The following is a 144,179-nucleotide window of genomic DNA, read 5'->3' on the forward strand; positions in this document are numbered from 1 at the left end:
TGTATCTTGGATACTCAAGTCCATGCCATGTCGATGCTGCCAAAGAGGGTCAACGTTATTACTGGACAGTCCTTAAAATGAAGAGAATTACTTTTCTATCAAAACAAGACACAGCAGTCTGTTTACTTTTGGTGATTCTGAGACATTTTACAGGAGGCAAACATTTCCACGATGTCTCGTCTCTACTTTCTGTGGTTATCATTCGTTCTGGTTGACAGATAAACATGATTCGAGCTGCCGGCCTCTGGAGGAGCCGGTGAGAAGCTTTCACAAGCAGTGCGATGCATTTAAACAGCTTCAGTCTGGTACTCAAGTCAAAGAGAGCTACTTGGTAAAACCATCAAAAATCGACATCTGTGGCCCTGAGGGCTTCAGCTTCCTGAGCCTCCTGAACTGTGTGCCATTGAATCGCTGCTGATTTCTCAGGTGTACTGACCTGAGTGATCTGGATACATAGAGAATCTGCAGGGCCTCATCTGCTTTAAACATCCAATCATAGAAGAGATGTTAGCAGATTTGTCATTTTCTCTGATTTGACAAGGTTTACTTCAACCTGGAGCATCGGCTGCATTGTGAACATCTGCTGCTCAGTGGGAGCAGATCGTAACGTCTCTAACGGTTAAACCAAACACGCACAAGGTTTATTATATTCTATTTGTCTGGTATATGTTATTGATCTGTCCATAAAGGAGGTGGTCAACCTGCTTGAGCGCCCACTGGAGAGCGTTTTCATTGGTTCCGATGTAAATTGAAATCAAATATTGTTACTGTGCCAAGATGTCACCACAAGGTCCCACAAGAACATTTTTAAAAGGGCCTATAAATATGTGTTATCTGATGCAACGGAGAGGGAAACGTCTTCAAGTGATTCTGTTTTGTAGTGTGTGTATCGTGCACCCTTTGGGACAAAGAGGATCTGTGATGTTATGTTTGCTCCAACATGTAAATAGATGCTTTGTGATGCTTTGCACTCGATGCTGCACACTGGGACGTCCGAATCACCGCAGCAGCCTCCACCACTCTGCATTTCAATGCATGGCCACCAGGCTCCGAGGAATGTATCTCTGTTTAATCGATGCCTCCGACTGTATGATGATGTCACCACTTACTATTTATGAATCCGCTGGATGTGAACCGATCAAAGATTGATATTTTCTCTATTTTGAAAATGTCTGTAAATATCTGCTGTTGGGTAATGTGCCTGTTTAAGTCTTGTACGAGTAAAAAAAGGGAAAAAGTCTGTTCCTCTTTGCTTCAGTGTCGTGTGAATGGATCATGCACACGTAGGATTCTTCAGAACTGCTTTGTAAACAGAGAATAAGAAGGTGTGTAGCATTTCAACGATAGGGCGAAGCCTGGAAGAGAGAAACTCCTCAGCCGAATGGCAATCACAGAAACCACTCTTGTCTTTCAGGGCTGTCTGAGGGATTGTCTTGCAAATTGAATTGTTATCTTTTCGTTTTTAAAGACTACTGACCAGACGGGGGCACCTCCAGGGCCAATCAGATTTTCCCCTGGATTCACCGCCCTGAGATTAAGTGTGAAATAGTCTCATCCGGTATTTTTCTTGTTTTATTTCTACACCACATTAATAAAGCCAAGTGCACACTCCATAAAACGAGCAAGGTTAAATGCAAAAGGACAAAAGACTAATATTTCCCAGTGATCCTGAAGGTGAGGTGAATTAATAGAGTGCTGCAGCCGTCTGTTTCTCTCTCTCTCTCTCTCCAGTTTCCCGCCGAGACTGTAGAAGATAATAATGTGTGTGATTCTGTTTACTCAGATATCAGGCTCAACATTGTCAAGGTGACTGGAGTCCTTCTGGCAATGTCACACCTTCACACAGACACACACAGAGGAGCTTACATAGACACAGACACTCACTCATATCATTGAAACCTCGATGAGTCCCTGAGACATTTTAAACATCATCACCTCAACAAAGTAGATCTGTTTTATTCAGACTGTGAATCAGGATTTGAACCCTAACATTAAAATTTGATAAGTATTGAGCTAAGTTTACAACAGTTCATGACGTTCCTCTTTATTAAATCTGGAAGATCAAAATCAATATCTGTTGCTACTCGACAATAAACTTCAGGAAATCAGTTTGTGCATGGACATTGGGAGTGAGGGCCCCGACGCCATGCATCTGTCCATCCAGCTGCTCAGGGATCCATGTCACTGAGCTACATGCAGTGGTGGAGGAAGTACTCAAACGTCAAAGTAATATAAATAAATACAAATGTTGTGAATTAAAAGTAAAAGTAGAATTTTAACTTTTGTCCTTGAGTAAAAATAATGAAGTACTTGCTTTTAAATGTCTAAGAGTAAAAATAAAAGTTGCCTATTCCCTGATTCCCGGTCTACTCCGTCATTCTGGCTGATTCAAAGTCCAACTAATTTTAAAGATATTAAATTTAACGCACATTGTTGTAATATATGTAGTAGAATATAAACTATATATTAAGTACCCGAAAATAAATCTAATCAAGTAAAATGTAGATTCATGAAAAATGTATTTAAGTGCAGTAACTAGGTAAATGTACTTAGTTACATTGTGACTAAATGTAGAACAGTGTGTTCGCACTTTAGGTAAAGACACACACAATAAAACACACAGTTTCAATCAAAGTCAGAAAAAAATTAAAACATTTATTGGGCATAAATATATTATATATACGCTACCGATACAGTTACGTCTTACATACATAGGGTAGTATTTGCAAAAATCTATACATTAAAATTGATATGGCAGTTTTTTTTATATAATGCATATGAAATTGTCTAACATTTACAATACAAGAAGAAATGCATGAATTTTTTTTTATTCAATTCGTAGACCATGACAACATTGGAATGTTTGCTTTTTAAATCGTGAGGTAAAAATATGTTTTCTTTTGTCTCGCTTAAAAAATAGTTAAATACCTGTGAATCTCTGTGTGTTTGTCAAATCGCCAAATCTCTCAGTCAAAATCTCTACTTACTGTAAAACGTACAAAACATTAAAAAAAGAAAAATAATAAAACTGATCAGAAGGCACAGATGTGGGGGGGGGGGGGGTGTTCCTGGGCAAACAAAAATTGTAAAAAATAAAAGTCTCTCATTCTTGTCATAACCCGACAAATGTGCAGGACCTGCGTGATGGTTTGGGGGAGGGTGTTGGGGGCTTGGGGTGGGGGGGTGGGGGGGCATCAGGGGAGGGGGGGTTTTGTCTATAAAATCACCAGCATTTGAAAAATCAACAAAAACAACAAAGCACGTAAAAAAGGGGAAGTACCTTGCCCGCAAACACGCAGTCTGTCAGGCAACGCTGCGTTAGCCTCAGACTCTACAATGCTAACGTAACTGGGCCTCGGTTTGGCCAAACACGAGGCAAACCTCCGCTCTACCACTGGGGCGTCAAGGCTTGAACATTGGGTGGGGGGGTGGGGGGGGCAACATAACATCTCGGGTTTTAAGGACAGGACACCTCACACAGCACCCGGCGGCTACAATGCGACGGGGGCCGCAGGGGGACACACCACGAGCACGTCTGGGGACAAAACAAAATGGCGCCGCACTCCCCGTGAACTGCACTTCCTGTGACGTCGCAGGAAGCAGGAAGTGGGGCGCCGTTCGAGACGCACAGAGGCGCGCTCCAGTAATGCCGTAATGTCACAGTGACGCCCAATGACAGGACAATGCCAATGAATGCAACAGGCGGCGTTGGCAGTAGTGTTTCGGAAGTGAGCGGAGGGGCCGCGTGTCGTTCCCCCCCCCCCCCTCCCCCCCGCTCTCATTAACCTCATCAGGACTAATGCTCGGCATAAAAAAAGTGCTTCAACTCTGTTAGTCATAATGTATTTACCGTCTCGTTCTATAGCTCTATAGATATCTCTGTAAATCATCTCTTAGCAAAATACTGGATACAAAATACTCACTACTGCTCTACCAGCACTAGTCTGAACAAGGAATCGTCATTATCGTTATCGTTTTTGCCTGAAATCATCGATTGATTGTTTTTGCCTATTTTTTTTTCTTCGCATTTGAACTTTCAGTGTGAAATCAGGTTGTGTTAAAAACTCTCCTCCAAAAGGGGCTACACATTTCAAAATGGCACATTTTGCTTTACAAAACGAAAAACAATGAAAGATAATATGAAAAGAAGCATAATCACAGATCACGTTAATGTTTTTTTTTTGTTTGTTTTTTTTTCCTTTCGAGAGAATAATAATCACAATAATAATAATAATGCTGTGTCGTCGCATAAGAACATCACAGGAACCCTTTTAGACGACTGCAAAAGCGACATCTAGTGGACACGAGAAGCCTGCACTTTGGCAATACAACTGTAGAAGGATATCAGAAGCTTCATTATAACACTAAAAAATGAAAATAAAAAAAGCCAAAAGGCAGCCACGTTTATCCCAATACCGATGACTTTGAAGTGACCCTAAGGCCCGGCTCTGCTACATGTCTGTCGAAGCATTACAAGGACTGCTCGGCTGGCTGCGGCCGGAGCAGGAGATGAAACGAAACATGAAAAAATTACATTTGGTTACATGTTTGAAACGGCAACGATAACTGCAATGCATGGACTGATGAGCTACAGGTTCCCAACAGCTGTAAGAGAAATACTTAAAGGGTTACTGAGATAAGGAATGCTGGCCTTAATCATACAATCTAAAGTACATCCATTACAAAAGAAGAAAAAAAAATGAAAAATGGAAAAAAAAACATGCTACAAGAAAAAGAAAAAAAAAATTAGTATATAACTACACTTGTCTCTTAATCTTTAAACAATAAATAAATGAAGATTGCACTGTAATTGGCATGTAAAGTACTGTATGCAAATATATAGTATAAATAAAAACCTAGAAAAGAACTCTACCTTAACTTTCCCATCAACTTTGGCAAAGGTATTTTTTTTTTTTAGCTAGTAAACCACTTTGCTTACTGACATACAGGAGCAAGGCACAGCATAGACAGAGGACAAGATACAGCATCAAAAGAGAGAGAGAGAGACAGAGACAGAGAGAGAGAGAGAGAGAGACCGGTAGGAAGACGGCGGCGGCGAGGGACGACGAGCACGGGATGCGATCCCACCTCTGAAAGGCCTAATCCCTGAGGTACGTTACAGGCTGCCAATCAGAGCTCGCCATCACCCCCCCCACCTATCCACGTCCCCACCCGATTCCTCCACCTCCTCCCCCCCACAGACGCACCTGACGAAAGTGGACGCGTTAACCATGCGGGTCAGGCTGACTTCTTTGGATCATGTGTGTGTATTGGGCTGTACCTTGGCTTTGTTTGTTTTTCCGAGTTGGGGTATTTAAAAAAAAAAAAAGGTTTGGGAGGCAGTGGGGGGGGGGGGGGGGGGGGGGGGGGGGGGGGGGGGGCCTACGTGTGTCAGAATGCCCTGTGTAGTTGAGTTGTGTTCCGTCAAAGGCTTGTTTGGTTAGTGAGCATTAGTTCGAGTCCCCAGAGAACAAGTGCATCCGAGGAGGAGACCACAGACGTGCTACTGCTCTGATTACATATCAATAAAGCACCATTTAAAAGAGAGAGAGCGTGAGGGCGAGGAGAGAGAAGAAGGGGAAGAGAGAGAGTCGTGCAAGGGTAGAGAGAGCGAGAGCGAGATGGAGGCGGATGGAGAGCAAAGGTAAAAGAGGTAATTACTAATAATGGTGTGCAGGAAAAGAGAACAAAGGAGGAGCAGAGTCTTCAAAGGAATCGATTCACAGACGAGCCGACGGGAGGAGCTCCAGCTTCAGCTCGGGCTCACAGCTGGAGAGATCTCAGAAGGGTAGAGCTCGAGCTAACTCCTAATGGCTCTCCTGGTTAACAGACACACACACAGCTCGGAGAAAGGCGGCTAGCTGGCAGGCTGTTAGCACCTCTGGGTCTGTGTTCTAAAGCTACGGACACATAGAATGGAGACATGGTGGTTTTGAGATGGTAGGACTGAGGGAGGGCCTCTCGCCTGGTCAGCCCTGTTTCCTGCAAAAAGTTGCAGCCGGCCGCGAACCACGCTGGCCCGCGGCTTCCTCGACACTAAAGCCAGTTTACGCCCCAACAATTGAATACCTACAAGGGTTCACGCACTGATCCGAGGCCAGCGTTTAAGGGCTCCTTCAAACAGTCGCACGAGCTACTGAACTGACCTCAGAGCTGCTGGCGTGAGCACCTACAGTAAAACTCCTCCCGCCTTTTTTTCACGCCGTACTTCAGACCTTACATTGCCATCACTTATATTACATCACTTCTATAGCATCATAGATATTTGTTATTATATATATATATTGTGTGTACATATATTAGATTACTGGGTTTCCATTCTTTCTTAGATATAATAAAATCACAGGATAGCAGCATCTTACACCACACATGGATTGCATCACTTTGGTAGCTGAATGAATGAGTGATTGAACGTTGAAAGCTGAGCGGATTAAGTGATTGCCTTCGTAGGAGAAAAACAAAAAAAAAGTGTTATGTCATTGTCGTTGCATGAGTGTAATCGCACACGTGTGCGTGTATATGTAGGCAGGTCAGTCTGCGAGCAGATCACATGACTGGGCCGACAGCCTGTAGAGTAACAAACTGGATAATAACGGCTAAAGCTTTGAAGGCCTACATTGGAATATGGCTGAATGAATAAAGATTGCAGCAAAAAAAATTAAAAACAAAAAATGTAACATCGAAAACAAAGTAACAAACCTATTGTAAGGCAATGACCGTCAAGAAATATACACGTTCTCTAATCGAATATGTTTTTAAAAAGATACAAAGTAAAAACATGCAAGTCAGTCTGAGGAGCAGCTGCTCTGCTCACAGATATCTTAAGGCTTGATTATCAGTTCTCTTGACGAGGCTTCTCTCGGCAGAAGTCCTCCGCGAGCGGAACAGACGGTGACACGGAGACAAACAGACGTAGAGAGAAAAGAGGCCGAACCGAGAGAAGGCAGAAGACGACAGGAACGAGGTGAGGAAAAAGCCTGAATCGATACTTTGACTAACAAAACAAAAACAAAACATAGAAGTTCATCTCAAGTGTTTTGATTTCATTCGGTTCTTTCATAGACGTTTTTTACTTTTAAAGTTTCTCTGTGATTTTTGCTTTCTCTTTCTATCCTATAGTTAAGATTCCCTCACTTCATGAAGAAGTACTGCAGCAGGCAGGCGATGAGGATGGAGAAGCCGGCGAACACGCAGACGATCAGCGCCGCGAAGCGCTCGTCGCTGGAGATCAGGCCCGCCCCCTTGCCCGGGTCCACGGGGCACAGCTCCCCGGAGGAGGCCGACTCCTGGCGCCGCAGCGTGAACAGGGAGGAGGGGCTCAGGGGGCCGCACAGCTCCTGGCACGAGTCCTGGCAGCGGCGGCAGGCGCCCACGCGGAATCGATAGTCTGTGTTGCACTGGAGACCAGAGATCTGGAACTGTCCCTCTTCTCCTTTAAAAACCTGCGAGGGGAGAGAGAAAAGAATGTTTCAGAGTTCTGCTCTCATTGTAACTTTTATTTTGAAAGTGTTAAAAGTTTCCTGTTTCTTTTAACTTATCCTCTGCCTTCTTATAGTCCTCATTTGAAATTAATTTCTATCCCAATGTAAGCTAAACGCCCAATGCGTCATTGTGTGTGAGGTAATGGCAGAAATGCATGATTCACAGATTCAAAAGATTCATTGTCATATGCAACTAAATTGATATTTCCCTTTGTCTCTACCTGGTGCCGACAATAAATATCTAAATATGAGAATATAAAATATTAAAAGGGCATGAAGTAAAAAAGAAAAAGGAATACAGAGATAAAAGGAGAATCTATGAAGAAATGCACGTTGAAATCCAGGAATCATCATCCATCCATACATCCTGAGTTAGGCAGTAATGACAGCGGTTAAAGGGAATGTGCATCAACAACACACCCATCTTCTGTATTCTGACCTCAACTTCACAAACGTAGAGTGAGAGAAGGTGAAAACAAACCCAGCGAGTGACAGAGGTTCACAGGGATTGTGTTTAGTTTCCCAGTGAAACGGCCTTGAGCCCATTTTGTTCAATTCTTCCTCAAAACTCCCGGGACCGTCTCAAATAACAACGATCACATTGTGATGCAAAGACGAGCTCAAGGACAGAAGATCCGTTCTGCCCTCTGGACGCTTCACCTTCTCTATGAGCAGCAAGCGACACCCGGATCGTTTTCACCTTGTGCAACTGTTGTGTCATCGTGACAGAATGTAAATCTGGAGACACACACTGTGGAGGTGGTTCAGATTCGCCCGTTTGTCTGCACAGCAACATCATCGCAACTTTGCAAAATACATTCTGCACGGTTGTGTGTTTGACCTCGGAAGGAGGGCGGAGACGGAAGATTGTGTGTATTCATGTACATGTTGATGGGGGTCATGTCTGCTGTGATCCCATTGAAACACAGACTCCATTTTGTTCTGTAACTGTGAGAGAAAGTGAAACCGAACAATGTTGTGGTTCCAAACTTGTTCAAGAGAAAAAAAGTGACGGATGAACTTTTCTTTGAGGGATAAATTTGAATTTAGTGTTTGACAGCTTGGAATTGATGAAACTAAGTTTTGAAGCTTTGCATTTTTTGTTTTGTGATAAATATAATATAATCTCTTCAAACAGTGTTTTTGTATTTTTTTTGTTTTCCGAACTGCAGCATTCAAATTCAAATTTGTGTCTGTTGTCTAAATGCAATTTGTTTTCCAGGTGCTGATATAAAGCCTGGTGCAAAAAAGTTCTTGAAACATCGAAACTTTGAGTTTTTAATTGGCAAACCTTTATTTTGAAGCTTTGACGACCTGCAGGACTATAACAGACGGCTTTTCGGCTCTTCTGAGATGAGTTAAGAGACAGTTTCTTCGAGATTTGCCCACATTGACGAGCTTGGGAATCACTAACGCTCCTCCTAACGTATGTATCAACATGAATCAGCCTGTTGCTGATCAGCAGCAGCCACAAGGTTGATCATTTGTCATTCTGTTTATAAAAGGCACGAGGGGGGGACTGGAAGAGCACGTGCGCTTTAAGGAGATTTCTTTCGCTTTTAGCATTCAGAATCTCCTCATCATATTTTTCGCCAAATCCAATTAGCTGATTAAAAAGTCGACAGAGAAAATAAATGTGTGTATAAAAGCCTTCAATGGTCTGTTCACTGTGAGATCAAGAGAAGAGGACAAACCCAGTGAGGGCAGAGGCATAGAAAACGTCTGAAACACAACATCGCGGGTTTGTACTGACAGCTGATGCATGTACGCAATAAACAGGAGAAATACACACACACACACACAAATACACACACATACACAGTGCACTCAGCAGTTCTTCTCTGTAACCATTCAGCAATTCAATAACAGATGGAAAAATGGCCCTGAAGGAAAACGTCTTTCTGTCTCGGGTCTACTACTGCGCCCATCACTCCACCTGCCTGCCACCTGATTTCATATATCTTTACACAATGAATTCAATAAGCAAAGCCCAAAAACTTTTTTACTGCGTTGTAATTCTCATTAAGATACGGTTCAATAAATACTGCTGGCGCGGCAGATTACCAAGGAAGGCCGTTTCTCTCTCGAGAGCAGGGAAAACATAGTGTGTGTGACAGAGGGGGGGGGGGGAGCGTGTTTCATTCTTCAATAAGCAAATTTGTGTCTCGTGTGTGGGTGGTTTGAGAGTCCTGAACCCCCCCCCCCCACCTGCTCACTGGGTAGATTAAGAAATATCCTCGTAGTAAACGTAAACGCTGGAATAAGAATGAAACTAATAATGGAAGTTGGGCTCTTGACAAAAACACTATCCTCATACAACCTGAGTGTGTGTGTGTGTGTGTGTGTGTGTGTGTGTGTGTGTGTGTGTGTGTGTGTGTGTGTGTGTGTGTGTGTGTGTTAGACTGACCTGTTTGTATTCGGACTCGCGGCCCACCAGCACCTGGAGCACGAAGCTCACCGGGTCCCCTCTCATTGGTGGGATCGTCTCCCATGTGATCTCGCACATGTTGCCCTCCAGCTGGTGCACTCTGGGAGCTGTTGGCGTCAAAGCACGAAATGAATCACGCGATCGATTTATTTTTTCAGAATTGACAGCACGAGGAGATGCATCAGTCTACCGGGTATTTCACACTGTAATTGCAAACCTATCTATACTGCATCTATAGGTCCACAGCTGTTTACTAGCCACTTATTTTTCATCGAATGCTAACATCCAGCTCCCTGCTGGAGTCTAATTGGTCATTTCAGCACTAATGGTTACAGTCCTGTTAATGGCTTTTAGCGTCGAGCTGTTTAAACTGCGCAGGTCCAGCATCATCCTCCGGGAGGTAAGCCACAACAAAAAGAAGACATTCGTCATGCGGAGCAAATTTGTTTTTCAATAACGACAATTTTCCACAAAGCAATAACATCCTTGGGGAGATAACGTTGTAAATAACACAACAAAGATGGAGTGCATTAGCAGCTGAGCTACATGCAGCTTTACATTTAGCACCAGGGTCCTGCTCACTGATTTCTCTCAACCTCTTCCACTCATCACAGTTTTGATCCCTGTCGGCCATTAACCTTTTGATCGACGCATCAACGCTGAGCTGCACATACACAGCCTTACAGTCCTACCCATAATGCTCTGGGGTCTTTGTGGCTAAAACAGGTCGTCACCTCAATTTACAGCAAAGACCAAACACTTGAGGCCGTATTCAAAGAAACACGTCCTGTTAATGGGTCGGGCCAATTTCAGACCAATTTCAGGCCATTTATCTGGATCTGGTGTCACAACCTCCCTCAACGGTCAAATATGTCTTGACTTTAATGCGTCACTAGATTAAAAGGCAAAGCTAGTACTGATGTTTAGAGCTGTTATACACTTGACCTGACACTCACATTTCACCCAAAACAAACACAACAAACATCACATGATGCTTTTAAATTCACACCAAATTAATAAATAATATAACTTAGGTAAGCGATAGAGCAAATGGGTGTTTCTCTCTCATATAAAACTATACAAACACCAACTAATGAAACACATTTCTCCCTGTATGCACTTCCAAACTATTTTATTTAGAAATGATAAGAAGGTAATATTTCAGTTTGCCCCCCTGCAGCTTGTCACCTTCATCCAGGTTAGGTTTTCATTGCCGTTTGTCCGCCCTTCAGCAGAATTATACAAAAACAGCAAAAGCTTGGTTTGAAGGATGTGGTTTCTGGGCCAAGGAACAATTAAATTACTTCTGGAGTGGATTTGATATAAAAGACCATTTTGGGACTTATTTTACATTGCGGGATAAGATATTTTTTGTGAATTTCTCATGAACAGAAGCAGATTTTTAAAATTGGCATATTTGGCAAACTGTGTGCAGCCGTGTTCTAGATTTAGTATTTAATGCTACAGGTTGTGACGCTACAGCAACTTCCTGTTCAACATGTTTGGTTCTTATGATCGGAGAGAGCCACAACGGATTTACACACTGCGTAAGTCTTAAATTGTTAAGATACTGTTTAATGTAATCATCCAGCAAAAGCCACACTTTGGCCGGGGGAGTTTACCTTTGAGGGCGGGGGGCACAGACTTGGTGGTGCAGAAGGTGTGTGTGCCGGAGAACGGACCCTCCCCAGCGTCGCTGACGGCCTGTATTCTGAAGCTGTAGCTGCTGGACTCGATTAGCCGCTGGACCTTGTAGGTGTGGCTGGGGCCGCGGTAGATCGTCACAAACCTGGGACAGAAAACATCACAAAGAGGAGAAGGACAAACAATGAGTCACAAAACCAAGAGAGAGAGAGGGAGAGAGAGAGAGAAATCCGAGGAGGGCTGCATGAGAAAAGGGAGAGGCTAGACAGGAGGAGGTAAAGAGAGAGTGATGATGCACAGATAAGATCACAGGGAGACGTATTGGACAAACCCACGGTTGAAAACTTGGATAACAAAAGCAGTGAAGAATGAGGCGTCGATATCTGGTGTGAAAGAATCAGTAAAGTTTCAAGCACTTTAGACGTAATCGATTAGTAGATGGATGTGTTTGGCCTTAACGGAGACATGTGACGCCGTTTCAGTTTTTCATTCTGCTTGTGGGTTGGTCAGGATTTGTTGTGAATGTAGAAGTTCTGCAAAGTTAAAATACTTCTGTGGCGTAACGCACATCTTGCACACGTCCCCTAACAAAGCCAGGTGAAGCAAGGCCAAATTTGCCTATACGTGCGTGAAGCTATTGACCAATCACAACAGAGCATGCCAGCTGGCCAATCAGAGCAGACTGGGCTTTAACCAGGCGGGGGCGGGGCTTGGCCTTAAAGAGACAGGAGCTAAAAACCAAGGCTGAGAAGAGGAGCTGCAGCAATGAGCAGTGAGTGCAAAGTGATTCATTTTCTGAACATTTGAGTCTGGAAACCTTTTCAAGTAATAACAACAAAAGTATTTAAAAAGTCTAAATCATGTCCTTCAAGTCTTAGTGACTCATCACAAAAAGCATTCACAGCATTAAAAGATAGTGTTGGACGTCACTAGCTTTAGTGATTATTACTCAGAGCCATAGTTTGAGTATGAATGAAGTAATTTATTTTTATACATTGCAAAAAGTGTAAATATAATCATATTTTCTTGCTCAATTATGAGTTTATTTATGTCGTACACACCTGGTGTTAACTTGTGGTTTTACGATCTAGTCTTGAGAACATTTGGTCTTTGAGCGTGGAGGTGAGATCGGATAATAAGTCATATTTTAAATGCCAGGGGTGAACACACACATTCAGAGCTGTCCATTTGTGATCGCATCACAAAAACCACGTGTTTAATTTCAACGTTTGCTTCGCGTATGTTACCCTGAGGTCTGATTGACTTGAATAACAAGTAGTGAGACGTGACAGGGATTCTGATGGAAGAGAGGAGATGGCTGCATCCTAAAAATAAATAAACAAAAGAAGACAGTGGTTATTTGTTAACCAACAGGATGAGAACTGACACCCCGTGGTCACAAATCTGATGAAACAAGCACCAGAGGAGTTTCTGGCGAGATTGGTGGACTGATGGACTGATGGAAAGAGAAGTCGGAGTGAGTCAGCGATAAATGGGGATTTTAGCTGAGGAGGGCATATTTATCTCCATTATCGGCTTTCAGCAACAAAAAAAAAAAAGGTGAAGGCCTCCGAGAGCGAGGGAGTCGTGGGAGAGAAGAGAAGGGCGAGCGGACAAGTGATGGAGGAGAGGAGGCAGCGAGGGAGCAAGGAAGTCATAACGAGTTCTGTAGGAAGGCATGAAATAAGGCAGGAGGGGAGAGGGGTAATTATAAGAGGGGAGACGATGATGGAGGATCTGCATTGAGAGGAGAGAGGAAGGAGAGATGACGGATGCCGTTGTTTCGTAGAATGTTTAAATTCTGGATGAGCTCTGATGCGTTTCTCTGGCTGATGTATGGCGCCATTAATCCTTCTGCTCACACCCAGACACCTCCCGTCTCCCCTTGTTTACCCTCTGTGGACTCTCAGCTAACGACTGCACCCCCCCCCTCCCCCCCCAAAAAAGTGTTTCGCAAATTGTATAATTATGAAGCCAACGCGTGTGTCCGCTTTTCCATCGTTACGAGTCATGACCTCTTCTCGTTTGGCCGGAGCTGAGTGGCAGAGAATCAAAAACAATTAACGCTCGGCACAGTGCTGCGCAGACTGGAAACAACACACACATAAAAAAATCACCAGGCCGCACTTAATGAGATGAACCGCGTCCTTGGACCAACCAGCCGAGCAATTAACCGCAACCAGGAGCAGAGGAGGACACGGGAGGTGAGAAACAGACAAAGACGCGTGATTTGCTCCGAATATTAACGCCCATGTTTTCCAGAATGAAAATATTGGAATTTTTCTGTACTGATTTCAAGAAATAGAAATGTACTTATAATGTCAGATTGGTCTTGTTTTGCTGCCGTGATGGAGATGGGGACATCTTGCTCTAACTCCACCAGCCCTTTGTTTTTTAAACAGAGTGCCACGATCATTCAACTCAGGCTGAGAAGAGAAAGCCCTTCATGTTGGCATGATGTTATCCAGCATCTTTGCACACAGAAACAAAATGAAATATCCGAAATAAAAGGTCATGATGAACTTTTTTGTTTGTCGAGATGAACTCTATTGAATGAATTATTGCTTTACATCGGAGTATCAAACATTAGAGTAGAGCTCAGGCGGCAATTTTCTATCTGGACGTTTCCAAGCCTGAGAGGAAAGTGGGACCTGAACCAAACCCCCCCCAAAATCAAGTAGCCCAGCAAACGTGACTGAATTGGAGCCAAACACGATTATAATTGTCATTGTTTTTCTCAAAGAACGGAAAATTCAGGAACCAATGGGACCAGACGAGACCTCACAGTTGGAGTTCTGGTCCCTGCAGGCTCGGGTCTGGTATCCACACTCTTTCATACGTGGCTCATTATTTTACACGGTTTATCAAAGAGACAGAGAAACAACTTTGCTCAGTAGCCGACTAGGTGGGAAACGAGGGATGAAACCACAACAATAAGACTAAAGAGGGATATGTTTTTACTTTTTAGCCTGAGGGATAAACAAATGGTCGGCCTGACTGACAGATGGATGGAACGTGTATCGATGGAGAATTAGAGAAGCAATTTTGGGTGCATGACATGATGGAGGGATTGAATTTAGGAAAGTCTGAAGGACAGATAATTGGATAGAAGATGGATGGATGGATGGGGGCTGTATGAATGAATAGTTCTTATGAGTGACGGCAACTGAGCTTTCCCCTCAGTGCAGGTTCTCCCACCTGCATCCGTCTAAAAAAAAAAATCCATTGTGTCACAAGGTTGAATCCCTTTTTTCTTGCATGTTGCCATGGCACCCCTACACTGCCAGTACCCCTGCCAGAAGGCATTTTGAGTAAATACAAAGTGAGTCTCATTTCGCTTTGAAAATCAAACAAACTCGGTCGGCTTTTAAAGGGCAACAACCGGGCAGCGGGGGAGCGAGGAAAACAAGTGGAAATGCGAAAAAGCTGTGCGCGGGGGAAGAGCGGAACACCAGCAACAGGTCTGCAAACAGGGAGATAGAAGTGAAAGAGGAGTGGGAGGAGAAGGAGAGGAAGAAAAAACTAGGGATTCAATATTGTGAACCTGTGAAAACAGCTATTTATTTTTGTTATCAGCTAATGCACTAATAAAGAAGACACGGCAGAGCGGGCAGGGGGAAAACAGAGTGGACAGGGGGGGGGGGGGCAGGATGTTTATGAAATGGTGTGCACATGTCTGCAGAGGGTCCTGTAGAGGTGAAGTCACCTTTCTAACAATAACATAGGACGAATAAATATGAACAACATCAGTCGGGGACGTGCAGCAGAGTCAAAAACACAAAACAGACATAAAAATAAATCTATAAAAATTTATGTTTGCCGAAATAGCCACTGGCAACATGATGGGTTTCATATCATTTAATATGATTAGCTAGTTGCCATGGCATTTTCACCATTAATAATAATTCCTGCTAAGTGGAATGACAAAGAGGAGGAGCTTAGAGGGAAGGGTGCCTTTTGATAACACACACGCGCGTACACACACACATTCATTGATTTCCTGGAGACAAACTCTAGCCTTGAACATAGTTACTACTTACCTAACCCTTACCTTAACTTTAACCTGAACTTCACTTAAATTTGAAACCTGTCTTCACCTTCAAATTGTATTATTTACATACAGGGACGTCCTGTCTGTCCCCATAAAGAAAACAAGTCCCCATAATGTGAGATAGATTCAGGTCCCCAATACTGGGGCCACACACACACACACACACACACACACACACACACACACACAAGCTGTGAATTCGCCTAAACGTCTTGTCAGAATCACCAGTGGCTAATGAATCCTAAGTAAAGACAATTAGGCTGAAACAGTCCGGAGTCACACGTCGCCATTACGGAGCCATTCAGCCAATTACAGACCTGATGGACGGTTACGTCATGGAGCAAATGGGGGAGATGGAGAGGAGAGAGTGAAATAGTGTGAGTGTGAGTGTGTGTGTGTGTGTGTGTGTGTGTGTGTGTGTGTGTGTGTGTGTGTGTGTGTGTGTGTGTGTGTGTGTGTGTGTGTGTATTTGGGCTGAGTGGAGACGCTGCCATGTGTGTCTTTACTAAATTAACTGAGTTTGTATCTGAATATATCATCTTGTTTATCGTCCCTCCGGCTCACAGCCTTCTAGTAACTGACCACATCAAATCCACGCTCACAATCAAACCCTGAGAAAGTGATTAGCTTCCTTAAGTGAATTCTATGAAACCTTCACTGTGAACCTAATGCATATTACGAAAACTCAATCAATTCAAATATTAGGTTAAATAAAAAAAGTTGCCTGCTTTTGTAAAAAGATCAGATACTTCCTTATTATGACTCTTGACATACTTCCAACACCCCCCCCCCCCCCCCGTGGGATTTTATGAACAGTTATGAACAGAGAGTGTGCAAAATTTCACTTTTTAAATTAAAACAATTAAAATTTTATCTCTCTACGTTTTCATTCATCGGCAAATTCTGCTGTATATAAAGTGAGGATAAATCAAACAGGGACAGTTTGATTTAATTCACTGAGTCCCACTTGAATAAGACGCGTATTAAAGTTTACTATCAGAGAGCATGGGGGGGGGGGGGGGGGAAGGCAAACCGGGCTAAACTTAGAAATCTGTGAGAAATCAGCTTCTCCGATGGAAAGCCACTTTAGATCACTTCGATATCTTTATATCTGAGACATAATCGAAAAGCTGATGTATCTACATACACTAATGTTTTTGCTGAATATAGTGTCAAGCATTCAATGGTTTTATAAAGAGTACAGTGTTGTTTATATGTGAATAAAACAACGAAATGATACTGAAACTGGACTGACTGTAATTAATCCGAATTATTATCGTCTCTTTCATCATGTATGACTCCAGAATGAGCCACACTATTCAAAAACTCAGAATAAACAAATAAATCTCCCCCCCCACAATTTAAATCTATTGCAGGTAAAAAATAATTTACAGGATGAATCACAAAACACCATCAGCACCAGGTTTGGTGAGAACAGACGTTAGCATGGACACAGATGCTTCCAAATATAAACACTCATCACTGTTAAAATTAAAAACAGCCAATTAGACTCTCATTGCTTTGAAAGCCATTTTCATTTAAACTAGATGGGAGTGTGTGTTTGTGCCTACGTGCGTGCATATGTGATTGTATGCCTGTGTGTGTGTGTGTGTGTGTGTGTGTGTGTGTTTGTGTTTGTGTTGCAGAGGCTAACAGATCCCAGCCTGCCACCAGATGCTCTCTGGCCCATTCCAGGGGCGCCAAGGTACCTGGGACTTGATGCCAGCCAAGCCTTAATTCCCACACTGATACCCGTCCAACCATAATGGCGGTGGGCGAGATAATTGGGAGGGAGGGTAACAAATCTGACAGGAAGCTTAAGAAGGCAAACGTGGCTCAGTCTGTTCGGTTTTCCTGCCTCGTCCTCTCATCCCCACGACTTTCTGTCTCTAACATGAACTAAAACAAATTCCCTCCTCATGCTCTTTCTACCCGTGTGTTTAACGACCTGTCATTTAGTCGGGGGTCATGTTCTGCTCCTTCTCCTCCTTATTCTTCTAATTCCGTCTCTACCTGATTCTCTCTCTCCTGCTCGACCAGTCAGTTAAATGGAGGGTTAATTGTTGGAAGCTGTATCCCGGCTGGTTCTAGATGCCCTCAACGTGTCTACTCCCTGGTACATCTGGTTACTGCATCCACACACACACACACACACACACACACACACACACACACACACACACACTTGTGTTTGCATGTGTGTGTGTGTGTGTGTGTGTGTGTGTGTGAGTAGTATTGACCTTCTGGGTCTTGATTTGCTGTGTTGATTAGCTATGGGTTAAGGAGAAGGTGGCGGAGAGGTTCGAGAGCAAACCGCTACTCAGGACTTCATCTTTTCAATGTGGCTTCACAAGAGTCCAAGGTTCAAATCCACTTGTTAACTGAGACATGAAAATTAGTTTTGCAGGTGTATTTAATCTATTCCAGATCTGAGATCAACAACTACAGGAAGGGACGCAGCTCTGCAGCTTCTTGAAAATACAAGAGCTTGGCCCTGGATATGGGAAACTCCCATCACAACCTTAACCAATCTCCACTAATCTGTACAGATGTATGAAGAGAGTTGAGTCCATGTAAGAAAGAACATTTAGAATCAGGAAGACACCCTACAGAATAAAGTGTGTGTGTACAATTGGAAATGGAAAGTACAGTGAAAGAGGGAGTGAAGAGAAAATCAAATACACAGTTCTGTACAAAGACATCTGAGACTCTGAATTTCTTAATTCGTCTTGGATCTGCGATACACTGCCTACATGTCCAGTGTGAACTGTGGACTATAACTACAGCCATTTCAACCATTAGAATTTTCCGAGTGTAGGGTAGCCTATGGTGTAATAGAGGGTCTACAGGAGGGTCGGTGATGGAGGCTGTTAAAGTCAAGAAACGGAGCATATACATGAGGTTGTTGTTTCCTTTCTTGAATGTAATTGTGAGTTTTGGGGATATTTGATGTTTTATCTTTGACATTTGAAATATAAACCACAATCCTCTCCCAGTCTACACCACAACCATGCAAGCTGCGTGCACTCCACCTGTGGTTCTTGTCCTCCATCTGCAGCATGTAGACCACGTCTTCGGCGAGCAGGGCCCGTGTGTGGCTGACGTTCTCGCCCCACTTCAGCTTCAGGCTCTGAGGGCCGGCCGCCGAGCACTCGAGCGGGGGCGGGGCCGGGGGGAGGGGCCGTGTCCTGGCCTGCAGGGTGGGACTCGCGGGACTCGAGCCGATGTCATTCACCGCCTGGATCTGTACGCTGGAGAAACCACAGAGACAAGAGGATCAGGATTTCGTTTCGTGACAAAGGAAAAATCTTTTATCGATTTAAAAAGGAGAGGTCTTTGTAAACGGTGAAAAACGCAACATGGCTGCCGCTGCTAGTGCCTCATTTCAGTAGGGATATGAGCAGGGGTTAATTTCATGACCTAGAACTGGACATTTTGTTCCCGTGTTTTTCTCGGTGTGCTTACAGACCTATTTGTCTAATGGTTGGGTAATTTACGGCAAAGAGGCTGATCCAGTGTTTACGCTTTGACCTTGGATCCAACCCCCCCCCCCCCCCCTTTCATTACGATTCTATTTACTCGCCGGGGATCAGACTTCAATATAAAAGAGCAGTTGGCCCGGCTTTTCTCTGAATATATATTTATAACAACCATTGAAAAAAATCGCGTATATAATGATTTACTGTTTTGAAAGAACATTTTTCCGATGACACGTGTGTGCTGCCAATTGAAAAAGCACTAACAGTCATTTTTTCCAGCCTGCTGCCTTTCCCCTTGATATCCGTCCAACTTGCACACCTATTTTTCCGTCAATGTCTGATTAGCATCCATAACGGAGAGGCGCCTCGGCTCGAGAGGAACAACCCTCTGACATTTGATTTCTGATTCTGTGTAACTGCAACCTTTCGTTCTAATCCATTCGTCTGGGTGAAGACGGAGGAGAAAGGGCAATGCTCGTCCATCTCTCATCCATCCATCTGCAATTATGCACCGGGTAATTAGACGGCAGGTGAGCAGAGATTGAAAATGAAGGCACTGAAAGGTAGAGAATCTCAGCTTCTGATGAAGATGATGAGGGATTATTTTTAGCCACTAACACTTTTACTTAATTGGGTTCCAAACAGATGCTTGATAACATTTATTGTGTTATATTGAAGCAAATCAAAGTAAAGATGACTCTGAATTTGATTCTGAACAAAAGGCTGATACGTCAGGGGTCAAATCCTTTATCTGAAATAAAAATTATTCTCTGCTGCTCAGTTTTTTCTCTAAAATCATTCATTACAAGCTGAGGAGGACTAAGATTTAAAACTCTCAATAAAAACATGTGATGTATTTGGAAAAAAAATTATAATAATGGAATTCATTATTTACGGGTTCTATGATTTAAAGTTTTTATGGTTTTAAACATTTAAGTGACTTTGATTCTCTTGGACATACAACTGTTGTGTTGCAAGGTCACATGTGACCTCGGAACAGGGGTATTTTCATCCTGCACTGGAACAGCTCCACTCCCGACAGAGCAGACAACATTTGCTTTGGTCCTTCACAAAACCATGCACACAGATAAAATGAGAATAATATTATTTGAAGTACCCCACTCCTGTAAATAACAACCTGCATTACCGTCACTGCCAAACACACACAAACTCCCACTGATGAGCATGCATGCACACAAACACACATAGTGTTCTGTCGCAGCTCGATTATGCAACAGAGCAAAGTGACATTGGACAAAAACAACCTGAGAATGAAAACAATGGCGTGTGATCACTCTGCCTCTTCACGTGGGCCCCTACCTTGGAAACCCTGTCTTTTTCCACCGCGTTCAAAGAACTCACTACACAGTCACATGCATGTGCACAATCACACAAACACAAACACACAATCACTGGATTGTTTACAGGGACAAGACAGCAGAAGCCAGCGCTAAATGTCACCAAGTGGTTGTTACCTGCTGCTTCCGTGACCAATCACTGCTCAGGCAAACATCACAGAAGCTACTCCTAGTTACTACTACTACCAATAAACATATATAGATATAAATAGATGATGTATGCTTATTCAGTATATACGTTTATACTATATATACAGTATATAAATAGATGATGTATGCTTATACAGTATATATGTTTATATTATATATACAGTATATAAATATGATGTATGCTTATTAAGTACGTCTATACTATATATACAGTATATGCTATATTCTCATAGATGCAGACACAAATGCTGGAGTTGTTGTAATGATAATATTGGCATGTACGTACACACCTGGCGATATGCATACAAACATACATATACACACATACATTTATATAAACACACACACACACACACACAGAGATATATTCACACACGTGTAAAGCATACAAACACATATTTACTTATGATGGCGTGTTTTTTCATCCTTGACAAAACCAGAAATACTACAATATATAAGTATAAGTGAGATGGTGGCTTGCGACTATTTTTCCATGTCATTAGATTTTAAAGGGACTTCCAATCCAGTCTTTCCCCTCAGCCTCAGGATTAGTGACCGTCATCGACACAGATCAAAGTTATTTGCGTACCTGTACTCGGTGTCCGGCTGAAGGCCTGTGACCAGGTGACTCGTCCCTGACTCCACGGAGATGGTCTGCTCGTCCACGGTGATGACGTAGGAGGTGATGTCCGCCCCGTTGCTGTTGGGCTCGTCCCACTTCAGGAGGAGGCAGGTGGACGGGGAGTGTCCCGACTCAGAGGAGGTGGGGAGCTCCAGGAGGACGAGGGGCGAGATCTGGTCGGGAGTCGTCGCCGGGGTCCTGAAACTCACCTGCTCGCTGTAGAGGCCGGCGCCCGCCTGATTCACCGCCTGAACGGGGGAGACAAAAAAGAAAATTGAGAGGTTGAGAGATGGCGGGTGAAGATAAGGGGAATGGATGATTAAGAGAGGTGGGACTGAGGGACATGTGGACAGAGAGGAGGTGAAGAGAGGGAGGAGGACGAGTAAATACAAAGACTTAACAGAGAGCAAGAGGAGAGAAGATGAAAACAAGAAATCCTGCAGAGGGAGATTAACTCCAAATGAGTTGTGAACGTACATAAGTCAATTTATTTTGCTGTGTGACACATTTATATTCACCTGAAGCCTCTCGTCTTAAATGCTTCTCAATCGTTTTATGATTTGCAATATCTTTCGTTATTGCCTCACACAAACCAGGACAAAATGAATCTACTGTTTTTTCTTCATTCTGAAAGCCTGAACTAAAATAAAAGAAATAAAACGAAAACTTAAATGGTTTTATTTTAATCTGAATGCGAAATGAGCACGACCAGAAATCTTTCCTGAAGGTGATGGATTTATTCTAATTTAAATAACGAAATAAATGCAACACTTCCGAGAACACAGGGAGCACGTATTTCAAAGTATAAAAATGTGCCACGGCCACTTTCCAATAACACGACAACAATATTAACTTGAGTCCACATCACGGAGTCGAGGAATAACTCCACAGTGAGTCTCGACTTACTTCTTTGTCTTGGCAGTAAAGAGTGGACATACCCCGAGGGTCAGAGACGAGGACTTATTTATTTTCAAGTAGTATTTCTGATTTATCCTCAGCTGTCGAATATATATTTTAGCCCAAAAAACAAAGCCTCCAGATTGACCTCGGCTGTGCTGCAGTGTCCTTCTACTTCAAGTGTGCACGTCCACCTGTCAAATATGGAACAATAATGAAGCATCACCTGCAGCTACACAACCCGAGGGGTCAATTCCAGTTCGACCCAAACAGAGCGTCTTGTGAGAGAGAATCTGGTATTCTTGTTGTTTTCTTACAAACACATGTGCACACACACACCCACACGTGCACACTGCTGCATCAATGCACATAAGGGCCGGTAGATGTATTGTATGCACATACACACAAAATCAAATAACTGATTTGGACGGTGGGATGACCTTGACCTGTTCTTAGACCTAAATAAATTAACCCATAAAGGGGAAGAGCCATAAAACATACATTTATTGGATATGTGTGTGTGTGTGTGTGTGTGTGTGTGTGTGTGTGTGTGTGTGTGTGTGTGTGTGTGTGTGTAGATATTGATGCATGAGCTTAAGAGTCAGGGCACTTGACAAAATACAAAATCAATTACTATAAGTCTCTTGTCTCTGTCCATCTGTGTGTGTTTCTAGCTTGTGATGTTTCCCTTTGGCTGATATTTGTATGGAAATGTTGTTGTTTTTTTTCCTCCACCAAGGTTTGTTATGTTTTCACCCCTGTGCGGGTCGTGCAGTTGTTGATTTGATCATTTTCGAGCAGGATTACGCAAAAACTACCCAACTGATTTCCCACGAAATTCAAACAACCTATTTGGACAAAAGGGGGCAGATCCAGGAATCGTTAACATTGTGAAATAGGACTTTTTTTTTTTTGTATGTGAGAAAGCAAATGTTCAAGTCAGAGAACTCCAGATGGTGTCTGAATGAGCCGATGTGAGAACACAGCAGGGAAACGGCTGGATGGGCTCGTGGAGATGTTTCTAAAGCTCGACCGAAAAAAACAAAATGAAGACAAAATATCTCAGGATGACAAATACACACAGACGAGGTTGCCAACTGTGTTGATGTGCTGTTAACACAACCCCACAGCAGAATCAATACAACATGTCGGGCCTCCTGCTGTGCCCCCCCCCTCGTCTGACCAAGCCAGAGAGTCTCCTGTAGTTATGAACACGTTTGACTGTTGCGTTGTTCATATGTCATTAAGGCAAACAAATTATGAGTTAGAGTGATGTTTAAGTTTTGCTTGATTGAATGTTGTTGACAGTTTGGCTCTTTTTTTGTGTGTCTGCATATCTGTGTTCGTGCATCACTCATGCCCCTTCCCCTTTCCTGTATGCAAACGCCCGTGTGCCTGTGCATGAATGCATGTTGGCCCGTTAGTGGAACGTGATCGCCCATGATTGTGTTGAGGTGTGTGTGTTCTTCTGGTTGTGTCACCTGTAGCCTGCAGCAGTAGTCTGTGGCAGGCGTCAGATCTGACAGCTCGCACTGTGTGGCCGATCCGCAGTAGATCAGCTCCATGGGCTCCTCCTCCCGCGCCCACTCCAGACGATATTCGGAAATGTCTGTGCCCGAACCCTCGGGACTCTGCGACACACAGAGACACACACACACACACACTCAGCTCAGAGAAATCAATGGGAACTTGGAATAAAAAAAGCAAATCGGCCATAAATTATTCTTGAAATACTGACAGGCTTGATTTAATTTCAGATACAACACCAAGGACTTTATTTCATTTTCAAAACATTGTCCAGGGAAAGCTGGGATCCTATGATAAATGGTCTGCTGGCTGAACTAGTGAACAACACACCATGCACACTAATTCAAAGCTGCAGGTTCTTAGGTCAGGGGAGTTTGGGCATTTTGTAGACAGATTATAAAAATGTGGCCGCTCTGTCTCTTTCCGTCTCGTTTTGGTTTTTCTATGCCCATACAAGACCTTTCGTTCCTTTGATTAATATGGTGTGTGATTTCTGTGTGTGTGTGTGTGTGTGTAGAGTGGGTACTCACCTCCCAGTTAAGCGTTACACAAGTGTTGTTAGTGAGAGTGATGAGTGGCGCCCCGCACTGGCCAGGAGGACCCGCTGCTGTCGTCACCACTGTGGGGTCAGAGTGTGCGCCCAACTGCAAGAGAGACACACATCAACAATTAGAGGTGTGTGTGTGTTACCTGCCTGTCTGTCTGTGTGTGTGGACACGTGAGTTGTGTGTTTTTCTACGGTTACGTGAGCTGTTTTTCGGTGTTCCCTGCTTCCTATTTTAAAGTGTGTGTGTGTGTGTGTGTGTGTGTGTGTGTGTGTGTGTGTGTGTGTGTGTGTGTGTGTGTGTGTGTGTGTGTGTGTGTGTGTGTGTGTGTGTGTGTGTGTGTGTGTGTGTGTGTGTGTGTGTGTGTGTGTGTGTGTGTGTGTGTGTGTGTGTGTGTGTGTGTGTGTGTGTGTGTGTGTGTGTGTGCACTGTGTTTGTGCCAATCAGCCGGTCTGAGCTCCAGTTGACTCTTGTCTGTGAGTATAATCAATCAAGTGTTAGCTCCAGTCTGTGGTTCACTCCAATCCAAACACCACCACTGCTCAGACTTTCTGGGACACTTAATACCTGCTGGCCCCTGTTTGTGTGTACAGTTGTCTGTTGTGGTCCAAATGGCCGTTAAACAGTGTATTTAATGTTTCTAAACTGAAAATAATGACTTTGTGGATTTTATGGTCTTGCCCCTTTGCTGAAAGTTTTTCCATTTCTTTCTTTTTTTCTGTGATAATTCCTGAAGACATTCCCGCTGTGTGCACCAGTGCATTTCCTCACCCCCGCCTCGTTGGCAGCCCGCAGTCGGAAGCTGTACGTGGCTCCGGGTAGCAGACTGCCGACCGTGCATTGCAGCTCCGTCCCGTGGAACACCTCCGCTGGCTTGGCGTCGCCCTCGCTCATCTCCAGGCTGAACACACACTCCTCACACACGGCATCACACACGGGGGGGTCTGAGCACAGAGGCAGAGAATCAAATCTCAGTCTGAGGACACGTATTCGAAACGGAGCCAAGCAACAAAAGGTACAAATTACATCCGTGACAGCCCAGACTCATTAAATATGAGTGAAGACTTTGAAGGAATTGAATGAAAGGGACTAAGTGTATTTCCTGGGAAAATAGAAGTAATCATTATACTGACAATTATTGCGGATTGACACTATCTCCCTTTGTGCTCCCTTGACATCTTGAATTAAAAAATGTCATCACTGCATCATCGTGCGACAAATTTGAGGAAAATGAGTCCAGGTTTTCTTGAAATGTCGCTTTCACAAGAATAGGAAGGAAGGATGGACGGACGTGTGTCTCCGGCTACAGCTGTCTTTGTGCGATGGAAATCAGTCAGTCACTCAGATTCTATTACAAGAGCCCATATTCACAAATCACAATTAGGTGAGACATCCTCGGCCTTTAACCAGTGACTAGGGACAGACAGAAGCTGAAACGATCTTGTGTAGCAATGTGTAAAGTCTTCTATAGAAACGATTTCAAGATTCATTCAAGATAGCGTTTCACTTTCAGGTACACGTGTTCACAGATCAGTCCTTCAGGTACATTTACAGTGGGGGGGAAGCCCCTCCAACACGTTCTCTCTGACCTTCAGCTCCAGCCACTTGTAAAAATATGGCCAGCGCTGCCTGAATGGGAGCTGATTAGAGCTGTGGCCAGCGGTATTAGACCGGCTCAACCATGAGCTGCCTCCTCGGTCCAGGCCGGGAGAGTTCGCCTGCCAACAAATAACAGCACTAATCTGCAATAATGGGCCGACGTTCGGGGAGTGAAGTCAGATAGGAGGCGAGGTAAAGGCGGTTAATGAGCTCAATTAAGGCTCAATTAGGCCCAAACATGGCCCAAAAAAAACCTATTCAACTGCCAGAGGGCGATTTGGCCGACCTAACGTGAACACATTCTGGAGGATGAAGCTAAACACGGCGTACGTGTGTGTGTCTGCACCACTCACCCCATTCTAACTGCACCTCCTTGTGTTTGGCTTTACCCACAATCCTTGGCGGCTGGCAGGGGCCTGGCGGCACGTTTGAAGTACGGACCGGAACACCGACGGTGCACTTCAGGAGCAGAGACAAACACAACGGGAACAAAAGAGAAGAGGAGGAGGAGGAGGAACAATAATTAGACCCCATCTGATTAATAAGAGTTACGGGCCCTTTGTTCAATATGTGTTTGCGTAGTTTAGATTTTCTAACAATGCTGATGAGTCACGGTGAGAATTCAAAGTTCAATTAAGACAACCACTTTAAACTTGTGTATTTGTGTACAGTTTGTGTGTGTGTTTGTGTGTCTTACCTGGCTGTGTCCCCCGGTGGTGATGCTACACACACGTAGGCGGTACAAGGTCCCGGGTGTCAGGCGCTCACACATGCATTCTGTTGCCGGGCCGCTGTACGCCACCTCCCACTGGCCCGCTGCACGCACGCCAGCAAATCGCACAACAGAGGAGACAACACACGATTACACAACCGATCGTATACGCAGGTTAAACAAACATGAAGCGCATACATCTCCTGCCCTCACGTATGCATTTCTGAGGCCGACCTAATTATTTTCTCCCAGAAATAGAATCTCATTGTATTTAACACATGCACATCATTGTGTTGCTGTTTGTGGCACAATAAGAGATTGTGTGGGCTCCTGAAATTGACAGCAGGTTGTGTTTACACCTCAGCACTGAAGGCTAATGCATTGTGATTATGTAACATACGCTTTGTATTTTTCCCAACATTATAAAGTGGATTCAAGTGAACTTCCAACAACGTGGAAGCAACAGTGACTGTTGTATGGAACTGACTTTCTCAGTTTACTTAAACATCTGTTACAGAGCAGTAACCCCCCCCCCACACACACACACACGAACGCACACATTTGATTAATCACAAAAAACACAAAGGGATGATTCAGAGTCGTCCTGAGACACTGGTTGTCAGAATCATGGTGAAAGATGAGGAGGGACAAAAAAACAAAGAGGAGACAATAGACAGATGAAGACGGATTCTGTCCCTGAACGATGGTGTTAAATAAAAGGAACAATAAAGTGATTATAAAGAACATTTAGATGTCGCCCTGACCTTTGACCTTAAGGAGATGAACGTTATCCGTTCATTATTTTATCCCGTTAGAAATCTGTCTGAATATTTTCACAGCTGGTGTTTTTATTCTCAAAGACATCACAGGGATCTTTGACCACCAAAATCTAAATCATCCGAGGACGAGTAATAATTCGAATAATAATAATCTGTATTTATAGAGCAGTTCTCAGATTCGGCATTACTAGGAAATGTGAAATTCCCTCAAGGTTTTCCTGAGATGTTTTGTTCAGCTAAAGCAGGACGGACGGAAGGACACAGGGACACAGGGACACAATATAATACCAAATGCCTCGGCCCTCAGATGTCTCCGATGCAGAGGCACGAGAAATGTTTGGCTGTGCAAACTAGCTCCGACGATATAAGTGAGAAACTGAATTAACCGAGATCATCAATTCAGACTAATTAGCCAGTTAAGTCCAATGCATTGTCCTATCATAAAAAAAAGATGTCCTCCTGTTGATTCTGTCTTTCATGTGACTGAGAACAAATTAAAGTAAATCATGTCCCGTTCCCTGTCGCTGTCGCATGAACTCAGGGACACGAGAGAACACTTAGTTTTCCTGGAGAGCAGATCCGAGCGCTGCTGTGTTTTAAATTGATGCTAACGAACAGTGAATTATGGATGCTACTGCTCTTAGGGGGAGTAAGTGAGGGGAATGGACACATGGAGAGAACAGGTACAGTGGAGAGGGGACACATGGTACATTTTGTGCCTTTTTTTTTTTTTTTTTTACAAGACCTCGGAGCGAGAACAAGCAGCTAAATGAGCTGAATGTATGGAGTGGAGGGACGAGGGGACAAACGGGGGGACGAGGGGACAAACAGAGGGACGAGGGGACAAACAGAGAGACGAGGGGACAAACAGAGGGACGGGTGGACAAACAGAGGGACGAGGGGACATCTTACCTTCGGAGCAGCCCTCTGAGATCTCGAGCAGGTACGTCAGAGCCTCTGAGCCCCCGTTGTCCTGCGGAGGATCTGTGGAGGGATTAATTTTAATCACATATAAACATCAGGAGCAACAGTCTAGATAGAGTATATAACAATTTCCCACATAAATGGCTTCAGGTAAAGAATTAACATATATTAGTGAAGTGTTGTTGGATTTGGTGAGAATAAAGGTCAGAGCCTCACACTGATCCTTTTAACTTTTTTGACTTTGTTAACAGGTGTTTTTCTATATTTCTACTGTTTTTAAGAACTAGACTCATTGTCCTTAAATACAAAATATAACATTTTCATTTGCCTGCATCAAGGATGTGGTGTTGAAAACAAGATCACAAAAAAAAACTACTGGGCAGTTTCCATCGAGCCTTAATGACAGGATGTGGTGCGGGTCAGGGAAGAACTTATTATATTTTTAAATGAGGATGCAGGAGTTATATTTAAAAAAATTGTGATGTTTTTAGGGCATTTTCTGACACTTTCTGATTTTCCAGAGAATAATTATCGGATGTTGAATAAAGAAAAACATCAAGCACATTCCGAAGACTGATATTTATACATCTGTGCAATTTGGAGCAGCCTGATTGAGTTCAAGGGGACTTTGCCTGAGGTAGGCGCTCGGCTGAGTGGTTTTCTAATCTAGTTAGAAGTGAAGCCTTGATTTTCTTGCTTTTGAAGTTATAAGAAATAACAAGTGTGTGAAACTATCTCTAAAAACCTCAATTTCATGATCATCCAGCCCTCAGCTGGATTATATTCTTCTGGTTTTAATGGTGTGTTAGATGGTGGAAACAATGCATTTTCCATTAAGTGTGTATATTTCTACTTGGATCTTTTGAGTGTGTGTTTGTGTTATGAATATTCTTGTCCGTGTGTCTGTGTTTACCCCATGTGACGCTGAATCCGAAGGGCGTGGCTGCGGTGACACAGGGCGTGGATGGAGGGCCTGGTTTGTCTGGATTGGTGGTGCACACCAGCACCTCGCTGGGACTGCTCTTTCCCTCCATGTTCGATGCTATGAGCTGAGGAAGAGGAAGACAGAGGAAGGCCGGTGAGAAGCAGGGGAGAGGCAGATGAAGAGGGTGCATGGACGACCCCCTCAGACAACCCCTCATACACGTGAGGGGTTGTTTGAGGTGATGGAGTCAAACACATGCAGACACTGGCAGAGATCTCCAGTGGGAACATTTTGTTTCTCAGTGTCTTCGCACTACAAGCGGCTACCACAGCTTCTAGTGGAGCCGTACTGTGGTCTCCGCCCGCTAAATGGCTGCTGAATTGCCTTGTTTCACTACTCCTGAAATTGCAGCCAATCCTCCGCTGGTAAAATACTGTATTCCCTCCATGATGGATGGATGTTACTTTGCCAGTGGAAGCCACCTGGACAAGGTGGTATCCTTGGAAACACATCCCTGATGGGAGGAAACCGGTCAAACCAGAGAGCCCGGAGCGAAAGAGGCAGCCGCGATGATTCCATCAAAGAATGCAGCTTAAAATCAAATAACACCTACACTATATACACAGCTGGGCCTTATCTACGGAGGCCCTGCAGGGTCACGGCAGGAATTTCTCTGAAGATTGCTTTTGCATTCCAATCATAATACAACATTGTCATTTCATTATAGGAGCACAAGTGAGCAGTGATGCACCCGGGCAGTTGTCATGAGGACGAATCCGAGAGCCTCCTGCAGATCCTCACTCTTCTCTCGTTTTACATCCACTACTTATGAAACCCTCCTTATTGAGCAGATGAACCACAACAGCTTCTCTCCATATGAAGTTATACCAAAAATGCAATAAGCCGATCCATAAAAGTGGGGTTGTGATTGAAGAAGACGAGTGGAAATGGGGCAGAATATTTTTTAATGTAGTGGATTCCGGCCCCGGGCCAGTTGGGACTGGTTCTTGCTTCACAGCGTCGTGACACGAATGTCAATCCTCTCCTCTAACTCCTGATATTGTCATTTTCTATGCAAAGATCCTTTCAAAACTGAACAACAAAAACACACACACACACACACCCACACAGTCTTCACTTACCCTGAATTTATACTGCGTACTCCTCTTCAGGCCTTGAACAGTACAAGTCAAGTTTTCTCCAGTGTACTCTGTTTGAAAGTCGGTTCCCTGTTGGAGAGAAAACGGTCAGTCGTCTGGGATCACTTGCATTTGAAGTGTCCATGTTTGCATTATATGCACTTGTGCAATCATATGCATGAGGTGTGCTTGTGTGTGTGTGTGTGTTTGTGCGCTTCCGTATGAATTCATAACAGTGCATATTTTCTTTCGCCTCCTATTTGATTTAACTGACGACAGAGTTTCACAAAACCAAAAGTAGGTTTCATGTTTACTATGATGGATTATGTTGCTGCTGCCTCTTTCAAATCAATAGGCGCTGTTTTAATGTGATGGAAAAGAACCAGTGGCAATAACAGTAACTGTGTTTTCATATAAATAATGTGGGAGCTGTGTGTGTGTGTGTGTGTGTGTGTGTGTGGTACTCACGCTGTTGTCCTCCTGGATCTCAAGTGTGTATTTGAGCTGCTCCTCGCTGGGACTGCCCTCGGGACGCCCCCACTCCAGGGTCACCCAGGACACGCCGGCCCTGACCAGCCGCGGCGCCAGAGGCAGAGCGGGCAGGGTGCCCATGGTGTAAAACACAACCTCTGTGCTGAAGCCACTGCAAGAGAAAAAACAAACAAACACATTTCCAGATTTATTCAAAATTTTGCTTTTATATAAAATGCTGGAGTTTGAGGAGAAAGGGGAGAGCAGGGTAAGAGGACAGTAGGCTTGTGCATCATGAATTACAAACACGTCAGAGATGGAGAGAGGTGTTTGTGTGAGGAATGAAATAAGAAAATAACACTGACAAGAGTGCTCGGTCGAAAGGAGTGCATGTGTGATTGCAGGTGAGGATGAGGCTGGGGGGGGGGGGGGGGTCCCAGGGGCGTCAGCAAAAAGAGCAGTAAAATAGATGTGTGACAGGAAGAAGACAGAACTTAGTGATGAACTGTCGGAAACCAAACCGAAAAAGACAGAGGACGAAAACTCACTAATTTGTGAGTTTCAGGGGGAAAACAAAAAGTGAACGAGGAAGTTGTAATACTTTCTTTTTTGAGTAAGAAATATAGAAGGTTACTGAAATCTTGTGCACGCCGGGGGGGGGGGCGGCTGTTTGTACGAGTTTGTGTGTTGGCGGCTTCAAAGGGGAATCGGGATGAAGGACGCATTGAGGCTGCTTCAGGTTGAGCTCACCTCCCCCCCACCTCCCCCCCTCCCCCCTAACGACTGCAGACGAGATGCTCAGCGCCGTAATGACAGGCAGGAGAGAACGAGGGGAAATGGGATGAGAGAGAGAGAGAGAGGACCAGTCTGACATGCAGAGTAATAGATATAGATTAGCTGGTCTCTTGTTGGCGCTCGGTGCACGAGGTGTCTGACACCGACACACGCTGCTGCCACCGGTGTCATTATCCGGGGTTACTAAAAAACGTGGGTGAGATCTCACAGGTGCTGAATGTCAGGTAGAAAAGCTGTCATGTGTTTTATTGAACCCCGAGCCCCTACAACAAGGAACGAGAGGGGGTTGTGGCGTCTGTCTGTGCTGCTCCTGATGATGATTTGTGCAGAGTGCATTGTGTGTGATTTGGGGTTTACAGGCCACCGTACCTTGTGCCGATGTCGTTGTGCGCAGCCACTCTGAACGTGTAGCCACAGGCGGGAAACAGTCGGGTCAGCTTACAGTGTCTCTGGCTCCCAAAGTAACATTCTCTGAAAACACTGTTCTTCTTTCCCTGCAGGAGAGAGGAGAGGAAACAAGAGGAGAGGAGGAGGACAAAGAGGAGGAGAGGAGGTGGATGAGAGGGGTTGAAGGGGGAGACGGAACAAGAGGAGAGGAGGAGGAGAAGAAGAAGAAAATAAGTGGGAAGGAAGAGGAAAGTTAGAGGAGAGTAAGAGTAGAGTAGAGGAAACAAGAGGTGAGGAGAGGAGAGAGGAGCGGAGGAGGAGGAGGAGGAGGAAACAAGAGGAGAGGGGGAGGATAAGAAAAGAAGAGGGGAGGAAGAGGAAAGTTAGAGGAAGTAAGAGTAGAGTAGAGGAAACAAAAGAGGCGAGGAGGAGATGGAGAAGGAAAAGACGAGAGGAAGAGGAGAGGAAACAAGAGGAGATGAAAACAAAAGAGAGGAGAGGAAATGAGAAAGGGGAAAATGAGAGGTTTGAGATTAATTGCATAATAGATTTTTTTTTTCAAGTCAAAAAAGACAAATGAGAGAAGATGAGGAGACAATGTTTGAAAACTCATAATTCACAGACTTATTACATCTTATCACGGGAGCTGAACGTTAATGTCTATTTAGTGACGTCAGCCAGTAGCCTGACGGATGGTGGACATCGAGAGCCGGACTCACCTCATCCCACTCGAGCAGGTAGTTCGTGATTTTGGATCCGTTGTCGCCTGGGGGCTGTGGGTCGGGGGGGGGAGAGAGAGAGAAATGGGACAAGAGAGACGAGAGAGAGAGATGGAGAGATTAGCTGAGGATAAAAGACTCTGACACGGAGGCAGACAAAATACCTGCCGTGTTTTTCTGATTGGCCTCATCTCCTGTCTGGGCGACTGATGTCACTCTTTATCTTTATAAAGAGAAATTGCTCGTGTGGAGAAAAGGTCGGAGAGGACAGGCGGGGACGGAGCCTGTCCAACGATGCAAGAATGTGTCTCTAGCTGATAAACCCCGGTGACAGACAACACACTCTGCTCAGAGCATTAACTTACAGTTCAAGATAAAGTCAATAAAGCTCAGGAGGCATTAGATTTATTATGTAATACTCCGGGTGCCATCAAAAACTAATTCAAACCATAAATTGAAATGACTGGAATGTTTTTATGAGAGAGAGAGAAAGTGCTTAATCAGCTGTCCTGAAGATTAAAGCATAAAGATGTCCGCGGTACCTTCCACTGGAGGGTGAGGGTGCTCTTGGTGCGGTGGGAGAACTTCGGGGGGAGCGGGACGTCGGCGACGCTGCAGTGCGTGGTGAACGAGCCGGCCTCTGAACACGAGCCTCGGACCGAGTTGTACATCGCACAGACCCTGGAGCAAGACACAGAAAAACATTAAACATTAAAACCCTAAGAAATACCAAACGGCACAGGTGGTGCCAAATTGTGCCGATTTGGAGATTCTGCAAAAACCCTGTCCGGACTAAAAAACCTCTAACTTTGCTCTTCTTCACTTTATTGACGTGAAACTTGGCACAGGGGAAGTTCAGATGTTGTGCTACAGGAACAACTCAGAAACAATATGTACATAACAGTTAAAACATGACAAAAACATGGTTATCTTGGTTATCTCAATGTTGTCCCCTCAAATAAAATGATGATTGTCATGATTTTATCTTAAGCTTAAACATTCTTAGTTATAGATTTCCACAATTATGCTCTTTATTTACTTATCTATTGAAGGCGTTGATCAGTGAAAGCATTCACAGCTGATATTCACTCGTCGACATGAAATCTTTTAACGGTAACGAGTGTTACCTTTATACAGAAATACCAAATACTCCCATAGACCCTGTAGCTGCAGAGTGACACTCTATTCATTTTGGGTCTTATTCGATCAGGAGCATGTGAGACAGGCAGGTAAAACAAAATTCATTTAAAAAAAAGGTCTAAGACAAGAAGAGTGGAAAAACATTAAATAAAGACAGACGGCTGAGTCAGGTCAGAAACCTCCTTACCGTAGGTGGTAGTCTGTCGCTGGCCTTAGGTCTTTCAGGTGGTACTCCAATTCCTCGCCACTAAAACACACACACACACAAAAGTGTGAACTTCAGTCGACTTGACGTGAACCCCGTCTGTGTGTTGTGTTGTGCTCCTCTGGCTTTGTGCGTCCTACCTGTATATGAGGCGATACTTTCCATCTCGTCCCTTATCCGAGAGAGAGACCTCGTAGGAGCAGGACACCGGCATCCCGTTGCTATGCCTGTTCACCAGCCCTACCGGGGGGGCCCAGGACAGCCGGGCGGACCGCGCCTGCACATTGGAAACCTGCAAGACGCACACAAAACATACACAATGAATGTTACACAATATTTGTACCTTGTATTAGCTGTAACTTATGTTTTCTTAACACACAGGGTGAAATCTGGGTGTTTTTACAGAACATGTATATCTTACTATTCAAGTGTGTCTAAGTGTGTCTAAGTGTGTGTGTGTGTGTGTGTTTGTATCTGAATGTGTATATCAAAGTGAACCAGTATGTCTTTGAAATCATTACTCCAGATTTGTCTCTTCTTTCCAGGCCAGGAACGTACATGATAATTGACATGAACGAACACACACAAACACACACACACACACACACACAAACAAAGAGGCCTCCTTGTTTGTGTGTTTAACAGCCTGTCTGTGCACCCGCCTGCAAGTGTGCGCACGTTTGATGGGGATTCAGCTGCAAAGAACACAATGAGACACTCATTGTGTTCGTTGAGTTTTTCTTGATCATGATGTTTAGTTTTCACGAGATCATTTTACTGAGAATCTGATGGAATGTAAGTGAAGTCGCAGTTTTACTCGCAACGACCTGACGTTCAAAGACAGAGGAAGAAAACGACAGAAAGCAGAAGGAAGTGAAGGATGAGGGGAAACCATTTTTGGAAGTTTTTCACGTTACCCTTTGACCCTGAGAGAAGCCTGTTCATTATCCCAGTGTGACAGACGGTTCAGCAAAGACCAGTGAAAGTCGAAGGTCAGAATCCTGTGGATCTTCATCACCATCCCTCATCTTCTCATCATCGTTTGTATATTAATTTTCTGTCTGATTCTCGCTCACACAACAGCTGCTTTTAGGTACATGAACAATGTTGGTCCGATACATTATGTTATAAATGTAATGTTCAGTTTTATATGACTACATCTTTATTGTTCTTAATTGAACAAGTTAGGATTATCTACATTAAAGGAAATATCTTTTCCAGCTGATGATGACAGAAAGGAATGATTGTGTATTTTTAATTATTATAGTTCAGCTCTCTTTGTTTCTTAATCTTAAAAAACACGTTTTTGTTACTGGTGCTGCTGCTCTGCTTTCTTTTGCTGAATAATGATTTTTCTTGTAGGTCTTTTTTGGGGGGGGCTGGTCATATAATGAGCATGACACAGAAATATAAAAAATCAATCAATCAACCAGTAGTGGTCCTGGGTGATGGATCACCATATCAATTACTTTTTACATTAGTTTGGTCATACACATTCATCCATTGAGACACTTTTCTAACATAACTTTTTATTGGGTGAGTTTAAAATCACAGACTGCAGCCACCCAAAAAAAAAATTGAAAAACTCTCACCTTGTCCTTGGTTGCATTTTTCTTTCCGCAAAATAATTTTACATCTCCATTCCTGTTTGTGTGATTTTGCAAAAACGACTCTGTCGATTTTATTGAAACTTAGTGTAAGGGTGGCCAAGGAGGAACACATTCAACTTTTGAAGTGGATCCAGATAAACTGGCAGAATCCTTGATTTGATTTTCTCCCTTTAACATGGCGACAGAGCCTTTGTGGAGGTTTGTGCTCTCCGTGCACCCGTCTAGCTTTTTAACAAAATCACAAATTTATTAAAGAAAAGTGCACATTGCATTTCATTATGTCCGACAGTGAAGCTGCCCGCCCACCACAACTTTCAGTGGAGATTTATAAATAAAAAATGCCTCTGTATTGAAGAGCTGGTGGGATGAGATCAATTTGAGGAATAGCCTTTGACCTAATCAGATTTGGAGGAGGCCTCTTCACCCATCAATCAGTCTACGTTTAGACTCCAGCCTGGGATTAGAAATATTAATGTAACATGATACCTTACGGTGACTGTCGGCAATGATCAGGCTGCCATGTGCATGTTAATGTGGCCACTGATGCTTCAACAGTGAAAATGCTACAGACCAGTTCTCATGGGAAACTTGTTTTTTTTAATATAAAACCACACAATACAACCAGAGGAGCAACATAATATCGTGAAGATTTTCAAATCGAGTGCTTTGTCACATAAGCTCCGTCTCTGCAGCACCTGCGACCACAAGAGCCGGTTGATTCCATTGAGCGGGAACATGACCCATTACAGGCTGCTGCCTCTTTTATAAATGCATCAGAGTCATTGAAGTTTATGACACACAAAAATACACAATCAGAGACTGAACAACATCTTAAAACTGCAGTTTTTCTCTTTTTCTCCCCCCCGTTCTGACTATCAACTATAATAATGCTGCTCTATCAGCGGAACGGCCATCTGAGGTAATTAGAGTCGGTACACTACTGCCCTATATTAACTTCTGGTCTATTTCATGTATTGAATAATATCTCCTCCTCTTTTCCATTCTCCATGTTCTCCTTCTCTCACGGCTGCGTCCTCACAATCTATCACAACCACTGATCTAAACCCCACAGATATCAAATGGTCCAATTGCACAGTCTGCTGACCACACCGCTTTAACAGAGGCAGTGAGCGATTCCTCTCTGGTAAACCATGTCTGCAGCTCATTCATACACATACACATCCCCCCTGGGGGGGGAAAGGAAAAGGGCTGTTACAGTGTTTACAGTGATTTTCAGCCGTTAGAGAGCAGGAGGCAGATGGACGAGCAGATGCTGCCCTCATGTGGCCAGGGTGGGCAAGAACTCGGATGAGCCATGCTCAGAAAACAAGACAACACTGCACAAAGGCTGTCACAACAGATTTTTGTGTGTGTGTGTGTGATTGTCTGATTTTTGAGTTAATCACACAGACAGGGTGGAAATATGGGAAAGTTATCAAAACTTGTGCCAGCTATGACTGCACCAGACACGGGGGTGATTTATGAAAGTGGTTATTAATGGGTCGAGTGTGTGTGTGTGTGTGTGTGTGTAGCAGCAGCTGTGGGAGGATGTGTACCAACCTGTGGTTTCTCGATTGTAGACAGCATGTCTTGAACACGCTTCGCCTCTGAATCATGATCTGAGGAGACAGAGACCAGGGAAAAATACATTGATTACTAAAAGTCAACTATAGGTGGTTTGTATAATGTGACAATCAGCAAAATAAGAGAGAGTGACTCATGAGAGCAGACGCAGACGCAGGTGGAGTCAAAACTTCAATCTGTCTGCGCATTTCCACCAATCACAGTTTGAGAAAGATGCACATCAACAATTTTTTGCAGAAAACACACACAAAAAAAACATCTGTTGATTGTTACACAGAGGTTTTTTGTGTTTTTAATGTTTTTTTCTTAATCTAATCTATGTATAATTGTTTTCCAGGTTCAGCCAAGGTTAACATGTAGATTAGAGGGGCAAAACAAAAGCCTGATTAAACGCACTTTGACCCCCTAATCGGCCCTAATATCTGCCTGTGAAAAGATCTTATCCAAGTCGTTGTTGGATAAGATGGATAATAACAAAAAAACAACAACCCAGAAATAGCTCAAAACAGACCCAGGCCTTTGTGTTGTCTAATGCAGTGTGACGCAACACTTGTTTTCTTCCACCTATTTCGTCTCATCCAATCATGAAGCACAAAGCCCCGGCCTGGAAAATCACTGAATTACCCAGAGCTCACATAGAGACGCAGGCACTGGCCACAGATTCCTGACCTGGAGCAGATAAATGGGGATTCACCCATTCAAGAAATATAAGAAAATGACCTGTAGCCCACAGTGATTATTCTGTTCTCTGGAGTCATTAGTTCATAGACATCATCATCTCAATCATTATTATAGATTCTTTTCAAACCACCGTCCCTGCACATGAGAGTAATTATCCACGTGACGTCAGACGTGCTGTTGTAGCTCCGCAGCACGACTTGTTATGCCTGACATGACACTGAGTATAAAGCGATCATCTGTGTAATGACTGCTCATTAATATGCTGGACATTTACAGAAAAACAGAATTACAATATTAAATATAGAATAATACGCTGTACGACACCAGATAATAAACATGTGTGAGGCTCCGTGCGGCAGGAGAACACAAAGTTGTTCACTGAAACGCAGCAGTGATGTAACTCTTTATTTCTATTAATGATTTTGATTATCATCGTTGTACTTTACAATAACACATGACACTCCCCCCCTTTGCCACTGGGTATTTCACACACTGCCCTCAGAGTGGCTATGATGGTGTGTGTTGTTGTGTGCATGTGTGGGCACGTGTGTGGCGAATGGAAGTTTCCCTCCTGTGTGATCCTCTCAGTTGAGATCTATCCAACCGGAGGAGATCTGCTTTCTCCATCTGCGTCTGATCGCGGTAAATCACACTGGATATAGTGTGTGTGTGTGTGTCAGTGTGTGTGCGTCAGCAACACAACTCGTGTATGGTACCGTCATACATGACCAACGAGCACAAACTGCACATACATGGAAACAAAAAAAAAAAACACAAACGCACACATAGACCACAATGCATATTTGTGTACAAACCACTTTGTGTATTTAAATGTCACTGTATTTTTAGAGAAGGTGTTGAATGAGTCTGTGCGTACGTGTGTGTCTGTGTGTGTGTGTGTGTGTTATTGTATGTGTCTGTAGCCAAGTCCCTTAGACAGATTCTGTGGAGGAGAGGGCCTTACTGTGCCTGGGGGTACACTTATGAGTCATGGCAACAGTGATGTCATGGAAGCACAGCCTCAACTTGACCTCCGTGAGTGTGTGTGTCTGTGTGTGTGTGTGACGAAAGAGAGAGACTGTGTGTGTGTGTGTGTGAGTCTCTAAAGTCCCACTATCAGGTTACAGTAGATTGGTGACGGGTGACATGAGGTGGGTAGTTAAGCCACTGTGTATGCATGTGCACGTGTTTGTCTGCGTGCGTTGTGCGTGTGTGTGTGTGTGTGTGTGTGTCGGGAGAGTTCAAGAGGTGAACTACACATTCTGCATCACTGCTAGAGACACACTGGCTCATTAGTGCACCTCTTTCATAAACACACTTATCCCCTTTCATCCATTTGGACCGAGGTGAACTTTTGTCTTTTATGGAATGAAACCACAGCCGGACTCACAGCTTCAGACGTGAGCGGCTCTGTCGGCTCATAGGCTGACCCGGCTTATTCCACCCGTTACTCACAGCTGAGTGGAGGAGGAGGAGAACACGGGCCGGTTAGCGCTGCCGTCCTGTAGCTACTCGTCAAGTGCAGCTAAGAAAAGACGAGGATTCCATGACCGCATCGCTGCAGCCGGCACGATCGGCAAACAACAGCTGTTCGAAATCAAACAATAACCGAGACTGATGAACCGCGTTTCTGGGAGTTCACAGTTTTGGCGATGAGTTCTGGAGTTTGACTGCTGAGGAGTTGTTTGACTCAGAAATGTTAAATTTAAATTGTATTATACAAAGAGAAAAGTAAGAATAAAGATGATTAGACTTTGACACGCCCGTGCACCATCACTTCAAAAGTGTGTAAAAATCTAGTTGTAGCAGCTCCGATCTCCTTTCTGTTTTCTTCTACACTAGATTTACATATTCTAAGTATTATATTTTAATTCAATTTTATTTTTATTTTACTGCCTATTGTCTTTACTATCACTTGTTTTCCTGTCTAACTCATTCTATCTATATTGCTGAATCTCTGGGATAAGAAATGTCATCTCATTTCGACAGGTGGAGTGGGTCGTCCATTTAAATCAAAGTAGTCGGTGGTTCGATCCCCGTCCTCTCCAGTTTGCCTTCTGAAGTGTCCTTGGGCAAGATACTGGACCCTAAATACCCATTTATATTTTTACATTTATTGGAATCAGAAAAACAATCTGTTTTCTTATGCTGCTTATTTTTCATATGAATTTCTGGATTAATTATATAAAAACCAAGTAAATCCATACTTGCCAAATTTTTGTCAGTGACAGATTTCCATTATATTACATGACATATGAACACTAACTTTGGTCAGTGTTTTATTTAAAAGCGACCCACAGGTTCTGTTCTGAATCCAGTGGTTAAGTTACTCTGCTGGTTATGGTTTCCGCACAGTATAAGAGATTTTGTTTTTAAAAACACGATGAAAAGAAGTTGGCTAACCCACAAACTCAGTTTGTGACAGCAGAGATTTATTTAATATTTCAGGAGACCGGTAATAAAGTTTGAAAAACCCGACTGCTTTACTTCACCACCGAGTGTTTTGACTCGCTGTGGCTGTTTGGTCCAGATGCTTAAGTGTTTAATACAGAAGAGAACCACAAAGAGTCGACGCTGAAGAGAAACTGAATCTCTTCCCAGTTCACACACACACAGACACACACAGTCCTCTGTCCTCAGTGTCCCTCACCTCCTCTCTTTTCTGTTTATGTGCTGCCCACGCACCCTCACTTCCTCTCCTTGTCTGACCTCACATCCTGTCTGTGTCTGACCGCCTGTGTTTGATTACCGGGGACATCCAGACGGAGCGAGGGAGCGCAACGGACAGCAGGAAAAGGAGAGGAATGGGGAATTGGGGAAGGGGGAGCAGCGGGCTGAGGCAAAACAAGGCGAGAGGGGGATTTAGAGGAAGAACGATAGACACTGAAGGGACAAACTGCAGAGAGAGAGAGAGAAGGAGAGAGAGGACAGGCAGGAGGAGTCTGGGTAAGAGATTAGGTGCAGAATCATAAGGAAATTGAGAGACAAAAAGTGAGCCGGGAATCAACAGAGAGGAGGAGAGACGGGGGGATGAAAGGAGAGAGGAAGGTGAGGGCTTAGGAAGATGTGAGGCAAGGATTACACAACCTTACGTGACATCATCACAGGGCGCACAGCAGATGAGCTCCACTCATCTCAGGGTGGTAGTGGTTATACACTGAAAGTCCCTGTGTCCAACCGACACACAAAAACAACATCTAACAACGCAGCGTGGGGCTGTGTGAGGCATTTTTCACTTTCACTGGACATTTTATACCATCAAATAATAATATTGCTTAATAAAAGTCATGAAACATCAATAACATAACCGATAGTCGGAATGTAAAGTTTCTTTGTTGATGCAACAGCGGTGAAAAGTGAAAGGGGTCGCCAATTCTGCAGTTGTTCACACCACTGCCAATTCCAATTTACCTTTAATGTCCGTCAACACAGTTACACAGGTGGCTGCTGGGTAATCTCACAAAACCAAAAGGTTTATTTCAAGACCTTCAGCTTGAATGTAATCGGGTCATCGGGATTTCTGGCACTTTAGTGATAGAAGGCGTAGTTTTGACAGTGACAACTATGAATATTTTTGTTTATTGAAAAGCTATAGAGGCACAAATCAGAGATAATAATATTTATACCACTCTCAAATGTGCACAAGTAAAATGAAGGTAAAGACTAACAGGTTTGCGCCATATGCACATTTTTTATTAGCCGTGTCATTATCTCCCTGGAGTCTCCACATTCTAAAAGAGTTTGAATAATGCAAAAAAAAATGCATTTCCCAAAAATGTCAAACTATTCCTGTAACTGGAAAATGTTTCTTACTCCTTCTATTAAGTTATTTTTTATCGTACTTGTTGAACTGTAATTGAAATCTCTCCAAACACTTTTGTCCAAGGCTTTAAATTAGATTATTGTTAAACAAAGAAACCAGACTTTGCTTTTTAATAGTCGCTCAACCTTTCTCCTGATTAACTCTATCAGGAGAGTTCATGGTGATCTCAGCCTCTGAAGTATTCCAGCTCACAGTCACTTTTTCTTCCAAAGCCTCGGGGCATCTGAAATAAGTTAAGGCAGCAGCTCTGGTGCATGGAAAAAAGTCGGGGGAACACACACTGGATTATTTACAAGCGCGCATTCACATAAATACTGAACACGACCGTCAGTCTGTCTCTTTGATCCCTTCCTCCCTTCCTCAGTTCCCAAGGACAGAGGCATGTTTACAAGAATCTTTTTAAAAATATCTCACACCTACACACTTCAGCATTAATGGCGTCACTTGCTAAAAGAGCAACAGTGAAACTGAGTCACTTTAACATTGCATTGAGGCGGCATTCCTCTTGCATGACGGCCTGTGGTTCTTAGACAAAGTCTGTCTAGGCTGGGACAGAAAAAGACCTTTAAGGCCTGGAAAAAAATGTGAAAAATGTGGCAACGGTCGCTCACTCAGCCCCCACTACACGTGCACACACACACACACAGTGCACACACACACACACAGGGCCAAAGGCACAGGGTGTGTGTGAGTGCACTCCTGAAGGAACGAAGCGAGATATGATCCCCATCTTCAGAAGCCTCTAATCAGGGAGAACAAAGCAAAGTGACGGACACTCAGCTGGAAAAAGGAGCAAGAGAGAGAGAGAGGGAGAGATGAGAGGGAGGACACACAGAAGTGGACAGAGGGGAAGGAATGGGGACCGAGAGAGAGAGAGAGAGAGAGAGAGAGAGAGAGAGAGAGAGAGAGAGAAAAGAGGACAGAAAAGAGGAAAATGGAGGGAGCAAGGAGCACAGACCTTGCATACCACACCATTATCATCTGCTGCATAGCGAGCATTCCATCTGTTCAACAGCTGGTTAACACACACACAAAAACACACCACACACACACACACACACACACACACCAGACACAGTCGTTGGGGACATGCCTGAAATTGTGGTTGTCATGGTGCAGGTTTGGTTCTCATGGCCAGAGTCTTGATGGTTTATAAAGGGGATTAGAGAGAGAGAGAGAGAGAGAGAGAGAGCGAGAGAGAGCGAGAGAGAGAGAGAGAGAGAGAGAGAGAGAGAGAGAGAGACTGGCACACAGGCAGAGCAAATCTAAATTAAAAATCCAAAATCAAACCCAAACCAGGGAGGAGAGGAAGACACAGACACAGAGGCAGACACACATTGTCGTCTCTCTGCAGAAATGTGATGTGTTAGGGTTCAAGCAAAGGAGAAACCCACTTCCCTGAACTGGGGGGGTTGAGAGAATAAAGTAAATAAAAAAAAAAAAAGGTGGATTTCTGCCACAGAGACCTGATGTTTCACCAGGTTTCTAAAAGTGTTCCTGACAAAGTCCGAGGAAACTATTTCAACGGCAGCGACTCGCAGCAATAATAATAAAGCTCATTATTTTTGAGCTGCGGTGCCTAAAATACTAAAATCCAAAGTCCAACTCCGGCTGGAAATCACACAAATTATAAACACATAACCGCTCTCACCAGGTCCCTGCCTCAACCTCGCTTCTCTCAATAAGCGGGTTTCACGTGTGAATGTGGACTTAGGACAGACACAGAGACCTTGTCCACTGCAGCCGTCTCACTCAGGACGGAGACGAGTGTCTCAGCTGCCAAGTGACACAAAACGCTTTTTGCTTTTTCCAAGAAGAGCGTGAATGGCGAGCGCGAGTTTACGCTAGGGTGTACGTGCCGGGACAGGCGCATTGAGCAAGGGATTATGGGGGACGGGGTTTTCTCCGAGCCCTGTCCCCATCCGACCCCGCTCAGCCCAGGAGGAAACGTCTTGCGAGTGAGACTGTGGACCGGTGGACGGAGCGGAAGACAAATCCAGAGTGTGACCGACAGACGGCAGAGGCAGAGTCACAGAGGGGACAAACAAAGGCAGAGCAGCAGACTGTGGGAATTACAGGGACAGAAATAAAAATGGAGCGAGGGGTCACTTAAGTCCACATGTTAATTATTGAGGACGAGGAAAACTAAAATAACCATTTGACCTGCTGCCTTTAAATAGGTTTGCAGTGTTTTCATGTTTCTTTGTTCCCACTTTTTGAAAGCAGTCCACATGAAAGGAGAACTTGGTGCATGTTGCCATCGAGGGATGATAATCTGGTAATTACCGTGATGATTTGGTTGATACTGTAACTAGCAGCTAGCATCTACTGTCGCTAGTTGCACATATTTAACAAACACTTCTATTGTGTCCTGACTCACTTAACTTAACGCAACAAATTGTCAAACTTCTCTTCTCCACTCCAACTCGGCTGGATTTTATACAATCAAACACCCGTCATCGGATTTGTTTACGTGTGGTTGTGTTGTTCTTACGTGCACATGCTTTGATTGTGTTTTTATTATATGGATACTTGATTTACATTTCGGGAAGTTTCCATTGTAAGACTAAAAGCTTCTTGAGCGAGCTTAAGCCTTTCGCCTTCCAAGTTAAAGTTGCACATTTGATATGGTGTTTAAAAAAAAAACTTGTAAGTACTTCAGTTTGTGTATCAGGACTTTTTGGAACATCAGCATATTTTAACAATAACACAAAAGGACTAATGATCATGATAAAAACCACTCACTAAATCTCTCGTAACATCATCGTCCAGACCAGACTGACTATAAATACTCCTAAACTCAAACGTTCTGTTGGTGGGATTTGATTGTCTCAAAACCATTGACTCAGGAGTCTTAAAATGCCCACTGCACGAAATCCCAGTCCAACTGGATCTGCTTTAGACGTCTGAGGGGATCGTGCATTTCATCCGATGAATTACTTCATTTGATCGGGACAAACTCAATCAAAGCCGGATGAAGCCGTCAAACAGACTAAATATTATGTAACCCACTTCTGCTCGAATCACAAGCTCCATTCAGCTGAACGAGGGAAACGTCTGCTGTGCTCGTTGTAACCGGCGAGAACAGCCTCCCCTTCTAATCCCACTAGTCCTGTTACATGATATCAGCGGGAAGGACATTCCTCTGCTGGTGAAGCCATCCCTTGTTCTCTTTCCGTTTTCTGTGCATCCCCCATTCTGGCTCTCTCATTCCCCCCAGTTTCTTGCCTTTCATTTTTCTCTCCTCTCCCCTTTCTCCTTCTCTTATCTGTCCTCTCTTCTTCCCCCGTCTCACTCGCTCCGACCCCGCCGCCCTCCATCTTGCCAGGCTAACATGGCCGTATTTGGATTTGAGGGAAGGGGTTGGAGTTTGTTGTGAGGGCGGGGTGTGTGTGTGTGTGTGTGTGTGTGTGTGTGTGTGTGTGTGTGGTGGGGGTGGGGGGTGGGGGGTGGGGGACTGAGATTATAGCCATGGAGATCCACATCAAAACAGTCCGGTCCGGGGCCGGCTGGGTGTGTCCTCAGTGCTCACACTGATTCCAGGCCTGTTGCTGCGTTTGGAGCCCGAACGACCGGGGGAGACGAGCCTGATGTTGAAGTTAAAGCTGAGTCATGACTCGGTCAGAGGCCGCGAGAGCTAATGAGGATGACATCAGCAAAACTACACAGAGCTTTGAAAAGCTTCTTTCTTTCCGACTGATGTGAAACTGTTACTTCACCGCTACTTTGGTTGGTAGGAAACTCTTTCAAAGTAAGAGTAGAGAAACAGCTCGGTGAAGAAAAATGACGGTGGTGGATCTGTCTGTTTCATTTCATGGTTAAACAGTGATTTACCGTCCTGGTAAAGCAGCATGTCTAAAAGCTTCATGAGCAGTAACTAATGAAATATTTTCCTATAGCTCTGTGGATGAGTTATTGAGTTTCCTCATAATAAACAACGCCTCTGGATAACGTTTATCATTCTCCGGCAGGACCCTTGCTTTGTGAGTCAAACGGTTCAATGATCCTCAGATGAACCTCTTGACCTCTGACCCTCTGGAGAGAAGCAGCACTGTTCTGGTTCCCAGCAAAGCCTCAACATATATATAATAAATAATCTCAAATATATCCAATATATAAGACCTCAAGTCTTTGTTTCCTTTCTTAGTATTGAAGTCAATATTTTATTAATGACTGAATGTAAGTCCAATTCTTAATGCACTGTTAAATTCTTCATTAACTACATATATAACCATTTGCTACAGCCATTAGACAAAGCTACACAAAATGTATTTAATATAATTTTTAATATCAAGCACTGGTTGAATCAAGAAATAAATAACCTCATTTCAATTAATTATAGGCAAAATACAGATCATGGATTTAAATATTATTATGTTTTAAGTTTTGAAATTATATTTACTTTTAAAGAAGAAACTTAACACATTCTTTATCTAACAAAAGTTGTGACCAGTAGATAAATGTCAGTTAATGGTCACTCGTGTTACATTATGTTTTAGTATTAAAAAATGATACTGTAACTGTTTCACTTATGTCAGCACTGAAGACATGCGAGATGTTTTCCTGTCATTTTTTTTTGTAGAAGAAAAATTGTGCAACTAAATATTTCTCAAAAGAAAGCAAAGCAAGTCATACGCTTTTTTTTAAAACTGAAATATGTTTCCACTGAGCTCAAACCATGACAGCAGACCACTGGAATATCTAAGCCCTTTGTTATTTTCTTCACGGGGCCAACATGGTGGACGCAGCAGCCACCGCTCACATCTGCTTTCTCCTGAATTCACAGCGCTCGGCAGCGACGTAGAACCAAAGATGGAGGAGCCGAAGGTGCTGCTCCATCTGTTTCTGCTGAAATCCCAGTTTACTTGGAGTGAGAGGCAGGATCTGCGGTGGTGATGATGCGGAGCCAAGATGGAGGAACAGAGGGGACGGGGCCCACATCTGTTTCTGCTCAGGCAGCAGCTCAGTTCTGAGGAAAGAAAGGGGCCTGAAGAGCTGCTTTACTGGGGAATGGTCACTGCACTCGCCAAGTCAGCCTGCTGCCTCACTGGCACCGGGGCAGGAGCCACACACACACACATACACATACACACATACACACACACACACACACACACGTCCACACACACAAGACCAAGGGCATCAGGGGCAAAGCGTAGGCGGTGCTATATGTGTGTATGTGTGTGTGTGTGTGTGGTATTCTGGGTTGGACCATACATGGATGAACCGGGCCAAGCAGCAACTTTGTCGGAATGTTTGTACTCTGCTCTTAAACTCTCTCCGTCTCTCTCTCCGTCTTTCCATCTCTCCGAACCCTGTGATGCAGGAGTTCTGGTTATTTTAGTTTTTTTTCTCTTGACAAACCATCCATCTTCCTTCTGTCTCTCTCTGTCTCTCTCTCTCTCTCTCTCTCTGTCTCTCTCTCTCTCGTCTGTCCTTCAAATCCTGCATTCCTCTGCTCTCTCTGTTTGAACCCCTGCCTCCCGCCATTCCTCTGGACCCTCATGCTCTGATTGTTTTACAGGAAGCCCAGTCACGGGGTGTTTGTGCATGTGTGTTTCCGTGTGTGTGTGTGTGTGTGTTCCTTGTGTGTGTGTGTGGTACATGTAGCTGACTCAGCCTGATCTCCACCCTAGTACTGCGACCCTCGTAGACCAGAACAGACAACTGACAACATGCTGACATGTTCCCGTCATGTGTTGTAGCAGGTTAGGGTCCGTGTGGGTGGAGGTGAAGCGTGTGGAAAAGTTTATAGCGAACATACACTCCAACCTCACCAGGCCCGGTTGTACGGCGACTGTTCCATCATACATGAATCAAAGCGATTCTAAACCCTCACTCATGAGTCAGGAGCGAGAGGAAGGGTCCTGCACTGCGCCCGTCCACCAAGGGCAGGCTTTCCAACTAACTGCAAAGATCCAACTCGCAGTGTGATGTTGTCAATCTCAGAATATGTAAAATGCACATTTGAAAATGTCGTTACAGTGTGTTATCGTTGTTCGAGGCACATGAAGCTGTGAGGCTCATAAGCTTCATGTGCTTTTCTTTGCCTCCCTTGGCACTCCTCTAAGACGCTTCTCTGTTGTGTTTGTGGCAGTCTGGTATGTGCATGAGTGTGTGTGTCTGTGTGTGTGTGTGTGTGTGAGTAGTGTAAGAAGTTCTGCAGTCAAACACTGCCTCCTCTGTATGTACAGGTTTGCATTTGCTAACGTATGTTTATGAGTATATGTTTGTAGGTTTAAATACAGTTTTGTGTGATGACAACAATTACACCAATATAATCAAGGAGATATTTTTAAAGTATCAATTTACGCAAAACAAAATATGGTTCCTTACTTAACTCAAATAAAACTAAAATGTTGGTTTTATTTGCTGGTTTATCTAAGTCTGCTTCAACCCCAGTGAATAATACAATCATGCAACATGTCTTTGAAACTAATCTCAATACCCAGCAGCCCTTGCAGTGAACAGAGGTCTTTGTCTTTTGATTAATTGGTAAGTTTTGTCGTTGATAAAGTCTCCAAACTGCTTCTTTAGTCCAAAAGGCAAAGAGACTGAAAAAACAATGATCCACTAAAGTACTTATACTGAGTGAAATATCAATTATCAACACTGTTAGTTAATCTGATCAATCCAGTAGAGCAACATATCTCCACCAAGGCCCAGCAGTCCCATTAAATTCAATCAAGCTACACGACAGTTGACCCATTCACACATATCAGTTCCCTGAACCTTATTTTGCTCTGTTTTGAGAAATCAACGCAAATGTTAAAAGAAATTGTAACGTTAAAGAAATCAAAAAACATTCCTGGATCTGCCTCCTGATCCAAATCTGCACCAAACTGTAACGCCCTCTTCCCTGACCCCTATCGCACATTTCCACAAAATTCCATCCAGTAGGTTTTTTTTGCGTTATCCTGCTAAATAAACAAACATCTAGTCTCAGCTTTAAAGAAACAATTTATCCAAGGATCTACTTTCTACTCTAAAAACTTTTGAAAGTGCGTCGTGTGCATTGTCCAGATTGACCAGGAGATATTTATTCTGGGAACAGCTGTGAATGTCTCATCTGTGTGCAGCAGAAACAAAAGGTCCAGTCACTGCCGAGCTTCTGACGTGGAGGCAGAAAATCTCAAAGACGGATATCTCAAAAGATATACGATTTATACGAGTATACAATATAAAGAAGAAGTAAAATTACAGTCAAATTAGATAACAAGCTGGTACCGTAAACTTTCCTTATAAGTGGGAATGATAGTTCCGCTGAGATCTCATAGATCCGGGTCACGCAGATAACCCCCACACCTGGCCGAGATCAAATGCTCCTCTGATGTGACGCCACGCTGCGAGAAACTCGACCGATGTTTTACGAGGAGAGTAAATTTGAAACAAAAAGAAAGAAAAGACCCCGACAGTTACGGCGATGGAGAGGATGAATTTATACGTCCGCCCTGTCATCGCCTCCTGCAGACGGCCATGTGTGCCGTGTGTGCCAGAGCATGAATGAGACGGTCTGCTCTTTTTAATAATGCGCACATACGTCTGACATGTGTCAAAAGACATGTCATTAAAAGGGGGAAAGTACCACAAGGAAGTGTGTGTGTGTGTGTGTGTGTGTGTGTGTGTGTGTGTGTGTGCAGCCTGATGTCTTTGCACGTGTGCACTTTTTTTCATGCGCATGTGTGATAAGGCCGAGCTGCGGCATCTGAATCTCGGAGCTCAAAGGTTTCCTTCATCTCCAGCAGGACTCTGCAGGTATGCGACCCCCCCCCCCCCCCCCGTCTCCCCTTCACCTCCCCCCCACTCTCTCAGCCAACCTCCCCCCCTGTAGCTCAGCCTTCCCCAACAAGGCCGGTATTGTAGTGAGGGTAAAACGATAGCGCTCAGGGACGGGTTCAGCTATGTGGTTACCCAGACAACCCCCCCGCTCTCACCCCCTTTCCCCACCTTCAGTCCCCTCTCCCCCCCCCCCCCGCACTCTTCCCCACTGGATCCCTTCATCTCGCTGAGGAGGATAAAGCCGGTCACACAGAGACAAAGAGCGCGAGGTCAGAGAGGATAGAAGTTATTCTTTCACAAAGAGACATGAGCCGGTTGTGTGGTGTGTTGAGACACACGCACTGTTTGGAAAACAGAGAGGATCCACACTGAAGTTTGTGTTAGAGCGAAAGTTTGAAAACAAAAACATAGAAATCGCCAAAGGCTGCATGGCGCTCTGACTTTGTGAACCAGTGCTGTTCATTGACAGTTATTATGATCAAAAGTGCTTAGTGAGTCTTTTTTCCTCTAACTGTGTGTGTTTGTGTGTGTCCCACCTTGTGCGTGTGTCTCTGGTTCACCGTTGCGTGGACTGCTGCGGAGTCGTCTCTCCGGCTTCTTCCCTCCTGGACTGCCGACGCCCCCCCCTGACCCCACCGACCCGAGCAATGGGGCGTGGGATTTGTTGCTGCATCACAAATGAAATCACCACAAAGTTAATTAAATGTTTTTTCTCCCCGCATGAAAAAGTGTGAAATTCTGTGTCCCAATAGGAACTGGGAAAAAATGTTGCAAACACTTTATTGTTCATTGTAAACATCCACAAAAAATGAAATGATATAAATCATCGTAAAACCACAAATATTTTGTGATGGAATGAAATTAAATAATTTCCGACAAATGTTTTTCTGCATCGCTAGTTTAATAAAATAAAAATGTTCACACATATCAACTAACATAAACACTGATAACAATATGAAATCAAAAAGTCAACCAGTTGATTAGTGGTCACCTGTATCCGTTGTGTGCTGGCCCCAGGCAGCCCTTGTACAGAGTGGAGGGAGGAGAGTTGAGTCGGTTCTGTCGCTCCAGTTGTCTCTGTTCCCTTATCTTTTTGGGCTGTGGCTTACTGTACTCCTCTCTGCCTATGTAGTTAGACATCCCATAAACTGGGATGATTTCTGCAGGAGAGGAGGAAGTGAAGGAGGAGGAGGAGGAGGAGAAGAGAGGAGAAGAAGAGGAAGAGAGAGGATTTATTTAAAACAAAATCAATGCATAGCATATTTTTTAAATTGGATTAATAACTCCACAAAAAAAAACGGATTCCAGGGTTATAGCCATATAAACGGGTCAGCGCATCAGTACCTGGGTCGCCGTACATGGGGGGAAGGTGGTGCTGGTAGTACTGGTGGGGGGACAGCTCTCCCGGGCTGACAGGGGGGTAGAAAGAGTGAGAGTTGGGGATGAAGTGGGGGTGGGTCAGGTAGGGGGGCAGGTGGTGTGTGGGGGAGAGGGCTGGAGAGTAGGAGGGCGGGTAGCACTCAGGAGACTGGGGCGTCACCACCACCCGGCGCACCCCCGAGGAGTCCTCCAGCACCTGCAGGAGACAGGAGAGAAAGAGGCAGGTGGGCGACAGGGAGAAAAAGTAATGATGGATAAGATTCTTAATTTATATAAATCACATAATAAAGAGGATCCGCTCCTTTAGATAAGGACTGATGGTTTCAAATACATAAAATTCCCCCAATTGTCTTAAAGAACATAAGTTTAACTTTTCTTTTGCTGGTGAAAAATAACAATAACCAAATATCAAACTCTTTCTACTATTCCTTTAAAATCATCTTTACAACTATTTTTCAGGCTATTTTCAAGATTCAAATATTCTAGTGTAATAAAAATTCTCCAAAGTGTAATTTACAGCCTGTACTTTGTTGAAAATAAGTGTCCTCTCTATCAAATGGTGGGAAAATAATACATAAATTAAATCACGCAATGTATTCAACACATGAGAGCACTTTGTCCTTTATAGCTTTATATGAGAGCAAGTTCTGCAATGTTGTCATCAGATGGTCGACAGGTTTCAATAACAACAAGTTTCAAAGAACTGTGTCAAATTAACATGTATTCACTTTCACATTCCTGGCCTGGAACACACACAAACTCTCACACACTCCCATAGAGACAGACACACACAGACCCACACACAAAAAGCTACAACTATTCAGACATTTTCACAGGCCTGCATTCCAAGCAGAGAGCAAACACACACTCCCCGCTGAGAGGGGAAGTCATCTGCTGGTCCCCAACAACAACAAAACGCACACAGACACACACCACGACACACAACACAACACAACCCTAAAACCCCCCACACACTCAGTGCCAGAATACAAGAGACAGAGAGCATGAAGCAAGAGTATGACAGAGGGTCAGGAGGGGAGGAAGAGGGTTACAGAACTAATCCAAGTGAGAAAAGAGAGGGGGAGAAAATGAAGAGGAGGAGGAAGAGGAAGAGGAGGAGGAGGAGGAAGAGGAGGCCCCCTATTGGCCCCTCATCCCCTCCTACGCTGCAGAGGAGAAAAACAACAAGTTTACAGGAAAACAAGGGCAAAGTCCCTGCGTGAGTACATGTGGAGCCGACCTGCGAACCCACACGACATTTACCGACAGGCAGACGCACACTCATCGCAAACAACACAGAAGTGGGCGGGACACAAACATGCGTGCACATGTGCCCCCGCACACCCACCATCGCAACGCAAGCATCAGCGCAGACCACCAAGGACACAAGAACATGTGCAAAATCCATCTGTCAACACACGAGCGTCCACAACCACAGTTCTCTCTCTCTGTCTCTCTCTATCCATCCATCCCTTCTCTCTTCCACCCCCATAAAAACCTACCCACCCCGTGCCTGTCTCTCCTATCAGGCTTGTTTATGTAAGAATGACAGTGTTTCCCGCTCACACTTGGCCCGATCCCCACTGACACACACACACACACACACTCACACAAGCAAACACAAACACACACCCACGGTGAGCCAATGACCTGACTTCCACTGGCACAGGACCACAATCCCACCACATGCAGACCACGTATGTGCTCGGAACACTACACTGGTGAGGACAGTCCATAGACCTGTGTTCACCCACTAACCTTAAACACCAACCATACCACCAACATGTCGGACTTTCCCTTAAACCAGTTAATGATGTCACAATCTTCCCAAAAACACAGATATTAAGTGGAAAAAAGAGTTCTCGTGTTGATATCTCTGCGACGGCATCTGCTCGAGAACAATCAGACACAAGCACGTGAGAAAGTGGCAGAAACAAAAGCGTCCTCGACATTCAGCACATTCCTGCTCGGCGCTCCGGTTCGGGAGGAGGCTGCCTTGGATATTTCTCTGTCTTGCAGTCTGCAGGAAGAGGACGGATGACGTCCATCATTTTAATGCTTTATGATGAGCACTTGACCCACTTCTGCTGGTTGTTCAGCAAAAACAAACACCGTAGAGTACAAGTATAAGAGCTGGAAGTCCATGAGCCATCTGGCAGCTGGATTTACCTTATCCCTTCAAAGCAGCCATTTTATTGGCTGTAAATAAGTGCTCAACTAGCCCCCATGCACAATGAGTAAAGCTTGAATAGATCTTTGACAACTTCTTACACCTTTAATACTGATAAACAATGTGAGTACACAAGTCAACACTAGATCACATGATCCCGAGCTTAAGAAAGTGTTTTTTAGCAAAACACAAACCACGAGCTAATTAAAAGCAGTCTCTTCTTCTGCCTGACACTCCCACTTGACACAAACACGAGATAAACAAGGGAAATGTCTGCAACTCAGGAAAAACACACACACACACACACATGCACGTACACACACACACTAACCTGTGAGATGTATCCTGGGGGGACGTGGATGGGAGGGATCGACCCATTTGGGGACATCATGGGAACCTCAGCAGGACCTAGAGAAGAGAGAGAGAGGGGGTGGGGGGGTTATTTATTTAAGCAGGCGGCTCACAATGAAGGAAATTCTCATTTACATTTGTCAATCAACATTGAGGGACACAAACACGACCACACAGTAGTGGCACAGGGAGGGCCACACAGATGTCTTCAGTTTGTATAAGACTAAAGTTTAGGTCCAGGAAATTACTTCACTTTGATATTATATACATATATGGAAATGTTATCTGATCTTGTTTTGTCCCATTTCATTCATGAGAGCACTGGTGCATGTATGTAGCTTCTGATTAAATATTGAAATGTTGTTCTTTCTGGGCCAGGTCTCCCTCAAAAGCATGAGATATTAATCTCAAGGGACTTCTGGGTTAAATAAAGGTTAAATCATAAATAAACTTGAGGGGTAGAGCTCATAGCTCCATCAAGGCCCAACGGTCTCCTCATGAAACCACATTGAAATTAACCAGACCCTGATTTTTTATTTGGAACTGCACCAAAATGTCCACATTCTAAATATGAGTTGTCTGAACATCAAGATTCATGATTGTTCTCAGAGAAATCGAGGTAACAAAGTTGAAAACAATTCCTGACTCCTGCCCCCTGATCCAGATCCTCATTTATTAAGTTCTTCCCTGACCCAAACCTCAACTTTCCACAGAGTTTCATGGAAATTGGTTCAGTGTGTTCTCTTGTAATCCTGCTAACTAACTACCTAACTAACTAACTAATTAACACACACTTAAGACAGCAACCATCTCAAACTCCTTCCAACCCACATGCATGGGCTCAAAAAGCAAAAACACGTGAATCTAAATGTTAACGAAAAGTTGCATCTTCTTGTGTCAACGATGGCAAATGACTAATCGCTGGAAGGAAGAAAAAAAAATCTCTCCATCCCGACGAGAAGCAAGAAAATCTGATTGAATTTGCAGCTTGATAATAATGTTGACTTTTCCACAATCCATATCTCTCCCCGCACTCTCTCCGTGATGGAGGTCTGCGGCTGGTAAAGTCATTGGGAGCCCGGTGGGACAGCTGGAGGCAGACCTGGCCTCAGAATAAATCATACAGCGAACACACACACACACACACACACAAACTCACACACACACACACACAAACAGAGGCCCTCGCTACCTATGAAAACATATGCAAGACACACTAATATTTTCTGTCCGTACAGACGCCAGTCAAACAGGCTCCTTCTTTAAAGGCTCATTTCACCTCATTTACACAACGTTTTCTCATTTACCGGCTACGAGTGAGAAAGTGTTTGTTATTTCTGTATTTTAAAGGGAACAGATCATTTTACTATTTTCACCCTTTCATCTCGTCTCAGCCTCCTCGTGTTCTCGCCATCCTTTGCCTTTCTTTCCACCTTATCCTCTATCCCTCCATCCCTCCCGCAAGAGCTTCCCCCCCTCTCTCTCACTCCCTTCACCTATTACTCACTCCCGCACCTTTCATTTCAATTACTCACTTCATCCCTCCCTTCCTTGCTTGCTTCATCCTTTCCCTATTCGCCTCTTAGTTACTCTCCCCCTCTCTGCCAGCCTCCCTGAATCATCCCCTCTTTCCTGACCTCTCACCGGCCAAAAACAAATAGGTAAGCGTACAGTAAATACGTACAATTATGCACAAATAAACACAACCTGAGCAAAGTCCACTGTGTGGGTGTGTGTGTGTTTGTGTGTGTCACAGGTATGGAGAGACAGAAGTCTTTCAGTCCTGCTCCCCACCATGCTGACGAGCGAGGAGGGATATGAAAGTCCTCATTGAGTAGAAGGTCATAGCATGTGGAGAACACACACACACACACTACTCCTCTAAACCTCTTTCCATCACTGCTCATAGCCACTTTTCCTCTTGCTCACACACCGTCTCAAACACACACACACGCTCTGTATCTCAGTAAACTCTCCGTCTCTCTCTCTCTCTCAGCAAACAGACGTGTGTTTAGACAGTCTCTGCTCTTCACTCAGCGCGACACACACACACACACACACACACACACACACACACACACACACACACACACACACACACACACACACACACACACACACACACACACACACACACACACACACACACACACACACACACACTTCCCCATCCCTGGCCCCCAGGACTGGACCCAACAGGCCCAAATGCCCCCCAAACCCTCCCCAAAATACAAGACAGTCTTTGTCCTATAAACCTTCACACTCATAGACACACACACTCACACACACTGCTATAAGTCTTATAACATAAGACTGACTGCCATTTAGAAAGACTCTGGATAATCAAGCAGTTGTGGATTTGAGTGGTTGTAATTGTGTCCTTGTGTGTTTCCCTGTGTGTCTACGTGTGTGTGTGTGTGTTTGTGTGTGTGTGTTTGCACGTGCACATTAAGTCAATGTGCTCCTTGATCCACATTGTGGTAACGTCACTCTCCGTCTTTCCTCCCGCTTTTGCCCTTTAAGCACCTCAAATAGAGTCAGGACTTCCTCTGGCTAATCCTCCTGGAAGCCTAGACAACACTGCTCACCAACTGCACACACACCCACACAGATAATAACACACAAACACATACGCGCAAACACACACACACACACACACACACACCTCCTTCTCATCTTCCATCTGTTGCTTCTTCCGCTTCTGACTGTCAGAGATCAATTATGAGTTCATATCCTGCATGTGTGGTGACATCACTGAATTACCTGAATCACTGAAGGGGTTGTCTGTGTGTAATCTTGCCCCCTGTGGGTTTCCAGGAGGATCTGGAGAAGAACTTTGTTTCCACTATACTCCCACGTACACAGATACACTTGTATAGTTGTGGACACTGCCTTGCATTAATATTAAGAACATCATAAGAAGTTGTGCTTGGTTGATAACATTATAATTATTCAATATTATCATGAATTTTTCAGCTGTGTTGTGTCACAATGACAAGGTTTTAGCAATTTTGGAAAATTAATGATGTCTTGCAAAATCATGATTAAAAACAAATTAAGTCGTAGGATCAAATTAATTTAATTATTTTACATGCAGCGAGTATATAATGATGAACTTTACTTTATAAGTGAATAACAATCTTGTTTTTTGTTGCCTTTACAGTGTATAAAGCTATTTGAGTTGATGTGAAAAGACTGCATGTGTTGAAATGTTCTTTTGTTTGTGAAAAGTGAAAATTAAATGAGCCTGAGACGGTTGGGATTCAGACTCTCGACTGTGAGCCAACAGGAGGAGCCCTGCAGCGTGGGGCTTTTAAAAGGAAAAGCCACAACACCATCAACATGTTAAACGCTGTGTTGAGACAGGTAGAGTCTTCTGCTCAGTCATCAATGTAGAAGACTAGTAAAGTAATGTTAAACTGCTGCAGGCATCATTAAATTCATTAAAGGTTCCAGTGCCTTTGAATAATAGTTATTATTAATCTCACAAAACTACATCTGCGAGCAAACAAATCCTACTGCAAGAGTCACATAAATAAATCTTACCCCCCCACCCCCGGTCATATGTGCAAATCACTCTGGGGTCAGTAGGGTGTGCACATAGTTTAGCCACTGCTAAAGCAAACCGAGAAGACCACAGGAATGATGACAAACTGTGTTTTGTGTTGTGGACAAAGACGAAGCACAACACTGACAAACTGCGGCGAGAGCAGAGAGAAAGAAAGTCACACGGTGAACATGACAATAAAACAAAACCAAAAAAAAAAAAATTCCCATTTGAAGAAGAGTGCAGGATGCATACACTATACACAATAAACAAATGTATTTAGTCAGAGGAGTTAATGTCAGGTAGCTATTTTACCAAGCTGACTAACCGAGAAAAAGAGAGTAGGGCCCCTGCGCTTATATGACACACATGCAGATGCACAAGCTATTTATTTCTCGCCTCTGTAAGTTTAAGTTGTGTTGCTAAAGATTTACACAAGAAGTATACACACATGTCCACGGTAAACATCCTGTCGGACACTTTACCACGCACACGGACTTTCAGACGAGCAGAAAAAGGGTCTAAGCTGAGCTGCAGCGACAGTCCAGCTGTCCTGAACATACATTCACACAGACAGAGGAGATGATGCAACGTTTCATCAGATGTTTCCCATCATGCAGCTGTCAAAGGCAGCTGCAACTGGGCCCCCCAAAAACACACACAAACACAGAGAGTCCAGGCCTCACTCACACACGCACAATTACTTGCATCCGTAATAGCGCCCCTTCCTCTGTGCACGGCATGAACACGCCATGAACACGCCATGAACACGCAGTCACCCATCACAAATCTATCAATCGATATGCTAATGAGGAGAGAGAACTGAGTGTGTATCAGTTTGGGTTTCGGTCTCTCAGGCTGAAGCAGTGTTCTTCTTTCTGGAGAAGAAGTTCAAAACTTTTTTCCCTTTCCCCTCGTTTCAGGACTGCACATGTGGTCGCCACATTGAAAGGAAACACTGAACCTCTTGGGGAAAGTGTGCGTGCGTTCGTGTGTGTGTGTGTGTGCGTGTGTGTGCGTGTGGTGTTGGAGTTAGACCAAAGTCTGTTTGCGAGCTGACCTACATACAAAAGAACTACACTCAGATGGATTTCCCAAAAATTATTAGTAAATACATAGACTTAAATAAAAATTGTAAAAGTAAAGCGCGCACACACACACACACAGAGGGGGAGAGAGAGAGAGAGCGAGAGAGAGAGAGAGAGAGAGAGAGAGAGAGACCGACAGAAACACACAAATCTATGCATATCCTTTCGGAGCCCCGTGGAGGCTGCTGTCTGATCTAGATGAGTATTTGTATTTCATGCACGTGTGTGTGTGTGCTTGTGTGTGTGTGCACGCATCTGTGCATGTACGTGTGTCTGGGTCAGGCATGACGTGGCGCTGCCTGGAAGTTATGTAAGCATCAGCAGGGTAATGTTATCTGTCCCCGGAGCTCCAGGAGCAAGGCACTCCCACGACAGCTTCCTCTACTGCCCGGCCAACACACACACACAGACACACACAGACACACACAGACACACACACACACACAGAGAGTGGAGACGGCATGGCCTATTGTCATACCTAAAAACTGAAACAAATCTCCAAAGATCGTTTTGCCATCTGATACAGCCATTAGTAGCTGTGGGAGGGGAAAAAATGAAACTGAGGAAATATAAAGAGAGGCACAGCATGTGAACGTGGAGCATGATGGGAAATGTAGTTAAAAAAAAGAGAGATGCGGGGGGGGAGAAGATTCTTCTGGAGCAGGAAATGTGGGAGACGTGTTTAAAATAGACCAGTGTACTTATACACTTCCTAGATTGGTGTGAAACATGTGATGCTACACACACACACACACACACACACACACACACACACACACACACACACACACACACACACACACACACACACACACACACACACACACACACACACACACACACACACACACACACACACACACACACACACACACAAAACACACAAGAGCTCTCTGGTCCATCTCCAGTGAGTCAAGTCCAGCGGACATATTTGCCGTGGGCAGGGTGAGGTCCAGTGATGGAGGAGGAAGTCATGACTTCCTGCGCTGCCTTGCCCTCGGTCACGGCACTGACAGTCTGCAGAGTGACGCTGAAACTACAGCATGCGTGCAGGCACACACAGACACACACACAGCTGATGTGATGAGGGCGAGGATGTATATATCCAACACCAACATACACATGTGCATCAAGAAACACACGCGTCTGATCCCGACTGCGTGTTCCAGGCTACAGTCTGTAATTTGAGCTGGCTGCTGGAATGTAAATCACAGCATAGAGAGTTGCTATGCTTGAACATTGGGTCCTACTGTACGTGTGTGTGTGTGTGTGTGTGTGTGTGTGTGTGTGTGTGTGTGTGTGTGTGTGTGTGTGTGTGTAAGCACATCTCTCAGGACGAGCGTGCCACTCAGCTTTTTCCGCCTCCGAGCTCAAAGCTGCAGAACAGTTTCGTAAGAGAACAAGGAGAAAGTTACGGCAGCTGATGAAACTTTCAGCACCGCGATGACTTCATCAGCATCTGACTTCAGTGTGTTAAGAACAAACGACAGTATAGAGCTCGTAAAGCAAGCGTCATATTTAACAAGCCCACTGGCTCAAACTTTAAAATAATAGGACATTTACATCCACGGTGGAGAAAGGGTTTACACCGCTACTCGTGCTAAAGTAACCCATCCAAGCCGAAGGGGGTCTGATGGCAGGAGGTCGGTACTGATTCGAAAAGACAGAGGGTGGCAAACATGGCTGATCACCGTGGGAGGTGGGCTGCCGGGGGATTCCCTGCACGGTCTGTGTGGAACTTTCTTACTCAGAAGAAAGTGAGAGGTCAGAACAGATGAACCGCTGTAGGAGGCGGGAGGGAGCTGAAAGAGCCTCCTGTTGGCTCCGGTTTAAAAAGGGAGGAGGAAAGCTGGAGGTCTGGAGGAGGAGAGGAGCAGTGGGGCGACCTCCACTGAAGACTCAACCAACCAGAGGGGGTTCACTCGGGGTAAACTCCGGAGAGTTGGATACAGAGTTTACCCACAGTTTGCTTTTCACACATGCACAACGCAGCAGGGGGGGGGTTCTCTGCACATGTCAAGTTATTTATTTTGACATTACTTTATCCAGTATGGTCCCTATGAGCCCAAGTTTGGGAGACAAGGGGAGAAGTGGCCAGGACGGCACCAGGGCTTCAAACTCAGTCGCAGCAGGGCAGTGAAAAACGGCCAAGCTTGAATAAATCAAACGCTCCTCGCCTATTCTGAGATTTTCACAACGATTCAACTCCACATGAAGATAAACCCAGTTCACGAGAAGAAGTTGAGACATAATAATAATTCTTTGACCAAGATCTTCAGTGACATCCAGTTTGTTGAAAATGGATTGCACTAAATATTATATAACGGCTTTTCTACCAAGTCCTCCATCAAGGGTTACATTTCTTAGGATATGATGTTATCGAGTACATCTTATCCGGCCACTGTGTAAACGGCCCTTAAGCCTACAAGCCCTGATCTGTTTAGTGTTCAGTGTGTAGCCCGGGTGTCAGCCCCGTGCACCTCCACCCAGACCGCCCTCTGCTTCGCCCTCCCCACCCGCCCAGAGGAGGCCTGCCGTCAGCCGACCTACTTCTGCTGCTGGGTTCTCTCCAGAGGAGAGCAACGTAACGTCTGGAGGGACAGCGGGCCCAGCCACGCTTTGTTCTCAGGATCTTAACACAACACACACACACACAAATGGACACAGATGTACATGGCTCACAGGGACCAAGACAAACATTTAAAAACAGCAGAGTGACCCAGATTAACACCTGAGCGTATGTGTTTAAACTCTTAACATGTCATGCTGACCCACACGCACACAAACACACACACACACTTGCCTTGTGGAACAAACTGACATTTGAATAGTTTACAGAAATCACGGTCACCTCAGCACAAACGACATTCAACAAATTGGGAGAAACACACAATAATGCAAAAGCAAATCCTAACAACGCTGAACACACACACATACACACACTAGGTATTTCCCCGTATTATCACACGATGCTATTCTTGGACTTGTAGATAGAACTGTTGTGGAATCGGTATCCATGCGACACACAATGCACGGAGCGGCATACTTCACTTCTCGTGTTTTCCCTTCATCCACACGTACCCTCTCGTGCATGTGCACACGGGCAAAGACTTTCTTGACATACATGTGCGAGCATGCACGTGCACTTTGTGAATATACACAATCCAGACACTGATGACTCATTGTAGCCATTCCCTAATCAACTCGACATGTCTAAAAGGAGAGGGAGTGAGAAAAGAGAGAGAGAGAGAGAGAGCAATGAAGTGCAACAGCTGTCTGTGTGTAAACAGACCCAGTCTCATAATCATTTCCTGCTCTCCCTCCCTTGCTCCCTTCTCCTTCGCTCACTCCCTCGACTCCTCAGGACGAAACAGATTCTCAAACCTTGACCCGTTAAACGACCTTTAGTCATTTTACTCATTTTTCCCAATCTGCACCGACCTCGCTACATTTGTACCCAGATGTGATCCTCTGCTCCCCCTCTTCTCCTCTCCTCTCCTGTCCGCCCCTCCTTTTCCTCCGCCTATCTCTCCACATGTTAATGTGGGGCATTCCTGGTCAGTGAGTCACAGTCTGAACAGCACCGAGTTTGTGTCCTCCACAAAGAGCAGAGAAAGTGTGTGTGTGCGGGTGTAGGGAGATAGGAGAGGAAGAGGAGAGGAGCGGAAGAAGAGAGGAGAGGAAGAGGAGAGGAGAGGAAGAAGAGAGGAGAGGAGAGGAAGAGGAGAGGAGAGGAGAGGGAATCTGTGTGAATCTCATTGGAAAGAAAGAAACAAGGCAAGACTGGAAGTCCAAGATTAGCAGGGACTTTCCCCCCCACTCCCCAACTCCAATGATTTCCACAGTTTGTGTGTTTGCATTTGTATGAGAGAGTGTGTGTTTGTGTGTGTGTGTGTCCAATGGCTGAGTGATCAGACAAAGCACTGAAATAAAGATATTGTGGAGATTGTGTGCATATGCGATAAGGAGAGAAATATCCAAAGGTATCTCGGTCCAGCTAACTTCTTCTGTTTTAGATCAAACTCGTTTATTTCGTCAACTTCCTCCCGACCACGACCCGCTCATTAACCATCACACTCTTCCTCCCACCCAATCAGATCAGAGGATAAGAATATTCGCCGTTAACCAATCAGTCACTGCTGCAGGAAATTCAGTCACAGTCTCCCCTTCTGTTCCCGAGTGGCGGCAGAACATTATGGTGTCTCAGTGCAGTTGACCTCTGACCTTGCTTATAGACAATGTCATCACTAAATCATGCAATGCTATTAGAAGTCTATGTGAAATGTAGTCATACTCTGACCTTGACCGTTGATGTTTGACAAACAAACACTTCATCCTTGAGTCCAAATTTAAAGACATTTCTTCAGGGGCATTTTCTGAGATGTTCTCAGGGATACGACAGAGGCTGAAGAAGTTAAAGCCTCGAGCTCCAGCTGTCGTCTGAACTCACAATATAAAAAAAACTAATGTTTGATCTATGCAGCTGTGCAGGAGGAACCATTTGCATGACTCCTTTATAAGCACCACTCTTCTGTGATGTATCCCATCACCACTTGCAGCTACAACAGCATCATGTGATCAATAAGACTTCATCAAATCTAAGTGAATCTAATCGAGCAGCAGCGTGACCGACATGTGGAGCAGATTCGAGATAATAAACCGGCCCTCGAGTGAAACGATGGAGTTTAATTTCATTAAAAAAAAATGGGAGAAAAAAGAACGACAGCAGGCAAATCGTGAAGTTATGAAGAGGCTGAAACGGGGAAAAAAATAAACGACATGATAGAACCATAGAGGGAAGCAAGGGAGGAAGTGAAAGAGAAGGAATAGGGGGAGAGAAGGAGGGTGGAGGGAGAGAAAAGTGCTCCAGCTGTACCCTGAGCTTCAGCGGAGACAAGAATTTCATCCCTGGAAAAGCTCTCCCTCTTTCTCCCTCTTTCTTTCTCGCTCTGGAAAATTCTGAGCGCTCTCTCTCCAGTGCACAGCTGCCGCTCACACACTCGCACACGGACTTCCACTTTCACACACTCCTACACACGGAGACAGACACAGTATTCTCCGGAGTTTTTCCCACTCGTCCTTAAAACCATTCCCACCCCTTTGCTGCCAGAAGTGGGTCGGTCCCGACAGCGAGTCTGCAGCTGGCAGAACGGACCAAGTCAGCAGCGAAGGGGTGGTTGGGGTCATCGCGCAGAGGAAGTGGCCTCGCCCGGAATGCATGGCAGCAGACACGACCAGACATGCAGCGTCTGATTCTCTTCACTCTCACTCCTATCCCTCTTCTTCTTTTCTTACTGCCTCCTATTCCTTTATTTACCATCCTTTATTCTGTCATTTTATTTTCACCCAGTTCCTCGCTCCCTCCCTCCTTCGCTTCTTCTGCCTGCTCATGCCCTACTGTGTGAGGGCATTGAGTTTATAACTCAGCACTGGGCAGGGCATACAACAACAATCAACTCTCTCTCTCTCTCTCCCTCTCTGCAACACACACACACACACTTAAGTCAGGCTCTTAACTACCTTGTGCCAAATGAACCAAGCCAGTCCTCCTTGTCCTTTTGTTCCTCACAAAGAACATTTGAGTGGAAAAAACTCGAAATAGAAAAAGCCAGGTATGCCACACACACACACACACACACACACACACACACAATCTGTGCCCAGAGGGACCACATTCCATTACACACACCACCTGGAGTGAGAGTCCGTTCCCATGGTGAACTGTTTCCCCCAAATCCAAAGGGACGCAACACAAACTAAAGACACACAATGACACTCAAAATACATCAGATTTACAGTTTGCCCGGGGGCATGAAAACCTGCAGGTAAATGCTCTTCCTCTACTTGGCTGTCAATCTAATGCCCCCCCACGCACACAGACACACACAGCAGGATTTCTCTTTTAATGCGATCCCTCCCTCCACCCGTCCCATTACCACTTTTTCAGCACAATATGAGGCATATTCCATAAACACAGACTCAGCAGTCGTCAAACTTGAAGCAGTTTTTAAACAGTGGTGAGTTGAAGAGAGCCGACCGAGGCTTCACTGTCTGAGCTCGGAGACGTGCAGCAGCAGAACTTTCTCAAGCTTTCCAAGCGTGACAGGCAACATGGTGGCGCTTCGGAGTGTAAAATAAAAGTTTTCCATATTACAACTTTAAGCACATCGGGGATCTCTGCACAATTATGCACACGCTGTCAGTATTTTTGTTTAATTTTAATACTTCCACATGTTGTTTACCTCATTCTGACTATCTGCTGCTGTAACAAGTGAATTTCCCCCCGGTTCAGAAAGTTCATCTTAGCTTATCGGGAAAGTAAATATGGTGGTTGGTTTGTTAGAAGCCTATATACATATACAGATACAGAAAGGGACAGATTTCAGTTTCACAAGTTTTACCTTCATACTAACTTAAGATCTTTAACTGGGGAGTGGGTTATTTCAAAGTAAACTGAAAAAACTTTGCCCGACATAATGAGAAATCTAAAGCTGAAAACAGGACTAATGTTGGAATTTGATAAAACAAACTTCAGCCATGTAAATGTGAAACTCATTAACTCTGGAGAGGCCACATGAGAAACAACTGACATCCATTTAAAACACTGCATGCACAACACATTAAATTGGGTTCATTATGCCCCGTGGCTACAAATACAAATTCCACCACAATAACACCACAATCCTTAATTTTTGGAAAGACACACACACCAAGTCTGTGTACGTGCTTTTTCGCACATTTGGCACCAGGGATCAAAATGTACTTCCATGTAATTTTACAAAAAAGAGGGATAATTACACATAATCCTCAAGTATGTTGCACAGTTCGTTTTTCAACGCGCACACAGACACTGTAAATCATTTCTGCTGACAGCCCCGCGGAAACACAGACATCAACCAACCTTTTTCCCCATCGCACTGCAATTTTCATTTCAATGCGATTGCCTCACTGTCCCAAACGGGGGAGATTTAAATCCCAGGGCACGTTTGAGAGAAGCTCCTGAAAACAACCGCCTCTGGTCACAAGCAGCGACGGGACCATCCGGCGCAGCTCTCCAAATTAAACCCTACTGAAAGAAGCTGGTGCCTTCTCCCCCTGCTTGTTTAGAGCCATCTGGCCGGGTGTAAACACACGCTGCGAGGCTTTCCACCATATTCCTCTCAACCGGCTATTTACCATTTACATCAAAGAGCTCAGAGTATAGAAGCGCACACTCCAGCAGGAGGCTGCTGAGAGAGAACCACCGCGAAGTGATGCCGGGAAACCAGCGAGGGGAACATTAGCATCGTCCATCCAGCTGAGACCGGGGGGGGGGGGGGGACAGTGTGAGACAAAGGCAGAGAGACACACAAAAAGACGGGTAGGAGCCGGGAGAAATACTTAAAAGGGGAATAAAAACACACACAGTGAATCCCAACGATCCTGGTCCACTGTTTCTCTTTCTCACTAAGTTCAAACCAGCTGGAAAGCTTGGAGGAGACGTGAGGTTGAGATGCAATCAGGGGCCTCATCTGAATTCATACAAAAACCATTTTGGTTTACTTTATAAATCCATTATCAGTATGTTTATTATCTGGCTGCCTAATAGTGGCCTATAGACGTTTTGAAGACGAGTGTGTGTGACTGACACACTGCACCTTGAACAGGCCGTGTCAGCAGAATGTTGATGATAGTGATATAAACAAATTCTGTAAAAACATAGCCGTCACTCAAACAGACATTCAGCCCACAATTTTGAATACTTAAATAGGAAAACAAAATAATCAGAAAAAAAACCGAATAAACTAGACCTGAGGTGTTTGTACTATTTGTCTAATCACGTTGGTAATTTGACAAAAGAAAACTCAAAGGCTGTTTCGAGTTTCCTCGTGTATTTCAAAGAACGGGGGCAGAAATGGAGAGAAGCATGTTGGAATTGGAACTGATACATCTTGAGCAATAGTTTTGCTGAAACGACCACAATGAAGAACAGAGGGAGGATGTTGGAAGAGACGATGGGTGTGTCCGTCTGTCTGTCTGTCTGTCTGTCTGTCTGTCTGGACACTGAGAGACATGGGAGCAGGAAATGTGATGCTACCAAGTAGATAGATCATAGTGGTTGTGGTCAGCGTCATCTACATATGTAGTTTAATTTCCAGGGAGGTGCATTTCAGGCTTCAAAATGGGCGATAGAGTGCAGTGGTCTAAACTGGCCCAAATATCCAATTTGGTGTTTTTTTTCAGGCTTCCATCTAACAAGCACTTGTGTATCCTCCATCTAAGCTTCTCTGAGAATGAATAAGATAAGTGGAAAGTCTTTAATGACAGCTGGCCTGATGGATGTCAGGGTGGACGTGGAGATGAGATTAAATTAGAGAATTAGGATGCAGCCACTGAGGGACAGGACAGAGAGGAGCAGTGAGCGAAACACACACACACACACACAACAGTGGAAACAAACAAGCACACATCTGCCGGCAAGACACAAAACAGACCTCGACTTGATTCACACTCGGCACTGTCCAGATGACACAAAGACAAAGAAATGTGTGCACGCAGCCGGTTCACTGAGGACACACTGGCAGTGAAAATACAGACTGGGGAGACTGGAGACCAGCAAAATACACGACGGCATGTCACTGTAGTTCCACAGTAGAACATTAGCTGTATCATGCATGCATGCTAATCAAAGAAAGCAACAACTGGTTATTATTATTTTTTATCTAACTAAGTCAAATATTTATCAGGACATTTTATTTTGATTCATTAATGGAATTAAAGTATTTGGCTTTAGAATTACTCAGTTTAGCAAGTTTTATTTCAACAAAAAGCAAGATTCCCTCTCATCTTTACACTGTCGCATAAACATCTACAGTGAATGGTCATGTGATATACATTTTCAGGTGCGATAATGTGGACCAGGAATATTAATGATCCTTGCAGATGGAGAATGTTTTGAAATGTAAAACATAAGTGTGGCTGTGGCCTTAAACTCCTTATAAATATAAATATGTCTCGAATTGTTTTTTCCAGATCCGGACGAACAGTTTTCATATATTCATATGGCACAAATCATAAATCATCTATATGTAGTGTCTCAGAGAGAAAAGAATTACCAACTTATCCAAGATGTTTCAACGACCTCTTCAACTGCATTTGAAACACTCAGTCAAACAATATGAGTCTATCATAAAGCCACAGACAGGCATAACAAAAAATCAAAGCTCCATTTCAGACGAAGCACCTCTATTCAAATATGTTGAGATGTCGTACAAGTGAAGTTGAAACCAGATGTCGTGGCCAATGAAGTGAGGACCTCCGGTGTAGCTGCTACCGACCAGCCAATCAACGGTTATTAATCTCTGCTGAGACAAGAGAGTTCACCGCAGGAGGGCTCTCACTGCTGCTGCTGCTGCCACCCGAGTGTGACATCACATCCTGCCTGGCAGGACGCGACTTCCTGCCGTTCACCGCCTGGCCTCATCATCATCCCTCATAAAAAGTCCAACAAAGAGCAAGCAACACAGTAAATCAACACAGCCTTGTAAAACACACACACACACACACTCACACATTTAAACACACTGACATTCCAGAGCAGGGTGCTCTAACACACCCACTAGAGTCTTGGGCTTTGATGTGAGTGTGGGAAAGCTCAGGGGAATGGTCTTGGGGGGGGGGGGGGTGAGGGAGAGAGAAAGGGAGAGGGGGCTTGAAGAGGGGGGAGGGGAGGGGAGAGGACGGAGGAGAGTGTACACATGAGAGCGACTCCATGAGAAGAGGGGAGGGTCAGTTGAACCTGACCCCCGGAGCATCGAGAGGTCAGTGTGTTTAAACAGGGGGCAGACAGATTTCCACACACACGCACACGCACACACACACACACACACTGGTTGGCAGACTGATACAGAAAATGTTCAGATAGAGTTTCAAAGGAACAAATGGCCGAGAGCAAATAAGGTGAAGTTCATCACTGAGAGTAGCTGAAAAGTGTTCTGCATTTCAGAGTAGGCAGAAATGACTGGAAACGTAGAAGCTGCAGTTTTAAAAAGGGATTTTATACGAGCCCTGAGGTTTTTGAATTTGTTAAGTATAAAAATATTTTATGCAAACTGTCAGTGCAAATAAAAGAACATGATTGAGCCAATGCCATTTAACAGCTCTGCGGCTAATGAGCAGCACTTAACGTTAGTCTAATAAATACAAAACTCCCTTCTCTGCTCCAGGTTCAGCTTTTAAAAAAAAGGTGGAGGTCGACGAAAGTGGAGGAAAGGAAAGAAGAGGGAGGCGGGAGGAGAGGAAGCTGAGGAGGAGGATAAAAAAGATGGAGAGAGCAGCGAGCAGAGGAGAAGAGAGGCTGAAGTTTCAAATGAAAGAATCTCTTATGGCCGCTGAATCGACGTCTCCAGACTGGTTGTGCCTTGGCAGAGCATCTGCGAGTGTGTGTGTGTGTGTGTGTGTGTGTGTGTGTGTGTGTGTGTGTGCACGTCTGCATGCATGCACCGCAGTGCAGCAGCTAAACAGAGGTTACTTTATATAAAAGCTGGTTCCTGGTTGTGCCCTGAGGTCTCTGTAATCTCGCTCTCTGTCCCCCATACGCTTGCACACAAGTGCACCATGCAAACACACACACACACACACACGCAGGCACACAAGTACACAAGCAGGAGCAAACACGGAGCTCTGAGGTCTCAGTAATCACACCGAGTCTCTGTCTAAAGAGCGACTCAGTTCGCCCTCAAAACACACTGCCACACTCCACCTCTCATTAAACCCAGTGACCTCCTTCAGAGAGAGACAGAGGGAGAGAGGGAGGGAGAGAGAGAGAGAGAGAGAGAGAGAGAGAGAGGGAGAGAGAGAGAGAGGGAGAGAGTGTGTGTGGCCCTCAACATTAATAATATGTGCATTCAAACATGACCCCAAGCCCCCCCGACCACCCGCCCAATTAACTGTCGTCAGCCGAAAGTAAAAAACACACACAAACACACTGTGCCTTCAATGCCAAATTGTGCGTGCAGCCACACCAATAAACAGACAACCGCCAGACGCCAACTGCATCAACAGAGTCTTACTGCTAAGCAGCGTTCAGTGTCCCGCTCATCCAATCAGAGTGCACGTTAAACTTTTCTTTAATCCATCTTTAATCCATCTTTACCTCGGTCATAGCGGCATATCTAAGAAATTCTCTCCGCCGACCATATCTGCCCGAACCCGCCCATCAGAGCGTGTGCCATCTCCATCCGGCATTATCTCTGCCCATAGGTGTGTCTGAGGCGATCCCTCTGATTTCAGGGGAAAATTGAATTACATGGCGGGTGGAGAAAAGGAGGCGGGCTGTAATTAGTTACAACATAGACTACGGGGAGGTAGCGGTGGTGGGGCATCAGAGTCTGAGCCAAAACTGCACTCACTCTCCCTCTCCCTCTCTCTTTCTCAAAGAAAACCTTCACTCCGAGGGCAAAGAAAGAGCGAGAGAAGAAGGGAGAGACAGACAGACAGAGAGAGGGGTAGAGAGAGAAAGATTGGAAAGAAAACAAAGGCGCCCTTTCAAAGATCTCTGAGTAACAGCTTACACTGGTGACATCATCAAAGTGGGACGCGATTCCACAAGAGTTGGGGGAATTCCCGTGTAACTGCCACCTCCTTTGGTTAAGTGGCTCTAAGTAGCTTACATTTCCAGCCTTTTCATGTGCTGATATCAGATACAGCCAGAGAGCAACACACTGACACTCTGCGTTCAACTAACATATTGAAAGGATGGCGATTCTGGTGCAAGCTTCCCAAACCTAATTGGCTTTGCCCATAAAAGACGACAACTTGAGGCTATTCTGAAGTTTCTGCAGGTTTACATAAGTGTTAAAAACCAATATGCTGGTGATGGTTTGTACAATTTCTGGACGGCAGATATTGTTTCGGACTTCAAACCCGATTCAGACGTCACGGTTTTCACATTATCACCTTTTTAAAATGTCGCAAAGCTGCCATGTCATCATTTCTCCAATCTCTATAATGCTATATGAAAACATGATTCATGCTTTTCACCCGTATGTCGTCACATTAGAAAAAGCAGCATGATATTCACGATGTGTGTTTTAGTCGAGTTACAAGTCTCCATCGTCAGACTTTGATTATCAGCTGAAATAAATAGAATTGGCTTAAAGCATAAAAACATCTGGAAGACAGTGGCCCTTGTGTCATGTGTGTCCACATATATGTGCCAGCAGATGATTAATGTGAACACGTGTTCATATGATAGTAAAAGAGATGACTGACCCTGGATGCATTGCAGTGATCCATCCTCTGCCCGGATGGTGAACGTCTCCCCCGGGTTCACCTGCACCAGGATCACCTGTATCAACACACACAGATCACATGGTTAAGAAAGCTCGGATCAGATGAAATCATTCCCGACAGAAACTGTGACGACTTTAAGGGGAAAACAAAACTGTAACACAAACTGTCAACTCATCCATCTACAATAATCACAAACCAGGTTGGGTATTCAATTGTCTTGCAGAGGTGACATAACAGATCCCGGAGCAGGGCGGACACATGTGCAGTATAAATGAGGTTTTAAAGAAGCTGATAATCAGGTCGCACATTCCATGATTTTGCAAAAGACTTTTACACAACTAGTCCATATGAATATTACACACATATAAAAGCACAGTTAGGCACACAAGCAGGTGAGCATGTACAGATCAAAACATGACACTGTTTTCCTTCCCCAGTGTTTCTGCTGAGCGTGCGTGAAGGGAGTATGCATGCACCTTACCGTCATATTCTCCGCATAGAGATTGTTGAGAGTGTACACGTGGCTGTACACATGAAACAGGTGACCCTCCATTGCACACACACGCGCACATGTATTCATGCTCACATGCGCACACACACACACACACACACACGAGCAGCCCGGTCTACGCTCTACAGGTGCGCCGTCGTAAGATCCTCATACTATTCGATTCTCCCGTAGCGGCTGCATGCTCTCCCATCTCAGCCCTAACCTGCTCCGCTCCCTCAGACTCACACAGACACACACACACACACACTCACACACACACTTCCTGCTCTGTCTGCGGCAGCGGCTGCTGTTGCTATGGGAACCCCAGCATAGTACAGGGCGACCCATGTTTCCTCAGGACTGAGAAAACCCCTGTATCCGACCTTGTGGGTGTGATGGGAAGTGAATGCACATATGTTGCATGTTTAAAACTAGATCATGTTATGTTATAATGTAATGTAGCATTACTGTTATGCTTAGATAGCATGGTGGGTCCCTGAAGCTGTAATCGTTCAATTAACTAATGGTTTGATGCACAAAATGTTAAATATTAAGTTAGAAATAATTACCAACGATAACCATAAAAGGTTTTGTACCCTTGGAATCTGCAAAAACTGTTTTGGTGTAAAGTACAGTTGTAGCATTAGAAACCTTATGTCTAAAGTCAAGCTTCAAACTTTTATTTTAACATCTACTTTTTAACTATTTCTCTTCTAGTTGAGGGATCTTACTTATTCAACATTTCCAGGCAGGACATCAGAGCTGTTACTCTTCACAATGGTAATGTAATCCTGTTGTGCCATTTGGCTTTTTAACGCACAATACGTTCACAAACACAGTGACGTTCACAAACCTGACACCAGAGCAGGAGCAGAACCAGATTTGTTCTTTTCCAGAGGTAACACCTTCACTGACATCTAAATTTGCATTGGAATTTAAAATAATGCAAAATAATAAAATAATAAATAAATCTATATGCATGCAACAATGGTTCAAACTGAAATGGGAATAAAAACCACTAAATCTTAACCACTACGTGTTAAACATCAAGGCCAAAGAAGCAGTTTGATTTTGAGAGGACGAGGAGGAACTAACGCAAAACTGGTGAAATGAGCTTAATAACATAATGAAGTGGAAAACAATGTAGCCAATAAAAGGATCTAAGTGGAACAGAAAAAGTTACATTCTATTGGCTACAATGTTAGACCTCAATATTAAGCCAATGCAGGGTTCCATATTATATTGGAACAGAATATGGAACTTATGATTGGCTACATTGTCGCTCTTCATCATGTAACTGATGCCCTGTTCCATATTCCAAATGGAACAGGATTGTTATATTTGATTAAAATCATATGTGGGAAACTTTTACAATAGTCGAAACACTTCTTTAGATTCGAACTTGTCTTCGAAGTGAAAACCGGGAAAGATGTTTCACTTTCTCAGAAAGGTGAATAACAGGATCCCTCAACAAGACATTCTATTTAGTTATAGTTAAAGCCAGCTTAGACGTGATGGGAGCCCATTGTTAAAATTCTCCATCACATTTCATCTAATAAACGATTGTACAGAGATATGGTGTCGCACCCTAACAACCTCATCTATGTATGTGTAGAAGAGACGCAGACAAAACACACACACACACAAACAGGTGAAGGCAGGTAGACACAGACAGACAGACGTACAGGAAGCAAACACACAGACACAACACACAAGTATGTACTCAGACTCAAGTGCCCACACACACAAACACACACACAGTGAAAGACAGACCCCCCCCAAAAAAACTAGACACACAAACATGGACTCACAAATATGAAGAGTCAAATCTATATAATCAGTGGTCTAGATCTGTGATCCCACACTGAGAGCCGGGGTTAAACTGCAGGGTGTTACAATAAAAAGAGCTCCCTAACTGCTGTGTGTTACAGCCAAATCCCTCCCTAACTGTTATGTGTCGCAGCCAAAACACTCCCACTGTTCTGAGCCGTGAGGGGACACTCTGGAGACGATGCGTACACATCATCATCCCTCATCTACTGAGAGCACACAGTGTGTAAAAATATCTGCGACGACAGGATTGAACCGGGCTCAAATTAACTGATGTTTTTAATAACGTTGATCTCCACCTTTTGCCTGTGCAGAGCTCAGGTGGGGTTTGGTGCTTTGAAGGTGATCCCTTCGACTCTGTGGCGTCTGATAAGATCAGCCGAGCACAGATAAGCGCTTGAATCCTTTTTTCCAAAGTAATTCGAGTTAAGGCCTGGGATCCATCAATGGAGCCAGACGGACAGATGCTGATTAAAGACACGTTTGTGGGACGGAATGAGTCAAGTGTGTGTTTCTGTTTATTCTTGTTCCTGCTACAGGACAAACGCTGAAGAGCTCGGCAGCTGCTCATTACCTGGGGCAGCCATGCATGAGGCATGTGACGAAATGACAACAAAGACAAGTGAGTGCATGGTTGTTTGTCGTCTATTCTTGTGTGCATAGGGGTGTGTGTGTGTGTGTGTTTTTTTTACCTGCTGTGAGGCATCCCCGTTAACCATGTGAGGCATGAGAGGGACCTCCCCGTTCAGGTGGGGGGGCGGAGCCAAGTCCAGTGGAATCTGGTCTGTCATCATCATTGTGACGTACATTCATGGAGAAATTCACTGAACTGCCCTACCTGAAGAAGTGCAGAGAGAGAGAAGGACAAAGAAGGTACTTAAGTATTGTTCAGTCATTTATACAAGTACGCAGAGAAACACATTCCATTGTGTAATCGGGTGAAGTGCACAGGCATGTCACGCAAAGTCACCCGGCTGTGGCTTAAGAGTTATAGCTGGGAACCACAAAGCAGAGCGTCAGCGGTTTGATTCCCAGCTCCTGCAGTACACATGGTGAATGGTATGTGATAGGACTAGAAATAAATATATACAGTCATCATAACATGAAAAGTGAAACAGAATAAGAGATTATGTATATTGTCCTGCGCTGGTTTAACCAACTGGAATGATCCAAACACAAAATGTGATAAAAAGCTAAGTTTACAAAACTTTCATCCACAGATGAACATGTAGACCAATATATGGTTTTATATGAGGAGGTTATAAAGAATTAAAAAACTGATTCTTAATCTCCTAACATCTTTGAAAAACTAGTTTGACATTGTCTGAAACAATAGTCTGTTGGTTCAACGTCAACACTGTTAATGTGAAGCTGGAGCTAGCAGCCGGTTAGCCTAGCTTAGCTTAGAGGCTGGAAGCAGTGGAATCAGCTTGATGCTAAACAGGCATCTACAAGTGGGGCCAACTTTTTTGTGTTTTTGTACTTTGGGCCCAAAAGCAAATGATTTCCCTCAAATGTCAACCTATCAGTTTATGTGAACCTTGCGTTATGCCAAACTACTGATGTGTCACCATCAGTTTATTTCTGCAGGTTCGTCAACGACGAAGCAATTTGCTGCTTCAACGGAGCGAGACAACCTCATCGCTGAGGAACTCTTATTAAATTTGTCTGTTTCCGACGGGTTTACTGTTTTCATGTGGTTTCAATCCCGACCGGGATAAGAACTTGGATGTAAACCCAGATACATCTAATAACGGAGGTGTACATGAAATGACAGGTAGTTATACATACTCTATGGAAATACACAGAACGAGAGAGGGAGACAAAGAACAGCAATCAGAGTAAACCAAGTAAAGAAACGCATATGCAGGACCGGAGAGAGGAAAGTAAAAGTAGTTCAAAATGTTGTTTGTTCCGGAACAGAGGTTAAGAATTGGAAAAATATCACAAAGTTCAAATGTGCTATCAAGTATATTTAAGAAGAATCAAACTTCAATCAGGAGCAAAATCAGTCTTTAAACTTATATAGCATAAATATAAGAATAATACGACATTTATCAGGATAATTATCAATATCAACTGATATATAATTTTTAATAATAAAAATGAGATCAGAAAATCCCAAATATTCATCTGAGAAGGAGATGGAGTACATCTTGCTGCTCAATATGTCAACATGTCACACATACACTACACATGCATAATGTTTAAATAATGAGAGAGAAGGATGAGGGAGAAATCTGAGGAGTTCATTTGAACAAACGTGTAAGAATAACGATAGGAGGTAAAAAGATACAGATAATTGTAAGAAAGAGATAACATAGACGTTTTTAACAGATTAAGATTAGTGCCTTCCTAGTATGTTCTGTTTTCATTTTAGACTGGCACTGCGTCAGCTTCAGGAAAATACAACAAGTCCTAACATGTCAATAATCATGCCAATAAGAAAGTAAAAGAGAATAAAGAGACAGAGACAACACACAGGAGAGTAGTCCTGTACAATAGTCCTGTAAAATACAGGAAGGATTAAAAAGTTATTATCCTGTTTGGAGGATTTATAGAAAATAAATATTGGCTGAGGAAGGTCTCAGTTTGATCAGTGAATGGGGATAACTGCACCTGCCGGTAGCTTTGTCAATAGAGCACACGGCAGATTAGTATTCTCCATAAGCACGCGAGCATACAGAGAGGATGGGAAGTCTGCGAGGTGTCCTGGGGTCGACTGTGTCTGTGCTCTTTGGAGATTAAACCAGAGCTAAATCTGGAGCTGGCTCCGCCTGCTTGTGTAATGACAACAATAAAACCAAAAAGCACAACCCTTAAAAAAGAGTAAATAAAAACAAACAGCCAAGGGGGGTATCTACCCTGATCATTTTATCATTCATCAACATCAGCTGTGCAATACACACACTGTCTCTCAGGGGAATACACACATACTGTATGTATGCAAACCCCAGCCAACTTAACACACAAACATACATGTATGCACACACACACACACACACACACACACACACACAATTTCATTGGCAGATTACTGAAGGACGCGGGCGTTTTAATTCAACGTGCTGAGTGAAGTCACCGCTAAAGACCTGCGGGTTCAAAACTGCTATGAACACACATGAGCACATACAGCTTGCATTAGGAATTTGCTTTAAGTACTACACACACACACACTTATCGTCCCTCTGAAAACAGCTGTGTGTCATTGTGTGTCTTTTCTTTCAGCCGGTTGTCCTCTCGCACTGTCGAGGTCTTTGAAAGGGTTAGTGGATCACACAGCTGTGGCTCATATTGTTGCAACATAAACACACACACACATTCTTGGTATCTTTTGTGTCTTTCCGACTCTACCTCCTTTTTAACCCTTGATTTTTCTCCTTTGTGTAAAACCCTCATTCTCCTCCGTTTGAGCCCCATTCCCAGCCCAGCCTGGCTATCCTACCTTGAAAACACACACACACACACACACACAGACACACACACACACTCAGACACACACACAGGGTTGCGTCCAGGACACATCACAGACAGATGGTAACACCACTCTCGGCTCTGCCAGGAAAATGAGAGGGGCGAGACAGAGAAGAAAGAAGGGAGGAAGGACGAGGGAGTAAGTAAAGGTTTGGTTTAGATGATAAAAGGGAACGTGAATGAACAAGAGGACGTATGAGGCATGAATTTCTATAACTCATAATACATTTAGTCAATCTCTCTGCCCATTACCACACATCAGCCTGAATCACTGTTTGAAGTGTGACACCGATATTGTTCACCAACATTTCAAGAAACTCCAGTGTGAGCTAAGGTGACCAGCAGGAAATCGCTTTCAACAGACAGGAAGTGAGGACTTTCTACTAAAAGTCCACACTGTATAATTTACCAATATAGAAGCAATACGATTCAAGTCAACTGCATCTGGTCTACTTGTGTTATTCTTCATCTGGTTTAAAACTAGAAATGGTCCCCAACCTCCAGGAGTAAGCAGCCATGCAGATAAATTTGGTTTTGATTGTGCAGGTCGAGAGAAATGACGAGATTCAGGTAATTTAAGGTAAAAATATATGGTCCAGTATCCTGTGTATATGTTTATTGACTTAATTCATACAAAAGTTTTATTTGGAATATTTCTTGGCAAGTATCCTGGTTCCCTGTTTCATTCCTTATAATAGAGATAATAAGACTCTATATCATCTAATACTATACATATATAAGGGTGGTATCGATCTTCTCATCTAACTCTCTGTAAAAAAAAACATGAAGACTTAAAAGTATTTTCCCCAAAATATCAAACTTTCCCTTTAAAAGGCATTGACAGACCGACTTGGAGATAAACTCAAATCTAAATGTCTCGTTATATCACTTCTTGGCATCGGCTTCCTCTAAATTTAAACACTTAACCTTCCACTGCAATTTGGAGCAACTGATGTATGAAATTGCACAGTGCAAGAAAAACTATGATCTTCCATTTTATCCACTGACTGTATACTTGCTTTCTAAAGATACTTTTGTCTTCTGACACTGCTGATACTTGTACTTCTGTCCATGCCGCTGTGTGCGGAGTTCAAACGATGGAGACTGAAACTGAACCGATAATGTGAAAGTTGTAGTTAATAACTTTTTTTAAACTTTTAATGGAGTCAGAAGGAGGGGGACGGACATGAACAACTGAACCAATCACAGATGTTGCGGTGATGATGCACAGCTATGGCGTAACAATGGCTCTGATTATACACAGGGGTATGAATTGGACTTGAGGCTCAGTCGTGATGGAACTGAGATGTGGAGAAAGTGTAGATACACTTTCGCCCTCGCAGCTGTTCTCTGTGGTGTGTCGCACTTTTCCTAAAGGATCCAACGCACACAACTCGGAATTTAATGCAGGCCATCAATGAATGAATAATGACCTTTGTTTTCCAGGGGAATCATTACCAGATGGATGCTGCTGTTGACAGCTTCAGACATCACCACACACACACACACATACACACAACCACACACAGACTCACACTCACACAGTGGTTTCCGTTCCCCAGTGGAATGTGGGAGGAATAAGGTGTCGATTCCCAACAGGGATAAAGTGTTAAATTGAAAAATTCCATGTTGGATCCAGAAGACAATCCCCCACTTGTCCAAGTCTGTGAATGTTTTTGGTGAGTGTGTGTGTGTGTGTGTGTGTGTATGTGTGTAAGAAGCATGAGTGTGCATGTGTATGTTTGTGTATATAGGCGTGTGCGTGTGCGTGTGCGTCAGGGTCATTACACAGAAAGCTCTGTGTTAGCATGGAAACTGCCTCTCTCTCTAGTGCATAAAAGATGCATAGACTAAAACACACACCTATATGTAACTTTCTCCCTCACACACACACACACACAAACACACAAACACACAAGCCCCAGATTTGCAAAGGCAGCTCTGACCTCATAACACGACAGTCATTACTCATAGAGTCATTCATCATTCACACACACACACACCCAAAGAGTTTGTCCATCCTGATGAAGCATAAAGGATATTCACAACCTCCGAGCAGACTGTCTGACTTACTTCCAGTCGACTGCTTCACACCTCTCTCTCTCTCTCTCTCTCCTGACCCTCTCACACAGTCATCGAAATGCAAACACACACACACACACCCAGACAAGCACACATTTGTGCAACCTCCAAACAGGCGAAAACCTCTCGAGACTGACATTTTTTTGCTCAGCATAAATTTGGTCTCGGAAACTAGTCTTGAATTTGAGCAAGGACAAAAATAGACGACACTGTGCCGGCACAGCAGCGGCTCGTCGCTGCAGAGTCATCGCGGCCGCTGCGGTGTCATGATCCTGCAAACAACGGCAAATTTAGACAACAAATGTGGGAAGTGGACTCGCACAGTGATTAGATGAAAAATAGAGGAGAGGACCAGGTGTGCATAGCTGAGCAGCATCTAGTGGTGAGGGTGCAGATTGCAACCAACAGAGACCGCTCCGCCAACCCTATCCAAATAATCTACGGTGGCCTTAACAGAACATAAAACTCAAACTGGTCCTCTCTAGAGCACAGTGTTTTCTGGGCTACTCTAGAAACATGCTGGTGGAACATAGATGACTCCGTGGAAAAGAACCGACTCCCTAGATATAAAGAGCTATAAGAGAACTTTCTTTCATCAGATCCCCTTAGATCCTGCACACTGGACCTTTAAGGAAGCTTAAATACTGAGTTCATTGAGTACTGACTCTTACACCGTTGTAACACATGCGCGCCACCCCCGCTTGTCTACTTCGCTGCACAAGCTGACGGCTGCTTTTTTAATTCCTGCAGCTGTGGAGGTGAGAGTTAGTCACGTCCTGGCACAGGTCATGCACTGTAATGCTGAATCAATACTTAAGCTTGGTCTGGTTCTCCTCAGTCGGGTTTTTCCTCTGCACTTAGTGGCTTTGTTAGATCTACGTAGTAAGAAAAAGTTGAAATATGAGATGTAATGTTCCGTTACCTTCGTCTACAGAAGAATAGAAACTGTTGTTTTGTGATAATAATAATATCAAATCCCCATGGCCATGAAAACAGCCTTGAAGCCTTTCCCCTGTAGTTTCCCTTTCGGCTCGAGGGGACTGATTATCACATTATCCGAGCTCCTTTTGTCCTTCTGCACATTTAGATATGAGAATCAATCACGACAGGCTATTGTTTGTTGACTTTTCCTCAGGCTTCAACACAATTCACCACCAGCCACCGACTGAAACTCACTGCTCGCAAACTGCCTTATTCCAAACTTAGCTCAGGGTTTAATTTGGTCTCAGTCTCGGTATGGAAGCATGATACATGATTCACACATGACAGATGTGACGAGTTCCTTCTCAGGAAAGAGACAAGCATCGATTTCAGATATAACTCTTCAGTCACCAAAAGCACCATCACCAGCGGGCAGGAAGGGAAGATGATAGAAATCTATTAAAAGTCTAGAAACTCCGTCTGAAAGCAGTTTGAGCCATAAAACCCTGAATTGAAAGCTGCTGATGTGTTTCATCTGAGGAATGTGTCTGTCTGAGTTACACACTAACAAGATGGTGCTTTTTAAGGAATGTTGAATACTTGTATACGTCCTGAAAGACAATTCGGAATTTAATGTGCCGCATTTAGCTGCAGATGTTTAATGTTCCCTTTTGCTTAGTGTTATTTCACATTAGCATTAATGCAGAGGATTTATAAGCTGCCACAGATCTATTACCGGGTTATCGAAGGGATAAACACAAACACCCCGATGTGCAGAACAGAGAAACGTATCGTGTGAGGGAATCAAATCTAAATACAAACTTCATGGCTCGGACTGACGCTTCACTGTGGCCTGTTCGGACCGACTGTGGTCAGACCACCAAGAGGAACTGCTGCTTCCTGCCCTGGATAACAATTAAGCACAGAAACCAGAGCCAGACACACACTCCGCTGATATCCACGAGCAGAGAGAAAGAGACTTAATTCAAAGTCTTTTATGTAGAACACCAACTTTTCGGGGGCTTTGGGAACTCTACCATGAACTCAGGAGCTGTAAGTTGGTTCTGATTTTGTTTCGGTCTTTTGCAACCAACATATAACTTATTGATTCGGCTCGAAAATACAGGGTCAGAGTTTGCAGTACTGAAAGTGCTTTGTTGCCAATACACAATCTTTGCAAGAATATTACATCACGGCCATTTCTAAATACCATCAGGCGGGTTTAAAAACCAGTGCTATGCTCCACAGTGTCACGTTTTGGGTGCTGGAAATAACCATCACAGCTTTTCTTGAGCCGTTTTCAAAGAAGTCCGAAGAATTGGATACGGACTTTACAGACGTGTTCACAACAGCAACAATGCCTCCGTATTATTTAGGCTAGCGGTGGAGCAGCCGGGTGCAGCAGACAGACGCAGGAGGTAACGCATAAATTCCGCTGTGGAGATCGTTCGCGGTGAATCCAGCGATGGACCCGGAGCCTCTTACTCGGACTATTGCATTACCACGTCCTGGAGAAAATACACTGAGGATCTGCGGAGTTCAGTGCATGTCTGAAAGCAGCCTCATTTTGCCGGACATTAACATCTCCTAGGAAGCAGTGGAGAGATTTAACTCAAATAGGCACTGCAAATTTTGGGTTACTGAAGGTTTGAGTTTATCGAGGTTCTAGAGTTTTTCTCACAAGTTGCAAAAATACAAATAACCTGTTATTAACTTGAACTTTCTGAGATTCTATCGGGGCTGCAGATTTGTCCTGGATGTGAATTCTACTGGTAATGAAACAAACAATGAAAAGAGAAACAACTGGAGAAGCAGAATTGAAACTGAGTCTGAACTTAAAATGGAATTCAAGGTGATGTTGTTCTTTGTCATCATGTGGTTGAACAGTCATGAGCAGCTGCAGCCTGGATATCAGTGACAACTACTGACGAACCCGAGACACAGTTCACTAATGAGTAAGTCAGTCACAGGCTGGAAGCTCGTTCATCACATGTGCAGAGATAGAGATTTGACAGATACAGAAATAGATCGTTCATATCACTGTTATCAGGAACAGGACGTAATGTGCATGTGAATGTGGTGAAATAAAAGTAGAGAGATAACGCAGAGACGCAGGTGTAGGTGTCCTTTTCCTCATCCTGGGTGTGTGAGGCACGGAGTAAAGATCTCAAGAGTCAGAACTAAAGTTTGTCTATTCATTCCAGTACACACACACACACACACACACACACACAAAGCTTGTTTTCACAAACACAGCGTAAACCAAACACGACTGGGATTGATCCAAGTCCCTTCTTATCAGCTGACAACTTGAATCTGTGCTGGCATTCACTACACTTGCACACAGTCACACAACGGAGTGTGTGTGTGTGCGGGTTGTGTGTGTTTGGAGAAAAGGGGGTAGCTTCTAAATATGGTGGGAAACTGCCACCAACACCACTCCCATTCAACCCCAGCTCCTTTTACAAAAGGTATTCAGTCCGTGAGAGACCTGTTCCCTCCCTCTCCTCCCCGACTCACCCCCTCTCTCTAAAACACACACACACACACACACACACACACACACACACACACACACACACACACACACACACACACACACACACACACACACACACACACACACACACACACACACACACACACACACACACACACACACACACACACACACACACACACACACACACACACACACACAGAGTACCTTTTCACAAGAGGAAAGAGAGAGATGGAGTGGATGTGGGGGAGAAGCAGAGAAGGGAGGAGGGGGGAGGGGGTGAGAGAAAAAAAGGTGGAGAGGAAGGCAAAGAGGAATGTTGGACTTGTGCGTACTTTTGAGGGGAGCATGAATGCACACACACACACACACAGACACACACACACACTTGGGAAAGACAGAGAGGGGATTTATAAAAGATGGAACCTCTTCGTGTTCCCATGTCGGCCCAGCTTTCCTGCACATATGCAGCCAGTGTGTGAGTATGTGTGTGCGTGTGTGTGTGTGTGGTTGTGTGTGTGTGTGTGTGAGAGAGGTAGAGAGAGTGTGTGCATTGAGAGGCTGAAAGAGAGGAACAAAGGGGAAGTGTCTGAAACAAAATTTAGAGATTCAGCGCGTTCTTCAGGATGACTGCATGCAGTTGGTTTGCATATGTGTGCGCATGTGTGTGTGTGTGTTTGCATGTGTGTGTGTGTGTGTGTATGTGTGTGTGTGTGTGTACATGGATTCATGCAGGCGCTTTTAAGTGTGCAGGCCTCTGTATGTGCGTCGTGTGTGTGTGTGTGTGTGTGTATGGTCGGAGTCCTCTTGCCCTGTAATTGCGGTAATGACATGTCATCCACGAAGAAGACGAACCTGGAACGGGTGGAGAGGAATGCAACGGACACATACAACACACACACACACACACACAGGCTCCACTTGCAAACCATGTATGAACAAGCTCCTCTCCAAACTCATTGAACTGAGGCCTGTAGGCCCCCCCCCCCCCCCCCCCTGAAAACAGATGAGCTCCAGCACCTCATGAAACCACATCTGATTGTGAACGAAAGACTTTCACCAGCCAGATGCTGCTACGTATACTTGATTTTACGAAAGTCTCTAAAAACTTTAAGGCAATCTTCAATGTGAGATTGCTTGAATTTCTGAAAGACGCATGCTGGGGGGGGGGGTGCAGGGCGATCGGTGGCATCACTACGGGGTAGGGGGGGTATGTGCATAGAATGAGCAGATCGATGATAAAAAAAGCTAAATACAAAATACATCCCCCGACTGAGAATTAACCACAAACAGTCCATGCGTCTAAATGGCTGTGCTCTGTCTCCAGGGGTCTTTTTTTTCTCCTCCAGATTCTGGCGGCTGCTCTGCTTATCACAACAATGCTGCAGTTTTGGAAGTTTTGTCATTGCCACGTCCCAGCATTCCCTGCCTGGAAGAGCATCTCTCCACTTTTACAGAATGCAAACGAGTCTCCCAAGGTTACTCCGCGGTTGTTGCCTGAATCTCGCACATAACTCACGGCAGATGTGGAGCTATTAAGAATCTGCAGTCTGTTCGAAGAAATGCAGAATACACCCCGACTGTCAACTTTCTGAAGAAATCTTGAACCATCCCGCTGCATCTGATTAGTCCAAGATGAAGCTGCATAAAAAGAACTGTGTTCACTCTTTTTCTCCCATAAAACTATTCTCTCTCTTTCATGTTTTTCTCTCTTCCCCCTTGTCTGGTTTTTTTCCCAGTTTCCTCCAAATACCAGGCATTCTGCAGATAGTTGAGTGCAGCCTGAGCACAGACAAGTCGGGACCCAGCCTGGTAAACGACCAGCTCAGCACTTCTCCTCCTTCCCCCCCCCTCCCCTCTTCCATCCCTCGCCCTCCACATAGACAAAATGAGTACCCTGGGCGAAGCCTTTCTCCCCTGTCATTCTCTCATCCATCTACCCACCCATCCAATCCTCTCATCAGGGCTGGTTTCCAGGAGCACAGGCCAGAAACAGACGAGCCAAAGACGTCAGCTCAGTGGACTGGTCGTCTTTCTCGCTGTCACAAAGTCCAACGTCAGATATCTTTAAATGACTCAAAAGGCAGAATGCACTCGTCTAACTCCTCCTTCAGTTACTGAGAAGGAACAAATGAAGCAGGATGCTGTTTTACACACTTAAAAACACAAACCTCTAACAGTCAGCCTGTTTCCACACTAAAAGAGTGCAGTGACTTTCAGTCTGTGTCAGGGTGCCAAATAAGTAGCTAAGCCAAAGACTCCAGGATCTGACTCTATTGCCATCCACTTCCTGGAAAGACCCCGCCTTCCCTCGCATTCCACTGCCCTGTCAAAACACGGCTCCCCTCTCCCACTGGCTGATGGGAAGTGGTCGGCTCCGCTCATAGGCTGCAGCCGGAGAAGTGGGCGGGACGTGCAAGCGTAGCTCAAAGAAACGGCGGCCCATTCCCAGGGAGAGACTACAGTTACATAACGTGCACACACATACACACACACTCTCAGGATCAAGACAACACCCTCAACACATAGAGGAACACAAAACAGGGTCACAGAGAAAGAAAGGTGGAGAAAGATGGTAAAAGGAGTGCGGAGAAAGAAAAGGAGCCGGGGAAGAGAGAGGGTGAGAAAGAATGAGGAAGAGAGGGAGGGAGGGAGGAAGGGGTAGGTGAGGCATCAGTTTTCCTTGTGAACAAAATGAAGAGGAAATGGCTATCAGGTCAGGAGCAGTGGGAGCGTACTTCCAGTGTATGTGTTTGTGTGTGTGTGTGTGTGTGTGTGTTTGAGATACAGGTGATCATGTATCAAATCCTAAGTGGAAGTCGATCTGTCCCATGAATAAAGTACAGACACACAAGTATACACACAAACAAACACACACGTGACTGACCTAGCTCTGCAGTCTGGTGGGAAAACAAAGCAATGCGGTTTTATTAAATCAATACCGTCTGTTGTCTGTCTGTGCAAGGTGGAACTGACAGCAATCTGTTAACCGAGGGAGGCAGGATGGAAAGATGAGGGGGGGGGGGGGGGGGGAGAGAAGAGGAGGAGGGGACGGGAGAGGAAAGAGGAGATGGGGAGGGGGGGCAGATGATGGGGCCGGAGGTTGAGTGTGTGTGTGGAGGGAGAAATGTGTGGAATTCTAATTGTGTTATTGCTCCTGAACAAACATTAGTCCTGCCTGTCATACCACAGACGGCAGGCAGTGTGTGTGTCTGTGTGTGTGTGTGTCTGTGTGTGTGTGTGAGATACTGTAGGGTGAGAGTAAATTGAATGAGTCCGGCAAATTAAGAGTCGGGAGAAGCCAGTTTGAAACGTTCATGGAGCCACAGCACATACAATCCGCTCTGTGTTGCAATGGGAGGTCCGTGTCAGCTTCACATTAACACGGCTCCAACAGATGTGTGCATCTGCCAGCGAGCCCTCCCTCTTGCAGCTGTACGGCTGAGGGCTGGCCATGTGTTTGTGTGTGTGTGTGATCGTGTGTATACGTGTGTGTGTGTGTGTGTGTGTGTGTGGTTGTGCAGAGGCCAGCAGGCAGTAAACCCACAGCAGAGGCCCTGACAGTCCAACGCTGCCACGTAGCAGCAACGTAACTCGGTGGAGGAGAGGAGAGGAAAAAAAACAACACAAGAACTGAGAATATCATAAAATGAAATGATGTGGGACCTTGTGTGGGAGTCAGAGCCCAAACAGATCTAATGCAAACACTCAAACAAGAGTGTGTGGGGGGAGGGGGGGACAAAGTGACTTTCCGATATCGTTTATCTCGCCCAGAGACACTGACGTCTCCACCAATCGCAGACTGCCAGACTCCCGCTCCTTTGATTTACAGATGCTGGAGGTTTCGGTTGCACGGACCACACACCCGGCAAAATCGTTTAATAGACCGACACAAACACGAAACCCCCCCCGCCCTGATAATCATCATTAAACCCTTTGTAATCGTCCTCATTGTTTCCATCAGCCTCATCAGCGTCCATAACAACGCCGCCATGTTTGTGGCCGATGCCGACCAACACCTCCGTCCTCATTATCCCTATTAACATCAAAACGCCTTCAGAACAACTGTATTGATGTTTGTGTGTGTTCAACACAGAGGAAGTGGCTATTCTCCCACAAGCACATGAACATGACTCACTCTTCTTCATGGCAGCGCTTCCAGATTTTTTCCTTCTCCTTTTGTCCCCCCCCCCCCCCTCCCTCCTTGTCGCTCGTTCCCTCTCTCATCCCTCGCTCGCTCACTTCCTCCCTCAAACACAGTTGAGACCTTCCTCTATCAGATCCAGAGAGGCTGAGGGCTGAGCGCTCTGCGGCCCAGAGAGGAGCAGCAGGCCTGAGGACAGCTCACAGCAAAACCCCTCCCTAACACCTCGGATCTCCCAGGCTCAGTCGGGCCACACACCGGGAGGCTGATCCCACAAGCCGCCAGACTAAAAGCTGACTTGGGCTGACTGGTGGGGAGGTAGCATGGAGGGCCGTGGACACACAAGTCAACTGGGAGGCTCGCTGAAGGTGCTTTCAGACGTGCACTGGACTCCACAGATCCTCCCGTGTTCTCTCCGGAGGACGTTCGGATGTTAAAGTCTGAGAAAGTCAAGAGCATGTGCTGACTTGACTCTACATAAGCAGCTTGAAACACCAGGTGCCTTTATGAGCCATGTTCAACACATTAACATAGATACTGATCGTCTCTTTATATCTTTAGCCTTGGGGCAAAGTTTTACGGACACAGCACCACTGAACTCAGATTGATTTTTAACCTATTAACCAAATGACAAAGATGCAAATGCCTGCTATGGGTTGTGCAAGTTAAAAGGTTGTGACAGTCAAATGAAGTGTTAAATTTAACTTTAAGTCTCAAACAAGCCAAATTTTAAAAACAGACACATATAAAAGAAAAACCAGTCATTTCATTTCTGCTATTGTGATATCTCTCCCTGTCACCATGGAGATGTGAAGACAGTGTGAACTCAACTCAGGTTCAAACTTTCCTTCTTCGTCTGTCTTCTCTAATTCATGCACCCACATGAAAAGCATGCAAACCCTCGCGGGCCTAAAAAACACGCATCAGATTTTCATTTACATCCCAGACATGACAGCATTATTCTAGCATGGCAGAACACAGCGCCGGCTCTGCATCAGCTCCACATCTTTATTCATGTCTCCTCTGTATGTCCTCATCCACCACAGCCTCCTGCCCAGGCTGGTCCGCTGCTTATTGCTGTGTAACGCCGTTGGTTCCATGTAATGCAGCCCTCCCCGCAGAGCTGGATCCTTTTCAAGTGGCGGCTCAGATAAGGCTGTGTGTGTTGTGTATGGCTTTAGTGGTTGCCTGCCTTTCACAATAAAATGACTGCACTGCGGTTGTATGCTTACGCCAACAAGTGCACTTTTCTGTGTGCATATTTCTACATTTCCAGATTCATCTAGTATAGAACAGTTGTATGAGGTCACTGTGAATTTGAGCCTTTGACCTACAGGCACCAAAATCGGATCACTTCTTCTTTGAGTCCAAGTGGAAGTTTCTACCAAATTTGAAGTAATCCCCTCAAGCTGATCTTAAGCCATCACATAGAAAAAACATGAACATACTTTGTGAGGCCACCGTGACCGTGAACTTTGACCTTTGACCACTGAATTCAATTCAGGTCATCTTTGAGGCCAAGTGGATGTTTGCACCAAATTTTTGGCAAATCCCTCACGGCATTCTCGAGATAAGGACGGACAGAAAGGTCCAAACCTACATCCTGAGAAACTGAAAACAAAAACACAACTTCCAACGCACAATATTTGGTTCTACTTGCTTCTATAGCTTCTACTACGCACCAGAGCTCTCTCTCTCTCCCTTCCTCCTCTCTATCTTCTCCTCTCCCCCTCCTCTGCCCCACTCCCAGCTTTAACCTGTCTCAGCATTCCCCCTGCCCTCATTCTTCCCCCTCTTCCTCCGCCCTTCATCCTTACTCCCCCCCACCACCACCTCCTGGCCCGACTTCCCAAACAACCCCTCAGCTTTCAAAAGACAGCCGCCCATTCAGAGGGTTTTGGGGGTGGGGTGGGGGGAGGAGAGCAATGCATGCTTGGAGGGTGGGGTGGGGGGGGGGGGGGAGTGGGGGTTCTCATTCCCGCTAAATTGTCCCACATGGCTGAGCGTGCTTAGTTTAAACAAACACAGCCACTTCCTCCTCGGTGTGCACGTCGGCTCACAGACACACAGGCCTCGCAAACACCCACATGCACATCGTTTGGGTGCACACAGGCATGCTTGAGTTCCAATACACAAAAACAAGCACACATACACACACACAAACACACACAATACATTGTATACCCTGGCAGGCAGCGGGGGAATATTTTCAGTCTCACACTGCAGCCAGAAAAACGTACAGAAGAGCCCCGACTCCAAAACCTAAACAGCCCAGCTGCAGATTCCTCCCTGTGTAGTTCCTCGGGACGAAACGGCTTCACATGCACATTCAGGTTTGGAGTATGATTTGGCTCAGGGTTGCACAGAGTGAAAAAAATTGAACTTTCGTGGAGCTTTAACTGTAAAATCTAATGGCTCCCTGGAGTCTGAGCCCAAAACCCAAAGTTCTACCACTGAATGCACAGGAATCAATATAATACTGCGTGTGTGTGTGTGTGTGTGTGTGTGTGTGTGTGTGTGTGTGTGTGTGTGTGTGTGTGTGTGTGTGTGTGTGTGTGTGTGTTCAGAAAGATAGAGAAAGGTAGAAATATATAAAGTTACATTTGGCCGCACTATTACATTAGACCACATGACATGTATTAGAAAAATAACATTTTGCAATGTAATTAAATAGTACAAATGTGTTTCTTAACTTTTCAGGTTCTCAAATGTGAGAAAAGTGAAAGAATTTGTAAGTTTAATATTTTGTATATATTTCTAAATATAATACTTTGAACTGTTGGTCAAACAAAACATGAGATCTGATGATGTACTGACATGCTTCATGACAGAGTGATGTGCCTTTCCCACCTTTTATACATTAATCTATACCAAAAAAAGACGTGTATTTCACAAGTCCCTGTTTATATTGTGTGTGTTTGGAGCCGGTGGTGCAGAGAGTGTGACTTGTTGCTTTTAGCCGATCCAATTCTCACAGCTACAGCGTGAGGTGTTGGGGAACTCGCAAATCAGCTAACCAGCGGTGTTACACCAGGTTGCCTGCTGAGGAGACCGTCAACAGCCCGACAGCAGAGAGACAGTTTCATCAGTTGTATCTCTGCTGTGAGGTTTGCTGCACCATCTCTCCATCCCTGGGCCCTCTGCATCACCATGGATTTCAACGCAACAAACTACAATCGGCACAATCGGCTCTAAATAACGAGCGTTGGAGTGAAGGGGGGACAACCACAGAGTCCAGACAATGAGTCCACATTCACCTCGATGGGACCGGCTGCCGTCCGGCCCCCCGCGGTCTCTGCCGCTAACGCCGCGCACCGTCAGGGCTGCATGCCATGAGTCTTAATTAAGACAGCTATGCCAAGTCAATAAGTAAACTCTACTCCCCCCTTACTCTCTCTCTCTCTCTCTGTCTCATAAACACGGACGAACCACCAAGAGACATTCAGATCATCAGTTTTATGAGCCATGAAAAAGCTTGCTCGGTGGGTGGTGTGTGTGTGCGCTGAGAAAGAAAGACTATTTAGTCACACCTACATGAGAAACTTGTCTCCTCTCTCACAGACAAGACAGCAAGTGAGTCTGAGATTTGTGCACGCACACACACACACACACACAAACACACATTCGCTCTCTCTCTCTCTCTCTCTCCCAGACAATCTTTTAATGCACAACCAAGCAAGCAAATAGTGAATGAATGGTTCTTAACAGGTTTAATGCTATGACTGGTTCACAGTTGTGTTTATGAATGTGCAGGCAGCCGAATTAAATCCATTACACCAAAACTAAATTGGTGTGAAAAACAAGGACACTTCTGGGAATAGCAAGCCAATGGAAAGTGTACATACAATCACTTGCTCCCCAACATCAAACACACACACACACATATTTATAACACCCCTCCCCACAGCCTGGGGTCACAAGGTCACATTCCTCTTCCTCAATCAGCCTCAGGATTTCACACACTAGGCTTGTGGTTGTGCGAGTGTGGTTTTGTGTGTTTCTGCCTGCCTGTCTCCATGTCTCTGTGTGTGTCTCAGTGCGTGTGTATTTGGGATGTTTTAGTGATTTGTGGGGGGTGTGTGGGGGGGTCTGGCTTGAGGGCAGGAAGGGAAGAAGTGAAGGAAAATGGGGGAACTTAGGTAATGTCAGCGTCGAGCTGGATAATGTGAAAAAACTATATATTAAATAAATAAAAAGACTAGTAAGTAAATCAAACTTTTCCAATACACCAATGCCTGCGAAGACAATGTTGGAAATACATAACACAGATATTGAGGTTAACCTGCAATCACTTTCATGCAGACAGCTGATTTTCCAAGCATGAAATCGTAATTTCGAAAAAGCAAAACAGGAATTCCGGCTTGATTTGGTCGGGAGGTCACATTTATGAGCTGCGATCAAAAATGCTATTATATAAACTTTCATACAATAACATTAACAGTTTTTTTCAGACACTGTGTTTACCCCATTTCTAATGCAACACGAGTAGCAATTCACCTCAAGATTATGAATTTTAACTCGGTTGGGGAAACTTTTGGAAAACTTCAGAAAACTGCGATCAGCATTTTAAACCGTAATCACCTTAGTGGAAATGTGCTGTGAGTGACAAACGGACCAGATGGACAAGAGGTAGAGGGGACAGGTATGTGGAGCCGGGGTGGGTGGAGGACGGGGCCGGGTGTGAGGAGGGGTCAGTGTGTGTCTGCATGCCCTGGAGAGGGGGTGGGGGGGTGTTCTAACAAGGGAATTGCATTAAAAAACACGGACTTCAGAAGAACCTGCAGGTCGGGGATGTTCAAACCCACCAACATGGGACCGTGTGTAAAACATCCACACACACATACACGGTCACACAAACAGAGAGATGCTTGAAAATGTCTTCTACAAATCTGTTCCAATTCCAAGGGGTTTATACAACCATCTGAAATAGTAGCAGTTATAGGTTCAGTTCCTCCAATCCAACACACACACACACTCACACACACACAGCGGACACTTGAGATACACAGGCAGAACGCTCACAGTCAGGCATGACAACAGTCATTAACGAGTGGCGGAACTTTCCATGGGCCCGCCAACAAGCAACACCAACACGCCTGGCATGCTAATGCAGGCACGTAAAGTCAACTCTGCTCGAGTGTATGTTTGGTGCGTGTGTGTTAGGAGGCTGGTGTTTGTGTGTATGTGTGTGTGTGTACAGGTGCACGCTTGATCCCTTTGGCCAGCTGACCACACACAAACACACAAACACACACACACACAGTGGGCAGCTCTTCAACAAGCGGCTTCTATGGACGATACCCCCGAGGAACTTGTGTAAGGGAACGAGAGGGGCAGGGCGACCAAAGGCTACACATCCAGCTCCAGCTTCCCTGCAGGTGTGTGTCCACAAAACTTCACCAGCTCCTGATGACAACTTTGACAACATCATTTCTACATTCCCAATCATTTTATATAAATTGTATTATAGTTTTCCCTTCCATAATCTGCTCTCTTCCTCATATGTCGCTCGGCCTCTCTGCTGCAGCCGCTGTCAGGACCTTTAAATGACACCAAGTGATGAGCAATGACTCAAAGCTGCAGGGAAGCCGCACAGGGATGATCTCTGCTTGACCTTAAATGGCATCAAGTGCGACACCTCACCTACTGACTAAAATCACTGACAACACAGACAGGCCCATTTTAAACATCTGATACCACACACGCCCGCTGTTATTGTGAAAATAATAATCCAAAAACTTTAGAACACACACATGTGCCAAGTTCTGAATAACCATCAATTTAATTTGTTCTTGATGTATTTAAAGTTAATCGTAGAATACAATTGTCACAGTCAAGTATGAAGGATTTCTTTGATCTGACCTAAAATTATCTATTTTGATTTATATTCCCATCTTGATGATTTAATCTTGTTGTTACTGCAAAAGCTTTGCTCAGCATAGTTGTTCGTTGATAACGTGAACAAACCGTGATACAGACAACTACAAAATATTATGTTAAAGTTCACATGATAGTTCAGCTGAAGGAAGAGAAGAAGGGATGTGGGGCGAGATGAAAGAGAAGGTGATGGAGAGGAGAGAGGAAGAGAGGAAGAGCAGCCACTGGGTCCAGGATGAGCATCATTACCAAAGAGAAACATCTTTAATAATCACTGTATGAGCTCAAATCAACCACAATATATACTCAACATTATTACAGTGCCAATACATTAAGTATAAAAAGAAACAAAACCAAACAACAATTTCTAAAGCAGAGTGTGATGTGATGACTCTTCCAAATGGAACATGTACGATTCTATGCAAATGTCAATCAATACTTTCAATAATAATATAGGACCTTGTCTTGAACAGTCAGAGTCAAAGCAAACCAGACACGTGAAGTCCTTGGTCTGATGCAGAACATTCTTTTCACATTTTTCTAAAAAGTCTGGAAATACTTTTCATTTTTCATTTGTTGCAGCCAACAACAAATTATTGCTTCTTGCCATGAGCAGGCAGAGAAGTCCAGGGCGAGCTGAGCTATTTGTTATTGATACTGAATTATGCAATCAAGGTTACTTTCTGGTTTTGTAGATGTTTAGGAAATCTCTTCTTTTAGGAGAGGAGACAAGAGGAGGAGAGTGTGCAATGAGGGGAAAAGGAGACAGGAGGAGGGAGGCGGGGTGGCAGAGAAGTTGAAAGGCTTCTTTTATCTTCTTCTAAATCAACTGTCAACAATGCAGGAAATTATCAAGTGAGACAAAAAAACAAAACCCGGGGGGAGAGATGGGTCTCTGGAGAACGAGAGAGGCCGGGAAGGAGAGAGGAAGGGAGACGGAGAGAATGAGAGGAGGAGGGTAAACATTACAGCTCCGTGCCGAGCAAACATGAGATGCTGGGATACTTCAACAAAACTCCCCTGTTCATATGGGAGAGAAAGTGAGATCAAGAAAGAGAGAGAGAGAGAGAGAGAGAGAGAGAGAGAGAGAGAGAGAGAGAGAGAGAGAGAGAGAGAGAAAAGAGAGTGTGCAGGGAGAAGCTGGGAAATGGAAAGTGAAAGTATCGAGCAGATAAACAGCTGCTGTCGTGGGATAGGTCATAAAGTTGTTTTTCTGTTTTGAGGGGTGGTGGGGGGGGGTACTTTATGAATAAATGTATTTCTCTGATACGCAGTGAGTCGTAAAGTAAATCCTGATAAACCTGGAAATGCAGGACATCTCCTTCACCTCTATAAATAACTGTGATAAAAATATATCGGCCACTTTCTGTGATTCCTAAGATGCAATTTAAAAAACCCTCGTGAAAAAATAAAAGTAATTGAGGCTTCATACTTTACAGCCATAAACTTTATAATAAACGTTTAATAAAACAATGTATGGGTAATTCAAGCACTTTCTCCTATCATGACTATTTAACAAAAGAAATAAATAATTCCTAATTAGTTAAATAATAAAAGCAGCAATAATGGATGACCTGGATGAAAAAGTGGACCTCCAGCTGTTTTTAAAAAGGTTCATAAAACATGGGATGATGTAAGTTCAGATAATGGACGAGCTCCTCTGCTCTCCGTCACATGTCACAGCGGCAGCAGCAGTAACTGTTCTCCAGGTAAACACACACCAGCCTCCTGCACCACAGGGACAAACCACCCTGTCCTCGCTGAGCTTCATGAGGCCGAGCAGAGGGACGGGAGGACCTCCTCCTCCTCCTGCGCTCCAGGTGTCGAGCCCTTGACCTCTCAGCCGAGCGGCGCCACCTCCTCACATCCAACCCTCCAATGAGAGAACCTCTTTCCCACTCACTCGGCTGAACTGCACTTTTTTATTTTTTTATTTTACATTAACAGCGAAGCCGGCGATCTTTCTGGGAAACACACCTGTTGCATTCAGAGAAAAACAGATGGTCCGGCCGAGAAGCAGATTTCATACAACCTGCAGAGGCCCGACAATTACTGGGTGGAAGAATTCCAAATCTGAGCAACTGATCCGCGACCAGCAGACCAGTTCACCATCGGTAAATATGCATCGTAATTGCAGCTGCTCATTCGCATGCAGTAGCAGATATTACAGATGATAACTGGTGGATGAACCGATACCGAATCTGCACAAACTGAGCATATGTCATATCTTCTGCACCAGTTTCATGCACCAATTACTTTCACCGTCCTCAGCCTAACCCGGACCTGAAGACACTTTGTGGATTCATGAATCACTCCTTTGGTTTATAAAACTTCTGATGATTTAGTTTATTGTTGACCCAACATTTGAGAAGATAGGACTTGTTCATGCTCTTTAAACTAGTTGCTCATTAGTTTCAAATATCATCCTGTCACTTAACGACATGAGGATTTATTTTCTATCGATCAATCAACATCTTTCCAAAATGTATAATTCAGCGTGCCCAGGTTTGGCGGCTGTAACCCGGCATTGAGACGTCTGACTGGCACAGCTAAGGGCCCCGGACCTCATGGAAGCCGATGCAGCAGGAAACAAATGATGAGCAGGTTTAATCCGAAGCCCTCCTCTTGTTCTCCGCCTCTCTTTCACATGCCCTCGCACACTATCCAGGGTATGCATTGTCTTGTCTGTGTAACCCTATAGCTGCCCCAGCTTCTGTTCCCGACACACAAGCGCAGTTCGGTAACAGTAGCCCTCGGATAACATGTTTCGAGGTTACCAGTCAGACACGCATCCACACACACACACACACACAGACACACACACACAGACACACACACAGAGCGGCGAGCATCACCCTGCCCCTTCCCTGACCCCATTTCTCCACCGGGCGAACCTGCAGGTTTTTATTGGGCCAACAGCGAAGCAAGAGCCGGCCCAGGTGGAACGCTGAGAACTGGAGATGACGTCCGAGGTGAGGCAGAGACAGCGTCCATCACGAGTCCTCATGAAACATGGGAGCAGCTTCCTCACCGGGCTGAGAATAACCTCTCTCTCACAATGTCACGGGCAAATCCTCCCGGAGCGCAGCCAGTCCGTCAAATCTGGGTCACGGCAGGTCGCTGGCGGCGTTATTTTTACCTCCCCAAAGAAGTGACATGTTTTTGACTCAAGCACTTAAGTGGAATAAAACAAAGTGACACAAACTGATTAAGTGGGATCAGCCCAAGCAGCGGGAGAGTTACTGAGCGGGGGCCGAGTGTGGGATCTGACGGGCCGTGATCCCCTGACTGGGAGCGGCCGGGTTTCACCTGTGTGACCAAGCTGGTTACAAAACCCAGGTCGTTAACTTGTATACAGCTTCATTCAAACCAAACCCCCCCCCCCGGCCTTTTCTGAAAGAGAGAAACAGGCCAAGGCAACAATGGCTGCTCCCCTCCTTCAACCTGACTCCCATCTAAACACTGCTCCTTCTCCTCCGTTACATAATTGCAGCGTACTCTAATATATCACACACACACACACACACACACACACACACACACACACACACACACACACACACACACACACACACACACACACACACACACACACACACACACACACACACACACACACACACACACACACACGTTTTGCTCAAACAGAAAATCTCTTGCCCTGCAATTGCATCAGTTCTGAGCACAAATCCCTGCTTACATTACGCCGATGTACCCCCCCCCCCCCCGCACCACATTCCTGCAGGCGCTCCACCGCAGCACACACATAAAGCACTAAGATGTAAAAGCTGCCATTTAAAAAAAACACCAAACTTTTTGCTTTCACAGAAGTTGCTCTGAACGCAGCACCAACACATGTGAGGGTGGGGGAGTGGGGGGTTGGGGGGGGTTGGGGGGGGGGGTGGATTTCGTAACCTCTCCGGCCTGTGAGCTTTGTTTACATTCTTATTGTGTATCAACGCCGAAGCAGAAAGCGGCTCAGCTTTCAGAGAACACTGCTCTGTGATATTAACCCCGTCCAGCTTGTGTTGAGAGGGAGGAGCGCACGGAAACACACACTTTCTCAGAGGAAAGCACCTTCTGACAACCAGGTCATTTGAGCTGCGGCGAGGTTCACCCACTCTGCAGCAGTGAGCCTCGATTAGCATCCAACTGACTGAAACCCAGAGGAACAATAAGACACGACCTGGGGCCGTGGAGCAGTGACCTTCCCGGATCCACAAACTCTACCTGTTGCGTAACTGCAGAAATCTGAGTCGGGGTTACACTCGGAGAAGTGTGAGCGAATCAGTTGTGACGTGTTCCTTTCCCCCAAGAAAAGTGCACGTCACTGGACCTGAGTGTAATTAAAGCTTTACCTGCCCCCCCAGTGTCCACACCTCGGCCTGCTGTGCTGCAGCCCAGAGAACTTCCATGTCAAGACGTTTTAATGGCCCTGACTTGTGGCAGCAAAATAAATTGCCCATTCATGCACCACAGGGAGAATTCCTTCACCACCATAATCGTAAACACACCTTTTCAGCTGGTGGCCAATCCCTTCATCTACTCCCCATCACCTTCTCTTTTTTTTTTTAAAGACTCCGATATCGGTTTTTCAAAGCAAAAAAAGAATTGCATGGCCACATCAGCCTTCCACCAAAGGAATGTCATCTGACGTCATCTATTTGGGATCAGATTTCTCCTTCTTTTCCTTCTCTCTCTCTCTCTCTCTCTTTCCCTCTCTCTGTCTTCCTCGAAAAAGTAAGACTCAGAAAAGTGTGTGTGTGTGTCTGTGTGTGTGTGTGTGTCTGTGTGTGTGTGTGTGTCTGTGTGTGTCAGAGAAGTGTTAGGTTATTTTTTCCCCTCGCCTATATTCTCCAACTGGATCCAGAGCCCACAGAGCATGAATAAGGAGGAGGAGGGAGAAGAGGAGGACGAAGAGGAGGAGGAGGAGGAGGAGGAGGAGGTGTATAAAATTCTCAAAAATCATAACCCCAATTATACCCCCCTCTCCACCATCACCACCACCTCCACCACTAATCATGACAGCATGATAATTAACCACTCGGTCCTGTCATTAACTTCTCTCTTTCTTTTTTACAAATTAAGAGTCATCTTTTTTGCATCTCGAAATTTCCAACCTCTCTCTGCCACATCTCCTCGAGTTAAATGAAGTGATTTATTTGCTCTAGTGAGTGCGAGTGTGTGCGTGTCACTGCGTTTGTGTGTGTGTGTGTGTGTGTGTGTGTGTGTTTGTGCAAGTGTGAGTGGATACGTGGAGGGCAGGTAATCGATCGTGTCGTAAGGCAGGAGACCCAATGTTTGATTTCCACGTCTGCATCCGAGAGGCAGGGAGAGATTTGTCTTCCCTGCACAAACAGACACGTAGTCGTTTCTGATAGAGAGAGGGAGAAAGAGGGGGAGAGAGGGAGAGAGAGAGAGAGCGAGAGAGGGAGAGAGAGGCTGGCTGGAAGGAATGCTAGGATATGCTGGAGTTGAGATAATTTTTTCTTCTTCTTCTCCAAAGCCCTTTTCCTGCAGCAGCCGCCGCAGCAGCGCGCACACACACACACACACACACACTCCATGGAAAGTCGCTATAAGCTTTTACGCACAGTTATCCAACAGTGCCACATAACACCCCCCCCCCCTCCCCTATCTATAGTATCAATTCAATGATTTCGCAACACCCCCCCCCCCCTTCCCCCTCTTCCTCTGTCAAATCTGACTGCCTCAGCATCTTCCCTTCCAACTTTGATTTTTTTTTTCTCTTCCTCGCAGTTACAAAAGTGGCCATTTCCTGATGTATTTTGCGCAGCCACAACACAAACGACTATTTCGAGAAAAAGTTCGCAACAACTGTTGCGTCTTTGTTGCAGTAAAGCCAAAGAAAGAAGAGAAGATAGAAAGAGAAGGAGAGAAGATAGAAAGAGAAGGAGAGAAGAGAGAAAGGGCTGCTTTGCTTTTTCGTTCCTCCTGTTGCGCACTCGCTCCATCCGAAGCCGTCGGGAGACACAAACACATTCTTGGGTGAACGCGGAGGAATCGGACCCACGGAGGCGGCGGCGGCGCGCGGCTCCGGGACGCGCGGGCCGACGCGGGGTCTCGGCCGCTGCGGGAGGATCTGGACACGACCGACCGACATGCCACTTTCCCTCCTCACGGGGAAATAAACCCCGGAGCTGTTATGACACTAAACCAGAAAAAAAGTTCCGCAAGTTTTCCCGATTTCCCCCCCCACTCTTTGCCAAGTTTGCTCAGACTGCCGGCGTCAGCTCCTCCGAACTCCCTCTCTCACACACACACACACACACACACAAACACGCACGCACTTCTTAAAAAACTTTTTCACCATTTTCCCGTCCTCCCTGTCTCTCTCCCTCTGTCCCTCTCCCTGCCGCCCCCCCACTCGGTGTCTCCGCGGGACGGTTCGTGCTGTGCGGGTTAGAAGTGTTAGAAGAACTCACCTCGCTGCAATAAAATAATCTTCAAACAGACGGAGCTGCGCGTTTTTTTATTCCCAGGGTCGGGTCCTGCCTGTCTGCTGGCGCGGCGCGACGCGTACTGGGAGACTCCGCCATGTCAATCAAGAGCGACGCACATGGAGGTTAGAGCCCGCCCCCGTCTCCCCCCCTTTTTTTCTGTTACCGTAATACCCCGTGCGCCCTCTGAAAAGACAAAACAGAGGGGCAGAGAGAGAGAGGAGCTGCTCCCTCCCTTCTATGTGCTTTACATGCAACAGCTCCTGTTCCTCTTTTTACAGGTTGTGATTTATTAACGCGATGTGTCAATATAGCCTTTTGGAATCAAGAGCTGTTCAAATAGAAGATGAATCCAGTCCAGGCTGGTGGCACAGGGAGGATTATCTCATGTCAGAACCCGCAGCAGTAAATGACCTGCACTGTCCCCGAGTGGCTTCCGGTCACTTATCCGCTCTTACAGCAAGAAAACAAACAGTGGATTACTGGTTAATGACAACAGGCTTTAAGTGTATTTGTTTGGCAGAGCTCAACAGTGAGGCAATTCAAAGTTTATGGAGAGTAAAATACCAAATGCATCATAACAAAAGCAAATGTCCGAGTGAGAAGCTCAGCAGTTTCTACAGACGTTATCCGTTGAAGCCGACTCACACTTCTCCGGGAGCTTGTTCCACAGATATGAAGCATGGAGACTGAACGCTGCTCCTCCATGTTGAGTTTGGCCTCCGGGGACAGAAAGCCTAACCTGCTCCAGACGACCTGAGGTGTCTGGACGCTTCATAACGTAGCAGGAGATCAGAAATATGTCTGGGCACTAAACCATCAACCAGTGTGAGGATCTGTGACGTGGAGTGATGGGATCCACTCTCTTCAGATCGTTCCTCCCTGTCTCCAGAAACAATTACTCCAGTTTTTATCTTTGTTTTAAACTCTAGAAAATTCTATATATCAGGTTTTGAGGTGAATCAATGCTTTGTCACATGCACAGCCTCCAAAACAACCTGGACAGCAGAACAAAGTCCCTCTATTGGCCGCGCTGAAACCTGGCATCCCTCAGCTGACGGGTCCAAAGGTCACACATCCGACACTGGTGCTTCAGATAAAATGTTTTTAAAAACAGCATGACCTTATTTGGGTCAAAAAGGGAGAATCGAGGTCAAAATCAGCAAAACAAGAGTGAATATAAGTCACGTAGTTGTTTGGAAAAAGGATCCCAAGGCCTCCTAGAAAGGGTTCAGGATAGAAAATAATACAAATATTAGACTGTAGGTTTTTACCTTTACATACATTAAGCTCCCCCCACCCCCCACCCCCTCTGACTGCACAGCTGCATGTATGAACAGTGCAGTTTAATCCATGGAGGAGATTATTTGGGTGTGTTGAGTTGTCAATGCCAACAAGTGTCTCCTTGCCAAACGCATGATTTCAATAGTTTCAATACAAACCCACAGAGACAACTTTTGATGAAAGGACCAGGAGTCAAATTAAAGATCAGATCATGTTTGATTTAGAAATAGCATAAAGATTTTGACACATATTAACACACTGAATACATTTCAGACTTCGACTTATGAGCAATGAGAGTTGAATTCAGCAGAAAACAGTACGAAAGGAAAACATTTACAAAAAAAGCTTCTTGTTTTTAAGAGAACTCCAGAAGTGAGTTTATCACGTTGAGCTTCCCAGACTGAAGAATTTAAAGAATTTAAAGAATTCTTCATCTGAAATGACAAAGCAATTTTGCATAATTCTAAGATTTACTTTAACATTTTTTTACATCACATTTCAAAACACTGTTTGACAAAGACAGAGAAGACAGAGATCAAACAACAGTTGAGAGTGACGGTGAAAGAAAATAACTAAAGCAACATAAAAGTAACAGATAAAAGCCTTTATGTAAAAGTTAGTTGGTAAAAGTGAGCCCCTCGTCCGAGCTCCTCAGGTAAACCTGTCCAGACGGTTGGGTCCCTGTCAGCAGTGGCCCTAGTGAGCAGGGCCTCATCTGGAGCTGCAGGCTGCTCAGGACTGATTTAGTAGCTCACAGACCAAATCCATGCAAAGGGTAATATTTTAAAAATCAATTCTAAAACTCAAAAGACAGCCAAGGAAACAGAAAGCTAGAACCCCCCGCTCACATGATTAGGTTCAAACCCTGGTGAGTGTTTCTGGATCGTGGTTTTGTTTGACATCAACATAACTCAGAGCTGCATGAAGAACAAGTGCAAGTGATATGAAAACAAGCTGAGCAGCAGTTCTCCCTCCGCTGTGTACTTGTTCGTCTCAGACTGTAATCAACCTCTTCCCTTCCAAGTACACTCAGCCAAATACACTCATTGCCCCTGAGTTCTAGATTTCTCTCTGCTGGCACACACCCACACACGCACACAAACACAGACACACACACACACACACACAAACATTCCAGCAACTTCGCTAAGAAAACAGCCACTGGTGTAATTCTAAGCCAGTAAAGAGCAGGACAGTGTGTCAGCGAGGAATTCAATTCAGCTCTGTTGAGTTTAAACACCTTTAAATCATCTTTAAGAGGCAGCTGATTTAAAATCATGCTCTCACAGCACAGACACAACTCAGACAGACTGTAAAGCACCATAACTGCAGAGCTAGTGCATAATGCAACTGAAGCAAACTGGATTTAATCATATTCAATAACTTCTAATTATCTCAAGATCATGGTTTTAATAAAATACAGAAACAAACCATTAATATTGATATTATAGCAAATTTGTATTTCAAATTGTATATGTTAAGCCCAAATATTTATGTCCTCACTCATAGTCAGGTTCATTTACCCATTTACAATAAAACCTACTCTAATTCACACACTCGGGGGGGGGGGGGGGGGGGGGGGAAAGAACAACACAATCTAAATGTGCAGCCGTCCTGGGAGTTTATGTTTTCAGGGAATGTTCAGGAATGCGTGACGTTGTTCTAGATTTATGGTCAAAATGCAGCTGGCCATCAAGTCCATGTAAAAGAACCACAGTGAACGACACAACATTTAAAGTTGACAAAACTCATCTGAAGGTCGGTTCGGTAGCTGCTCTTCAGCTCTGGATCAAATGTCAATATTCGATTTGCAACGTCACAGTTTTCTCTTTTGACCACTTTTAAACCCGGGTGAGCTCAGGAGTGAGACTTCCTGCAGTGGCATCGGATTCGGTTCAGATCCCGGCCCTTTGCTGCGTGTCCTCCCCCCCCCCCCCGCTCTCCCCCTGCTCTCCCTCCACCTTTCACACCGCCATTCTGACTTTCCAACAAAGGCCACACTCATATACAACACATTCTATAGGCTCTTCTTTGGTACATAAAGCTGTAAATACAGAGAAGCAGGTGGGTTGGGGAAGGGCCGAGAAACAAGTCAGGGGTTAACTGTGCCACAGGGGATGTACAAGTCAATATCAGGGAGATATGAGCACGGGTTTGCACATTTGGGACTCGTTTGCTTTCAGTGTGTGATTTAAAACATTATAAAGCCAAAGTGGAGCAACCTGATGTGACAGATTCCCCTTTAACAGACGTCCAATCACGTTCGATCAGATCAGTGGAGGAGGAAAAACTGAAGGGAGCAGATCTTAGAAAGACGATGCAGCTCTTTCCCCTGCATGTCAGGGTCAGGCCTCCACAGCCGCCAGATGTTCACCACCAACCCAGCTGCTCACTCTCTCTCTCTCTCTCTATCCCTCTCTCTCTCTCTCTCTCTCTCTCTCTCTCTCTCTCTCCCTGTCTCTCCCTCGCAGATTCTTTCTCTTCTGCGAGGCCCTTTAAAGCGAGTCCTCCCTGTAATCATGCACACTCGGTTCAGCACAGGTCTTTGAAGTGAGTGGGATATGTCCAGCCATATGATGGTATGTACTGTATATTCTTGCAGCGGAGAGAAGAGAAGAGAAAGCGGAATAAGTGTGGTTTTCTAGACGTTAATTACGCCCTCGCTCCACTCTGACTTGCTGTGTATGTGTGTGTGTGTTTATGTATGAAGTTGTGTGCATGTTGTGTCTACATAAGCGTGTGTGTGCATATGTTCCCTAGAAAGAGGAATGAAATGCTAGACATGCAGGTGACAGATGATAACGGATGTCTGGGGGGGAGAGAAAAATAATTTGACTATGTGTGTGTGTGTGTGTGTGTGTGTGTGTGTGTGTGTGTGTGTGTGTGTGTACGTGTGCATGTGAGGTTCTTCCTCCGGTAGATGTGAGGATGGAATTTGGCTCATCATGAGTTCAAAGATCTGTGCACACCAACAAGAGCAGACATGCCTCTCTTTTCTTTGTCTCTGTCTCCGTCTCTCTCTCTCTCTCTCTCCCTCCCTGTCTGTTTGTCAACCTCTCTCTACCCCCTTTTCTCTTTTTTCTCTGAATTCTGCAAGGCAGCTGGTTGGACCATCAAACACTTTGCCTATTCCTGCAGTGTGTGTGTGTGTGTGTGTCTGCATGTTTGTATGTGCATGTCCTCATTTGCATTTAATCGGAATAGACAGGGGTTATATCTGTGCAGACAAGTGTTGTCTGAAAAGAGACATGAAAAGAAGATGGACGTGATTTGGGATGTGATGATGTGGTTCAACAACAAAAGTCTTATTACAATAAGAAAAATACAAATACATTTATATACATATACAACATACAGTACATTTGTAATCATACTGCACTCAATTCAATGTATTCCTCTGTAAAAGTTAAAGGTCCAGTGTGTAAGATTTAGGTGGAAGGGATCAGAAAATGAATATAAAAAATCATAGAGATTTGTTTCATCTAAATTATAAAATGTGTTGTTTTCTTTACTCTAGAATGGGCCCTCTAAACATTAATACTTTATATTTACATATTTACGGAGGCAGCCATGTTTTTTACAGTAGTTCAAAGTAAACAAACAAACAAAGACTTTTTGTTGTTTTATGACAACTGAAGGCTGCCACAGGTTCTCTTTCATGTTTGGAAGGAGAGGGTGAGGTGGGGGGTGATCAGCTGCAACATGCAACTTGTCCACTAGATGTCACTAAATTCAACACACTGAACCTTTAAATAAGTTGTACATTTTGAGGAACACATTCTTTTTCCCATGAACCTGAGAGTTTCAGTATATACAATTATATATACACTTACACTGTAAATTAAAAAGGCTTACTGTTATGAATTCAATTTTATATATATGTTATTGGCATGATACCTCAATTTTAACATCTCAGAAAAATTTGAAATATGCTGTGGTCACCTGACAAGACAATGTCCAATCCCTATATAGAGAATTGAGGACGAAGTTGGAAACGCTGTAAATAACTATTTTCAACGGAAAGTTGCTAGCATGCTCAAAACCCATTTCTAAAGATCACAGAATTTGTTGATTTGTATATTTATGCCAACACTGCGTCAGGTTTTCATTCTGCTTTGTGTCAGAATGTTCCAGCTTGTTAATTCCCAATAAAGCTGCCCTCTGTTGCATGTTTTTGCATTCATAGAGCTGGAACCATATTAAATGATAACCTCATGTTGCCTGATTCCCTGGATCGTCCTCACCAGAGCTTGTGCCAATCTATCTCGCAGACCTTGAGATATTTTATTGAATAAGTCAATCAGTCAAATTGTATTTAAATAAGTGGAATCTTAAATGTAGTGCGGTGCTTTGGAGCCAAGGTCACAAATGGTATGGGGTTCATTATTCAGTGGACCTTGGACAGCCTAGATGTATTAAATCTCAATCCAGATTAAAGATGTGGAGATGTTACACCCTAAAGACAAAGAGTGAACCTCAGGACCATCTTACCAGACCTCAAGATATTTTACTGTATAAGTGAAATCATTGAGGTGGTGGAGGCAGAGACAAGGTCACACATGTAATAGGGTCAATTATCTGGGGTCCTTGGACTGATGCATTCAATCCCACAACAATGCATCTAATACACCAGTTGTTGGGATATTTCACCACAACCACAACATTTGAAGCTCAGGTTGGAAATAAGAGCAGAATCAGGTTCTAAGAGTCGGTATAATTCATCCTCTGGGTGCCATGCATGTCGGCAAAACATTTCAAGGCAATTCATCCTGTAATTATTTCAGTCTGGGCCAAAGTGATGAAACGACCGACCATCTGAGAAACATCGTCCCTGGAGCTGCAGCCCGAGCATCGCTGAGGAGTCTGCACATAGCGACTTTACATATCTCCTACTGGTATTTGATATTTGATTTGGCATTGATCTGGCATCTCTGGTATGTCTGGAACAAGCAGGACACCTGATTCAAAACCCCTCTGTGCTCGAGCTCCTCTCTTCGGCTCTCTCTGATAAGATGAATTGCTTCCAGTTGCTTCCTCGCTCGGGCTGTCCGGGCTTTTCCAGGCAGCTTGATCCGAAGCACATGTTTCTGGAATCACTAGTTTGTCTGGGACTGGGAAGATGCTCCAGATAATTTAAGACTCTCAGGTTCCCGAGCACATCTTCCCTGTCGCTGGATCTCCCTCTTCGTCAAGATGAATCTGTTTCCAGTTGTTTCACGGCTACTTTGGGGGGAGGGGGTTTAAAGTCTGCAGCTTTATCTAAAACTCTGTGTTTAGGACAGATTTTTATTTTCTAACACAAATCGTGTCATGTGGAGAAAACCGTCCAGTCAAGACATCACATCCTGTGACATCACGGTTGCCGGGTCACACCACCACCACCGCCATCACCATCACCATAGGGTGGTGGGTGTTGGCAATCATGGCAGTGGAATGTCGGTGACTCAAGGGGGTGGGGAGGTGGGAGGGCGATCTGGTTGGCTGATGACTTTGTCCCTGACATTTGAGGGAAACAAGCAGAGTGCCATTTCAAACAATGACCAGTCAACTCTGACCTTCGAGTGGAGGCAAATTGCTCAAGGACAAATCACAACATGGTGGATTGCCAACTATTACACCACTCTCAGGACAATCATTGCATTCAGAGAATTCAACAGCAACACAACCTTGGCTGCGATCATGTTTGGTTTGCTTTAAGTTTCTAACTGCGACACAAACACATCAATGTGATGTGGGAAGATGAGTGAGAAGCTCTGGTAGAAGTGTGAGAACCAGGACATGTGATGGCTTCATCCCACAGCTGAGGTAAACTACGGTATCTGAAGATTAACAGCCCAAAAGTCAAAAATTCAAAAAGTAAGATCATTTATTAGTTTCTAAAGAAAAGGATTGAAACAAATGGTTTCGAATATATCGTTGATTTGAAAATCCAACTGTTCGATGTCTTTGGAAGCTGTGTGGTGAGGACAGAGACTGTAAATATAGATCCACAACATCATCTCCATTTCCTCCCATTATCCAGAAATGAAACCAAACATCTACAATATGAACGCTGCCGTCTTGGACCTGTCGTACGTGTGTCAGTCTCAGCTGTCAATCATGGCATGACTCCATTTCTGGAGTATCAAACAACATATTAAAACCAAATTTCAGGCTCGGTTCAGGCTCGGTTACCTTTTTCTCAGGCTTGGACAGAAATAATGCTTAAGAAAAATTTATCCGACTTGTATTTTAACTTTTTTAATTTGGTTAATGTCCCATCCGCTAACTGCAGCCGGCCACTGGGTGGCGATCAAGATGATTTGCTGTCATGTCGTCCATCTCGTCTACGGCTGAGGACAGTGAGGAATAAAAAGAGAGAGAGAGGATGAATATAAATGGTGCAATTGAAAAGGGTTAGTTATGCCAGATGGTACCACTTGGCTCTGGCTGGGCTCAGACCACTGGAGGTCACTGGTGGAAAGCAGCCTGCCAGTGTGTCCAGTGGCGTTTCCAATGGTAACTACTGTACGGTTGGAGTGGTTGCACAGAGACCCAGGCTACACAGTCACATAATAGCACAAATTAGCACATTATCTGACTGGTGTTGCAACCAGCACCAAGATGTTCCCCAGCTGGGACGACAGAAGGGCTCCACATGAAAAGTTACACAACTGAATTATTACAAAACGACAATGCAATAAGAGAGATGACATCAGTGAAACCAGGTCAGCTCCAGTCACTGATTGATTCTCCGTCTTCATCATCGGTTGTGGTCGTCTTGGGAATCTCCTGAATATGTTTTCTGTTCAGAGAACAATAAACAATGTGCCGCACTCACCAGGGACTTCCTGTGTTGCCCCGTGTTCGTCATGACAACAGTGACGCCAGTCAGTGATTCAGTACAGACGCTTACATCATGTGTGCCCGTCGCAGTCCAAGCCATGTGGGTCTGAGAGCCCTCAACGAACTGAGCTCAATTCATTTCCTGCCTTCCGAGGGAAAACAGGCTCAGCTGCTTAACAGTCCACAGAAGAGGGAATATAATTGAAATCTGAAGTTGAGCTGAATGCTGCTCAGCAAAAAAGACAAGAAATGTTTTTATTAGGTGAAGAAGCTGCCGGGTAAAAAGGTCAGAGCCTCCGACACTCAGGAGAGTCAAAGACTATAAAGTACACACTGCTGAACACTAGCGCAGACAAACACACTTACAGAACATGGTGTGTACACAGGGAGGGATTAATGACGTACGTACACTCTGTGTGTGTGTGTGTGTGTGTCCATGTGTGTGCGTGTGTGTGAGTGAGATGGAAAGAAGCCATAAAGAATCTGCCAGGAGAATTAATATTCTTGAAACATCTTTATTTAAACTTTTGAACTTCAGACAAAAGCAACAAATGACATGGAACAGGACAAATAAAAGAGAGTAAGAAAGAAAGAAAGAAAGAAAGAAAGAAAGAAAGAAGGTGAGAAAGAAAGAAAGATAAAGTGATGAAGAGAAATAAAACCATGCCAATACAGTAACCAGGACTCGCGTCACATCTCTCTGCAAAGAGGAAGTACGTCAAAATAAAAGTCTCTTCTCTACCTCTCACAGTAGAGATATCATTTCAAAGTAAAAGTCCCACATGGCTTCTCTCCTCCCCGATGAGCATCAGGACACTTTGCATAGAGTCAGAAAGACGTCCCATCACCTGTCACACTGTCCGGGTGAAGACGTCTCCATGAGAGTGTGCGAGTGTGTGTCTGTGACCACAGAAGTAAAACATCAGTCTCAGAGGTTTTTGATTGTCAGGTGGATTGTCTCCCCCCCCCCCCCTCTACTGAAATCCACTGTGGATTTAACACACAAACATACACACGTCTAACATAATTTACCCCCCCAGCCCCACGAGCCACACAGTGGCACAGCAATACAAACCATCAAAATACAAAAGAAAATAACAGCCATTACATGTATAATGGCTCATTATTACTGATAATGATAATAATAATATAGTTTAATACACAGTCAGGCACATTTACAATGGCTGTGGAGCAGAAGGAGGGAAACTCGAGGTCATCGCAGCATCGTGAGCTCTCTTTCTCCCTTTCATTCGAAAACGATTGCATTGTGTGTGTACGAGTGTGTCTGCGTACAGTACACACACACACACACACACAACACACACAACACAGGGACAGCATCACCATGGCAGCCACTAGGATGTATAAACAGTCCCGAGCTGAGAGCAACAGATCCCACGTCCCTAAAACACGACTCCTCGACTGGTGATGTACAAGTCAACACACACGCTCTGAGCTACTGCAGTGAGGGCAGTGTACACACACATGTATACACCACTGTGAGTGCAACACAGTAAATAACAAGAGCTAAAGGTTCAATCAAATTTAAGGGATTTAATTTGCTCATGTTAAAATAAATCTATCGCCGAGGATTTCTGTCTCCCTCTCCAGTGCTGTGGTGAGCGAGTGGGATTCCACGTGATCCTGGAAGCATGAAAAAAACTAAATTGCATTTCAGAAAATTCAACAGCATCACGCCCCGTCAGACGCGGTGTCCCGTTACCCTGCGCACACGTCAGAGCCAGGACGGGTTCCTCGATAGAAAGCAGCTCCTAATGGAAACTGTTCTGTGGTTTGGTTTAAGAATAACAGGGGCACGGGTTCAGAGAGGCCGCCGGTCACAGGTTGAATGCTTTTTCTCTGTTGCAGGACACACACATATTTTTTTTGATTCACCATCACTGTAATGAGATGGACTGAGGGACTGATATATCAATGGATAGAGTTATACTCATTTTTTATCATTTGGACGTCCTGATCCTTTAAGAGTCCTCAGTGCTGTGTGTGTGTGACAGGGAGAAAACACCAAACTTCCAGGCAGAAAAAAAAATTGCATTTTTGGCATAAACGACAGAAACGAATGAAAATAATTACCAGGTAAAATAAACTTTACCACGATACCATGTGCTGGACAAGTGCATGAGATGGACAGGCCCAGCTCACAGTTCTTATTATGTGCATATATATAATTACAAATGTTACAGGTGGAAATGTGTGGGCAACTCTACCAGAGAGTTTGATCATGGCTGTCGAGACGCATCTCTGCCTCTGCCCTGCTGAAGCTCCGCGGAGCCGGAGACATTTCTTCCAGGGTTTTGGAGACGACTTCAAAGCGAGTCCAGAGGTGGGGTGCTGATAATGCCCCTCTAAGAATAGAGCAGCTCAGGCTGTGCAGTGAACTGAACTCCCTCTTGGCGAGGTTGAGCCAGTCATTACGCGGCGTGCACGACGAGCAGTGGACGTGCAGTGGCGCGGGCCGGCCACAGAGGGGCGCTGCCACGACCAGCCGGACGGTTTACGTGAGTCCTCCCTGAAGGGAACAGAGGTTTTTAAAACGACTTCCTCTATGAGAAAAAAAACACAGTGACGGGCGAGATGCTCGGGAAGTCGGTCTCTGATGGCAGTGTGTGTCTGTGTGTGTGTGTGTGTGTGTGTGTGTCTGTGTGTGGTAGAGCTGAGCAGCTGACTGTTGTGTGTCTGTGGGGTTTCGGAAGGCGATGCATATCACTGTCCTTATCTGCAGTGTTTCCAAGTGTCCATTTCTCCAACTCCATCAGTGTGTGTCCGGCCTCAGCAGAGCAGCGACTGATCGCAGGTGATTGTCGTCTGGCAGGATTCACGATTACATTATTTTACAGTGAAGGTTTCCTGCATGAATAAAGGTGCATTTGTGTTCTTTTTTTGCACCAGACAAAGCACAGTACTGGTTTACGGTCACACACACACAACAAGAGTCCGTGCTGAGGAACACTCCAGAGTCATCGTTCCACAGATGCCAGAATCATTTTCTCTCCGTCCTTACGTCCATTTGCTTCTTCAGATCCCTCCATCCGAGGGGAACGTCTGTCTCTCGCTCACCATCTGTTTTCCAGGATGAACGGCCAAGGAATTCCAGGGAACAATGTTTTTTTTTTATGCCGTCAGATCAGATATCACCAGTTTTTCCATTTTATTCCCGATCTCTCCGGGGACCTGAAGTTCCTCAGAATCATAGTCGTCGTCAAAAGACCTGGAACAAACACACAGAGTTGAACTGGTTGTAGCTGAAGACACATCATTGTTGCACCTCTCTTTTCTCCTGAATGTTTTGAATATTATTTCGTTGATGTGCTCTGTAACATGCAAATCGATTATAATTTGATTTGAAAAATAATGCTCGGCTCCTTTACCCCTCGTGCAGCTGTTCGTTGGCAGTCTCTTCTGCCACCAGTATCTCATACTCCTCCGAGGCGTATTTATCCCAGTCACACGGCTCCGGACCTTCACTGTCAATGTCCTGTGACATAACATCCAACAACACAAACATGAGGCAATGAAAACAAATACTCACAAATCTACTTCTTTATTTGGAATTAGGAACAAATCCATCAAATCTATGAAAAAGGCCTCATTGCTGGAAGTGATGATGAGGAGATGCTCACAATTCTGGGAACCAAAGGCCAGACCATGATTCATTTAAATGTTTTTCAACTTTTTCAACTATTGTGCAACACTTCTGCTTCCAAATAACAGTGTTGCTGAACATTACACACACACTGCCTGCAGACTCACACCTTTTGCACAGCAAACGGATCCCTCTGTTCATGGTCCAGGTATTTCTCCAGGTTGAAGAAGGTGTCAAAGAAGATGTAGGCCATCCTGCAGCGCTTCAGATCACTCAGAGTTATCTTACCTGGAGACAACAGCACGTGGTTGTGTTATGTTCCCACGGGAGGATGCAAACGACAAACAAGCAATAAAAGATATCATGATTATGAAAGGGATAGAGCGAACTACCTGAGCTCTCAGGTTTGACCAGGTCAAGCATCTGGCAGAGCAGATCCTGGAAGGGCAGAGGTTCGATGCCCATTCTTTCCATCCTCTCACACTGCTCCTCGTAGAAATACTCCAACTCAAACATGGAGAGGACGCCGTCGCCATCTGCGTCCATGCACCGGAACCAGTACTCAATACTAAAGAGAGAAATGAAGTATGGTTACACACAAGTAAGACGGGAAATATTCATCACACACAAACAGTGACCACATATTCATCTGCTCCGTCCCACAGAACAGAGCGACTCATACCTGGTGGGATTCTTCTTGTCTTCCTCAGATATGAGGAACCAGACAAACTCGGCGTAGCTCATCCTTCCTTCTCTCTGCACCGCGTAACCCCTGAAAACAAAGGAGAGCCATTCACAATCAGTGCTGCCATTACAGTGAAGTAACCAGCTCGTCTGAGTTTTGTTTGCTTCCACGTACCGAGTGACGGCGCCCGAGAACAATCTCTCAATGATTCTGTTCGAGGAAGCTGTCAGAAGAGAGAACCAGGAAAAATACACAAATGTGATTTTTGTTCAAATGCACAGAAACAAGTACAAGTACAACAAGTACAGTCACTTGTGTAAGTGGTGTATTGCATCAGTGAATTATATTTTTTGGCTGAGTGGTCATATAATGCAGTAAATTGTTTAATGCTGTTTCACATCAGAAAGCATGAAAATGCTGCGTCCAGGACAAAAAGCTGCTCAAAAATTGAAAATAAGCAAAACTCAGGTTTGTCTGCTTCGAATTCTGGATCTTTACTGGAAGTCCAGCCCATATTAGATCAGCAAATAAATTTTATGTTTTTGATTTTGGAATCAAATTGTCTTTTTCCCCCTCAGGGCCTGATTTCTTTCCTAACAGTGATTTGCAGAAAAGTCCCCAATGCATCTGGTATAGATGAATTTCAGTTGTGGAAAAATAAATCCTGGGCTCAAGCCGCTCTTACCGTGGTCGTTGTATCTCGACAGGTCTTTGGGGTCGATGTAGAGGTCGTGGTCGGCGTCCAGCTCCCAAAACTTGCAGTAGATGACGTAGAAGTGCTCGTAGGAGAAGTAGTCGGTGATCTGGTTGATGTCGTCCTCCTCCTCCAGCAGGGCCAGCGTCTGGAGGAAGTTGCTCCGGCGCAGCTCGATCATGTTGATACGACCCGTCCACGACCGGTTCACCACGTAGAAGATCCGCTGGATCACCTGGATATTACAGGAGGGATCCAAATTAATGTCTAATAAAAAAGTGCCTTTTTAAAAAGGTTTAAAAAGGAAGCTGGATTCTCTTAAACTGAAGCTGGAAATTCCACCAACGATCCCCCACTGATACATTTGTCCTCATTCATCATTCATCTTAGTGAAACATGTCTTTAAGAGGATCTGCACTCCCTGTCCCTGAAATACGACACTTCAGCTCAGCACAGAGCAGATTAGCGTCTATTTCCTGGTGCAGGGACCTCCCTGGGCTACTAATGTCTCATGGAGTGGTGGGTCAACAGGCCCCGGCTGAAGGAAGTGTCTTAATATGGACATGAGAGAGGCCGAGGCCCCTGCTGCAGCTGCAGCGGGCTGTAGGGGGCGTCAGTGTTTCTGTGATGTCACTTCAACACTGACGCACCAGAGCACGGCCTCCTCTGCTCCTCTAGTCCTCTACTCCTCTAGTCCTCTGCTCCTCTACTCATCTGCTCCTCTACTCATCTGCTCCTCTACTCCTCTACTCCTCTACTCCTCTAGTCCTCTGCTCCTCTACCCCTCTAGTCCTCTGCTCCTCTAGTCCTCTGCTCCTCTAGTCCTCTACTCCTCTGCTCCTCTACTCCTCTGCTCCTCTACTCCTCTGCTCCTCTACTCCTCTGCTCCTCTAGTCCTCTGCTCCTCTAGTCCTCTACTCGTCTGCTCCTCTACTCCTCTACTCCTCTACTCCTCTAGTCCTCTGCTCCTCTACTCATCTGCTCCTCTACTCATCTGCTCCTCTACTCCTCTACTCCTCTAGTCCTCTGCTCCTCTACTCCTCTACTCCTCTAGTCCTCTGCTCCTCTACCCCTCTACCCCTCTAGTCCTCTACTCCTCTGCTCCTCTGCTCCTCTGCTCCTCTACTCCTCTACTCCTCTAGTCCTCTGCTCCTCTGCTCCTCTACTCCTCTGCTCCTCTACTCCTCTGCTCCTCTACTCCTCTGCTCCTCTAGTCCTCTGCTCCTCTAGTCCTCTACTCGTCTGCTCCTCTACTCCTCTACTCCTCTACTCCTCTAGTCCTCTGCTCCTCTACTCATCTGCTCCTCTACTCATCTGCTCCTCTACTCCTCTACTCCTCTAGTCCTCTGCTCCTCTACTCCTCTACTCCTCTAGTCCTCTGCTCCTCTACCCCTCTACCCCTCTAGTCCTCTACTCCTCTGCTCCTCTGCTCCTCTGCTCCTCTACTCCTCTACTCCTCTAGTCCTCTAGTCCTCTAGTCCTCTGCTCCTCTGCTCCTCTACTCCTCTGCTCCTCTACTCCTCTACCCCTCTGCTCCTCTAGTCCTCTACACCTCTGCTCCTCTACTCCTCTACTCCTCTACTCCTCTGCTCCTCTAGGCCTCTACTCCTCTACTCCTCTACGCCTCTACTCCTCTGCTCCTCTGCTCCTCTACGCCTCTACTCCTCTGCGCCTCTGCTCCTCTGCTCCTCTACTCCTCTACTCATCTGCTGCTCCTCTACCCCTCTACCCCTCTAGTCCTCTGCTCCTCTAGTCCTCTAGTCCTCTAGTCCTCTGCTCCTCTGCTCCTCTAGTCCTCTGCTCCTCTAGTCCTCTAGTCCTCTAGTCCTCTAGTCCTCTACTCCTCTACCCCTCTGCTCCTCTAGTCCTCTAGTCCTCTGCTCCTCTGCTCCTCTAGTCCTCTAGTCCTCTGCTCCTCTAGTCCTCTAGTCCTCTAGTCCTCTAGTCCTCTACTCCTCTACCCCTCTGCTCCTCTAGTCCTCTACACCTCTGCTCCTCTACTCCTCTGCTCCTCTACCCCTCTACTCCTCTACTCCTCTACCCCTCTGCTCCTCTAGTCCTCTACACCTCTGCTCCTCTACTCCTCTGCTCCTCTACCCCTCTACTCCTCTACTCCTCTACTCGTCGGCTCCTCTACTCCTCTGCTCCTCTACTCCTCTGCTCCTCTACACCTCTACTCCTCTGCTCCTCTACTCCTCTGCTCCTCTGCTCCTCTACACCTCTACTCCTCTGCTCCTCTACTCCTCTAGTCCTCTAGTCCTCTGCTCCTCTGCTCCTCTACTCCTCTGCTCCTCTACTCCTCTGCTCCTCTAGTCCTCTGCTCCTCTAGTCCTCTACTCGTCTGCTCCTCTACTCCTCTACTCCTCTACTCCTCTAGTCCTCTGCTCCTCTACTCATCTGCTCCTCTACTCATCTGCTCCTCTACTCCTCTACTCCTCTAGTCCTCTGCTCCTCTACTCCTCTACTCCTCTAGTCCTCTGCTCCTCTACCCCTCTACCCCTCTAGTCCTCTACTCCTCTGCTCCTCTGCTCCTCTGCTCCTCTACTCCTCTAGTCCTCTAGTCCTCTGCTCCTCTGCTCCTCTACTCCTCTGCTCCTCTACTCCTCTACCCCTCTGCTCCTCTAGTCCTCTACACCTCTGCTCCTCTACTCCTCTACTCCTCTACTCCTCTGCTCCTCTAGGCCTCTACTCCTCTACTCCTCTACGCCTCTACTCCTCTGCTCCTCTGCTCCTCTACGCCTCTACTCCTCTGCGCCTCTGCTCCTCTGCTCCTCTACTCCTCTACTCATCTGCTGCTCCTCTACCCCTCTACCCCTCTAGTCCTCTGCTCCTCTGCTCCTCTAGTCCTCTAGTCCTCTGCTCCTCTGCTCCTCTAGTCCTCTAGTCCTCTGCTCCTCTAGTCCTCTAGTCCTCTAGTCCTCTAGTCCTCTACCCCTCTGCTCCTCTAGTCCTCTACACCTCTGCTCCTCTACTCCTCTGCTCCTCTACCCCTCTACTCCTCTACTCGTCGGCTCCTCTACTCCTCTGCTCCTCTACTCCTCTGCTCCTCTACACCTCTACTCCTCTGCTCCTCTACACCTCTGCTCCTCTACCCCTCTACTCCTCTACTCCTCTACTCCTCTGCACCTCTCGTCCTCTACTCTTTTGCTCCTCTGCTCCTCACATCTATGTACTTTTACAAAATTATTTTGATTTTGTAAATGTAACAATATCACAATGAACAAACCAGTAAATGTCATTACATTTTACTTGTATCAAAAGTAAAGCTGATTATTATTGGTACTTTTCAGAGTGTTATCATATTTCATTAGTGGACAATCATCATTGACCAGGTAAGGTGGATTTATTTGATCTATTTTATATATGTTGGACAGTTTAATCTTCATTATTATATTAATAAGCCCATCATCTGAATGAAACATCTGTAAAATCTATAATATGTAAAGCAACTAGTAACTAAAGCTGTTAAATATACAAAGAAAAGTAAAAGATACAATGTACACAAAGTATAAGTAAAGAGGCAGGAAATGGAAATATAATATAAGTAAAAGTACATCAAGATTGTCCTTGAATACTGCCTCAGTGTCCCATTATATTAGAAAACTATTAAACATATTATAATATTATTAATGGTTGATATATTAATAACTATATTGGATAATAAAATTTACATCAATAATGTAATTTATATATGCCCTCAAATCTTAATAAACAAATAATAATGAATGGTAGTGATCTTATACTGAGCTTTAATATTATGATAAAACATTTAAAGCTAATATAGTTTTTCCTGCCAGTTACCGTTGTGATGTAGCGGGAATGGAATTCAGGTGCATCCTTCAGAAAGGTGAGTCCAGGGTGAGTGTCCACGATGTCCTAATCACACAAACACAAACAGGAAGGAGCAGGAAACCCCAAGTCAGACGAGTCCGAGAGAAAACTACAGAATCTACGTTGATGTGACGTTTACCTGCATCAGAGGAATGAAATCCTCCTGCTCCAGGTAGTTACAGCCAGGTTTGGTCAGCAGGTAAATAAACCTGGATGAGTCATCGTGGCAACTGTGCAACAACCTGCAGGGGAGGAGAGGAGGAGGAGAGGAAGAGGAAGGGGAGAGGAGAGGAAGAGGAAGGGGAGAGGAAGAGGAGAGGAGACGAGTGGGGAAAGAAAAAAAGATAAAGGAGACAATTTTATAACCTGATGAAAGAAAAAACAATAATGAATGAAAAGTCGGATGAAGGTGACGTCTTACTTCCTCCAGGTTGCAATGAAGGAGTGGACCGAGACGAAGCCCGTCCTCTCGCCACCTGCAGCGTAGAACATGGCCGACTTCCAGTAGAGAGGACACCCACAAGCCTGAACACAGACACACACACAAGTAACACAACCATTATTTTACCCTGAAGAACAATAGTGTGCTGCACTTCAGGAGTGTGTGTTTGACACTGCTTGGAAAGGAGTGACAGGATAAAAGCTGTGATGTATGACTCAGGATCTGTAGTCCCTGGTGTTAAGCAGATGAAGGACTGATGTTAACAAGTAAAGGTTGAGGCTGGTAATGTCAGAAGATGATATTAAAACATTATAACATCCGCTGTTTAATTACCGACCTTTGCAATCTTGCCCATTTCATAAATGTCCGCCTTCTCCTCCTCGAACTCCGTGAAGGCCGCCTCGATGGCAGCGATGGCCGAGTCGTGGTTGGCAGCCGGGCCCAGGGCAGGGAGCCCACGGGGGTAGTAGAACCTGGGAATGTTGGCTGCGGCGGGGGGAGGAGGGGTGGGGATCACCGGAGCCGGAGGAGGGCTGGGCGAGCGCGGCGTCGGGGTCGGTGTGGCCGGGGCAGGGGCGGGGGCCGGCGGTGGCGTGCCCGGCTTGTTCTCTAACTTGGACTGGACCTGAAAAGAGAGGAGGGAGGTCAGGTGGGGGGGTGGAGGGGCAGAGCTGGGGCTGATTACCTGATCACACCCCATATTTAGTTTCTCCTTTAAACTGTTGAATGAGAATGCATTGAAAACTGAATCTTAAAAGAAAGAAACCATTCCTGCAATTTTAACGACAGACACGTGACACCACAATCTAGGCACTTATCTCCCGATTTGATTTAACAACTGACACTTGCACCAATTTTACATGAATTCTTAAACTGCAGGAAACTGGAAGTCAATAATTTTCTCACTTTAAGAGCCAACAAACCCCAGAGGAGCAGACAACAAGACTCGACTCCTCTTTATGAGGATGATACACCGATGTGAGGAATGTGCTGGAAAGTGAGTGAGTCGTGAACACACAAACAAAGAGATGGAGCTGTGGCTACAGTCTGTCAGACAAAGGCTGTAACATATAGTCACAATAGTACTGCAGCACGATGAACACACACAAAGGAACAGTCATATGTATTATGACTTGATCAAGTGTATTCAAACAGTTTCTTTGCACGCATCATTTATAATAGTTATTAAAATACGTCCCTTAAATGTTTAATATCTGCAACTGGATGATTTTGTTATCTCCACATTTTATCTTCTGTTCTTCTATTATCTGATTGTAATGATCTATATATTTAACCTGTGACCATAATTCATAGTTATTTCATCTTCCACCTCCACCTGCAACAAGGTGACAAACAACATGCAGAGTCATCTTCATCAGAGGTGGGATTAAAAAAGATATGAGCAAGTAAGTAAAAAAACTTAAATAAAAAGCAGTCACTCTCTGTTGCGGTGTGTGTGGGTGTGTGTGTGTGTCTGTGTGTGTGTGTCTGCGTGCTCCCCACAGTGTGTGTATTGAGCAGGACAGCTGTGGTGGTCCTCCCCCTGTCGCCCTCCTTCACAGCGTTCATTCTATCACTCTATTCCTGCACCTCCTGCCCTATTAATACACTGCTGGTATCTGCCTCAGAGGAGTCTGTCGGCCCTGGCACGTCACTGTGTGTGTGTGTGTGTGTGTGTGTGTGTGTGTGTGTGTGTGTGTGTGTGTGCGTGAGAGATGCATCTACTGTATGTGTGTATTTCCTGTAGGAACGTGTTTGTCAGTTTGGGTCTTTTCGGTCTCGCTCCCCTCGTCCCTCCGACCTGTTGCACCGACTGACCTGTTGCTGCTGGAAGGACTTGATTCTCTTCTTGAATCGCGAGGGGAGGACAAAGTCACACCCCCTGGCCAGATAGGCCAGCTCCCCCCTCAGGTCAGGGTCCCCGCGTAACGACGGCTCCTTGATCATCATGGTGGGGGCCGAGACTTGTATCCCCCCACCAGACAGGGCCACCGGTGCGGCTGTTGACGCCGAGGCTACAGGTGGACCAGGTGGACCAGCTCTCCCAGCAACCACACAACCAGTGAGAGGAAATCGAGTGAGCTGAAGTGAATAAGTCCAACAGCTCGGCAACTACAATACAGCCAATCACCTCAGGACAGTGAAGGAGAATCCAGGACGTGGGGGGAAATCACACACACCCACAAAATCTGATCCCACTCGAATGCACCGGCTCCCAAATCAGGGTCCTGACCAGCAGTAATCCAGCAGAGTATCTGTGCAAAGAGACGTTCCTCCAGACCCCCGTGCAGCCGTGAGGGCCGGACGCCAGCACCATGGTACCGATATGCTCTGTGGCGAATCGCAGCCCCTGCACGGCAGCTCCTATATGAGGCAGAGACCCTCCGGTGTTCCCCCTGTCAGCTCTGGATGTATGTATTTTGGTGTCGTCTCACCGGTGCCTGCCGCTCCAAGCTGCCCTCTGACAAACTGCACATGAGAAACATGAGCCACGCCGGAGTCTGGCAACACACACGCAGCGAACCGGCTGTCCTGGGGGTGAGGGGGAGTGCGGGGGGTGAGTCGGGAGGGGGAGAGGATTCGGCCATGTTGCATATCAGTGTGCAGCGTTTTGCAGGGACCTGAGCCCTCACCCGGGGTCCCTTCCTTTGACAAAAGAGGGAAGCTACAACTGGGATTGAAATCATTTTTTTCTTCGGTGCAAGTGGAGTAAGCTGAAATTTTATCGTAGAGGTAATTCAGGATGGAGTGACACATCAGCCAGTAAAGCACCTGTTGTGGCATCTGTCGACATCCAGTCATCTAACTGGACCTGCAGCTCACTGAGGGAAAGCAACCGCCCCTCTGAACATTCAAATGAGTTTATAGACTCTCATATCAATCATATTTTAATAGTTCACCAGTTTCTAAAATGTCAAAAAATTATTAAAAGATCCTCACAACCACCAGTGCGGCTGCGGCAAGTGATTCTTTTCCTGCCAAGTAACCTAACAAACACTTTCTGAATTAACTTAGTAATTAAAAGCAAATAAATCCCCATCACAAGTCTTATAGCTCAAAGTGAAGTCTTCAAACTGTAGGATTAGGAAAGTTCAAACTAGGTTTAGGAGACTCTTATTAATCAAATTAGTTGCATAATTTTTTTTCTGTCAAATGCGATTTACGCAAAGATATTTCATTTATAATGGAATCATTAAATCCTCTGATTCAAGAAGCTGGAGACCAGGAGCAAACAATCTGACTATCTATTAAATGTCATTACCACATTTGAATTGAATCATTGGCACAAACCTCAGAACCTAAAATACCATGATTAGAATTTATGTTTATGTCCCTATGCTTTTAATAAATTGGTGAAAATACAATACAACATCCTCTATATGCCAGGAAGTTTAGAGTCGGCCCTCAATCCCAGTTCTGCCAAATCAGGCCAGTTCCCCGTCCGTGCCAAGAAGCAACCGGCCTGAGAAAGAGGATCTCTCAGGACAGACATGAGCGGCCTATTTTAATCCTGTCCAGCTAAAAATTCAACTACCCCATTTCACTGTTTACACATTCTGAACTGTAAATACCGACACTCGCTGCTGTCAAAGAACAGGAAACTGTAGATTTCTCAGAATCTGCTGGTGCATCCTGCAGATGTGCACAGACGGAGAGTGCAGTGCCATCTACTGGGCCTCACGGGTAATTAAACTCATCAGTGCTCCTGGATGAAAACTGAGGAAATTATTTTTCCAGACGCCAGAGAGATCTTTAGGGGCCATAAAAACAGATTCACACATTCTCCCACAACACAAACACAACTCTGAAAATGATTTTTAGTTTTATTGCAATTTGAAATTAATGCTTATACCCCTGCTTTGTTATCCTTTGGAGACCTTGTTTGTGTTGTTCCTCCTGCTATACACGTATGGGGATGTGTGTTAGTGTGTGTGTGTGTGTGTGTGTGTGTGTGTGTGTGTGTGTGTGTGTGTGTGTGTGTGTGTGTTTGTGTGTGAGCCACTCTCCAGAAAAATAAGTGAGTCACCTTGTGTTTTAGGGTGACTCCTCTCAGCTCCCTGAATTCTTTGGAACAACTGGACTCTGTACTGAAGCCAAGGTCACGTACCGATCCCACGCACACAAAAACACACACACACACACACACACACACACACACACACACACATTGTCTGCCTTCTGGTCACTTCTTATGAACATAATCTTGGGAACGCACCACTGCCCTCACACCAGCCGCTCATGTCATGTTCTTTCTCTCTCTCAGCTGCTCTCGGTCTGATTTACTGCCCCCCCCCCCCTTCTCTCTCTGCACGACCTCATCGACTGCAGCGATGCACTTGTGATATCATAGAACTCTGGATAAAGAGATCTACGCGTGTGCATGGAAGCGTTGGTGTGTGTGTGTGTGTGTGTGTGTGTGTGTGTGAGGCAGAGCAGATGCCACTGGGCAGCTGTGTGCTCTTTTCCTGCCTGACTGACAGGCATGTGTAAAGCCCGGCCCTCTCGGACTGTCTCCACTCGGTCCTAAAACCTGCCACGTCTTCCTGACTCTGCTTCGCAAACACCTAAATGAAAAACAACTTCATTTACCAAGTTGTGTAAAGATGGAGACTTTTTCCAAGAACAACTGGAGACTGGCTCCTTCAGAGATTCTCAGGTGTCCCACCATAGTATGTGGGTCGGTAGCTCAGGAAAAGCAACTGGGACAGACGGTTCCCAATGGGAGGTACACATAAGGAAAGCACTGATGTGTTGGTCAGTTCCCAGGCCACACACACGTGCATAACAACAATTGTTTTTTTTTTAAAATCTTTTTTGTTTGGTGAAGCAAGATAAAGACATAATGTTAGATATTGGTGCAAGACACAACATAGAGAAAGATAAACTACAGTAAGAAAGAACAACTGACGCCTTTTCTTTTTTAACAGATTGAAGTATTACTCTACAAGATGCTGCACATTGCTCATTTTAATGAAGGGAACATACTGATCTGCTGATATTCCTCCTCTCAAATGACAAGTGGCCTAAAATTGACTTTATTCTTGTATCATTGTGACTTGATTCTCAAAGTGATTTTTTCCCCTAAATGGATCTAAAGCTCCGTCGCAAATTATGTGTTTTATATAATTGTCCTCCGATTAATCTCCTCTTTCTCTGCGGTGAGGATCAGATTTGATTCAGTGTAAGAGATCATTTGGTAGTCAAGTTAAATTAAAATCTTGTTGATTATTATGGAGCCTATAGCTGTAATTTATATGAATAAAAACGCTAGACCAAAACAATGACGCACCTAATAATAAGATGCTAATCTCCCTAAGTGCTGGGATAAGCAGAGAAAGAACAGAAAGAAAAGGTTAAAGAAGGAAGAGGAGAAGTGTTAACGGAAATTTAAGCAGGGTTTAGGTGGTGAGCAACAGGTGGGTGTATATATGTGTGTGTGTGTGAGTGTGTGTGTGTGTGTGTGTGTGTGTGTGTGTGTGTGTGTGTGTGTGTGTGTGTGTGTGTGTGTGTGTGTTGTGTTATGTCTTCAACTGCTCAAGTGCTCAGTGGAACAGGTGAGTCAGCAGCCTCCATGACATTGACCACTTAATGCATGATGGGGAGAGCGGAGGGACGGAGGCCGAGGCTCAGCTGTCAAACAACTGCTGCCTTCATCCGACTGTTAAATAAATGTTGGACGTGCGCACAGGGGCCGTCCACAGGGTTCAATTAGCACACAAGCACATGTGTCCAATGTGTCAGGGCAGAGGATTTATGTGTGTGTGTGTGGCCCGGGTGTTACTCATATAGTGGGAAAAGGAAAAGGACATTTCAGGGTGAAGATGAATGTCTTAAGGTTAAGATTTAAGGTTTAGGATACGGTTAAGTTTAAGTCTAGGCAACTAGAAAGTATGGTTAAGGTCAGAGTCCCCAGGAAATCAATGTAAGTCGGTGTAATGTGCTCTTCATGTGTGAAGTCATGTGTGCGTGTGTGTGTGTGTGTGTGTGTGTGTGTGTGCACATGGCGGCAAGATAAGGAGGGATGAGTCAGTGGTGGATCGGAACACGATGACTCTCCTCACCGTCTCCGTCACGATGGGCTATGGCGACAGGGGTTTGTGTGTGTATCTCATTGAATTCACTTAAAAGGAACTGCTTCTTCCAGGCTTTCAGAGCAGTTAAATAGTGTGAACATGACAACTTCCTAAACAGACAGACACACACACACACACACACACCTGCTCTGTGAAATTGGCTGTCTGCTCTGTGTAAATATAGCCACCGATTTCATGTTTATTTCTGCTTCGGGGCACCAGGCAGACTTCACACACACATATGGATGCACACGTGACAGCACAAACACACAAACACACACCCACACACACACACACACACTAACTTTCTGTTATGCTTGACCACAAATGGGCCTTTATCAAAGTTTGTGATGAACAGCTTAACTGAAAACATGTTTTTTCTTCTCTTTCAACAAGTAAAACTAAACTTTGTCATTTCACATGACAAAGAGCCGCAACCCCCCCCCCCCCCCCCCCCCTTCTTTGTTACTACACACAAACTCACTTTAGAGTTTAGACCATGCCTGCCAAATGCCATCGCCATGGCAATAACCCTTTCCCTGGATTGAGTGGGGGGGTGGAATGCTCCCAGGGTTACCGTGCCAAAGGCAGGAAATGTAATTCACATCGCTGCGCTATTTTTTATTCCCCGTCTCACTTCCTCTCAAGAACACTCACACACTCACACAAACACACACACACACACACAAACACACACGCACACACAAAGTTGCCTCGGGAGCCTCCTCTCCAAACTGGGGGAGAATGGACCCGCAGTTCAAGTGCTGCTTCCGCAATAGATGAAGTGAATCACTGCTGGCCCCGGTTTACATCACATCCGCATCAGAGGAGGACAACATGGGAGCAGTCAGACACACAGCCGCTGCTGCTGCTGCTGCTGCTGCTGCTGCTGCTGCTGCTGCTGCTGCTGCTGCTGCGGCTGTCTGGTAACAGAGGCTGCTCTGTAGTAAACATGTGCCACAGCAGCAACAGTGCCATCTTTTTTAATCAAGCCACTGGAACTCTACATAAGATCCTGAATGATACTGGATGTTTTAGACCAATAGAAATCAAGGAATATGTTGAAAAAATGCCCTCACAACTCGCAAGTGAAGGTTAATTCCTGTAATTTCCCTTTTATCAGGATCGACACCAAAAATACCCCCATCAAAACATTTTGTGCTGCTTTTTACTGGTTATTTGTGCATATTTTCCTACGTACACACCAATATAGCAATATCTGTGATTTCAGGATATCAGCTGATAATATCAACCCCCTCACCCTTCATGCACTCTCACAAGAAGTTGTTCTGAAAACACGTAACTTCACTTTAAGCATTGGGGGGGTTCTTTCTCTGTACTTGTGGTATCACTTTACTTCCTATTTCTGGGAGCGATGCCCGGCCACATCACCGGAGAACCATCTCCCCGTGAATCACCTCCCTCAGCGGGAACAGCAGCCTGTCGACAAGTGATGCTTCATAACAACAAGCTCCACTTGGCCCGGCCGGGACTTTTTTTATATATTTATACACACGCCTATCAGGTTGTGCTAGTTTTGTGTTACCGTTTAATGGCTATCTCAGTGTTTTGAGTGAGTGAGCTCATCCTACATCAGCAGCAGTGACGGCCCCGGGCCTGGAGCTGCAGTGCGAGAGCCGACACTAGAGGGCAGCAGGAGACTCCACACAGCCACCGGCCGAGAGAATCCACTCCTGTCTTTTCCAGAGGGAGGAGCAATGAATGAGAAGGACGTTAGCAGGGAGAAGTGTCAGCGGTGATAAGGAGCCTCTGCACAAGGGATTCCCACGCTGCTGCACAATGCATGATACACATAATAAATCCTTGGGAGGAGATAGAGATTGGACTGAAGCTTTGTGCATAGAAAGTGGGAAATGCTGAAAGAGGGTGCACACAAATCATCTTAACATCCCTTACTCTAACAATATATTATTCCAAAATACGTTCTGATGACCAATTTGCATTAAACACACAAGTTCAGTGCAAGTATCTGCAGCACTTTCTCTACCACACATCACCGACACACTGCCGGTACAGTTAGGGTTCAGTGTCTTGCCCAAGGGCACCTCCGCACGTGGACTGGAGGAAGCCGGGGATCGAACCATTGACCCTCTGGTTAGTGGACGACTTAATTCCCAGCACTTAATTTAAAGATCAATCATTTTAAGGCCGTTAATATAGTAATAAATATATGAGGTAGAATCACACTGCTTGGAAAATAAAACTGATTCATAGATCATCAGACGCTGGTGATAGTTCAACAATCATCCTGTAGATGGAGCCATAAGGAGTGAGCCGGACGCTGTGCCCTGTGTTACAGTGGGAGCTGAGAGTCACGAGAGGGAAGCAGCTGTCCACATGTTACCATGTCCGACCGGCCTGACACACAAGGTGAGTCTGGATCTAACAGAAGATGCTGGAACCTGAGATTCCTCATCTCAGTTTATTCCAGGGTAAAGTTCCTAAAAGCAACTTGGCTGACAAAAGCTAAGTTTGATGGAAATAACGAGAATGTTAAATCTGTTTTTAACCAACAACAAACAAGTTTAAAGAAGCGTTTAAAGTTTCATTTGTTCTAGAAATAAGAAAAACAAAAGGCCTAAACTACAAGCAGCTTGTATTTAATTCCCCTCAGAACTGAATTATTCACACAGGCACATAAATAGTTTCAGGGTGGGGGGGGGGGGGGGGGGGGGGGGGGTAAATCCTGACACGCTTGGTGAGAGCATCTCAGAAGCTTGGGCACTTTTCTGCAGGAAAACCCCCGGCTCAGTTTGGGTGGAGCTGGGTCAAGGGTGAGTTCAAAGGGAGAGAGGAGGGGAGGGTGGAGTTAAGACGAGGAAATAACCCTAGGGAGATTGGTGGAGAGGAAAAAAACAGTTTCACACACACACACACACACGCACAAACGCAGACACGTACGCACAAGCAGCCCCGACTCCATCAACGTGCTCTGTATTCTGAAGAAACTAAAACAGATCCAGTCTCTTTTTGATTTCCCCTGGTGCCGGGATTCTGCAGCGGAGCCCCCATCAGCCGGTCGGATTGCACAACATTCTGGGGGGGGGGTGGGGGGTGGGGGGGGGGTGGAAGGGGAGTTCCACCGAACACCTACTCCTTATGAACATATTGTGATGGTTTCCATGGTGACACAGAGGGAGGCCCGGGGAGTTACGCAGCAGTGAGGAAAAAACAGTAACATGCATTAAAGAGTCAGGTTTGTCTATGTGTGTATGTGTGTGTGTGTGTGTGTGTGTGTGTGTGTGTGTGTGTGTGTGTGTGTGTGTGTGTGTGTGTGTGTGTGTGTGAGTTCCACGAACAAAGCACAACCTGCACTGGGAACAGCATTTGGATGATATCCCAGTCTGCACCGGGAGTGGTGAATTATGATGTCAAGGGCTTGAAAGTGCTGTGTGTGTAGATGTGTGTGAAAATATCCCCAAGCCAAAACTGGGAAGTTAATGAACAACTCCAGCGTTTCTCTCTCTTTTGGGATGTGTGTGTGTGTGTGTGTGTGTGTGTGTGTGTGTGTGTGTGTGTGTGTCAGTATATGTGCTGGTGTGTGTGTGTGTGTGTGTGTGTGCATATCACAGTCAGAGTGGTGAATAATCCATTGTCCGGTCTAACCTTGGATGGTATGAGCTGTATTGGAAAACTCCTCTCACACATAGCAACACCAGTCCCTGTCTGAGAGTGCATTGTGTGTGCGTGCGTGTGTGTGTGTGTGTGTGCATGTGTGTGTGTGTGTTGTGCACCTAGGCTGAATCGGGCGTATTTCTACGCTTGGCTGAGGGTCCTGCTGTGACCTTATTTCCTGTGGAGGCAGCAGAGGAATGACATCATCCTTACTCAACCCAGAGTCAACAATTGCACACTGCTGCCCCCCCCCCCGCAGCACACACACACACACATGCACTTTTCTCGTTCTCTTTTCTCCAACCCCCTGAATGTATCCCTCTTTTCTCCGAGCCAACTCCTCCTGCTGTCTCGCACATGAATTCATTGGGCTTCTCTGTCTTCCTGCTGTTTCCTCTCTGTCTCCACACTTCTCTTTACTTGCGGCTTCCATCAGTTTTCAAAGACTGTCTGTGCCAAAAAAGTAGCAGGTTTATTTCTCAGAGATCAGCGGTTAAATTTCGGTGTGACGAGGAGAGGGATGGAACTGCACCACTGTCAGATGTGCATGTGAAACAAGGGCATATCCACAAAGTGATTCTTTATTTATGTGCTTTATGGAAATGACCAGATCACATGGTTGAAATTGTCCTTTATACACACTCAGGTGGAGACTGCTCTAAATGTAGGGTTTGTAAGTTGTTCCAGAAAGTTTTCATCAGTTGACAGCTGGTGCCTGTGGCTCTCGCAGGAGTCTACCAACCGATAAGTTACCAGTTACAGGTTTAACTTCACTTTATAGCGGAGAATGTCCCAGTTATGGTCCAGACTCAGGTATGGCCAGAGTCAAGATGGGAGCTCTACCACATCCTCAGCCGTTTCCCAGAGGAAATCATGCACCACTTAACTGACCAGTGCTGTTGTGGCCTAGATACACGTCCACTGCAATGGACAAAAACACTCCAAGCATCAGTGGGTGGATTAAGCCATCAGAGTGGCAGCCAGGAGTCAAATCACTTTGCTCTGAAACAAAAACATTCAGGTCAAATTTAGATGCTCTCAAATTTCTGCTCTCATGTTTCGCAAAAATTGAGAGAGGGGAGGAGAAAGAGAAACCGGCATTCAGTGGGAGGCAATGACCTGAAGTACCACAGCCCCCCCCCCCCCCTTCATCACTGCTGCCCCCCCCCCCCCCCCCCCCCCCCCCCCGGGTTTGACTGTTGTGGCCTCACCTCAGATTTATATCAGCTGGCCTCCTTGTCTCTATGCAGATTAATGGTTCTGCTTTGAGAGGTGTAGAAATCCCTGTATTAGTCTGTCAGCAACGAACACAACAATAAACAAGTGTGCGCACAAACACACACACACACACACACAGACACATATCAGGATGCCAGTGTCACCCAGCAGGGCTTAGCTGAACTTCCCAACACAGCCGAGACACTGCCAAGTGAAACACAGCTACAAATCTCGAGGTGGAGCATGGAACTGGTTGTGTGTGAGCGCGAGGGCATTTTCTCACGTGTGTGTGAGGTGTGTGTGTGTGTCTGGGGGGGGGGGGGGTGCTTCTCTTGTTTACGGTTTGATTGGCAGTTTAATGTGCAACGAAAAGCAGGGGGCGGGGTTGGCGCTGAGCAATATTAGCATAATTCCCAGAGTGCCAGAGGTGCTATTGGGTGTCAGGGAGCTATTCCAAAACTCAGCTGTGACCCACAGTAGCACGGAGTCAACTTACCCATAGGCCAACAAACACAGACACACACATACATGCTTCATCTACCACACACACACACACGCTCACCATATGAAGACATTTATATGCATCATACAATTGCATTGACACGTATGTAAATGCACACATATGCATGAACCTCTGGACATGTAGGAAAGCCTGGATGGACACACAACACGCCAACAAACACACATGTCCTCACACACACACACACACACACACACACGCAGGTCCATTTACACTGTGGCGACAGTGCGTCTGTTAGCGGGATGCCATAGTACAGAGGGGTGGACAGATTTAGGTCTCCCTCACACCTAACTCTGCCAAGGGTGGAGGGTAACGATACCATTAACACTCAGTGTGCCAACAGAGCCCCCCACCCCAACTACCACCCCCAACCCCACCTAACCTCACCCCGCCCGTCACCCATCCTCCCGCTGTGCTCCAATCAGCGCCTCTTATTGGGTTGCTCTGCCCTGCGCACGGCAACAACTGTTATTCCCTGCTCCAAAAATAACATGGCAGCCAATCGCACGGCAGGAAAGAGGAGCAGTGGTCATCAAGGACCAACCTCCTTAACCACAGGTGTAAGCAGGACGCCGAGAAGACAAACAAAAAGTCAAGAAAAGAAAACTGTAGCGAATACTTAAAAGATGCAGGGATGGAGAGAAATTACAAAAGATGCAGAGGGAGAGGAGCAGGAGAAAAAACACTAAAACAGAGAGGATGGAGGGATGGATAAGCAGTCAGTGGATGGAGGAGGAATGAGATTGTGTAATGATGTGTTCGGGTGCCGGCTCTTCTGTTCCGACTATGGCAGCTGCCATGGTAACCTCATAAATAGGTGCCCTACATATCAGCAGGGCATAAGGTTACACAGCTCAGTAAATAAACACACACACACACACACACAATCTGCTGCAGGAGAGTGTCGATGAGAAGAGGAGATGGAGGGAGAGCGGAAAGAGAGCAAATTAGAGAGAGCAAGGCAGATAGTGGGAGAAACTGGCAACAGTAATGATTTGATACTCGGTGCCAGCGTTAATGTGTTTGTCTGTCATGCTTAATTATCTAAATCCACAGCTGAGCAGCCACATCACAGACGCACTGAGGTAACACCCCCTTTCTCAGTTTATACACACACACACACACACACACACACACACGTGTTTGCACAGCTATTCTTATTAGGACTTTGCATTGACTTTCAGTAATTGACTAACTAACCATAACCAAAAACCTTGTCTCCAAAACTTAACCATGACGATTCAAAATTAAGTTTAGCCTCAGGTTTGGTCGCCATGAAGTCCATTAATACTGAAAAGTACAGTGTTTATGCTGGAAAGTTCCTAAACGAACACAAACACACACACACACACACACACACACACACACATTTTCTGTCTCACCCTTTGGAGCGTAACCCTAAATTACCTCTAAATATTCCCTAGTGAGGCAAGGTTAACAAACACCCACCCACACACACATACACACACACACACACATACACAACAAAACACAAGTTTAAAACCAGGAAAAGTCAACAAAGAGCCACTCCTAGCACAATGAGCTGTTCTTTCCCATGATTCAGAGCAGCAGCCTTTATGTTCAAGCACAGATAGGGAAACTGTATCGGTGTGTTCATTGTAGTGACTGAATACTATTCATCACCGCCCCTCAGTTACAGCAAAATCAATCCTGCTGTGTCACGGCAATCCTTGTGTATTACACACACTGAAAACAATAGAGGCTCTCGTGTCAAATTGTCAACATCAAACACCTCATTTGTGGGTGATATTGTGAATGTGAATATTGCAGCTCCCACAAGTTGTTTATCTCAAAATTTCAAATGCTACATCTGAAGATATTTTTTTTTAAATCACAAAAAGGGACTTAAATGAAAACGTGTCCCACCTCCGCTGATCCATTCCAACTCAAGACAGTGATTTGCAATGGTTAACTTCATACTAGAAGTCTTTTACAAGCAGCAGGCAAGTGTTTCAGCCACACTCACATGACTGCGTCAAATAATAACACAGTTTGTTCAGCTATAATACCATAAATGCACATTTGCCAGTAAGTATAATTCTGAGGTGTGTGTGTGTCACTTACCCGGATCACCTCTGGAGTCTGCTGGATGAGTAGTGTTGACCCGGTGTCTCTCACAGCAGCCGGGTCAGCAACAGCAGCCTCTGTTATATCTGCTGCAGCTGGGATGGCGACAGGTGCTGGAGCTTCAGGTGCAGCCACAGGTGTGGGGTCAACTGAGTGTGCGGTGGAATGCAAGCTGGTGGGTGCAGATGTTACAGAATAGGAGATGTCATCGGTAGAGGCCTCTGTTTCTTCATCTGTTGCTTCTGTTGTAGGCTCAGGTGTGGACGTAAGCAGAAGTTCGGGAACAACTTCAGGTGTAGGTTTAGGGAGCGGTTCGGGTGTAGCTTTGCACATAGTTTCAAATGTTGTAGGAGCTGGTGTTGGTGCAAGCGATACTGTAATTGCATTTGCCGATGAGTGTTTTGGCGGGATCGCTGGGACTGCATTTATATGCATGGATGGAGCAGTGGGAGCAGCAGGTGGTGCGTTTGTGTTCTCCACAGGGGTATCAGCCCTGCCGGTGGTGGCTAGTGTATCCTGCAGGAGCCTCATCACCTCCCGCTCCTTCCCACATTTCCTCTCAGCACTCCCTGTGCTCCCCGCCCCAGAATCCACCAGCTCCTGAGCAAAACTCTCAATGCTCTCCAAGATCCTGAGCAGAAGTGCTCCATCCTCCTCCTCTCCTACTGGAGATTCACTGTTGGGAGGAGTGAGACTTGGAGAAGTCCTTGAGCTAGGGCCGTTCATGGTCAAATGGCTAACCGGCTTCTGGATTTGGAACTGGGACATTTTCTGTTGAGCAAGGGCCTCATTGGAGGTCGTCCCCTGGCTGCCCTCTCTCTTCCTGGTCTTGGCTGGAAGAGGAGGCTCAGTATTTCTGGGGTTGCTCATACTCTGAGACAGATTCTCTAAATCCATCAGCAGCTTGTCGATGTCATCATTCCTGTGTGACACAGCTTTGGGTGCTGAGACTGCTAAAGAGGCCGTGGGGACGTAGCCTGTGCTGGCTGGCAACGTGTTTAAAGAATTGTGGAGTATGTGTGGTTGTGATAGGTTCATGGGCTGACTTGACACAGTCCCATTTGTGTTCTGGATATTGCTCATCCCTCTGGTTGAAGTTAGTGTCTGTTGTGAGATTTGTTCTAGACTCTTACCCACATCTGCTTCCTCCTCTTCAATATAAAGAGCCTCCATGGGGGAAGCTGGAGGAGTGTGTGTGTATGGTGGAGTAGGGGAGCTACGAAGAGGGGAGGGAGAATGTGTTGGAGAAGAGCTGGAGCTGGAAGGGAAGGTCACAGACGGGGGAGAGAGTGTGTGTTGTGTGATAGACGAAGAATGTGGATGCTGCAGTCCATTGGTAAGAGCGCTGGTTTTGGATGGGTAGCTTTGGATTGGTTTGGTATGGATGGAGTCTGATTTTAAGAAGGATGAGGAGGAAGTTGAGACAGAGTAGAGAGCAGAAGATGCAGAATGAGGAACAGTCTTTGGAATGGGAGGTGACTGCACCACATCCTCATAGCGAGGAGGTTGCTCATTGCCAAATATTGGAGAGTAAGGTCCCTGTTGGATAGAGTGAAGGGTATTGACCAGCTCGGCCAAATCACTGTGGCCACTCCCAGGTGCCCCCTGACCCCCCTGCCCACTGCCACCCAAATTCCCAATCCCTTCCAGATCCAGGGGCAGTCGTTTCAGGTAGGTGCTGAGTCTGGCCATCACAGCTCGATACACGCTGTCAGGACTGGCTCCTCCTTCCGCTGGTCCTCCACCGGATTTACTTCGGATGCACTGCTTGATGATGTCAGTGCATTTCTTTAGGTCTTCCGAACATTTAAGCAAGATGTCGAGGCAGGCCCGGATGTCCTCCCCGCCTGCTCCCCCACTGCCCGCCTCTGCTCGTGTCTTCTCCAGCAGACGGGCAATCAGGTTCTCCTCTCCAAGGGTGCTGAGGTACAGGGAGGCCACTGTGTTCAGACTTTGATCTAATGTCCCAAAACTTGAAAGGCTGCTTGTGGAGCCACCAACTGCTTTAGTGATGGCTGTCAAGGGGCCAGAGTTGCCCTTAAGCTTTGTTTCCTCTGGCCCTGTCCCTTTCTCCATCATAAATGGCGGCATGTTCTCATCATTAGAAGTGGCCGTGCCATTTGTCATGCCATTAGTTGTTCCGTTAGGTGTAATGTTAGAACTGAAGTGGCCATAGATGATCTCCAGGTCAGTGGAGCGTCGGCTAAAAGAGTCTGGGCGGACCTTGCGACCTTTCCGGAAGGTAACGTGGCTGGAGGAGGAGAGGCGGAGCTTGTCAAAAGAAAACTCTTTGAGCTTACCACTGGCCAGATTGATGGCCTCTTCAGTTATGTCCTTTAGACTGCTAGAGGAGCTCAGGTTTCCAGTCGTTCCTACGCAGCTTGGGGTCTTTTTACCTCGCCATGTGGGGCTGTCCTCCCCTAAAGACAAATTGCCATTGCTCCCCGCCCTCTCTAGACCACCATTATAACTTGTATCCGTGGTAACACTAATTTTACCATGGTTCGGCAGTTGCTGAGTGATCAAGTTGTGAGAGTGTATGGGTGAGTCGTTTGTGTCACTGTAAACGAGATCAGGTGCAACAAGCAGTTCAGAGCAGGTGCCGTGGTGTGCGACTGTACAGTCCAGTCCCTGGGACAGCGCCCCGCATGGCCCTGAGCAGTAGTGCACAGCATGGGAGTGAGTGCGCCGATCCACTACAACACTGTTGTAGCAGCTCACGCTGCTCACCACTACGCGATAGGCTGCTGCCATTGTGTCCAATGTGCGTCAGGGCATAGGAAGGTCAAAATTGTGTGAAAAAAATATATAACTTTAACAAAAAACCTAGTGGACTATAGTGTTTTGGTGAAACTCCTTCATGTGAGAAGTAAAGATGTTCTGCATGGTGACAATGTTAACGTACAGTATACACAATGCTGTAGCAAAAACACAAGAAGCTGGAACAGGAAAGGAAATGTCTGTAGCTGTATCTTTCAAAGTCAAAATCCCTTCTTGCACAGGAAAACGCTTTAAAGGGTTTCTGTCTCTTGCAGAGGTAAATAATTCCTTGTCAGATCTCCAGGCCTCCTAATAACAGCTGTAAGGTTCCTCCTCTCTCCACAGGCAGCGTCTCCCTTTCCTCTCTAGCAGGAGCTCATTAGCCACTAATGATAGCCGTGGAGGAAGGCGACAGCGGAACATCCAGCTGGGGTATCAGCCATCCCTCAACAGAAGCAGCCTCAGGGGCTTAATTGGAGGCCATTGACGCCTTAACATTGCCCCAGTCTGGGCTCATCAGCTGTAGGATGAACCCCCTTATCTCACTGTGTGTCTTTTTTTTTTCTTGAGAAGGAGCAGAAATCCGGCACAGCTGCAGAATAGCAGGGGACCAACCACAGATGGCCAACTGCCTCCTTCGCTTTCTGAGTGGTGGTCTGGATCTCTGTCACTCCCGGACCGTCTCTCTCGGCCACTTCCGTCTCCCACTGTCAACCATGTGTCGGACGGAGCTTGTGTTTCTGACAGGAGGACACCACCTGCGAGTCAGAAAAGGAAGGAGGGAGGAAAGAGGGTGAGAATGAGGGGAAAGGAAAAGAGAGAAAGAGAAAGTAAATCGTTAAGACGGTTGATACTTGTGAATGTGATGTGCTGAGGGAGCATGAGCGTACAATAATACCATCCAGATGACATGTGATGATATGTAGCTTTGTCATTTCCTTTCCTTTCACATCAACCTCAAATCCAACATGACGCATGTTCAAAATGAAAAGCAGGAGACAGAAGAAGAGTGAAGGGTGATGGATGCTGAGCAGAAAGAGGACGTGACTCCCTCTTTCATTACAGCAGATCTACAAAGAGTCGTCTTGAACCCTGCTGAGAAATCATGACTCAGTGAAAATAGAAGGCAGGTGTTGCAGAAAGAGAAAACACCTGTTGCTTTCAAAAATCTGTCCAATGACACAAATCCTGTTTGAGTCTATTCTACTCAAAAAAGACTGAAACAGATAAAAAAGAGAAAGAGTTCAGCATGGTAGTTTTTTTCCTGTATTCTCATTTATGTTTCACTCTCGTTCTCTATATCTCTCTGCCTCTATTGGTTAGATTAAGATGCTCTTGTGTCTTTGTCACCAGCTTATTTTTTCTGTGTTTTTTTTTTTTCTCAGTCTTATCTACACAAATGATAGACTCTAGTCTGACGGGGGCATGAAGATCAGACCCTGAAATAGTTCATTTTAAGAGTTTTGCATTCTCAAACACAGACGCACGCATGAGTTTATATAAGTTCAGGACTGCACAGCTGTGGGAATAGATGGAATAGAAAGATACAGTGCCTTGCATAAGTATTCACCCCCTTTGGACTTTTCTACATTTTGTCATGGTATGACCACAGATTAAAATTTATTTCATCGTGAGTTTATGTAATGGACCAACACAAAATAGTGCATCATTTGGAAGTGGGGGGAAATTGGGGGGATTTCACAATTATTTACAAATAAAAATCTGAAAAGTGTTGAGTGCATATGTATTCACCCCCTTTACTGTGAAACCCCTAACAAAGATCTGGTGCGACCAATTGCATTCACAAGTCACATTTGCAAGTCACATAATTAGTAAATAGGGTCCACCTGTCTGCAATTTAATCTCAGTATAAATACACCTGTTCTGTGACGGACTCAGAGTTTGTTGGAGATCATTACTGAACAAAGAGCATCATGAAGACCAAGGAGCTCACCAAACAGGTCAGGGATAAAGTTGTGGAGAAATATGAAGCAGGGTTAGGTTATAAAAAAATATCCAGAGCTTTGAACATCTCTCTGAGCACCATAAAATCCATCATAAGAAAATGGAAAGAATATGGCACAACCGCAAACCTACCAAGAGGAGGCCGTCCACCCAAACTGAAGAGTCGGACAAGGAGAAAATTAATCAGAGAAGCAACCAGGAGGCCCATGGTTACTCTGGAGGAGTTGCAGAGATCCACAGCTGAGGTGGGAGAATCTGTCCACAGGACAACTATTAGTCGTCTACTCCACAAATCTGGACTTTATGGAAGAGTGGCAAGAAGAAAGCCATTGTTGAAAGGGATCCATAAAAAATCCCGTTTGGAGTTTGCCAGAAGCCATGTGGGAGACACAGCAAACATGTGGAAGAAGGTGCTCTGGTCAGATGAGACCAAAATTGAACTTTTTGGCCTCAATGCAAAACGCTATGTGTGGCGAAAACCCAACACTGCCCATCACCCTGAGCACACCATCCCAACAGTGAAACATGGTGGTGGTAGCATCATGCTGTGGGGATGCTTCTCTTCAGCAGGTACAGGGAAACTGGTCAGAATAGAGGGAAAGATGGATGGAGCCAAATACAGGGAAATCCTTGAAGAAAATCTGATGCAGTCTGCAAAAGACTTGAGACTGGGGCGGAGGTTCATCTTCCAGCAGGACAATGACCCTAAACATACAGCCAGAGCTACAAAGGAATGGTTTGGATTAAAGAATGTTAATGTCTTAAAATGGCCCAGTCAAAGCCCAGACCTCAATCCAATAGAGAATCTATTGCAAGACTTGAAGATTGCGGTTCACAGACGGTCTCCATCCAATCTGACTGAGCTTCATCTTTTTTGCCAAGAAGAATGGACAAACCTTTCCATCTCTAGATGTGCAAAGCTGGTAGAGACATACCCCAAAAGACTTGCAGCTGTAATTGCAGCGAAAGGGGGTTCTACCAAGTATTGACACAGGGGGGTGAATACTTATGCACCCAACAGATGTCAACTTTTTTGTTCTCATTATTGTTTGTGTCACAATAAAATTTATTTTGCACCTCCAAAGTACTATGCATGTTTTGTTGATCAAACGGGAAAAAGTTTATTTAAGTCTATTTGAATTCCAGTTAGTAACAGTACATAATGGGAAAAAGTCCAAGGGGGGTGAATACTTATGCAAGGCACTGTATTTGATCTGAGGAGGGATCGGCGGAGAATAATGGAGCCGGAGTTTTAGACTTAAACGTGTGAAAAAGAGCGACTACAGAGAGAGAGGGGGGGGGGATGATTGGTGGGTGGAGGGAGAGCAGCTGGAAAGGTGGAGAGAGGGGTTTGTGGCACCTGGAAAAACAACCATTAGGAGTTTATGTGGAAACAACAGGCGGACACCTCATCTCACTTTCTCTCTTCTGTCTCTACACACACACACACATCCACACAAACACACACAAATACCAACACGCGGAAACACACATAACAGCTGGATGCTGCTGAATCAGTCTCTTGAGCAGGAAATCACACTTCCTGGTATAAGCTGCACTTGAAATCTCAACAGATAGTTTGAAATAGACTAGGATAACAATTACAGACACACTCACACACACACACACACACACACTTCTTTCTCCCTGTAGCGCACACACACGCACTTAGTATCTGTGTATATACCATAGTAAACGACAGCTTCCCACAGTGATGCTGAGCATGTAAACAAACTCCACTGGTGTTTATAATGCTCAACAACCTATACACACACACACAGACACACACACAGACACATTGTGAGGTGTGTTTTCAGGCTCTGTCCTGATTCAGTGAAGCTCAGCTCCGTTTTGTTTTCTCTCTCCTCCGGACGTGTTTTACGGACGAGTCAGATGAGAACGGAGCAGGTATCAACTTTCATTTCAACAAACCAAAGCTTTAAGCCCAAATGTGGAATGTCTCTGGACACGAACAATGTTGGTTTATTTTTACGAGGTCTTGGCAAAAGCGACGTATTAACTCCAAGTGAAGGATTTCCATTTGAAATGCTTTTATTTTCTAAGCTTTGAATTTAGACACATTTTCATTTAGATTGAACCGAACCATTCACCAAACCAACCATCTGTGAGCTTAATCCTCTGCTTTCTCTATTTCTATTTATTTATTGTCAAGTTTGTATTCCTCTCTTTGTGCTCAATCAGCTAAACAAGAGGAGAGAAGTGAAAGTAGACTGGTTGATTGTGCTAACACTGAGTAAATGAGATCACTGACAACCTCCTCATTCGCCTCCAACCTTCCCATCCTCTCAATGTCTCCCTCTTTCTTTGCCTCTCCTCCCCTCCCTCCCTCCTTTCAGTCTAAAAAAAAATCTCGCCTTCAACCTGACCTTCACCAGGAAGCAGTTAATCACGGGAGGCCACCTCTGTCACAACTTCCAAACCAACCATTAAAAGTATGTCGGTTCATGTGCATGAGTGCCAGTGTGTGTGTGTGTGTGCATCTGCAATTGTGCACAGAGACAGAGCTTGTGTACTTTGTGCAACTTATGCCGCATGGAAGTGCATGCATGGGTATGTCAATAGGGAACACATCAAGGGGCCAGGGGGGCCTCCCAGGGGAAGTGGGTCTTTGTGAAGAAGAGGGTTTCGAAAAGTAACCCCACACATATCCCTGTTAGTGTGGAACAGGTCTAAACCAAGTCAGACGATATGCACAAACACACACGCACACACACAGACACACAGAGCCTGATGCACAACTTCAGAGATCACACAGCGAGAACAGAAAGCTCTGCGATGGCATACACATGCTAAACAGAGAGGAGAGAGGGACCAGAGCAGCTCTGTGAATTGACTGCTGCCCTACAACGAGCGACAACAGTAGCTACAAAAGAGGGATTACTGGGCTTTGTGCAACATTACTCTCCTCTGAGAACACACACACACAAGGAAACACAAACACACACAGTCTGGTGGAAGTGAAATGCAAAGTATCAACAAAGACTTTTCATCACTTGTTTACAATGTCAGTTTTAAACCATTTTCTTTCTTCCCTCGTCATTTCCTTCTCTAATCATTTCAGTCTCTCACATTTTTCTCACACTCTGACCCACTTCTCTGCTTCTTTCTATAATCGCCACATGAATTATTTACTCTGACACACACACACACACACACATGCATACACTACACATTCACAGTCTCTTGAAAATAAAGTCAAACTTATTCTGCTGCAGAATTTGTCCATCAGCTCGGTATCAATCATCTGTGGAGCAGGCAGGGAGACAGTGAGACAGACAGACAGAGAGACAGACAGAGGGATGCTCTGGCAAACAGCTCTGTCCTTGTCAAGCCTTCATGGGCCACACTTCGATTATAATCATTCTGTGTGTCAGCTGCAGCTGCAGAGAAAGTCAGAGTGAGAAATAAGGAGGAAAATGGCCAAGCTGGCAGTCAGACTGTCCAAAACAGGAAGAGGAGAAACAATTGTCCTACTTGTGCGAATGAAAAGATCCGCAACAGAAAAAGAGAAATTCAGCAGAGACATCTGTGAATTTCAATGAGTTTTTAAATATGAAATGTGCATAAAACCAGATTTGAATCCAACAAACACAAACTCTCTTTCCTTTTCCCTCTCATTTCCCTCTGTCTGATGTCTAATTAAGCAAAGCCTGAAGTACAACTCGTTTAAAAGGAGCTTTCTGTTGATAGTGCCAGATGCACAAGGTCATGAGTCTATCTTGGGGAGAAGGGCTGGAGTTCCAGGGGTCTGGATTACAAAGAAAAAACCCTGGCAGGTCTCACTGGGCGAGAAGCAGAGAGCTGCGCTGCAAACCAGACATCTGCACATGAGCCAAAACACAGCTAGTGGAAAGTGCATGAGACACAACTAAGGTTCATGAGCCCTCGAGCAAAAATAATATATATAACGTAAACAAGCACCATCGTGGGTTTATGGACAGAGAACATCTGCAACACGCTTAGAAAGTTTGCAGCTGATGTGTTTTCTTACATATGGTTTCATTTCATAGACCACAGTTAAAATGAATGAGCCTAATGGGTTTTCCCTAACATACATGCACACTAACACCATCATATAAAGTGAGATCTTACAGACAGGGAGAGGAGAGAAGAAGTTAATGTTGGTTATGAAAACTGAAAGACTGAGTGTGTTCAGGAGTGAGTGTGTGTTTGGGTCTGGCAGAGACTTGGGGGATCTCTGGTTATGTCTGCCAAACTTATTGTCTGGATGAGACCCAGGCTGCTGAGAGCACAAATCACCGGACTCCAGAGACACACACACACACACACACACACAAACACACTCACAAACACACAATACATATACGCACAGACAGCTGTTCATGATGAAATCACGTCTGCAGGTTTGAGCGAGCACACACTACATTGATGGCCCCGCCCTTGATAGGTCAGAACAGCAGTCGGGGTTGAATAAGGTCCACGCAGGCAGGTCCCGGCCTATAGGGAGAGTCTTATGAAACAACTGCAAAGGCATTTTCAGTTTAAACAAAGAGTGAACACAGGACAAAGAGCTCAGTGATTTATATTGGTATTGGTCATATTCATCTTTATGTTATGGCAGCAGCTGATTAATGTGTTTTTCTATTACTTTTTTCCAACCAGGAAACAAACTTCAGCGTCCAAAAGACACTGCCCAGAGGACGCATGCATAAATTGAAAAAGCAGTGGTCCTAAAACTGATTCTTGGGGTACGCCACAGGTCAACTCCCATTGTTTAGAGAAGTGGTCAGTTATTGATAAACCAAAATAAATCTTCTGACCTGATTAAAATCGAATTTCGCTTCAACCTCATCCGTCTGTGCAACATTTTGGTATTGTCTGATTATTAACTCTATGATTGTGCAGTTCCTTGAAGTATCTCTGACTGAAATCGAGCTAAGCTATGCTAACCCCACATTTAACATAGCATACTTCCTCATGTCTGACTGTAATCGGGTAAGTCTGCAATTTAGCAAATTAATAATTACACCAGAATGGCACTTAGTAGAGAGTGTACCACCGCCAAAGCCCAACAGTGCCGTGTAACTCAATCAACACCCGCACACACAGAGACATCAGTTCTCTCAACCTGCCTCATTGTTTTCATCTAGATCCATTTGTTATTCCCTGGGAAATTAGCAAAAAACAACAATTTGTGTTGTGTAATCCTGCTGACAGACACACAAACAGACAGGGCCTGAAAACATAACTTCCTCGCTAATTATGTAATAAAGGAGGTGATTAGTCTTGTTGCCTCGTTCAGGTTCAACAGCTAAACTCTCTCATTCCGTCGCTCTCACTCGCTCCATTATTCCTGCCTTTCTTCTGCTTTTTAATTCCCTTTCTGTTCTCTTGTTTTTTTTTACCTCTTCCCCCTTTTTTCTCTTTGCTTTATTCTTTCCTCCTCGTCTTTAACTGGCCACACGCTCCTACTTTACAGGCTGAGATGGCACAGGGGCTCCACCACAGATCTGCACCTACAGCGCTGTAACAGCAGTTCCCCCCGGCGCTCCGCTCATATCTCAGGAAGGTGGGCTGTGGGAATAGCTGAGCAACTCGTCAGGAAGAGAACAGTAACTACAGACCACATGGACACACACACACACACACACACACACACACACACACACCTGCATATATAAAAACACAATACATCCCCGGAGGGATTGTGTTGAGGGCAGCGAAGAGGATGTTTTTGTGTTTCTGAGCAGATGAGGGAAAACAGTGACTCATGTCTTTTCTTATCCTTAAATATTTCCTGGTCAAAACAGCTTGGCCTTATAAGGCTAACACACACAGTCTTGTTCTCATACACACACACACACACACACACAAGCGCAAAGATCCTGCTGTTCCTGTGCAGTGAGCACAAAAAAACATGCTGTAAATACACAACACTGTCGGCCTCGTGAGATGATAATGAAAGCTGGCATTGGCTTCAGTTCATCTGAACCTGCAGTACACGCACACACACACACACACACACACACACACACACACACACACCCACAAACACACACTATCCATCCTGCTCTGCCTGTGGCTCACTATGACCCAATGCCTTGTTTTAAAAAGCACATTTTGGGTGATGTCATGATTCTGGTCTTGTTGTTCTACGGAGACACATAATTAGGACACAGACACACACACAAAAACACACACACATTCATGCACAGGAGACGAAGGATACACAAATAAATCTTTTGTGATGCGCATAGACAGCTGACCTGATTTCAGTCACTCAACTGTTCATTCCTGCCACCACCTACAGCCCCGACCCCGAAGGCAACCAGCCTCCACCAACCACAGCCACCAGGCAGCAGCTGGGTGCACACACACACACAGATCCAGTACAAACACGAGCGTGAGGAAATCAACTCGAGAGGAAAAGTTTGTTTTGTTCGTGTTTTGTGCAGCGAGGCTTAAAATCTGTGAACTAAAGCATGACTCATCAGGGAGGACGATTCACTTTCTCGAAGCAAATTCATCACAAATTCAGTCCACGTAAGACTGAGCAGGAAACAAAAATCCATAGAGTTGTTTGTCTAAGACGTGAGAAAGGAAATAATCATCACTCAAATCAGGTTTCAGCCGGTGGTTCTCCCTGGACGCCTGTTCAGAAAAACAATTCTCCTGATCCCTGATCCGCATCATCCTTTAAAACTCAGTCCTGAGCCCAAATTCGTCTTCTCCTGCAGCTGCTCACAACAAACTTAGTTCCAAATGAAGCTACTGTACAATTTACCAGGCCCATCTGATTCATCTGACATGTACCTTCTGTATGATTTCGACGAGTGATAAGTTCAATATCAATTAACCTTGAATAACCTGGTGACCAGTTCTCTGGAGAAGCGTTTACTGGGACTCATCAACCAGTAATTTCGACCAAATTCTAAAAAAAGCTTCATCTTTAGCCAAGAGCAGCACATCTGTGTTTCTGGTCCATCCTGAGATCTGTACCAGCCAAACCTGAAACCTAAAGCAGCTCCACTTTCAGATAAATTGCTGATGATTGCTATTTATTACAAGTTACTGTGTTTTATTGGGGCATAATTAGCCCTTGTGGTAGCGGAGGAAACCTGAGCTCAGTGAATTAGCACAGACGTCATAAATCATAAATGGATTCTGCTTTACGCGGCTTCAAGGTAAAATCTCAAAGACTTCTCTGATGAAAGGATGCACTTGCCCCGAGGGTGACAAAAGTGTAAATTTATCAGTAACCCTTTGGTTTTCTGGCCTATCGGGATCTTTATCTCTTCAGCTTTGGTTGAGGCTGGAAATAGAACATGTTATATTCACTCAGACCTCAAAAAGGAGGACATGGATCACATCCCAGACTCACTGCTGGTCAAAGACATTCCCCCCAGATACCAGACATTTTAAAAAGCCATAATCTGGCCCTAAGGGGAAATGTAATGTCTGAATGTCTGAAAGCAACATTTGAAAGACATCTTTACAATGTCATGGGAGGACAAAAACATCATTCTCGATCCTCTAACGTTGATGGAAATGTCCAAACACAACGTCCTTTCAGACGTGTTTGTGCTCACGGGGACGTTGCATGTAGACTTTGTGTTTATAACGAGAGAAAGGGACGAGATCTCCAGATTTTTACAGAAAGCCATATAAGAACATGTTTAGACTGGAGCGCTGAGGCCAGACTAACTAGTCTGAGGGGCCATCTATCTGTGTGTTCGTGTGTGTGTGTGTGTGTGTGTGTGTGTGTGTGTGTGTGTGAGTTGACTGCTGTCCCTGTCCATCAGAGGGTCATATGAGGAGCAGATTAGGGTTTCTAACCGCAAACCCCTGTCGCCATAGCCCATCGTGACGGAGACGGTGAGGAGAGTCATCGTGTTCCGATCCACCACTGACTCATCCCTCCTTATCTTGCCGCCATGTGCACACACACACACACACACACGCACACACACGCACACCCAAAACCACATCTAAATCAGGACTTTGAGGTGCAGCGTGTTCTTCTTCGTCCCCTCTCCTGCCCCAACATCTCGACCAGTCATATCAGTTTAAGCCCAGACAAATTTACGCCATTTTAACTATCAATACTGATGGTTTTTGAATTGAATAAATAAATAAAGAACAATATCATCATGTTTGAGAAGTTAGATCTGGAGATTCCTTTCTACGTTTGCCGTGGTGTGGTCCTTATGATGATCAAAACTCAAAAAGCAGCTCAAATAAGTCTGCACGACTGACGGTCAAGACTGAAACTCTAAACACTTCATTCTACCACGATTTACTGACCGGTGGCTCCGACCAACCCTGTAATCAAAACTTCCATGATGTAATTTGGTATCAATGGTCCCAGGAGTCCGTTGAGTAATCCCTGCTATTAGTGGATTTCCCCCCCCCCCTCGCGGACCCTGACTCACAGCCACGTAATATATGGTTATTGTTGTTCTTGTCCACCACAGGGCCTCATTCATTGACTGGGCCGGGAGCCACGTCTTACTGTACGGTTCGATTCCAGCAGCGGCGGCAGCAGCAGCAGCCACCGTGAAACACAGGACCAGCTGTCACTTCAAGCCTGTTAGAAGGTTATTTACAACCCAACATACAAACAAGACCATAAACTGGGACCATGCTCACCTCGGCCTCAACTCTCCTCCCGCTCCTCTGTTCAACGTGCAGCTCAGCGCGGAGGGAGATCTGTGGGAACAACAGTAAACACACGAGAGACAAAGGTTTAATAGATAATAAACAGCTGATGGGATTCATTACAGCTACAGATGAATCGGAAGCTCTAATGGAAAGTAACTGGATTGTTTCTTTATAAGACCAGTTAACCCTGCAAATAGATTCAATAACACACGAGAAACACAGAATGAAAAACAGGAACCTCTCTTTCAGTCTCTCTCTCTCTCTCTCCCTCTCTCTCTCCCTCTCTCACACACACACGCCACATCCTCTGTTACCGGGTTATTTTCTTCCCCAGTGTTTAGAGTCTATTCTCGGAGTTGTGTTTGTGCATGTGACCCCGGGTGGCTGCTCACGGTCGAATGTCCCGCTGCCTTTTCGTGTGAGGGGAACGTGTGTGTGTGCACATGTTTCTGTGGGTCTCAGTGTCTCCGTGTGCGTCAGACACAACCTTATCCACGGCACAGGGGGCCATTCGGACACGTTCGGGGCCATCACTCACTTCCAGGGCCTCCCAGTATCTGACCATTTCTCCTCGTTTTTCGCTCCTTCAATCTTTCAAAGCTTATGTCCTAGTCCACACAAATTGGATATTTTGTCAAAAGACGCTCATGGGCCTCTTGTCCACACATCTAATGATGTTTTTAAGTCTTTTTTACAACTTCCAAAAACAGAGCATTTGGAAAACGATAATGTCACAGCTTCCCTTTGTGCATTCCCACTATTGAGTTGTGTAGGAATAAGTAGGTGCCAGGAACAAAAAACTAAAATGGCAGATATACCGGTTGACAGGACAGTAATACCTCTTTCACACCAAATTTAAATGGGAATATAGCATTTTTTTTAGCCTTTCTTATGTTTTTTTCCCATGGTGCATCATGTTCAATGTCACAAATGCACAGAACAGGTGAGGCTCTCTTTCACTTCGTTGCCTGAGCCGATAAAAACTTTGTCTTTGTGTTCTCATCTGGAAAACACATTTTGTTAAATAAAGGCTGTTCGGCACTTTCCTTTTAAAAAAACTAAAATATCTTAATCTCAAAAAATACTACAGTAGCATAGAAAAGGCCTTAATCAGCGCTTCTCTATTTGATTTCATCCTACATTATTCATCCTGGGAACCCCCCGCACTCGGGATCATGAAAAACAAACACTAACAGTATCGTTCCCCTCTCTCTCCTCTGGTGTGTACTCATGTTCGCTTCTTCCCTTCCTGGACATTCAGTTCCATCTGTTTGAGACATCAGCGCACAGCAGGGTCTTCATTCCCTTACCCATAAACCCTCAGCGTATGTCAGGCGCAGATACAGGATCTAGCGGGGATGTGGGTTTAGCTGCATAAGCCGAGGGTTTAGGTCTAGACTTTCCTAATGAGAAGCAGCCTGCTCGTCTGGGACTTCACATACACGGATCCACATCGCTGCATCTGGGCGAAGTGAGCCGAAGACAAACAGCCAATAACAACAGAGACATTTACAGATGCTCAGAGCAATACAACATCTGGCCACTAGCCGGTCGCACCCCCTCCTCTTGAGTTAAACAACTTAAACCTGTTCAGTAAGTCCTGAATGATTAAATCATTTTGCATTTAGAGTATCCACTCAAACCAACTGTAGGAACTGACATTATTTTTCTAATCCTGTCGAGACGCTTAACAAAATTAAATTTAAAAATGATTTAGTCTGAGTTTATTTCAAACTACATATCAATCACATGACATAACAGACCTCAAAGTTTAGATTAAAGGACTAAGTAGTGACATCATCCCAATTTTCATCTTCAAATGTTCAAATAAATTGAGTATATAATCATAGGGTGGAGATTATTTACTT

The 144,179-nt window shown here is 45.0% G+C and overlaps 2 protein-coding genes across 3 annotated transcripts in view; both read right to left on the reverse strand.

Annotated features, from left to right (window-relative positions):
- Positions 1–5,561: 5,561 nt before the first annotated feature.
- fndc3ba (fibronectin type III domain containing 3Ba) lies at positions 5,562–98,276 on the reverse strand. 2 transcript variants are annotated; one of them, XM_053433762.1, is made up of 27 exons: positions 98,028–98,276; positions 73,276–73,421; positions 70,243–70,318; positions 53,336–53,412; positions 50,799–51,030; positions 50,446–50,614; positions 49,991–50,121; positions 37,148–37,206; positions 34,118–34,269; positions 33,960–34,019; positions 33,175–33,313; positions 32,633–32,686; positions 31,896–32,020; positions 30,729–30,903; positions 30,264–30,350; positions 29,110–29,245; positions 28,185–28,256; positions 26,479–26,597; positions 26,135–26,240; positions 24,954–25,126; positions 24,168–24,281; positions 23,592–23,741; positions 21,181–21,461; positions 18,637–18,855; positions 11,532–11,698; positions 9,889–10,016; positions 5,562–7,442 (listed from the first exon to the last, which is right to left on the reverse strand). In XM_053433762.1, exons 2-27 carry the CDS (start codon positions 73,390–73,392, stop codon positions 7,131–7,133), a joined length of 3,630 nt encoding a protein of 1,209 aa, XP_053289737.1. In that variant the 5' UTR covers positions 73,393–73,421; positions 98,028–98,276; the 3' UTR covers positions 5,562–7,130. The 2 variants fall into 2 exon arrangements, with proteins under 2 accessions (XP_053289737.1, XP_053289738.1); XM_053433763.1 differs by lacking the exons at positions 53,336–53,412; positions 70,243–70,318; positions 73,276–73,421; positions 98,028–98,276 and adding an exon at positions 52,183–53,312.
- An 8,374-nt stretch (positions 98,277–106,650) lies between these two features.
- ppp2r3a (protein phosphatase 2, regulatory subunit B'', alpha) overlaps positions 106,651–144,179 on the reverse strand; it is a 57,996-nt gene continuing 20,467 nt past the window's right edge. Inside the window, exons 2-14 of the mRNA XM_053435078.1 lie at positions 142,300–142,359; positions 128,941–132,461; positions 115,745–116,032; positions 115,387–115,490; positions 115,105–115,207; positions 114,936–115,010; positions 111,126–111,369; positions 110,615–110,663; positions 110,438–110,527; positions 110,148–110,323; positions 109,925–110,043; positions 109,541–109,647; positions 106,651–109,380 (exon numbers count right to left, since the gene is read on the reverse strand). Of these exons, the coding sequence (XP_053291053.1) occupies positions 109,284–109,380; positions 109,541–109,647; positions 109,925–110,043; positions 110,148–110,323; positions 110,438–110,527; positions 110,615–110,663; positions 111,126–111,369; positions 114,936–115,010; positions 115,105–115,207; positions 115,387–115,490; positions 115,745–116,032; positions 128,941–131,697 (4,209 nt within the window). The 5' untranslated portion in view covers positions 131,698–132,461; positions 142,300–142,359 and the 3' untranslated portion in view covers positions 106,651–109,283. The remainder of the gene's footprint in view (positions 109,381–109,540; positions 109,648–109,924; positions 110,044–110,147; positions 110,324–110,437; positions 110,528–110,614; positions 110,664–111,125; positions 111,370–114,935; positions 115,011–115,104; positions 115,208–115,386; positions 115,491–115,744; positions 116,033–128,940; positions 132,462–142,299; positions 142,360–144,179) is intronic.

This window comes from Pleuronectes platessa, chromosome 11 (assembly GCF_947347685.1).
Source record: "Pleuronectes platessa chromosome 11, fPlePla1.1, whole genome shotgun sequence".
Lineage (NCBI taxonomy): Eukaryota > Metazoa > Chordata > Actinopteri > Pleuronectiformes > Pleuronectidae > Pleuronectes > Pleuronectes platessa.

Bases quoted from the DNA above. Each gene is read 5' to 3' on its own strand.
- fndc3ba (XM_053433762.1), bottom strand. From the start codon at position 73,392: ATGTACGTCACAATGATGATGACAGACCAGATTCCACTGGACTTGGCT. The intron at 26,598-28,184 runs GTAAGATGTCCC...GCGTGCGTGCAG, and splicing joins CTCAGAGGGCTGCTCCGAAG to CGGGCCAGTGGGAGGTGGCG. The intron at 18,856-21,180 runs GTACGCAAATAA...TGGTTTCTCCAG, and splicing joins CAGCCGGACACCGAGTACAG to CGTACAGATCCAGGCGGTGA.